The following is a 144,179-nucleotide window of genomic DNA, read 5'->3' as shown; positions in this document are numbered from 1 at the left end:
TTTCTGACCACACCCCTGTCTCCCTCCGCCTTGGAACCCCCACTGTCGGTCCGAGGGCGACTTGGAGGCTGAATGCCTGGTTCCTGCAGGACTCTGTGTTGGTGGAATCCCTTGGGCAGGAATTGCGTCACTACTTCGCTACCAACTCGGGCTCGGTTCCCTCACCGGGGACGCTGTGGGAGGCAGGTAAGGCCGTCGTTCTGGATGTGGCCCGAGGACTAGTCCACACGAAACGTGTGGAGAAAACCGCCCAGCTAGTGCAGTTGGAGAATCAGGCCATACACCAAAAGAGACTTCAACTCACTAACGGCGACGATGATTCCTCTCGACAACTCGCATTGGTCCGTGAGGAGATTCGTCGGATCTCGCTGGAGTCCGCTAAAATGCTCTGGCGCTCCTCGGTAGTGCGTATTTACGGGTGGGGCAACAAGAACGGCAAGCTTCTCCACAACCTGGTGTCCTATCCCAAAGTTAACTGTATCATCCCCGAGATTCGGTCCAGAATGGGGGTTCACCACGTAACGTCCTCCGCCATTGCGCAAACTTTTGCTGGCTGCTACGCGACCCTGTCGAGGCTCGCCCCCCCTGACGTAACTGCTGGACGGGACCAGTACTCGTCTGCCATGCCTCCCCTAGGAGACTGCAGATACCTTAGACCACCCCCTCACCCCGGAAGAAATTCACAGGGCGATTTCCCTATTACAACCAGGCAAGATGCCCGGGTCTGACGGCTATCCCCAGGAGGACTATGCGGCCTTCCGCGAGGAATTGGTTCCCCACCTAGTGAAGCTCTTCAGTCATGTGGTGGAGGAGGGGTCGTTCCCACCTGAAACTGATGTGGCTACCATAGTGGTCATTCCAAAGACGCAACCGCCTTCCATGGACTGTGCGGACTACCGTCCAATTTCATTGATTAATACAGAGGTTAAGATTGTTGCCACCGCGATAGCCCAGCAACTCCGCCCCCTCCAACAGGGCTTGGTCCATCCTGACCAGTGTGGGTTCATGCCGGCCAGGGGAACCCGTCACTGCATTCGTCGTCTCCACTTGGCTATGGCCCACCGACACCACCTGACCCTGTATCTGGCACTGCTTTTCATTGATTTTGAAAAAGCCTTTGATACGGTGGACTGAATTTATCTTGAGGGGGTGCTGGAGCAGATGGGATTTGGCCTTCCCTTCCGTCGCATGAGCAAGGTCCTTTACAGTAACCCCAGGGCCCGTGTCCTCATTAATGGTGAGCTTTCCGATACCTTCCCAATCCGAAGAGGCACCCGCTCTCACCGCTCTTATTCACGTTGGCGATGGAGCCCCTGGCGGCGGTCATCCGCCAAGACCCTCTCGTCCAGAGTTGGGATCGAAGTCAGGTGGACAAGATAGCTCTCTACGCGGACGACGTCCTACTCTACCTGGCACACCCAGACCGCTCCGGACCCAGGTGCCTGGAGGTCCTCTCCACTTTCGAATGGGTTTCTGGGCTTTGTCTCAATCCGGCAAAATCAACCCTGGTCCCCCTGCACCGTTCTTGGGCATACTTTGACTGGCAGAGGACCATCCCCCTGCGAAGGCAGTCATTCAAATACCTGGACTTCTGGCTTGCCCTTCTACCAGAGCTTGAATGGGCTCTGAATGTTACACCCTTAGTCACTAGGATGAAAGCAGACCGGACCCAGCGTACTGGGTGGAACTTAAAACACTGGACCTCCCACAGATTCAGGCATTTCTCTATGGTTGCCGGTGCCTCAGGCTCTACCCCCTGTCTCTACATTGTTTTGTCGATTGCATGGGATGTGCTGTTTTGTTACAACGCTGATTCTGCTACCAATGAATTTCACTGTTATTAAAAAACCAATAAAGTTGATTATCAAAAAAAAAAGAAGTGAGACTGACGTCACAGGGTGCAGCGCTGGGATTAGTTGGTAGCTGTAAAGCCGCGCTGGTATTGGTTGCCCACATCATACATTGTCACGTTGGTATTGGCTGCTGATGCTAAACACCTGTACTGTAAAGATTGTTATTTCCTCTTTTGAAACAAACAATTCTAATCATGACTATTTACATATTACCTGAAAAATTAAATGTTTTAAGGTCATATGAGATTTGATAAGGGGAGATATGATGATACTTAAGAGCAAGGGAGAAGAAGCACTGCCTGAAGGTACAGTAGGTTATTATATTGCGATAAATGTAGGACTTCACACTTGTATTTAGCTTAAACAATGGCACAAGATCACTGAGAAAGACAGTGCACTGGCGTATCCACGCTAAGGTAAATATAATGTGAGAATCATTGAAAACTTGAGGAGGATTTTATATGAGATGAAACCACAGCTAAGACTGACAGAGTATGAAGCGTTCAATGCTTGGGAGCATTCGGCTCATGTCAGAGAGAAAGAAAGATATTTGGGAAGAGCTAGAAAGGCAGTACGTCTTATGTTGATGCTAGGTGGGATCATGGCCGGCTGTAGAGCTGGTGGTGCCCGGTGTGACAATGTTTGTTAGCACCCCCCAATGACTACCTCCACCTTGTATTCCCTCACTACCACCCTTTAACAGTGCCCCTCAAGTCTCCATAACCAATCTCTCTCAGAGACATTTTTTTGCGCCAATCATACCAGTGTAAGGTGTCAGAGCACTTTACATCACACACACATTACAGAGACAATTAATTATATGTGGGTAAATCAATATAGGAAATGTTACATATGACAAAGTACTACCAGGTAAGGGAGTCACATGCAATCAATACTGCTTAATAATAAGAATTGATTTCCTCCCAAATTAACCTTTTTTGCAACATTAGGAAAATGAGAGACTGAGGAAAAAATAACAATGCTCTAAAGTATGCCTTGTGTTTTTCCTGCAGCTCTCTGATGAAAGTTAGTAGCTGACTGCTCTATGTTAGGATTTTAACTTATAAACTGCAAATAACAAAAGAATTTCTCTTCAAAATCAGTAACTTGCTGACCTATTTATGTTATATTCACTCTATGATCTGCATGGTAACATGTTTTTTGCAGCAGGCATATTAACCCTCTGCGCTACATTACTTCCAATGGACAAAACTCTGAGCTCTTTCCAGGAAGAACATTAATCATTAGCGTTTTCTTGACATTTCTATTGTTGCCTGAAATTTGTTGGAGGCCAGCAGGTGCTTTTAAAATCATAATTTAATTTTAAAAAAGGCGCCCCTGTCCAAACTCAGCTCCCAGTGCTGTGCACCAGTCGCACCACCCTAGAGCTGGCCCTGGGTGGGATACAGAACAGAAGAAGTGGAGAACAGACATAGCTAAGGGAGCTAAGTTGTATCTGCCATTGACCAGTGATGAATTTGAGAATGGTAGACAAGAGAAGAAAAAGAGAAAGAAAGGAAATGAAGCAAGTGAATCAGATGTGAGAGGTGAAAACTGTGACAGCGATATGACTGATAGTCTTTTAGATGTGTTGTCAGAGCATCCACCTCCATACAATGAGAACCAAACAAAGGGAGGTTGAAGCGCTAATGCTGGTGGAAATTCTGGAATTGCTACTGCACTAGTAAATATGAGTTCTAATGCAACGGGGATCACTCCTGTGAATATGAATCGAAACTCGATGGGAGGGAGTTCAGGGACATGTGCCCCTGGAACCACCGCAGCATTGAATGTTGCCCATGCTCTCACTGTCCAGTTCACCATTAGTGCTGTGGTTTCAATATATAACACCAGCTCCACAGAGAGTGTTACACATAATTTGGCTGTTTCACTGAGTCGAGAACCCAGAGAGGGCTCCTACTAGATTGAATGTGAGGTTTACTTCCTTGGTTGCAATAAATGCGCCTTCCCCTTGTGGTGCGGGTGGAGACCAATGGCGTATCAGTCTGGATTTAGACCTTCCAGGTGCTGCCAGATTTGGGGATTCACTCACTTGGGAGTCACCCCTGAATGTGTATAGTAGATTCCCAGAAAATGACCGGTACCAAAGGCTTCTGAGGTGCAACATAGACTCGATCCTCAGAAGCTAGATGAATGGCTGAAGATTCTCAATTCTACCTCGAATGAAAGTGAAGGCACAGAAAAAAGGCAAGAAATTATCAAGTCATTATTGAAAGTGAATTTGGTGAATGTAGCTAAATCAACACTTGAATTAGACGATATGATAAGTTGAATTCTTGTATTTGCTTGAATAGACTCAGCAACAAATTGAGCTTCTGTTTATGAGCAAGGATAATAATAGGAGAGTGAAACAAGCGTGTGATAAATTATCTGAAAAAGCTCAGAAATATGAAGTGGATTTGGAGCAAAGACTATACAGAAGAGTCACCAGCTCTGCTTTTGCAATCAGGATTTAGAAAATATGAGAATACCTGGGCTGAAAATGCGAATTCAGGAACTAATTAACAGCATTCAGATTTGGAGTGTGTTGGATACCTGTGAAGTTAAATGGTCAAAAAGGAAAGCCCCAAAAGATCAATGAGGGAACCGCCTCCTTCCGTGGAGGGAGGGACTGGGAACTGCAAGTTTTTCTTTACGAAAAGTACCCAGTGGTGGTTATGTTCATGTCCCTTGGAGTATGAGTGATCTTGCGCCATTTACTAATGATTTCCCTAGGTAAAGAGAGAAATCTGTGGAATGGTACAAACAAGTTGAGCGGTTTGTGAAAATGTCAAAGGTTTTGTGGACTGATTTGAATACTCTGTTTGATATAGTGCTTTCAAGTGATTTGTGGACAGCATGTAAAATAGCCACAGAATTACCTAAGAGGGAACTAGTGAGAGGCCTTTTGAATAATGGTCCATCACCTATAGTAAGGAGAAAGTACAACCAAGTGATGACATGGTTGAAGTCTAAAGTGTCTCACCAAGATATTGACTGGGTCAAGACTGATCGAACGACCTAGGAACACGAAGAGATGATTCATGCATATTATGAGAGATTTATTGTTAGAGGTATTTAAACAACACAGTGGAATGGAAACGTTGGAGTCTAAGGACATGGGACATTTTGGGCGCTTTTACGATGGCAGGTGGACAAAGTCTGCCCGCCATCGCAAGGGAGCCAGGAACTGACCGCCAAATTTGCGGCAGTCCCGCCATTGGCATTAGGATGCGCCCGCCACATTGGCCGGCGCATACTGGGCCTTTTACATTGTGGGTGAAGCTGCTGGCTGCAGACCCACTCGCAATGTAAAAGTACTGTGCACAGCATTGCTGTGCACTACATGGCAGGTGGTGCCTGGCACGTAGTGCATTGCAATGAGGGGGGTACCATAGGTACCCCCCATGTGCACTCCCCACTCTCCTACCGGGCCCCCAACAGCAAAAACTGCATGCCTTTCCATGGCGGTAACGCCATGGAAAGGCATGCTCTCCGCTGCTCTCCACATGCATCGTAATATGGATGGCGGTGTCTTGCAGACACCGCCACCATATCATGCAGCTTTTCCACCCGTTCAACGAGTCGACTGGCGGACAAGCGGCGGATGGTCTTTACGTCCGCCGCTGCCCCCTCCCAGCCATACTAATATGGTGGGGGAACATTCAGGTATGGATGGCGGGCAGTTCGCCCCCGCCGGGTCAGTGGTGGCTACCACCGGCCCGGCGGGGGCAATCCACCTGCCATCCTAATGCGCTCCCTAGCTTCATTACAGGATTGAGGCCATATGTCAGCATCTTTATTCAACAGAATTTGATTTGTAAGCAGAATAAGTCGGTGTATGAGATTTTGTGATTTGAAGTATTGCAATGATGATATTGACATGAGGCAGAAGAAATTGAAGGAGAAACTCCTGGTAGCACAAATGAAAGCTGCTCGGAGGAGAAATCAAGGTCCGCCAATTGTTGGGAATGCCCCCTCTGTACAATGAGTGTACCCACAGGGAGCTCCTGCCATGCAAGGTGGAGGTGGTTTTCATTCGCAAGGTAGGGGTCAGGGTATGCCAGTTGATCCAAAGACTGGAATTGATGTATCCAAATTGAAAATGTCTAACCTGTGCTGCTACTGTACGAGGTTGGGGTATTGGAAGGGGAATTGTTGTCTTAAACCTGCAAATCAAGGTTAGAATCCAGGGTTTACACAGTCTCAGAACAATAATTCTATGCAGGTGCAGAATGTACCCAGATTGAGGTCTCAAAATGTTAATATACCATAAGCCCAAGTGATGCAGGTTCCACAACTCTCGATCTCACAGCAAAGCTGCCAATGGTCCCAGATTTGTATTGAAATAGGGTTCCGAATGTAAACCAGACTTCCTGTCAGGGTAACATTCCCTATCAGCAATAACCTATGTTTGAGACCATCGATAATTGTGGCTTCGATCAGTCTGCCTGAGAAGGTTGGAAGATTGTGTGCTTGACGCCGCCTTGGGGTAGAGTATAGAAGCCCATTTGTTGATGGTGGGGTAAATAGCCACACTGTATCATTTCAGGTTCATACAGGTTCTACTCGGTCTACTGTAAGAACAGTGGGTTGGAGTTGCTAATCAACAAATGAGAATCCCCATTACTGAGGATGTGCCTGTAGTAATCGGAAATTGTGAGGACAATCATCAGTTTGTGATTCAAGCCCTGTGATTTTGTTTGGATGTGACTTGTTGTACAAGTTGAATTGCACCATTTACTGCACACCGAGAGGTGTGGGGTTTCAGACCCACAATGTGGATGTTGCCTTTAAAATGGTCAGTCAAAATCCGGTTGTTGCACTAGACCCTATGATGACAAGTGAAGAATTAGCCGTTGATCTTAGAGATATTGTGAAGTTCGAGGTTTGGGAATTTTCAGGAAAGGACATTGGACTCATTTAAGGAGTTTGGCCTCTCCTTATACTGATAAACATAAATGCAGAATATCCCAGAACACCACAGTATAATTTGACTCCTGTAGCGACTGCTGGAATGACTCCAGTAATTGAGACAATGATCAAAAAGGTATTTTGAAAGGCATTATGGGGATTCCATGTAAATAACCTATTATGAGCCTGCAGAAGCTTAGAGGTAAGTTACACATAGTGCAGGACCTTTGCAAGATAAACAAAATTGTGATTCCTTTTTCTCTTGTGGTACCGAATCCTGCTGTGATATTGTTTCAAATTCCATGTGAGGATGAGTGGCTCTCTGTCATCGATTTCTGTCAGGCTTTCTCATACTCTTGCTGGAGGACAGTCAGGTACTCTTTGTATTTAAGCTTGGCAGGCATGTCTTCGTATGGTACAGTGTCCCAAAGGCTATATGGAGAGCCCCTCCACTTTTAACTAAATTCTTTAAAAGAATTATGAGTCTTTGGTTATGCTTTGTAACTCTGTCCTGGTATAGTATATTGACTACCTGCTGATTGTGTCAAATACTTGGAAAGCTTGCAAAACTGACACTATTGCATTGTTTAACCACATGGCTGACATAGACATAAAGTGTCCTCCAGCAAGCTGCAGTACTGTTTGAAAGAGTCGTATATGGTCATCCTATTGAGAAAGCAGTCCGAAAAGTGTCGCCTGAGAGAATCTCAGTGATTTTGCAAATGAAACAGCCAACAACACAGAAAGAGGTCAGGATGTTCTTAGGAATGGTGGGCTTCTATCGCCAGTGGAGGCCCAACTTTTCCCTGGTGACCAAGCCTTTACAGAGGCTGACACACAAAGATGTGTCGGATTTGATGCCCTGGAACAATCTTTGTTTCGTGGGCGTCCTAGAGGTGAGAGCCTCTGCCGCACCATTGCACTAGGAATGACTGATAACAATGAAGTGGTTCCACTGTTTTGCAGTTAGAGGGAGGGCTGCGTTCTCTCAGTGCTTACACAAACAATTGAAGCTCCTGTAGACCTGGGGTTTACTTTTCAGCTACTTTACATCCAGTAGGGGAGGCGGTGCCTGGATGTCTTAAATCTGTGGCTGCCGCAGATGTCAGCATAGAAGATTTTAAGGCCTTGTCATGGGTCATCCTTTAAATGTGTATGTGCCTCATTCTCTGAAAAATACTGTTGGGGCTTACTCGTACACAGTAATTGACAAACAGCCACCTGAGCAGATCATACTGGCAACTGAAAATATAACTCTAATAAGATGTTCTGTTTTGAAACCTGCCAACCTGTTGCCGCTTCTTGAAATCGATAATGATGAAAATGAAGTGGAGCCTTACTGTCTTAATGTCACTGAATTGTGTACCAAGCCAATACCAGAGATACAAGATGAGCCACTACCTGAATCTGTATTGTTTGTCACTGGTTCGTGTTTGAAATAATTTTACGAGCTGCTTATGCAGTCTTTATAGTTTCAGGAGTAGTAGAAGCTTTGTGGCTCCAGTGAGTGTTTTCAGCACAAGTGGCTGAAATAATTGCTCTTACTAGAGCATGCTGTGTCTCAGACAAGCAGAGAGTGACCATTTTCACTCATAGTCAGTACGGCTTTAATGTTGTTCATGACAGTAAGGGTCCCAGAGGGGGTTTATGACCTCCTCCGGCTTGCCTGTTCGGAATGGGGAGCAAGTCCAATAACTCCTTGAAGCGTTACAGGTGTCTGCACATAGTCCTGACGTTAACTGATAGGCACATTGTGAGGGGGATGATTATGTGAAAAAAAAGGGAACAACGGTGAGGGCGCCACTCAGCATGCACCAGGGAGTAGTCCAAAAAATAAGTTTTAATTCCGTTAATATCCTTGGTTGATTTTGCGCTCTTTTTCCTGAGGTCCACCGTTTAAGACCAAAAAACAAACCACAAATGTAAATATTAAGGGAAGGAGCACCACAGTAATAAAGTAAAAAGGTCAACAATCCTTGTTGAAGTCCTTATCTTTTTTATTTATTCAATTTTGTAACTGAAAGTTCATTTCCAACAGAAACGTTCATCTTCCAACAGAAAAGTGATTCAATCCAATGTATGGATGATTATGTGACCTTTGGCAACATATATGCAGAATAAGTTGCCTTATACTGTGCTTACAATGCTTGTACCTTTAATGGAGAGGATACAAATGAGGGAAGAGGCGAGACGAATTACAACCTTTTGTTAACTATAGCTGATGCTTGGGAGGAAGTCAAGAGGTTACAGGAGGATGTGTCGGAGGCAGAGCAGCAGAGTTGGTTCAAAGCAGGTTGTGTCAAGAGAGATAATGATGATATTTGGGTTTCAGGAGATGGGAGACCAGTGTTGCCTAACCCTGATGGCCAGGTATTATCATGGTCCCATTCATGTGGGATGGAACGCAATGGTCCGCCTGTTTAGTCAGATATGGTTCAATCCAAGGTTCAGATTGATGGCTGAAACACTGTGTCATAGGTGTGTTGTGTGTCAACAGATTTATGTGGGGAAGAAGACTGCAGTAACACTGAGTCATATAGGGAAGTCAGTTGGTCCTTTCAACAGAATGCAGTTGGATTTCATTGAGAAATCTATGTGCAATGAATTGAGGTAAGTGTTGGTTGTTGTATGTATCTTCTCACGATGGGTTGAGGCATACCCCAAGATGAGGAATGACAGTCTCACAGTAGCAAAGTTGTTGTTGAGGGAGTTAATGCCCAGATTTGGCTTCCTGACTTCTTTGGAATCTGACAAAGGCACGCACTTCAACAATGATGCTGTGCGCTGCTTTGCAAGTTGAAAAGAGACTGCATTGTAGCTACAGACCTGAGGCTTTGGGTCCGGTGGAGTAGGTATATAAGACTTTGAAATCCAGGCTTGCAAAAGTGTGTACTTCTACGTCTTTGAAGGAGTCTGATGCTTTGCCGCTTGTGTTGATGAGTCTCTGCAGTATACCTGATCGGAGGACAGGATTCTACCCCCATGAGATCAGCATGGGAAGGGCAATGAGTTTGCCAATAGTTCCTGCAAATGCGCTTGCGAACATTACTGGTGATCTGATACTTGATTACTGCAAAGGACAGGCTGATGTTGTGCATTCTGGGTCTCATTAGGTTGAAGACGCCATAGCACCATCTCATCAGGAACGGTGCCATGACCTCAGCCCCAGTGGCTGGGTCCTAGTGAAAAAATACGTCCAACAGGGCTGTCTGGAGCCTCGCTGGTGCAGGTCGTTTCAGGGGATAATTGTCACCACAACTGCTGAAAAGTGTGGAGGTCTCCCGAACTAGGTGCATGCTGCAGATACTCGCCGAGTTTCATGCTCCCTTGAAGAAACTGAAGAAGGGGAGGCTGAACCAGACTTGGACCCCCATGAAGGGCCTAGTCCTATGGAACCGCTCGTGGCTGCAGGAGAACGTTGGCTGAGAAGCCAGAAGGAGGTGAGACTGGTCTCACAGGGACATGGTGACTTCCCAGTCATCCCTGAGGATACAGAGGATTCTTATCTGAGTGACAGAGGAGGTGAAGGGACTGCACTCAGAAGGACAAAGCAGGCAAGAGTGTCTGGTCAGAGATACCCCTTCCCTGAATAGACTTACTTCCTTGCAAATTTCATGGAGAACGAGTACTGAGAATTTTGGGATCACTGAGAAAGTTCAATTGAAGCTTCGGGAACTTGATCTCTAGTTGTATCTTACTTTTGAACTTCTGTTGTTACCACGACGGAGTACCTTCAGACATCTCATTCTGAATGTGATTGAGTTTCCTTTTTTGTATGCGAATAACTTTCCAGTACTAGTCGATGAACTGAAACGCTTCATTCTGGAACTAATTGTTAATGAACTTGAACCGGTTATTATTAGAGAAATTTAAATAGACTATGTTGTCTCTTAGAAGAAAACCGAGTAGTACTGAGAGACTCACGAAGACCTCGGTAAATATTCTTGTTGCATATTGTTTGAACATTGGTTTTGCTGCTTGCACCGGTGGAAAATGACAGTAAAAGCTCTGCAGCTGCTACGTTCTAAGCAAAGGTCCAGGTTCCAACAAAGAAATGGAAGCCAATTCTAATACTAATGGGAATAGATACATCATAGTAGGTACACTTATAGTTGTAGTACTAATCGTATTGCTTACAGGGTTATATTCAGCTACAAATAGGTCAGTAGAGATCAAGCCTACAACACCTCACAGTTGTGGGGGGTTACGAAATCGCATACAGATTTATCAATGGGAGATTTTTCTTCAAATGCTTATTTTAGATTGCATTACAAATACATTGACACTATAAATGAAAGAGATTGCTACATTTGTACTCAGTTGCCTGCTTATGTTACAAAGGGTATAACATACCACCACATTCCTTTGAAATACGGAATTCCTTGCAGTCTCTTACTAAGCTTATTCTATAGACATGTAGTTTCCAATATTATTTTTTGAATTATGATTTAGTCCTTTCAGAAGTTCCTATGTTCAGACATTTGAATAAGAATCCTTATTTTAAAGGTGCAGAGATTGCAGGCAAATAGTTGGTGCTTTTTAAGTCAGTAGAGACTGCCCATGCACACAGACATAATTTGACTTGTTCAATGTCAGAGGCGGAAAAGAAATTCTTGAATTTAGTAGAAGATCGAAAGAAAGATCTAGAGTCCAAATTTGAAACTGATAAAGATCTTAAGAGACACCACAGGAGAACTAGTGAAGAAATTAGGTGAAGGGAAATTTGCCTGGCGTGAGCATAGATTGGCAGCATAAGGGAAAACTATAAATAAATGTTGATCAGAGTTATATAGAACCATTAATTTTAGTGAAAAGTGAATATGAACATGTTTTCGTGGCGAGAGGGAAGGATGACTCCAGGAATCAAAGCATTCTGCCCCTCCTAGAAAACTAGGAGGGGCTTTGATTCATGGAGTGTATTTTATTTGTGGACAGTAGGCATATTTTAAGTAGCCCCATGGATGCCATGGTACATGTTATCTTGGTATAGTTTTCCCTAAGATTTGCCATCTGGAATATTTTAATGATCGTGTGTGAGGAACAAATCATAGATCTAGACAAGGTGTTAGGGAAGTGGAAGTAGTAGCAAATATTTTTTCTGTCATAATCCCATCTGTATGTATAATTCTGAATGATCTGAAGATTAGAAACCTGTCTACAATAGTGGATAAACTGGCTACCAGTACTGCAAATTCTTCATTGCATGTAAATACTGAGATGGTTACTATAAAAATCAAACATCCTGGATTTCAGGTGAGTGGAGACTTGACACCAACCTACCTTTCCTTGCAAAAATCATGGAAAGATATGTATACAAATAACTCGCCCAACACATCAAAGCCAATAACCTACTGGATGAATTCCAATCCAGCTTCAATCATCGATTAAGCACTGAAACAGGTTGTTGAGGATGCTGTTCGAGTCCTTGACTCAGGCAGCTCCTGACTCCTTATTCTGCTCAACCTGTTGGCAGCTTTTGAAAAAGTAAATCTCCATAGGCTTCTGAACACTAAATCATAGGAAGGCATTGATGAAAGTTGTCATGGCGATTTGCTTTTTTTTTAATGATTATGAATATGTTGAATGTGGTGCACACTTGGTTGTGATGATTTTTCATGGGCAGATCACAGATTATCCAAATTGATGACTGTCTATCTTCATGAAAGGCTGTTGGTCAAGGAGTACCACAGGGTTCTATCCTTGCCTCTATCCTGCTTAACCTTTACATCGAATCTCTGAGAGTGCTACTAAGAAAGACTGGGGTAGTATATGCTAGCACAATTGATTTTATGTTAATAACTAGAAGTGTTAGTAGCCTTCTGCAGGATTTGAAATTTCAAATTTAAATTTTCGGAACTTCCCATTTGGTATATTGCGCCCCTAAAATCTACATCTGTGTAATGAATGCAACTCATCAGTTAATGCCGATTGTGGAGATTAGGTTATGGGCCAACAGTAAGCTATTCGGTATTCGCTACCATGTGCTTGCTTCCATTGTGCATCTATGTACCCTCCATGTACTTGGATCTGTGTGTTTGTTACTTTTCTCTTGAAAAGCATATCCAATTCACTACCGTATTTCTCATACTGTACCTCTATCAATTTCTTTCAATCCTCATATACTTACTTCCTTTATGCATCTATATACTTTCAATGTACTTATGGATCTATATATTTATCGCTTTCTTCTAATTTAGCATTTCCAATGCACTACCCTATTTCTCAGCCTATACTTCTCTCAATATATCTTCTAGCCCAACTTTGACTCATCTCAAACTTCTTCCGACTACTCTTTCCAATGCACTACCTTGTTTCTCACACTATACGTCTATCAATATATCCTCAACATCCACTCTCATTTATCCCTTACCACTACTATGATCCTCAAAATAACCCTTTCTAGACTCTCCCCTACTCTATCCCTCCTTGCATCATCTGACACCTTTTTACTTTACCGATCCCCCAAAACAAACCTTTCTAAACCTTTCCTTCTGACTCTTCCGCTCCAAAACCCCTTTTTACTCATCCAAAAGCCTCCTCCTACTGCTATTACCTCCCCCAAAAAATATCCAAATCCTTCACTCTTCTATTCCTTCACTATCCCTTTCAATCAAAATAATAGACTAACATGTTAACTTCTCAAATTCCATATTCCACTATACTAATTTACCACTAATCCTTTATGGGTTCCAGAGTAGCGTGTTACTCATCAATAAAGCGTTCCAACACCCCATCAGGGTTACAAGCGCTATATAAATGTATATACATGCAAACCCTTTTCCCTTTTCTACCCCTTCTCAATCCAAATAATTGACTATCATATCCACCACTCAAATTACTTTCATGTTTTAATTCAACACTAATCCTTATGGGTTCCAGAATAGCGTGCTACTCACCCCAAAAAAAACGCTTCAAAATCCCATCAGGGGTAGCAAGCGCTATATAAATACAAACCTCTTTTCCTCTTCTATTCCGCCGCATACCCTTCTCTAACCAAATATCCGAATAACATATCCACCACTTAAATTAATTCATATTTCACTATACTAAATTTCAACACTAATCCTTTATGGGTTCCGGAGTAGCGTGCTACTCGCCAGAAAAGTGCTTCAACACCCATCAGGAGTAACAGGTTTTATATGAATGCACACCTTTCTGCCCCTTCTAACCCTCCGCTATCCTTCTCACTCCAAATAACTGACTAATATCCACCACTCAAATTACTTTCATACTTCACCATACTAATTCACCACTAATCCTTTATGGGTTTCCCGAGCAGAGTGCTACTCACCAAAAAAAGCCCTTTAAACTCCCCATCAGGGGTAACAAACCTTTTTTCCTCTTCTATCCTTCTGCTATTCTTTCGAATTCAAATAACTGAGTAATCTATCCACCACCTAAAATTACTTTCATATTTCACTATAGTAATTCAACACTAATCCTCTAGGGGTCAAGGAGCATGGTGTTACTTGCCGGAAAAGTGCTTTGACGCCTCGTCAGGGGTAGTAAGCGCTATATAAATGCAATTACAATACAATACAATAAAGTCTATGGTTTTGCTGAACTGACTTGCATTAGACCTTTCACTCAGATAAGGGGGCGGAATCGCAGGTTGTTAAAATTTCAGTAATGCTGTACTTACATCCCAGACAAAAGTAAGGATTTTGAGTAATATATATGGCATATATCTAAATTGACAAAAGATTTAAAAGAGATAGAAACAACGAGTGCTTGGGAAGCCATTGGGAATGGTTAATCTGCTGTAGGCAATTAGTTTGGAAGCTTGGAAAGTGGAATTCTGGGCGCCATTTTGAAACCTCTTTTGCATATGTCGCCCTAAGTGGGAAGGGTATGCCCATACATGGGTCCCGTGCTCACTGCACCACCGGATTCAAGCTAGCCTGGCTGATGAAGGGTGATGCCCTGAAACGGGTTCCAGGATGCTTGTTTATGGTTCAGGGAGAACCTGGCTTGGCAGTTCGGGCTGGACTGTTCCCACAAGGAGCAGGTTCAAGACTGATTTGCATATGGCTGGGTCCAAACTGGGTTGGTGTGGTGAGCAAAAGAATGATGGATTAAACCCAGATCCTTGCGACTGGGGGTGAATGTTTGCATTGTCCAGCATTCCATCCATAAATTATTTCTTTTGCATAAATTGCCCTTCATACAATATTTGTATTCATGATCTTCAAGGGATACAAGTTTGCACAAGTTAAACGAGGAAGAAAGCCAATGTAGAGTTAGAGGAGAGTTAGAGTAAATATTATGATGACATGAAATGTCTGGAAGATTCTAGGTGAAATATGCTCAATGCCACAAAGTTTTAGATGGTCCATCTGATAACATCAGATTGTAATATATGATGGGTGATGGCTTGATTTGCCATCAGAGGGAGGACTGGAGCTGCATAATTTTAGTCCCATACTTTCCTGTTTGACTAGGCCACATATATGGTTACGTATGGCCTCATGTATTAATTGGGCTTAACATTATTAACGTAATGCAGTGCAAATGAACAGTTACAGAAAGTGCATTTACTGTGTAATCTTGACATATATATGAGTGTGCATATTAATGTTTTTTTACAGTAACACAAATTGCAGCTCTCATATATATCTGCATTTGTGTGGTTTGAATAATATTGTCAATTCTTATATATTTGGGTACTTATTTGAATATTTCTCTGCATTAATGTTATAACTGAAAATGTATCCGGTTGAATGATAATCAACATCTAAATTGTAACCATATATGTATCTGTAATCATGCACTTAGACGTGCGCTGAAAAACTTGCCGCACTAACTTGACCAAATGCCTTAAGCAATTGGAATTTTTAATGTTTAAACTTCAATGTGAACGTTTGCTTTGGATGCAGTGTTTTTCTCTCCTCTGCAGATTCTGTCATGTGATCTAAGGAATAGAGAAATGCAAAAACAACAATTGATGGACAGAATGCAGAACAATGTCATACATTCACTCCAGTACAGAGATCTGGGCCTAAATCCATCGTGTTTTTTGCTCACCATACCATTCCAGTTTGGACCCAGCCATATGCCCAGATTGGGTCCCGTGCTCTCCATGCCACTGGAGTCAAGCTATCCTGGCTGATGGGGGCTGAAAGCCCGAAACCGGTCCTAGGATGCTTGTTTGCAGTCCAGGGAGGACCTGACCTGGCAGTTCGGACTGGACTGTTCCCATTTGGTGCAGGGTCAAGACTGATTTGCATATGGCTGGGTCCAAACTGGAATGGCATGGTGAGCAAGAAAAATGATGGATTTAGGCCCCGATCTCTATACTGGGGTAAATGTATGGCATTGTTCTGCATTCTGTCCATCAATTGTTTTTGCATTTGTCACCCAGAGTGGGACGGGTATGCGAGTGGGACGGGTATGCCCATCGTGGGTCCTGTGCTCTCCATGCCACTGGAGTCAAGCTTTCCTGGCTGAAAGCCCGAAACCGGTCCTAGGATGCTTGTTTCCAGTCAAGGGAGGACCTGGCCTGGTAGTTCGGCCTGGGCTGTTTCCATTGGGCACAGGGTCAAGACTGATTTGCATATGGCTGGGTCCAAACTGGAATGGTATGGTGAGCAAAATAACTACGGACTTAGGCCTTGATGCCTGTACTGGGATGAATGTATGGCATTGTTCTATATTCTGTCCATCAATTGTTGTTTTTGCTAATGAATAGAGAAGTCACATTGTGTGAAAGGAATACTGAGGTTTGGGAGGAACAGTTTTGGCAAGGATAGCCTTAATGAGCAAAGGAAGGACTACTGTTCATGTGGACTAAGGAGACGGGAGGAATCCAAGGATGTTCTGATGTGTGGACCAAAGGAAAGAAGTCTCAAATTTAGTTGCCAAGTTTTAGTATATGAAGATGGAAAGTAATGAGACATCTGACATGGGATTCTCGAAATCTCTGTTGTAGGTATAATTGAAGATCGCGCTTTAGCTGTAATCAGATTCCCTTTAGACTTTGAGAGGTACAGACCCCTTTGCAACAACTCTGTTGTGTGGCTTCATGTTACACAATATTATTTCCCTTGAAGAGAACTTCTATAGAAGTTCTGCTATGCTGACAACTTTCTTGCTTCAGTGACTTAAATAAGGCTTTCTGATCCCTAGTTTCAAATAAGATTTAGTAGATTTTCTTAGACAACCTCATGTCTCAAGCAGCTGGTGACCACCCCCACCCACTACGCCGGACACACACTCGACCCCGTCTTCTCATCCAGCAAGGACATCGCCTTCAGCCACGCCACCGGTCTCCACTGGACGGACCACAGCTGCGTCCACTTCAGCTTCAGAAAGAACACTATCCACCACCACCAGCAACAGGTTGCACGCAGAAGCTGGAACAAGATCACAGCCGACCAGCTCGCCGCATCCCTGAGCTGGGACCCCCCGCCAGCTCAGCGAACTCCAGGAGGAATGGAGGAAAAGGTCCTAAGACTGAGTACAAAAATTATCACACAACTATTCAATTACATTAATTTAAATCAATTTGAAGAAGCAGAGCTATTCAATGCAAAAGAATGTAATTCAAATTTTGCATATACATCCTTCTCAATGGATTACAACTTAAGTTACATTAGACACATTTCTAAACATGCTTGTGCCCACAAACACAACAGGGGGGGGTGAAGTGGAAGGAGTGTTAGGAAAAGGGTAAACGTGATCTGAGTCATTCAGTGACAAATCTTATTTACAATCGAAACAATACATATAAGTGGTCCCTTGAAACAAAGGCCACATTACAAGGCTCGCACAGAGTCCAAATTTGATCAAGTAGAACGAGCCTAACTCCCTTGTAGCGATCAGTGTCTGCGTGGGGACGGGAGTTGGTCACTGGTGTGTAGTTGTCTACGTTTCGACCCGAAAGAACAGTAGGGGTTTCTTCCTTACAACTCAGCGAACTCCAGCCAGGCCGCCAACAACCTCACGAAGTGGATCAGCAACTGCGCAGAAGACCTCGCCCCTCTGAGGACCCCGCCTAGCAGACCCGGCAGTAAGAAAGCACCATGGTTCACCGACGAACTCAAGAGCTCCAAGAAGAACTGCCGAACCCTCGAGAGAGCCTGGCGCAGAGACCCAACACCAGACAACATGACCACCCTCAAGCTCGCCACCCGAAAACACCACCAACTGATCCACACCACCAAGAAAAGCGCATTCAAGGAACGACTGGACAACAACGCACACAACAGCAAGGAACTCTTCAACATCGTCAAAGAGCTCTCCAACCCCAACGCCGGAAACAACGACATCACCCCATCTCAAGACCTCTGCAACTCCCTCGCCTCCTACTTCCACAACAAGATCGCAGACATACACAACAGCTTCATCACTCAATCAACGCACCCCACGACCTCACCGCCACCCCCCACCGCCACCCTCCGCGCCTGGACCCCGATCAACACCGAAGAAACCTGACGCACGATGAACTCCATCCACTCCGGATCTCCTACCGACCCCTGCCCTCACCACGTCTTCAACAAGGCTGACGCCGTCATCGCACCCCACCTACGAGACATCATCAACGCCTCCTTCGACACCGCTACCTTCCCGGAGAGCTGGAAGCACGCCGAACTCAGCGCTCTACTGAAGAAACCATCAGCAGACCCCACCGAACTCAAAAACTACCGCCCCATCTAGCTCCTCCCGTTCCCGGCCAAAGTCATCGAGAAGACCGTCAACAAGCAGCTGGCCGCCTTCCTCGAGACGAACGGATCCCTCGACCTCTCCCAGTCCGGCTTCCGGGCCAACCACAGCACCGAGACCGCCCTCATCGCAGCCACCGATGACATCCGAGCCCTGCTCGACAACGGGGAAACTGCGGCCCTCATCCTACTGGACCTCTCCGCGGCATTCGACACTGTCTGCCACCGCACCCTAGTGCAGCGTCTCAGCAACGTCGGAATCCAAGAGAAGGCACTGGAATGGATCATCTCCTTCCTCACCGGAAGAACACAGAGAGTCCGCCTCCCCCCGTTCAAATCAGAAGCCACCGAAGTCATCTGAGGCGTTCCTCAAGGCTCCTCGCTCAGCCCCACCCTCTTCAATGTCTACATGAGCCCCCTTGCGGCCATCGCACGCCAACACAACCTCAATATCATCTCCTACGCCGACGACACCCAGCTAATCCTCTCCCTCACCAACGACCCCGCCACCGCCAGAGCCAACCTGCACGAAGGGATGACAGCCGTAGCCGAGTGGATGACGAACAGCCGCCTGAAACTGAACTCAGACAAGACGGAAGTCCTCATCCTGAGCTCCTCGCCCTCCGCCTGGGATGACTCCTGGTGGCCCCCCGCCCTGGGCAGCGCACCCAAACCAACGGACCACGCACGCAACCTGGGCTTCATCCTGGACTCCTCCCTCTCCATGACCAGACAAGTCAACGCCGTCTCCTCGTCGTGCTTCAACATCCTGCGCATGCTACGTAAGATCTTCCGGTGGATCCCCACCGAGACCAGGAAGACGGTCACCCAGGCCCTCGTCACCAGCCGACTGGACTACGGCAACACCCTCTACGCCGGTACCACCGCGAAACTCCAGAAGAGACTCCAGCGGATCCAGAATGCCTCAGCAAGACTCATCCTCGACATCCCCCGACACAGCCACATCGCCAGACACCTGAGAGACCTGCACTGGCTCCCGGTCAACAAAAGAATCACCTTCCGGCTCCTCACCCACGCACACAAAGCCCTGCACAACCAAGGCTCAAGATACCTCAACAGCCGCCTCAACTTCTACACTCCCACACGCCAGCTTCGATCGACCAGCCACGCCCTCGCCGCCGTCCCCCGCATCCGAAGAGCCACCACAGGAGGAAGGTCCTTCTCCTACCTGGCCGCCAAGACTTGGAACTCCCTCCCGACCCATCTCCGCCTGACCCAAGAACACCTCGCATTCAGGAAGCAGCTCAAGACCTGGCTGTTCGAGCAGTAGCGGACCCCCCCCTCCCCAAGCGCCTTGAGACCCTCCGGGTGAGTAGTGCGCTATATAAATGCACTGATTGATTGATTATAGGCAGGAGGATTGAAACTTTCAATCTACTCACCAGATTTTGTTTCTCATTCCCTGTATTGCAACTACAAAATTCTTCATTTCCTTTCTGTTATTGAAGATACATTTTGTCAGACTTTCTGAATATCCATCAGTGAGTCTGTATTTTTATACCATGTAATTTAGACTGATTTATATCAGCTTGGCTTTGAATTTGATAGAAATCCATACTTAATCCCGTCTTCTGACTCAGAGTTTTACCGTGTGGCCAAATGAGTTACACGGAAACTGTTCAATTACAGTTGACCCTGGCTGTTTTTATTCCTCAGGCACCTTCAAAATTCCATTGCAGGGGGTAAGGAAGAAGGAGGCCTAATTCTAAGTGTTGTCAACTATTACTTGGGAATTTCAGTGGTTTAGTTTGTTTAAAACAGTATGTTTTAACTGACATATTCACCTATCAGCCCCTTTAACCTCTGTGTTTTCCATTGCTGCGGCCCTAAATGTGATGTTAACTTTCACAGCTGTTAAATATGAGTGGGAGGTCATGTTGTAACCTATTACTCATCTATGCTTTCTCAAATGTAAACTCTCCCTTATCTGTTGATCTCATCTGGCATAAAAACAGAACTTCTCTCAGTTAAATCTGGTCCTTGTAGGCTAATTTGATACACCAGGCAGTCGAGGCACACACCACCAGCCGGTGAAAATTGACCTTTTATCAGCATCACTCCTCATCTTGAGATTTTGGCTGCCAATTCGCTGGTTAAAAAAACCCAAGCAATTTCCATTCTTAGGATGTCCCTCCAGCCTTTAAGCACAATGCAGAATGTACACACATCACTCAGTGGGAGAAAAAGTCAGCAGATTGAAATGTCAAAGGCACTGGGGCGGCAAAGTGTTGTGTAAGCAGTGCGGAGTAAGTGGCAGATCAGGCTACAGGAAGCTGGAACCTACTGTGGTAATGTATTAGCTGTTAGTGGGAGATCTGTTTATTTAAATTGACGCTGCTTTGTGCTTGCACGCCATTTTAGCTAAGCACTGTTGACTTTGCTTTTTGAAAGTTTGTTACATTCGGTATGGTGCCAGTAGAGTTGGTTGATGCGTCCAATAGTTGAAAAAGCATGTGCCCACTTGCGTAGGTGAAGCATTAAGATTACATAGTGAGGGGTGCGTGCTCCATTCAGCGCTTGCCAACCATGGGATCAGGTGTCTGAGGATTATCTGGAAAGGGCTGTGGACGATACTCTTGGCTTATAAACAATTATCTTGAGCAGTTCATTCGCGTTTCGGAATGAGCACACTGTATGTAGCCTAGAGTACACTGAATAACTTTGACCCGGACAGAGAGGCACGACGACCATTGCAGTGACATCTCATTTATTGCTAAATGTTGATAACAAGGTTTTAGGCTTCTACATTAATGTTGAAACTAAGGTTCTAGGTTTGATTCTGGCCAAACGTCTGTTAAAAGTGGCAGAAAATGTTCCAACTGACTCCTGAAATGATGAGCAGGCAGATCACCTGTTGCTTTTATCACAGAATGTAACTCATGAAATTCTAGATTTTTCCAATTCCTCGTACAAAACGGCCAATGTTGCTGAAATCAGCAGGTTTAGATGAAGCACCGTCAAACCAAGCTAAAACCGTGTACTGCAGGGCAGAAATGCTGACCCCTGTTTATGCTACATGATTCGTCATCAAAGGTAACTGTATTGACTGGTTGAGGAACAAACCGACTGGTTACTACAACCGTGGTAATTACAACATCTGTCTATGTGGGTGTAATAGGCAAAAATTGTTTCGGTTTAATTCAAAGAGAAACTATAAAATAAGGCACTTCACCATTTGTGAGACAACGTGTGTATTATATGTTTTGAAGTGCCCATGTAATAAGACACATATTGGGAGTATGTCACGACAGATTCAGGATACAAGGAAATGTGAGAGCCATGACAAATGGTGGTCACAGGTATGGCATGGCCACACATTTTGCGGAAGAAGATGCTGAGCTGTGACATTTGTGTTTATTTTGAATAGACCATAGCATGCCCTGTTTTAGAGATCGGGACAGGGAAAAGTCCTTGAGTTTCCATGAGGCGATATTAATCAGTATTTTAAAGGCTGTCAAATTGTGCCCCAACATGGACAATGAATTGCATTACATCCTGCAGGATGCTATCAGGTGCAATGGTGCAATGTTTAAATCCAGCATCAATGATTTGCCCCAGGCTACAGGTTGTAACTTCCGTGGATCTTTCTTTATGTACAAGAAAAGATGTATTCGAACCTGATTTTGTGATAAGGCATTATCATCTGTATATCAAGCTGTTTAGGCACTGGTTGTGTTGCATAGAAAAGGGAAGAAAAATAACTTGCTGTTTGTCCATTATTGCGATTTTCCTGACATGTTTGTCCATAGACATTGGTAAATTTGTATCCTTTCATTCATTATACACAATCTTTGGAAAGGTTTGATATGAGTCATGGAGTACAAATGTCGTATTTGGATTGTTTTATGGTGCTTTGAACTATTGTTTTATTCTGCAGATGTTTTTGTTAATAACTGGATAACTAATGGCTTCCTCGCAAGATGGTGGCCAATGAGGATCAAAAAGTTTCCTTCAAGACACTGCTTATTGGTAGAACATTATGCAATACTAAGTTTATTTATATATAGATGAGAACATCGCCTCAAATACATGTCATACAATGGACCATAGTTTGTATATAATCATATGCCGTGTAGTTTTCTTCATGGAGCCTGGCACATAAAATAGTACACATGGGTTAAAACGCGTCATGATTCTCCGAAACAGCACAAACGAATGACATAGTGGAATTAATAATTTAAAACAATGGAGTGGCCTGTTGGTATTATCCTTTGATGGACTTTGATGCACTGTTGGAATATTAGCGAGCAGCCAGTATTGAGCAGGCTCTGTTCCCACAGTGACTGATCACATATTTCCTACCACCAGCACCTCCGTTTTTATTTCCATTCAGTGTTAGATGACTGCCTGACATCCAGCTTGTAACATGCTTAAGACAAGTATTCAGCTTCTGCGAGGTGTTCTTAATGTCTGTGAAGAGCGACACAACAATCCGAGGGTCAACTGCATACGAGACAAGCGCCAACCCATGTGTTTGCACAATTTCTGCCAGAGGGCGTACATAAAGATTAAACAAAATGTGGTACTCAACGAGGATCCCTGGGGTACCTCAAAGCTTATGCAAAGGTTGCAGATAGGAAGGTGCCCCCCTAAATTAGGAAACTTCTGAACTTTAAAAAATCAGTCGCCATTTGAGGGCATTTCAATGTATTCCTGCCTCCTTCATTCCCAGAACGAGGTCTGGGTAAGAGACCATATCAAAGGCGGAGCTCAGATCCAACAGAATCATTGCTGCGGAGCCTCCCTGAGCCAAGCTTGATCTCAGTTCTTCAGTTGCCACCAAAAAGGCAGTTTCAGTACTATTGCCTGTTCTGAACCCCGTCTGACTAGGATGCAGGATCAAATGAGTTTCCAGATTGGTGGATTTTTCCAAAACCTTACTTATTCTGGGAGGAGTGATATCGGGTGGTAGTTTTCCACCACCAAAGACTGGAAGTGGGCTTTTTCAGAAGAGATTTACCACTGAATTTTTTCCATGCTCAAGGGACCATGCCACTCTCTGATGAGTAGTTAAGAAGATTAGCCAGTTCAACTAATATTATAGTCCCTTCTTTTCTTAAAATGTCAGGAGGAGCTATATCCAACATAATTCCATACTTGATAGTGAGGATAGTGGTGGCACTTGCACTTCTTAATAGTCAAGATCAAATATGGTTTTGAGTTTTGATTTACAGGTCCCGACTCACCTGTAGAAGGACCTGCCACAAAAATGAGAACACATAGTGGATTTATATTATTTAAATGTAGGACAATGTATTGTGCTAGACAACACCATAGTGCACTGCTGTAGGTTGGTTGTGGATAGCTTTATGATTTTGGTTTAAACTGTGTATAGGTGATTATCTTTGATTGATTGATGAGCTTTTGGGCTCCAAATTGTGATCATTTATATAGTTGGCGTGCACAGAAGTTGTGAGAATTGTATTTTCGAAAGCTAGTGTTTCAAATTATGGATGAGTGAAACATGCTTTAGACAAAATTATATTCATGGAATATGGGTTCAATATACATTTTTTTTGAGTATGCCATAATTAAAGCATGCCATATACTTGGAGGTTTTGTACATTCATACATCTTCAAAACCTATAAGATTGGGACATATTTTGAGATTCAAAATAGAAGTATGTGCCCATTGAGTTCGTACGGTGTACATTTTAAAGTGGATTGTTCTCTAGAGTCCTTGACCTTCTTAGCCATATGTTCCTTCACTTTATTATTGCACAATAGGATGACTAATATCCTATGAACAGCAAATATGAATCTGATGCTCTGCTTCACTAAATTGGTCATCAATATTCATATATTAAATACCGACCTTGAGTTTTACATGTGTATGAGGAGCATAATCTGTACTACTTGCATACATTGTTTTTTATCTCCGCAGTAAAATTAACAAGGTATGTGTTTATTTGCTGTTAATTCATGGTCTAAAGTGATATGGTGGTCTCTGTGATATGTTACTTGTATTTGCAAAGGGCACTGTCACCCTGGAGGGTATCCTATCACTGAGCAGTTGTGTGTGCCTAGCCCTACCTATGGTAGGTTGATTGATTGAAATGCCAGGTCTTCAGCTTCTTGCAAATTTGAAGAAGAGAGAAGGGGGCTTTGATGTGGAGCGGGGAGTCATACTACGCTTCATGACTGGTGTAAGAGAACACCAGACCTCCTGATCTGGTTCTGGGCATGAGTTGGATGTGTGCGGTTAAGAGTTCTGTAGAGCAGAGGTGTCTCGGTGGCTGGTGCAAGGAGGTGTTACTGTTCAGGCATGTGGGTCCTGAGTTATGTAGTGCCCTGTTTGTGTACCAGGAGCTGGTGTAGTTCTTTGAGGTCTGGTGTTATGTTAGTTCTATGGTGGAGGTTGAAGACGTGTCTGGCTGCCGAGTTCTTTATGATCTGTAGTCTCCTAGTGAGTTGTTTGGTGATACCAGCGTAGAGGGTGTTCCTATAGTCCAAATTACTGGTGACTAGGGTGTAAGTGAGAGTTTTTCAGTTCCCCTTTAAATATCTTCCTCAGCATCTTCAGTGGGCGGAAGCAGAATGCAGTGACAGCTCTGATTAAATGGTTATGTCCAGTCTTCTTTTGATGATTATAACCAGGTTCCTTGTGTGGCTTCTGGGTGTGAGTGTGGGTCTGAGTTCGGCTGGCAACCAGGTGGAGTTGTATGGTGAGGTGTTCTTGACGAAGAACACTACTTCTGTCTTTTTGGTGTTGAGACTGTTGGCTTTCATCCAGTTAGCAACTTCTGCCTCGCAGGTGGAGAGCTTGCTTCTTCTGTTGGGGGGTCATGTCCAAGAGGGACACCATCTGCGTAGGAGTGGATCTTAATGTTGTGTGTTTGATAATACGTTTTCATCGTTTGCCATGGTAACGCAGTTCTAACAACTAAAGTGGTTGTTATAGACAGGGTGTTGATGTTGGTCTATAAAAGACAAAATCTAAAGAGACTGCTTTATATATGTAATCTTTATTTACTATTTGCATGTTGCACTTGGTGCTAATAAATAACAAATAATTTTGTGTGATATGTATGAGTGTATACATGGATGATATTGAATTATCAATTTTCATTGTGGATTTCATGTGCGTATATTTTTTTATTGTGCAATGTTAAAGAAGTTCAACATGAATGAAATGTTTTGACTGGCTGCATATCTATTGTCAATAAGGGAAGAATCAACATAATATGTACTTGTAATGGCTGTTTCTTTGTACAAGGACCAGGAATATTGAAATTAATTGGGCAAGAGAGTGCAGATGCAGATAAAAAGGATCCAGAAAGAGAAGGATTTCAATATTTAGGACTAGATGTGACAAGGAACGAAAAGGAATTCTAAAGCCTAGAAGTACTACCTGATTGCTTCCAGATTGAGACAGCCAGCTAGATTTCCCTTCCGCTGTGTCTGTTGGTGAGAGCAGTACTTTTAAATATGACCGAGCTGTCAACATTTATTTTTGATTTGCAAACTTCCCCCTTTTGATAGCAGAAAAAAATCTTTAAAACAACAGGTTATATCCTAAAGAGAGGGTGGTGCACCTAGCCATGGTGCTATCAAATCTGTGCTAATTATCATTTGACTGCACATCTGGTTAGATGGCCCATCAGGGACTAGAATGAACCATCTCTCAAGGTGGGTTGATACAGAATGAGTGAGAAGGGACTTCTGTACTATTTAAATGGGGGTGAAGCAGAGGCTCCCCCTCTTTCTCCCAAGGATGAATTCATAAAAGCATGGACGAAGGCTACTACAGAAATTGGGTGGAAAGAGATACTAACTAAAGAGATTCCCTTGATGTTGGGAAACCAGTTAAAGGAAGTCAGTCGGTGCAATGACAAGCTTTAAGAACTGGGACTTAATTGGTATATTCATAATAAGAGATTTTTGCGGTCTGAGCTCAGGAAGCTGAAAGAGTGCTTCACCAGAGTAGAGCGTGCCTGGGTAATTTGATAACATTTGCGGGGGGGCTTGGCGATAGTCTTTTGGCCTTCATTGTCTATTGACACAATGAGGTGTATGAAAACGTTGGTATTCATTTTTATTTCAGCGGACGGTAACTGCCCATTCTGAACCATTTATGGAAATGTCACTGTGGTGACCAGGCGGTGATGCACCCCGGAATTTGGATATGTTTCTTTTCTATGATGTTTACTTATTGTATAAAAATCAGTAACAACAGTATTAAAAAAATTCAAACTCCCCCCCTTGCTTCCCACCCCTTCCCACCACCCACTCCCCTTAATGCTGTATGATCCCCCTTATCCCTCCTTCTCCTTCTCCTCAACTGATTTTTTTAATCCTCAAGATCCCTAACACGTTTTCTCTTCCATCTTTTCTATTTTGTACTTGTCAACTTCGACGTAATGACATTAATTCAAAATCTACGTTGGACTACCCCTATAATATTACAGTAGGTGGGTACCAAGTGCATTTTGGCAGACTTACTATTTCTCACCAGTGCTAAAAGATATTAAAGCAGATAGGAAAAAACTTCAAATTATATCTTTCTTTTAGAGTGAAAGTTTAAGATGTGCTGTTTTTGTGCACGCTTGTTATACCTGTTTGACAATATTACATCTGGCACACGCTCTCGTGAATGTTTTTAAGTGTGTATTGCTTTTATTATGCTTCTTAGCTTTATTTCTTGTGCAGACTAACCAAGTTTGTGGGGCATATTATCCAGGGGGTTTATCTCCGCTTTTTTGGCTTTAAAAGCCAAGAAAGCGGAAATAAAATTATCTCCCTATTACCTAGCTGTCGCTAACACCAGTTAGCAACAGCTAGTAGGAGATAGCGACCATCTTGGGCCCCACTTTGCATGTCAGTTATATTTATCACTAATGACATGCAAAGTGGGCGTGCCAAGATGTTAGCGACTGGAAACAGTCGCTAACATCGCTATCTCCTATTACCAACTTTTGGAGATATTCGCGCTAAGCGCGAATATCTCCAAAAGCTAACACCTTGCCCTGAGCCGTTCTTAGCCATGTTATCCAATGGGAGGTGGATAACATGGCTAAGAGCATTAGCTCGGTAATGCATGAATATCGCTGACTTCTCAGCGATATTCATGTATTGCGGCCGTTTTTTATCGCATTTGCGATAAACCTTGGTAATACCAAGGTTTATCTGTGATAAAAATCGCCGCAGCTCAGCGGTAAAATTTTGTCTCTAACCAAGCAATAGCGATAATTATCGCTATTGCTTGGTAATATGCCCCTGTGTGCGTTAAATTGATAGGTATTTTTATGTGCTTGTGTTATAAGGCAGAGACATCGTTTCCATTCTCTACTGCACAGTAACGAGAAATCTGCTCACTGATTGTCCTAGTGCAAATGCCGTGTGAACTAAACAAAAAAAAATACAGCACAGTAACTTCTGTATGCTTCCTAACAGATTAACACCTGCATTAAATTTGTCAACAAATGGACTTTTGGAGAGGAGCAGCCCCCATCTTGCCCTATGAACCTTAATGCATGAAAATGGTATTAAAGACCCTACTAGTTAGGGCGGGGAAAGCAAAGCGACTGGTTGGTGGGGAGAGATGCTGGCAATAGGAACTCTAATCTGAGACCTACTGTGCCTACCAGCATACAGGTATGGGGGTGCTATACACTTTGATATATTAATACACCAAACTGTGAGCCAGATAAGCAGAATATGGTTAGGGAACTACACATATAGGTTAGGGATGTTGTGGTTAACAGTATTTAGGGTGTGTCTGTCTCTCACCTTTGTAACATTTTTAGATTTGTAGATGTTTGTTTAAATGATAATGATTCTTGTTGAGCTTTATTTACATGAGAATAATGCAGGTAAAAGTATAGTACATAGTAAAATATTAGTATCCTTGTGTGTTTTAATGCTGGGGTTCTGGGTGGGGTTCTGTTATATTACCTGCCGATCTGAGAGATTATCTGACTGGTATGTTTGACTTCTAACATCATTGCTAAATATGTGCATAATGTAGTGTGAGTGGTGAGAAAACTGGACAAGCTTTCCTTTCCTCTGAAAAAGTCATTGTTTCCTTTGGGGGTTCAGGAAACCTACAGGCTGCATCAGTAAATGCCATGTGTGGCACATCCACCACAGTGATCATAATCTGATTTTACTGTCATTTTATTTTTGGGGTATGAGGCATGACTCATTCTCTATAGTGAATAATATTACCCCAACAAGGCTTAATGGCGTAAAAATTAAATGGGAATGTGCTGATCCTAATTATATGCTACGGAAAATAGTAGAGAAAAACCATAGCGAAATCAATCATTGTCTCCAGGAGACCATTGTACCCAATTTTTTTTGTCGAAACTTTGAATCATATCATTAGCTCCATAAAATTTCTCCTGCCTTGCCATCCTTCTCGATAAGGGAATAATAATAGGAGATGGTTGAATAACGCAAGCACTAAAGCACTTAGGTCCCCTAAACATGCCTTAAATAGTTCCCCATGGGATATTTTGGTCATTAAGATTTTGGCATTCAATACAAACAGGCTTGGGCCACAATGATAAAATATGCTCCAGATTAAAGCATGGGATAATCTTGCCCTTGTGGTGGATAATAAGAACATCAAATTGTTCTGGCATACTGTGAAGGCACTTTTCCTAAAAAATGATGATATCCCTGTGTTCAGCTACTTTGTTCCCTGGGACTGCTGGGTGGCACACTTTTCTGATATTTTGTAGATAGAAAAACAACATTGCAATAGGGCACTCGAAGGGGTTGTTAAGTGACTTGGGACCTATAATGCTGGAAATTACTAACAAAGAAGTCATTCTGGCCATACAGGCCAGCGCTGGAGGATGGGCCCTGGACAAGATGGAGTGCCAGTTAATATATTTAAATCCGCCCCTGACCTCTGGGTGCCTATTTTGAGAAGGGTTTTTAATGCAGCGTTGATTGACAGGATCCCACCCTCCTGGAGGACATCTATTATTATACCTATATATAAAATGGGGGATAAAGCAGATCTTAAAAACTGTTGTCCCATTTCCCTTTTGGACTCCTCAATGAAGGTAATGAGTAGAGTCCTATTGTCAAGGCTGGAGGAATGGGCATACAAGCAATCTATTTTGACCCTGGTACAGTTTGTTTTTTAGAAAGCAGTTTGGGCCCGTTGAACAATGTGTTAATCTTGAGCTCCTATTGGATAATATACTAGGGCCGAGGTGGGCACTGTCGTGGGCTGTCATGGACTGTCTGGGACATAATCAGGGACTAGGGCAAGGACTGGGAATTGGGTAGAAAACATACACAAAAAGAAGAATATAGCGCTGCCCAGGCTCACACAGGAAGTCAAAAGAGAAAAGGGATCCAAAGGCGAAGCCTGTACAAGTGAACAAGATGGCTATGACTCAAAGGATGGGAACTCAAGAGGCAATGTGGCATTCAGAATAACTACACCAAGGAAGGACGTGCAGACATATATACATTTATATATACACACACACACACAACAACATTAACAATAAAGGGAATGTGGGTTAAAGCACTCAGGAGCTCCACACTGTAAGACTGAAGCTCAGTAAGTTCCTCACCCACAATTGCTATTACAGATACTGACTGTAAATACCCACATATAGGATATGCATGCAAAGGCAGGGTCTGTGGAGCTTATACCTATGGTCATGTTATAAATGTAACTCAAAGACAATACTCAGTGATCAAGAAGCACCACTTAGGTTGTCAGCTGTAACCAGGTATCCTAGCGATCAAACAGGAACATGCAAGGCAGTAACAGCTAAGGGGTAGAACTAAATACAAGCACAATAGACAAGGAGCTAGCAGGGAAGAGTGCTTAAAAGGAAAGGAAGGAAATCACAGGGCACACTTGGCAGAAAGCAAGTAACAAACATACAAGGTAATAGAAGCAAGAAAGCACGAATAGCAAGACAGCTAACCAGGAACTGGAACCAAGTAAGTGAGAAGAAAGGCAGGGACTGGAAAAAGGTAAATACAGAAGGAGAGGCTACAAGGGTACACTAGAATATAATTGAAGCAGGAGTCAAAAACACATTAGCACTGAAGGCTGTGCTGGAGCAGAAACAAGAATGGAGCAAAAGCTCAAGAACCAAGGTAGCACTGCAGGCAGTGCTAGTTCAGGAACAGGAAATTACTATAGGTCAGGAGTCAAGGTAGCACTGAAGGCAGTTCTAGTTCAAGGAAACAGGAAATAGCTACAGCTCGGAAAACAAGAAGTTAGGAGAGCACTGCAAGCAGTGCAAATCAGGAACAAGAAATAGATGATGCTCAGGAGCAGGAACAAAGATAAACTGTAGCTCAGGAACTCAGGAAACAAGGTAGCAATGTAGGCAGTGCTAATTCAGGCACAAGGAATGGCTATAGCTCAGGAATTCTGGAAACAAGGATATCTAAAGCTCAGGGAACACTGGCAACAAGGGTCGGTCTCACCGGTACACAGCTACAATGATCAACATTGGCCTGAAGGGAGCTGGGGCTTAAAAGAGCTCACAGTAATCACATGCTTCAGGTGTGAGCAGACTAGCAGCCGGCCACAGGTGAGCTGAATTCCTCCACCCATCCTTGGCCTGCAGGGGTGGAGACGAAGCAGTGAGCAGGGAATTCTAGGTAATGGAGTTCCAAACATGAGCAGACTGGCTTCAAGCATGAGCAGGCAAGCTTTCACAAAACTCGGCATGGATTGCGAATGGGATGTCAATTCCCAAATAGTGACCAAATGGACGGAAGCCAGGATATGCATGCAGGAGAGTAACTGGAAGCTTATTAGAACACAGGAAAGTCACACTATGCACCCCTTTGGTGGTGGGCACAAGAGTGCAGGGAGCGAATCGTGATAGGCACCTTATATCTATGCTTTGCAGACCTTATCAGTGCTTTAGATTTAGTCAAATATAATTTATTAACGACATTGTTGAGCTCTTTATGTGCACCTAGGCCATTTGTTGGGTTTCTTTCATGCCTCTACGAGAACCTATCTAGCCAAGTTCATTTCGGCCTTTAAGGGGAATGTACACCAAAGTGTGCATGGAATTCCTCAGGACTTTGTATTGGCACCATTCATTTCTGTTTTCACTTTTCATTAATGGGTTGGACAGTCATTTACAGTCCCTGAAGGCTGATGTCCCTAAGGCTGCAGGACACCCAATACCAGTGCTGCTTTATGCTGATCATGCAGTACTCTTAGCTCGAACACCGGTAAGCCTGCAGAGACTGATGAAAGCATGAGGTAAATGTATGGCACCCAAAGAAATGGTCATCAATAAAACTCAAACATTCACCATGGTCGGTGGCCACACATGGAAACCGTGCAGAACCTTATTTATTGATAACATCCCGATATTCTCAGTAAACTCTTTTTACTACTTGGGGATCCTATTTGCGGGTATTGGCTCATGGACACAGCATGTATTGAATACTAGGGCCAACATGAGTAGGGTCTCCAAGGGGATTTTCAAGGTCTCCCAGGGGATTTTCAATTTATCCTCTAAACTGGGAAGCCGACCCATAAAGGAAATGGTAGCTATACATAAAGCTACGGGAGTGACCACTGCTATCTATGGGGCAGGCCTCTGGGGCTGATGTAATGGCCATGACCTGCAAATAGAGGAAAATAAATATTTTTAAAACAGCTTCTATGTTTGGCACCTTGTGCCCCAAATAGTCCATAAAGATGCTGGCCTGCAGTTTTTAGAAGACTACCTTTTGATGAGACCTCTGTTACTATGGGTATCCCTCTGGGCAAAGGAAGAAACTAGTTTCACTATAACGATTATCCTAGACAGTTTAGCCTTGGATATGTCTCTAAGTATACCTTGTTTATCCTACATTAACTCTCTTGGTAAATTGTTTCATCGGTCAATCTGGTCTGACCCTACCCAGATCACATAACTAACCAGGAATAGGATTAAAGATGCTTTTTCCAAGCTAGGATGGCTAAATTTTAGCTAAATGATGGAAATGAATCGTCAATAGTATTCTATAAGTCTTGGAATAAGAAGGAGGGGGCTAACAATTACCTATATTACGTAACTATTATGCAGCACCGGTTTGTGCTGGTAAGAATGAGATGTGGCATTGTGCATCATCTAGTTACCTTACTTACTTGAGGTCTTGCCCCACTGGATTCAAGATAGCCTGGCTGATGAGGATTATGAATCCGAAACCGGTCCCAGGATGCTTGTTTCCGGTCCATGGAAGACATGGCTTGGCAGTTCGGGCTGGACTGTTCCCATGAGGCACAGGGTCAGACTGATTTGCATATAGCCATGTCTGAAATGGGGTGGCTGAGTGGGCTAAAGAATGTTGATGGATTAAACCCAGATCAGTTGACTGGGGGTGAGTGTTTGATTTGCTCAAACGCTCCGTCCATCATCCCCTTTTGTATCGCTTTGTTCGCCCTAAGTGTGGCAGGGTATGCTCAGACGTTAGTCCCTTGCTCCCTTGGCCACTGGATTCAAGATAGCCTGGCTGATGAGGATTATGAATCCGAAACCGGTCCCAGGATGCTTGTTTCTGGTCCATGGAAGACATGGCTTGGCAGTTCGGCTGGTCTGTTCCCATGAGGCACAGGGTCAGACTGATTTGCATATAGCCATGTCTGAAATGGGGTGGCTGAGTGGGCTAAAGAATGGTGATGGATTAAACCCAGATCAGTTGACTGGGGGTGAGTGTTTGATTTGCTCAAACGCTCCGTCCATCATCCCCTTTTGTATCGCTTCGTTCGCCCTAAGTGTGGCAGGGTATGCTCAGACGTGAGTCCCTTGCTCACTTGGCCACTGGATTCAAGATAGCCTGGCTGATGAGGATTATGAATCCGAAACCGGTCCCAGGATGCTTGTTTCTGGTCCATGGAAGACATGGCTTGGCAGTTCGGGCTGGACTGTTCCCATGAGGCACAAGGTCAGACTGATTTGCATATAGCCATGTCTGAAATGGGGTGGCTGAGTGGGCTAAAGAATGGTGATGGATTAAACCCAGATCAGTTTACTGGGGGTGAGTGTTTGATTTGCTCAAACGATCCGTCCATCCTCCCCTTTTGTATCGCTTTGTTCGCTCTAAGTGTGGCAGGGTATGCTCAGACGTGAGTCCCTTGCTCACTTGGCCACTGGATTCAAGATAGCCTGGCTGATGAGGATTATGAATCTGAAACCGGTCCCAGGATGCTTGTTTCCGGTCCATGGAAGACATGGCTTGGCAGTTCGGGCTGGACTGTTCCCATGAGTCACAGGGTCAGACTGATTTGCATATAGCCATGTCTGAAATGGGGTGGCTGAGTGGGCTAAAGAATGGTGATGGATTAAACCCAGATCAGTTGACTGGGGGTGAGTGTTTGATTTGCTCAAACGTTCCGTCCATCATCCCCTTTTGTATCGCTTTGTTCGCCCTAAGTGTGGCTGGGTATGCTCAGACGTGAGTCCCTTGCTCACTTGGCCACTGGATTCAAGATAGCCTGGCTGATGAGGATTATGAATCCGAAACCGGTCCCAGGATGCTTGTTTCCGGTCCATGGAAGACATGGCTTGGCAGTTTGGGCTGGACTGTTCCCATGAGGCACAGGGTCAGACTGATTTGCATATAGCCATGTCTGAAATGGGGTGGCTGAGTGGGCTAAAGAATGGTGATGGATTAAACCCAGATCAGTTGACTGGGGGTGAGTGTTTGATTTGCTCAAACGCTCCGTCCATCATCCCCTTTTGTATCGCTTTGTTCGCCCTAAGTGTGGCAGGGTATGCTCAGACGTTAGTCCCTTGCTCCCTTGGCCACTGGATTCAAGATAGCCTGGCTGATGAGGATTATGAGTCCGAAACCGGTCCCAGGAAGCTTGTTTCTGGTCCATGGAAGACATGGCTTGGCAGTTCGGCTGGACTGTTCCCATGAGGCACAGGGTCAGACTGATTTGCATATAGCCATGTCTGAAATGGGGTGGCTGAGTGGGCTAAAGAATGGTGATGGATTAAATCCAGATCAGTTGACTGGGGGTGAGTGTTTGATTTGCTCAAACGCTCCGTCCATCCTCCCCTTTTGTATCGCTTTGTTCGCTCTAAGTGTGGCAGGGTATGCTCAGACGTGAGTCCCTTGCTCACTTGGCCACTGGATTCAAGATAGCCTGGCTGATGAGGATTATGAATCTGAAACCGGTCCCAGGATGCTTGTTTCCGGTCCATGGAAGACATGGCTTGGCAGTTCGGGCTGGACTGTTTCCATGAGGCACAGGGTCAGACTGATTTGCATATAGCCATGTCTGAAATGGGGTGGCTGAGTGGGCTAAAGAATGGTGATGGATTAAACCCAGATCAGTTGACTGGGGGTGAGTGTTTGATTTGCTCAAACGCTCCGTCCATCATCCCCTTTTGTATCGCTTTGTTCGCCCTAAGTGTGGCAGGGTATGCTCAGACGTGAGTCCCTTGCTCACTTGGCCACTGTATTCAAGATAGCCTGGCTGATGAGGATTATGAATCCGAAACCGGTCCCAGGATGCTTGTTTCCGGTCCATGGAAGACATGGCTTGGCAGTTCGGGCTGGACTGTTCCCATGAGGCACAGGGTCACACTGATTTGCATATAGCCATGTCTGAAATGGGGTGGCTGAGTGGGCTAAAGAATGGTGATGGATTAAACCCAGATCAGTTGACTGGGGGTGAGTGTTTGATTTGCTCAAACGCTCCGTCCATCATCCCCTTTTGTATCCCTCTGATACATTGGCCATTGCGCCCATCTACCCTAGGCTGAGACCTCCGGCCTGCACACAGGACTGTCTTTACAATATCTCCACCACACCTGTCTTGAGGAAGACCCGTCGTGACCACCCATTGGGGCACCATAGGGTTGAAACGTCAACACTTTTTCTAGGTCCAGTACCACCAGGATTCCATACTAGTAAAGACAGGAATCTCTGGACTGAATTGTATATCTGGCCTACCCCAAAACTTGTATATATGGAACTGCTTTCACTTGATATAATGTTCACCGTTTAAGCACCATGCACTTATGTCACCCATTCACACTTTATATTGATGCTTTTTGTTTTGTTTTGACAGTCTACATAAGTAATGTATATATCATTGAGTGGAGTAATTCTGATATAAATAACATGGCTCAAAATCTTTTGATCCCATGTCTTATTCATTAAGTGTGAAGAAGCAATTCTATGTGTTTTAGATAGTCTCTTGTTCTTTGATTGCATTAATAGCTTCCCCAATTCTATTTTTGTTCTACCCGACAGAACCATTTTTTTGTTTAAACCCTTTATTTGACACCCATGTTTGTTGCCCAGAACCTTAGATCTCATAAAGCTGCAATGAAATACCTGGTGAGACTAAGTAACCCGTTTGTGTGCTATAATGCTGCTCTTTTTATCTTGAAAGCCATTAAAATAAGGAAAGCATATTGCAACAACCAAGGAACTTTAGCCCTATGTACTTTTATTGTTTTACAGATCTAGCTGACTTTTAGTAGATTTACCTAAATTAATGACTGTTGCATAGAATATTAGATCAAATAATGTATGTATGAATTTTTAGGTGATTTAGACTGTATATTTTATATGCTATAACATTGCAATATGACAGGGATTGTATACACTACTTTGTTTTATGTACTGTATAAATTGGAGATTTGGATGATGTGGCTAGGGGAGTTGTATTGCTTTTATCTAGGTATATGTATGTGTCTTTAATTATGCACTTTATGGCTGTATCTTTCTTCCGCCAAATAAAGTTTATGAACTGAACTACAGGGTGTGAACTCAAAAACTCAGGGTTCACTGCAGAAGAGAATTGATTGGTGTAATGCCCTGCATCTTTGTATCTTTTATGTTAAACTTCTAAGCCCTCCAAGAAAAGCCATCTTCCAGATACCCTTAAGAGGTTCAGTGCTTCTACTTGTACTTGACCAAGGACACCACTTAGGAGGAACTCAATGTGATTTATACGACATTTAAGGTGTATAACATTTATTTTGAGTGTATTGTGCCTAAAAGTGTATGTCTGAGAAAAAGGTCAGTTAGAGTTCACAAGGTGATAGTTCATTGATGATAATGCTGTTGTAACTAGTTCTGTCTAGTATGCAGACATGCAGTTTGTATTAATAGCGAATGTGATTGGCAATGATTGTTGAAGACTGCTTAGTATAAAATGTATGTTCTGAATAGCATTTGGCACTCATTTTGCTCAAAATTTCATTCACATTGCACTGTAAAGTTAATACTCAAATACATTCGTATAGTTGCTCATGTACATTTAATTATGCTGCAGATATTTGTTTTATGTTTTCTAATAATAATTGAACTAGTCACCCCTTACCTTACTTCTCGTTTTTCTGAGATATTGATTTATGTTGTGCACAGGACCATATCAAGAGGTTTTTGAAGTAAACCTATTTTAATTTGGCCTAATGTTTCAAAAAGCAAACAATCTATATGAGGACTGATTGAGAGGTCACAGGATAAATAGGGTGTACTTGGCTCCAAGTATATGAATTGGTGCTTTTCACCTCTTTTTTCTCCTGGGATTTCCAAAGTGCTGGAGACAAAACTGAGCACCAAGGACACCTCTACAACATCTGACTCTCAATGTAGTAGGCAGAGCAATCCAAGACATATTCAAAGAGGAGGTGTGGGATAGAACCAGGTCTTTGTCTTAATATGGTTAGGGAACTATACATATTTGTTAGGGATGTTGCCATTAATTACCAAGCCCTCATATAAGTTATGTCTCCGCAATAGGTTACTCACAGAAGAATGGACAAACAATGGCGCTATTTGTTCATGGCTCTCTGCTCTGTTTGTGATGCATCTGTGGTTGTAAGACTTGCTTTCAGCTGGGCCCGAAGTTGAGATGTTGCTGCAGTTAGAGAGGCAAAAGCCCGGATAGACGGAGACCAAATAGGTGAACTTGACGCACGTTTGACTACAAGGCCGCCCACACCGCTATCGTTGAGATACCAGATACTCCCCCGAACTGGGCAGAATTTTTCTCATATCCTGAAGAAGGGAGATAAGTATTCCCCCGTTTTACTGAGCACGAAGGTAACAGCTATCTTTTCCTTCAACCACAATATATAGAGTGAATCACTGTCAACCCCAGGGAGGGAACCATTTGAGCCCTAATGAAAGTCATGGACCCTTGAGGCCAATTTCTTGGGCTGAAACATGTTGGCAGAATATTAGGGTCATAGGACCATTATTTTTAATATCCACTACGTCCCCATGAATAAAAGGGATACCTGGGGAACGGAGTTTGATTTTTATCTTTAAGCCCCCTGGTCTGCATCTCCTAAGAGTTCCCTGAAATATGGTCGAGCCCCCCCTGACCTTAAGGAGTCAGGGGGAACCCAATGATGAAGCATGACACCAATAGGGTGTGTGAAGGTTAAATAACAAAAGGATCTGTTGTCCTTTCTGCAATCTGCGGAGTTAGCCAAGTAAGGTTTTTTTTCTAGAGTGCAGTTATAGATGGATACTTGTGAGGTAGTAGACAGTTAGAGTGACACCTGCTACTCAAAATGAGGCAAAACAACTGACCCATGCCATTGCAGTGATCCTCATGGTGTTGTGGACAAAACAGATGGTTGGTTTGATGGTGGATTTCTGGTGGGGAATGGGCAAGTGCCCATGCACAAGGATCCATAGGTTCATGAGATGGGGATTGATTTGGGGAACCTTTGGGTACTAGTTTCCAGACAGCCACCCATCATTAGAGAATGAAGTGCAGATGAGGCAAACACCTTACATGGTATGTTATGTTAAACAGATGGGTAAAGCATTTGATCACTATGGGTTTCTTGGCACAACATGGTCATCAACATGAGAAAGAACTGGAACTGAAGGGAAAATTAACTTACTCTGGTTTTCAACATAGAGCATCAGAAGCTACTGTGGTTTGTCATTTTAGAAAAGATTGCCACAGCTTTGCTGAGTAGGAGAAAAAGCTATGATAACGTAGTCTGCTTTTGTGAAATTTTGGTATTGTGAGAATTGGCTGCAGCAGAACGTAAGGCACAGGAAGGACGCTATTCTTTATCCCGTTATTTATAAAGAGATGAGCTTGCTGATGTAGTAGTTTATGCACAATTAATGAGTTTTTAAGTGAATACCTTCTGCCATGGGGTGTCAGTGAATGCAAGCCAGATTTGGGCAAGCATAGAAGAATCATGAAGATCCAGTAACCAGGCCTGCTGCTGAATTCTTTGTGGAAACAAACAGGAAGCCCTAAATATAAATAATTGGCATACTTAAATAAAAAGCCATCACAGCCATCACTTACCATCTCTTACCATTTTCATTCAAGAAAGGCATTATTTTCCTCGACCGAATCATGTGGAAGAAATGGGCAAAAGTTATAAAGGAAATTTAGTCTACCATAAATAGTTCACACTCAACTCTAACACCCAATCTTTCAACAGAGATAGCTGGCGAGGGAGAGCCCCCAACCCAGTAGGCCAGTGTGCCTCAGTCCACAGACTATGTCTTCCATTTACTGGCAGAGTAACATTTTGTGGCAATACCTTTAAGTCAATTGCTTTCCATCCAATTTCATATGGTTCTCATATATAGTTTGAAATGATGGATTCAGACCAGTCTACTATCAGCCGAGCAGCGCGCCCTCCGTGTACATGTACATATTGAGCCTCATGATCTCCAGAAGCTGAGGCAGCGGACTAGCGTAGATGGTTATTAGGTGAGGGAATAGTGCTAAGGCTTGTTCTTTGTCATATTCAAGAGAACATTTGGGGTCTAATAAAAGGAGGTATTCCAACCACTTGGTACCTTACAAAAACTAAAAAGCAAAACCACGCTCTGGCAGTGTCAATAATTCCCACTGCTGTCAGTCTCTCGTCAAGTATGACATGGTCAACAGTATCAAATCCAGCTGATAAGTCAAATAATATCAGTACATATGTGTATGGTTTATACTTACCTGTAAAATACTTATATTTACTAGTGAAACCTTTACCACGTGTTTGCCTTCTCCATTCCTGCTTTGACAATTAAATTAATTGTAAAGGCATGTGTGGTAAAGGCATATGTGTGGTGAAGGCATGAGCGCTTAAGGCTCTGCGTGGTAATGGCATTCAAGTTGTAATGGCTCCATTGTAACAGCATACGTTACAATGGAATGCTTGGTTCCATCATACATCCATTGTGACCACGTCAGTGCACTAACTCATTAATGGGATGGAATGTGTTATTCGACAAAGGCTACGCTATGAAATAGTGTCAGACAACAGGACTTGTTGAAATAATAGGAGGGTCAGGTCCGAAGGTCTGTGTAGCTGTGGGGGAGCAGTGGTCCTGAATGCACTAAACAGGGGGCAACGTTTAGTGTGCACTGACAGAGGGAGAGACATTGTCAGGGCAGGTGGGGGGACTAACCAAGTTCGGCAGTATGAAAATGACACCACGGCACTTGATATTGCACATGGAATCAAAGGAAGTGACATCATGACCCATGATCTGACAGGAAGTGACATCACAAGAAGTGACATCAGACCTTAAGACCTCGCACATATGCCTAGCAGGTCTATGGTGACTATATTTGAGCATATTATGAGATGTAAGAAATGAAAGCTGAACATTACTTAAGCCTGTGACTTAAGTACACTGTTTGAAGGAATTAACAGCATAAATGTGGATGAAGTTTAGTGTCTACCTACCTACAGTAGACACACAAATACATTCAATAAGCTAAGCATACTAAACTTGGCACCAAGAATAAAGCACAGTTCATGCATTACATAAAAAATGGCAGCACTACAATTGTGAATATCAAATCTATAACATTTATTGACCTACTTAACATTCCCCATTATATACACTGACAATTTTAGAACACCTTGTCCATCATTAAAACAAAAAAGTTCCACATTGCAGTTGATATTCTGAGTATGGCAAATTATATTCCATATGAAAGGTCCAGTTATAACTGGATTTTCTGCACTTATATTAATGCAGAATTTATAGGCCATGCTGTATTGCCACCGGTTGTTTAACCAAAAGAAATAAGTAATACATGAGAGCTTTTCCATCATTGAATCTCTAACATGTGGGAAATAAAATCACTTAAAAAATATCATGCATCTGGGGCCGTATTCAAGAAAATGCCATTTGGGTGCAAGGGGCATGTGCACCTGCTTTGTGTGCCCCGGAACACTCTTGTACAGCCCCTTCAGTAATACTGATAGCGCTGGCGCATATATAGTGCCAGCTCTATCTTAAGAGGGAATTCCCTCATTTGCATGGGGGTGTGGCCTCATGCAAATTAGGGAATCACTTTGCCCCCGCGCCTGTGTCGTATATTATGAACTCAGGCACAGAGGCACATATGCCTCTAGGATGTGCACTGAAAGTGCACCACAAAAAGGTGGCACACTTTCAGTGTGCCTCCTAAAGGCAGCCCTCTGGAAGGTAGAAAGGAGGACTTCTGGACCCCTCAGATATCCCCTCACAGATGGGTACAGGCACTCACTGCACCTGCCAGCAAGGGGATCTCTAATCCTTCCTGAAAGTGCAGGAGGGTGCCGCCTGCTCTGTGAAACAAGGAATGGTTTTGAAGCAGCCACTCTGTGTTGCACTTGAATGTGCTCCCCCCCAAGGCAGCACATGTTCCCTGCTGCCCTGGGAGCAGCACAATCTGCATTATAGGGTGCACTTTCCCTGTTTGCACCTGGCACATGTGCTTTAAGGTGCACAGTGGCGGGAACAGGTAAAGTGCGCCCTTTTCCTATTTCGGGCTTGGGTATCTTTTGTTGTGATGGATAGTAGGATCTACCTTCCTATACTGAGTATCATCAGCATGAAAATGAGCTGTCAGCAGTCTGTTGACATAAGGCAATGGATTCCAAAGAGGAAGAGGAGGGCACATGAGATCCATGAACATTAGACATTAGACAGTTTCGTAAGGGTGACATTATCAAGGTAATGATGCTAAAACCTCTTTTACAGTCTCCTGAAGTAACTGGTTGTTAGGGTTTTTATTGCTTCAAAACAGGGCGCAGTTGTTCTGGAATCTCATTCCCACCATTGTCAATATATTCTCTGAAACCTTCTGATATGAGATTATAATTATTACGAAATCTCATGCATAGGTATATATACTAAAACAAAATATAAGCCCTCAAAACAATTCCCTAATGTATTTGTTTGAGGGCTAGCTTTGTGGGCACACCTCCTTCCACCTAACTCCACACCTTAAAATGCCGTAAGAAAAGTAGTATAAAATATAGGAAGAACATTTCTGCCTCCAAGTATTAAGTGGATCAGTAAAGATAAAATATAAAACATTGTGGGAATTTTTAAATCCCTAAAGGGCTTACATATATAAAGTAAAATATTGAACAAGGTGTTAAACCGATCCTTTAGCTATTGGAGTTAAAGGTCTACTACTGCAAAGACCGTTGTATAGCATGCAGAGTCATTCAAATCATAGCCACACCACCTCAAACTTTCCCCATTTTCATACATTAATGTAATTAGAACATCTAACATTATTAGGTAGGCACATTGACTTGAGTGAGACCCTAGTTGTTGCAGAAAACAGAGCTGAAACTTGTCAGACAGATCAGCGGCCAAGCCATGGGACTTGAAATGAGCTCCATCTTTGCCATTTTTGGAACCATCCAAGCATCCTTGCAGAGACTGTGAAGTGGATTATGAAACCAAGGGATAAGACATATATACACCAACTCTCCTGATTTACGAACAAGACTCATTCTCTTGTAAGCTACACATAAAACAATGAGGCTTATTTACAAGCCCCTTGTGCCTCAGGTGTGTCAGTTTTAATATGGGAAAGACTGAAGCACTGGCGGTGCAAGGGGCTTGTAAATAAGCCGCAATGTTTATTGGTAGCGAAAAATCTCCTTTGCCTAAGGATTGAACAAACTAACTCCATTGCCAGTCCACTCCACACGACGTACTATTCCATTCTAATTGAAATTATAGCCATAAGAAATGTAAATGGATTTTGAATAGTTTCATACAAGTGTATTGTTTTCATACTGATAGCTTGTTCAAGTTGGGAGTCACAATCCCAGGTGAAGGTAAGATATTCTGTTTTTTAGTCTCTTGTGGCAAGGTATTCCGTTTTGGTTTGTATGTACTATTCCATGTATAACACGTTTCCATGTAGGTGTGATTGTTTTCGCTGCCTGCGCTATCAAGAGGTGACTGCTCTCCTTATGCGAAGTATGCTTACCGAGTCCTACCCACAGCTTAATGTGTCTGTGGTGGGCACCTGAGATTTTCACTAACAGAGCATGACCCAGAGCATGAGAGAAAGACAGAAAGAGAAGAAAGGAGGAGAATGAGAGATAGTAAAACAATGATGAAGGTAGGACAGGGGATGAAAAAGAACGTACAAGAATAAGATAAAGTCAAATCATATTTTGGGTAGTGAAAGGAAAATGTAATAGTAAGACGAGCATTTAGCAATGGGGCCGTAAAAAAAGGTTTGGGGTTCTGCATATATATTTCAAAAAATTACAATGCCCCCAAAAGGTTGCCATTTCCACATTTAGTAGCAGACATTTCTTGTGCTCATATTGTTGCCATAACTATATGTAAACCACCCTCACATTCACCAGTGTAACCGAAGGACAGCTCACCCGTGGAGTCAATGCCATCAGAATACCCATACCAAGAATGGAACATAAATTTCACAGTAAGTGGTATCAGCTGCACATCAAAAGAAATGTAAGCCACACAGTATCCATGGATAAGAAGGAAATTGTGATAAAGTTCACTAACAAAAAAGAGGCATATGCAATTTCAGTCACCACTAGCACATCCAAGAAAATATTGGCCGTCGGATGGAAATATTGCTAGTCTGCATAGAAAAACCACACAAGCGTGGAGATGTAGGATGAGTGAGAAATACTGCAAACTATGGCCATGGGAATTATGCATCAAGAGAGGGCTAAATTATGTGGCTGGGTTGAGTTAATTATGTAGCAAGAAAAGGCAAACCATGCGGCATAATGCGGAGCATTTCGTAATAGTTTTACTTCATTATTTTGTCATTTTTAAACTTGGCCACACTGTCTGGACATTGGCACCGCATTAGTACTAGTTTTACACCCAAATATAGCAATAAGCAACAGAAAGGTGACCAGACCAGCTCTGCACAGGGCCTTCCACTGTGTGGCAACATGTGCCACTGCATATTTAGTAACTTTTGAAGCCTTTGAGCCAGAAACACATTTATTTTGTTAAAATCTGCAGATTATAAGGCAGATGAAGGATTACATGGCAAAGGCAGAAAATAATTATGCGAAAATCACAGCACAATTGCATAATTCCAGTGGCCCTGTCAGTAATCAGAATCTACATTAGACAACACTCCCTAAAAGAACTTTGCTCATATTTGACATGTAACACTGCCAACAATGTGCAGCAGAGAAGGCCTACTTTTTTACAGTCATACTGATCTGTGATGTTGCCTATTCCCTGTAACCTCATTCTGAAGGAGACAGCCGTATGTAATCACTTAAGATGTTTTATCTTATACATAGCATAACTCTGAATTACATCAGTATTCCAGACCTAAAAGCATAGTAACAGCAAATCTGCTCTGTGTCATTGTGTTATAATACAGCTCAAAATCCTAACTTTAGGACTTTCGGTATTCACAAAAGGCATTCTTACAGTGCAACAACGTGAAATCTTTGCCACCTAATCACATTTTTAAGTACTAGTAAATTGATGTAGTAATAACAAGCTGTGTGCCTTTGTTTCCCCTCCGTTGCATTAGCAGCTAGGTGTGAGGCTCCAAATAGCTCCCAGTCAGGATCAAACTTGAAAAAAAAGAGGGCTGATGGCCACTTAACTTCGGACTTTGTTTTGCGATCAGATGCAATGTACAAAGCAAATTTCCCCTCTCCTCATGCATATTGCAGCTCGGAATGAAAAGAAGACAATGTGCAGGGTCTGCAAAATGCGTCCCGATGTCGGAAAATTACACAGGGGCAAGTTCAGCATATTTCACTGGGGCCCAACTTCTTGGCAGCGGAGACAGCTTTCATTCGGTGAAAATAGTGGGTGGATGCCGTCTACCCATGTGCACTCCCGACTTGTGCCCTGGACATTGTTGTGTCCTATTTAACAGAGAGGAGTGGAAGCTTTGTATCCCACAACTGAATTTGGTATGATCCCAGGGACCAGGTGTCGGACTCCGCCTCCAAATCCAGTGGAGATGAATGCTTCAGTCTGTTCACATGGTCGCGTGTCGTGCTTTAGCTGCTGCGCTGAGGATATGGATCTTCCTAAATCTTTCATTGGATCCGAAAGATGAAGCAGGAGTAGTGCCTTACATGGACTTCAGTGACCCTCCCACTTGCCTCACTGGTCAGTTATCTAAATCCATAGGCAAAGCTCGAAAACACACCAAGCCATTATCCAGTAGATATGTGAGTCCTCTTTATCCTTTCCCTCCAGAGGGGAGAGAGGGCACAACATCAGATTTGGGAGTGAATGCAGTCAGATGCAGGACCTGGAGTACGTAATTAGGGCCGCCGTGGCCAGTTACCCATGTGTGACTACAGGGTTACCCCACCTCTAAGGCACTGGGAAACTTACTATTTGATGAACGTTCACAGCATGGTTTATAAGTATGACATGCAAATATGAATAAAGCGTGAATGAGATAATTCATACCAGTAACTGATGGCACAAGTAGTGCAGTACACACAAACATCAAAAGCCATAATTGGCAGTAAAAATAGTGATCTGTTAGTCTTGATGGTCCTGAAGAAAGTCATTTGACTGTAAGGCGATGATATATGGCTGAAACATGTAGATCTTTTCAATGCAAAAGCCCATTGTAACCCCAGATGCTCCAAACAGCTTGTTTTTAACCTTGCCAAAGGATTTATAAGATAAAGTATCAGACTGCACGATACCCAAAGGACATTTTAAACCGAGATCTTACCCCAAGAAATACATCAAGTGCTCCATTAGCATGAACATTGAGCCACACAGGTGTTAACGCGGGATTTCTGGTCTATTGTTATAGATCTAGATCCCAACTCCGGTCGACTGAACCGTTGGTACCTGTCATAGAGTAAAAGGCAATCCACTACTAGGTCAATCAATTAATGACTTACTCCACTCTAAAGAACCACTTAAGCTTTAAAAAGTTTAAAAGTTTATTACAAAGCCAAACTTAACTGGAGATACAAACATCTCAATATAAGGTTCAAAAGATATACGGGCATCAATACAAACATGAATTTTCTAAATGCTCTTAGTCGGCAGAAGAATATTACCAAAACCAATTCAAAAATCATCAAAGTTGCAAGAATAGACACAAGCTGTAGCTTATGAGTCATTTACAGAAAGGAAAGAAATCAGATTAGACTGTCCCTACACTAGACTAGGTGACATCCCTACTTAGCAAGATCTTAACCTAAAAAGGTGTCAGCCGTGGTGAATTCCAAAGAAGAACACACACTTCCCTTAGTCTTTGTTCCAAAAACGATGTCTCGCAGTTCCCTATCTGCCTACCCATCCGCTCTCTTAGGTTCCTCAGATCATCTGCCTTAACTCCACCCCGGGGTACTGTCCCTAATACAAAATCACACTTACAATAGGAACGCCCTTTGGAGACACCCCTCAGAGACGCCCCTCACGTGGTGTTGGTTCTGGTATGTTCCATGCTGGTACTCCTCTGGGCCCATCGTTAGCGTTGACCTTGCTTCCCAGGCTCCTCTCCGGCAAGACGGTACCCCCAGGAAATTCCTGAAGACTCCTCCAGGCCTGTGCCTGGCTCTCTTGAACAAAAGTCTATTCATCACTCTCTTGATTAAAACCTCCTCGCACCTGCAAACAGACACTTGTACTGTGGGCCCCAAATTCCGGCCTCCACCATATCTTTAAGTCGTAAACCATTCAAACAGGCTCCACAGTTTGTGCCTAACACGACCTTTCTCTAACGAGCACATACAGATCAAACGAAATGACTTTGTCTATTCAGGCCTATCTAGAATTACATGTACGGGCCTGTGCACTCTGTAAAACATTTAATTTCTTAGTTTAAACAGCATTCTAACTTATTACACACTATGATTATATGAAACGTCTATAAAACATATTTCAGTTCTAGGATCAATAATACTTTGAATTACAATAACATTGAAATCCACCATCGTGTAAGAGTGTAACAGCATCTTGTACTCTATGTGAACTGCCATGTGGCCTACACATTTCTACGTTTAGCAGCATTACATTTTCCCTACAACGGCCACATAACATGAGATTTCAACATTATTCCAACATCTCTACAAACATCTACATTAGCTTTTCACACTTGATATAAGTATTCTATTTTAATTAATCACTATTATATATTTTCACTCTATAAATTCGACACTCTTATAAAATGTTTACTAAACTAACACAACGTGCTTGTAAATATGGTGCACTTCTATATTTTTCTTGATTTGCGCTCTCTCAATCCCCCCTTTGATGACTTTCAGTAGTCATCATCATTACAACACCATCCCTGAAGTAAGGTCTGAGTCAAACTGAAGTCGTTGCAGTACCCCCTCGTTTCATCATCTCTAGAGCCTTCAGACTCCTATACTGATTATCCTGCATCGCAGTCAATCTCCTCTCTTGCCTTCTCATGGTCCTTTGCAACCGGTTTGATCTATACCATTGGTACTGCCGCACCAATCCCCACAAAGTGATTATACAAATCACTATTATGATGATAGGTTTCAGTATGTACCAAATAATATTCTTTCCTAGGTTGGCAAACCAACCTCCAACTTTACCCATTCCTTGACCTACCTTTTCCCACACTGTTACCTTTGTCAAATCCTCAATTTCATGGTGTATTTCAGTAATGTTCCGAATGTACTTTTCTAAAGGTTTTGAGTTGTCTGGAATGTAAGTGCAACATTCCTGGACCTTCAAAGCCTTACAGACTCCTCCCTCTTTGGCTAACAGAACATCTAGAGCAAGTCGGTTCTGAAGAACCATTGCCCTTATCGATTGCATCTCTCCCTCCACCAGCATTAGTGACCTAGCAGTACTGGCGGACAACCTATCTACAACTGTTGCCAATCTTCTAATCTTGACATCATTTAGTGCTATCCCTAAAATAGGAAACATAGCACCAAATACGTCTCCAACTACTTCCTCAGCGCTTACATCCCTTTTTCCTCTAGCTTGAGTTCCTCCCTCTATAATTTCCAAATCCTTAGCATGGTATATTTTGGGGAAGACAATTGCCAAATAACATGATCCATACCAATTATCTGGTAGTTTCACGTATGCATTTCTTCCACAGACAAAATATACATTTGGGATCACCTGCTTTTCCTTCAAGAAGTCTTTCGAATAATATTCTAATTGGAAAGCATGTTCACAACTCACTTTTCCACAAACACATTTTCATAATAGGTTTCACCCCTATGTATACACAGTTTCCCCTTTTTCTCTCGATCTAAAGCTATTGGACCATTGCTACCCTTTCTTTGGTGTGCCCTTTCTTCCTCAGTCCAATCTGTTTTCCATTGACCTGAAGCTTTTAAAATCTTCTGTCTCCAGTATCGATCATCCACTTGCCCTACAAACTTTTTCTCAATTTCTGACACTTTACAAGTCAAATTATTTCTTCGGGCATGTGAAGTATCTAATGTTTTCCAGGGAAGGAAACATTTCTGTAATCTGTCTTCACTCTTATAATAATCCCACTTATTTAAATGCTTGTAGTTCGGCACTTCAGGTAAAATAGCATCGAAATTCGAAAAATAGTATTCAAACCCATCTCATTCATAAAATATGCTCAGCAACAAACTACATGTGATTCCATAAGTCAATGGAAGATGATGATATCTGATACCTTCGTCTACAGAGGCTGGCAATTTCATGCAAACGTAACAATTTATAGCCTCCATAACATCGATATATTCATAAAGCAATTTAGCATATGCATTCGATTTAAAATTACCCTGTGATTCATCTACATGTAACCTACGAGTCTCTGCTGCTAGTAAAGCTTTATCTTTCTCTGTATTGTCCCCCTTTTTACCAGCAATAGTAGGTTTCTGTGTCGATACAATTTTTGCTTCCTTTGCAGCCTTTTCTTCATTTTCATGTCCCACTACATATGATATAGTAACTACTAAAGCTATAAGAAAAATCACTCCCACTAAAAGTGTGCCTATTATACATTTGGCCCTGCGGTTCGAGGTGCCAACCTCCATGTTCTCAAACAGTGTAGTTCCAGTTTTCTTTCTCAGCACAATGTCTCTTTCCTTTGTACAACGTCTCTTTTCGAACCACACCTGGAAGCTGATAATCTTCTCCGCAAGATCAGTCTTTGTGTTCTAAAGCAACAGACAACCCTAGCCCTTCTCCGTCCACTAAATGGAAGTCCCTAGTTTCTTCTTCTTCCACTTGGCGCTAGGTTATCTCTCAATTTGTTTATTTGCAAAGTCTTTCACACAGTCTTTTTAGCAATCTGAAATTATACGTGTTCCAGCGACTCTAATCACGGCTTCTAATACTTCCAAACGAAGAAGGACCTCCCCAAGTATTGACCTCCTTGGACAACAAGTCGGGAAATCTATTCTGTTTAAAACCAAGTCTCTTATTCCACTCAGATAAGGAGGATAGGGGATATTGAGTGTGAGCAACCCTTCGACCTCCACTCCCGGTATCAACAACACTATCTCCACTGTTATGATGGGATCAGTGCTGATCAGGGTCACTTCCCTCACCCTCCCAGTTCCCTGTACACTGGACATCTGCAGCGAGGTAGGTCCACTCAGGAGTAGCGTATCTTCTGCAAGGCACTCGCACCCTCCTCGATCTTCTCGGACCTTCCTGTTCCTGTCCTTGTGTACTTTCGTCCAAATCCGAGTCTTCAGATACAGGGGCAAGAGTTTTCTCTGGAGCTGTCTTCAAGCTTGGCCTTTTTCTTCTTTCACTTGGCCAACTAGCTTCTCCACGCCTCTCTCTCCTATATCTTGTCCGCACACTCGGTTCTTGATCACTCTGGGCTTGATCTGGGTCTGGGCCGTATTCACAGCAACTTTCTCCTTCTTTGGCAACTTCAGTTTCACTGCCGTCCTGTCCCTCTTCTTCTTGTTCTGTAGAGCTCCCAACTTCTTACGACACCCCCACAGCTTGACTGATCCCCTCTAGTGGTTCGCCGTCCACAGCTGGATTTTCATCTGTGAGAGGAGCTGTTTCTTCCAGGGGTGCTGGAACTCTTTGAGTATGGGAATCGTGTATCCAGTTTGGCAGCCCTCCACACTTCACAGCGGTATTCGTGGTCAGGATAACTTGATAGGGCCCCTTCCAACGCACGTCTAAGCAGTTCTTCCAGACGTGCTTCTTCAGCAGGATCCAGTCACCTGGGCACAGGTCGTGACATAGATCTCTTGAAGATGGAACTTCAGCAGCCTGCACCTGAAGAGACACAGAATGAATGGCGTCAGACAGACCCTTGCAGTAATCCAGGATCAGGTCATCTGTAATATTCAACAAAGCTGCAGTGGGTACAGACGGAAGTCTCATTGCCCTCCCCATCAAGACTTCGTGTGGAGAGAGACCTGTCCTCCTGTCTGGTGTGCTACGCATACTCATGAGTACCAAGGGCAGAGCATCAGGCCAACTTAAGGACGTCGATGAACATACTTTGGCTATTCGGGACTTCAAAGTGCCATTGATCTGCTCCACGATACCTGAGGCCTCTGGTCGATAGCTACAGTGCAACTTCTGATCAATATTCAATGCAGAGCAAAGCATTTTCATAACTTCACTGTTGAAATGAGTTCCTCGATCTGATTCCAGGGAGGTCGGCACCCCGAAACGCGGGATCAACTCTCTAAGCAACAACTTTGCTACTGTGAGTGTGTCGCACCTGCGTGTAGGGTATGCTTCGACCCATCTGGAAAATATGCATACAACCACCAGAACATACCTGAGGCGGTTGCTTTTTGGCATCTCAATAAAATCTAATTGCATTCTGTTGAAAGGCCCCCCAGACCTCCCAATGTGACTCATTGTAACTGGTGTTCTTTTCCCTACGTTCAGTTGTTGACAAGTAACGCATCTCCTACAGACTGCTTCTGCTGCAATCCTAAACTTAGGGCAATACCAAGTCTGCCTAAATACCCTCAGCATAGCATCTCTTCCTAAGTGTACTGGACCATGTATCTGTCGTGCCATGGGATTCGCAAATTCCTCAGGTAATACTGCCCTACCATCTGCTGAAACCCAGAAGTCCATTTAACTTTTCACACAAACTGCTGTTTCCCATGCCTCTTTTCTCAGAATCAGGTGCATTCTCTTGCATCTCTTTTAAATCCTCCCAAGTATCAACTGTTTCTAGCATCATGTTTAACTCTGTCTTTTCCTGAGCCCCACCTACTTCCACCTCCGTGAAAGAATATCCTTGCTCCGCACAATAGCGGGCAACTTCGTCTGCATATCTATTACCTTGTGACACAAAATCTGTATTTTTGGTGTGGGCTACGCATTTGACGATTGCAATTGCAGCTGGACCTTGTAATGCTTCTAACAACAGTCGCACAAATTCTCCATTTCGAATAGGCGAACCAGAGGAGGTCATGTAACCTCTCTGAGACCACAACTGCCCAAAATCATGAACTACACCGAAACCATATTGGCTATCCGTATAGATGGTGACTCTAATTTTGTTTCCTGCTATACAGGCACGTGTCAATGCAATGATTTCTGCCACCTGTGCGGAGTGTACTCCTTCCAGGCAAGCGGCTTCCACAACTCCAGTAATGGTGCAAACAGCATAAGCTGCTCTCAACCGACCAGTATCGTCTCTTAAACATGAGCCATCAACAAGAAAATTTCATCAGGGTCGATCAACGGCTCATCCACGATATCTGGTCTTGGCTTCGTGCATAGTTCAGTCACATCAAGGCAGTCGTGATCTTCACATTCCTCGCCTTCAATATCATTAGGAAGTGGCATCAATGTAGCAGGATTCAAAACAGAGCACCTCTTAAGGGTCACGTTCTCCGCAGCAAGTATAACTTGCTCGTAGCGCGTGAGCCTACTACTGGTCAAGTGCTGTGTCTTGGTCCTGGTCATTAACAGTTCTACAGAATGAGGTACATACACCACTAACTGGTGTCCCATGACAATATTTTCACACTGTTCAATGCTGACACCCGTTGCAGCAACGGATTTGAGACATCCGGGCAACGCTGCGGCTACTGGATCTAAGGTAGCCGAAAAGTATGCAACTGGTCTACGGGCATTTCCATGTATCTGTACCAAAACTGACAAAGCACAACCTTCCCTTTCGCAGCAGAAAAGTGAAAAGGGTTTTTCATAGTCAGGCATCCCCAAAGCCGGAGCACGACACAAGTCCTCTCTCAGCTGTAGAAACGCCATCAAACAATCCTTGTCCCATGGTACCGGATCACTCACCTCCTTGTGCGTCAGTTTTTGTAAAGGTTTTGCTTTCAGTGAAAAGTTAGCTATCCACTGTTGGCAATAACCAACCATTCCTAGGAACATCCTGACTTCTCTCTGTGTCGTAGGCGCATTCATCTTCATTATCGCCTCTATCCTATCTGGTGACACTTTGCGCTTTCCTTTTTCTATCCTGTGACCCAAGTACTGTACTTCTGTCAGACAGTACTGCAATTTGTTCGGAGATACCTTATGCCCATTTTCAGCTAAATGGTTCAGCAAGGCAATGGTATCTGTCTTGCAAGCCTCTTCCGTTTCTGATGCAACAAGTAGGTCGTCTATGTACTGGACCAGAACCGAGTTCTGCGGCAGTACCAGACTTTCAAGATTTTTCTTCAACAGCTGGTTGAAAATTGATGGGCTTTTTGTATACCCTTGTGGGATACGACACCATGTTAAAACGCGATTTTCCAGCTTAAAAGCAAAAAGGTACTGGCTCTCCTCATCCAATGGGATTGAGAAGAAAGCCTGACAAAGGTCTATCACTGTGAACCACTCAGCTTGGAATGGTATCTGAAACAATATCACTGATGGATTCGGTACCACTGGACAACATGAAACAACTATGTTGTTAATCTTTCGAAGATCCTGCACTATTCTAAATTTCCCACTAGGTTTCTGCAAACCCATAATCAGGGAGTTGCATGGACTACCCACGATTTCCTTCAGTATTCCCTCTTTTATCATAGAGTCGATTACAGGTTTTATTCCTGCAATTGTCTCTGGGGTCAGTTTGTATTGGGGCGTTCTTGGATATTCAGCATTTGGTTTAACCATAATCTTCACTGGTTCTACTCCTTTGATCAGTCCTATCTCTTCTCCAGTGAAATCCCATACTTCTGATGACACTGCATCTCGTAAACCCCCTGGGAGCTCCTCCACTGTCAGGGTAGGATACAGTTCTATGCATGTTCTCGAATTTACAACTTTGAAGGTAGCGTCATCATCTGTAGTCTGTACCTCTACTCCCTGAGGTGTGCAGTATATGGTGCAGTTTAGTTTGCACAATAAGTCCCTTCCTAACAAACACACAGGACTAGAATCACATACCACAAACTGATGTTCATCCGTGTAGTTTCCTATTTTCACTGATACTGGTTCCGTCAAAGGGCTATTCATTCTCTTATTTGCAACTCCTACCACCTGAATCGTTTCCCCCGACATTGGTAGATCTGGAACCACTGCCGATCTCAAAGTTGATCGAGTAGCTCCAGTATCCACCAAGAATGTTGTAGGACACCCTGCCACTTCAGCCTCAACAAATGGTCCTCTTTGATCCACTTCTAGAACTGCCCCGAGGGTACAGTCCTCCTCTCTACTTACACGTCGTCCCGTCAATGGATCAACGTATTAACACTCTTCTTTACCTGTGAACAAAGGCATTTGTCTATAGACCTTCCCTCCTGTCGTAATCTTTGGTGGCTGCGGGAACTGAGCTCGTGGAGCCGAAATCCCCCCTTTGGCCACCTCACCCTTTGTCACGGTCACCCTTTGGACTGGAACTTCCTGAACTTCCTCCTCTAGAACTTCCAGTTCTCTGTTTTCAGGGTTATAGGGACACTCGCGTCTCCAGTGTCCCACCTGGTGACACTGATGACACTTTGTCGTTTTCTTCAATGTAGCGAAGTCTATTCTAGGTCTCGGATTTTCCTCGTTGTCCTTATTCTGATTGTTTGATTTCTGTCCCATTGTCCCTGTTCCCTGTTGCTGCTGTCCTCCCTTTCCAGCTGACTGCATCTGCACCATCATCAATTTCTCCTTTAATTTCTTTAGACTCTATCTCATCACTGCAGTATCTTGCGTATCTCAGAATCTCATCCAATGGTTTGTTTTGCCAACAAATTAAATGCTGCTGAATCATCAGACAAATATCAGGTCTCAACCCCAAAACAAACTTTGATACAAACTGTCCTATATCCTTGGGGTCCATTACATCTAGTCCACTGTATTGTTTGAATGCTTTCAGCAATCGCTCATAATACTCATGGACTGTCTCCTTTGGTTCCTGTCTTGTTCGGTCTATTTTTACCCAATCTATGTCTTGTGGTGGCACCTTCTCCTTCAGCCATGTCATTACCCTATCGTATTTTAACATTACTGTTTCTGACGGTCCATTAGTATGAGTATCCCTTGCTGGTTCTGTAGTTGGCCACTCGACACTAACCTTGCATGCTATCCACAAGTCTCCTGGGACCACAATGTCAAACAAGGTGTTCAAATCAATCCACAATACTTTTGAGATCTTCACAAACCTCTCTACCTGCTTGTACCACTCTACAGGGTTCTCCCTTAACTTCGGAAATGAGTTGGTAAAGGCAGCCAAATCTCCCCTACTCCAGGGCACGTGTACATAATTCCCATTCGCTATTTCTCGCAAAGGGAATGCCTCCATCTGCATTAGTCTTCCCTCCGGAGACATCACATTCGCACTCCGCCTGACAGTGCCCTTTTTCGACCACCTCTCTTCCCATTTGTCCAGCTCTCTCCATGCTCTTATTCCCGTGATCAGTTCCCTTATATGTGTTTTTAATCCAGTTGTCCTCCTCTCATCTAGGTCCTGATCTGAATAATGCAACCGGTGGTTACCCTGTAATGCCTTGGTTCTGGACAAATCTACCATATACTTGTCTGCCAGTTCAGACAGTTTCTCATGAGTTGCTCTGGCTTTTCGAGTGATGTTCTTTGCTATAAACAGCAGCTCATCTTGTTCGTACATGTCAATCCTTTCTATCGGCACTGTACCATCTATTATCTTGTCCAGGTCAGATTTTAAACTGGACACGTCGAGTCTTTTGGCTTTTATTACAGTTTTCAATATGCCATCTCTAGATAGTCTATTTACATCTCTCCCATCACAGCTCTGAGTCCTACGTCTAGGCTCAGGCGAGTTATGGGGAGTCCTCCCTTGCTCCCATCTCTCCAGGTCCCATGCAGTTCCATCCTCTCTGGGTGTATGGTGAAACACTCCTCTATTTCCCATGATCACATATTTCTCATTCTGCATGGTTTCTCTAGGGGTATGGTAAGACATTCCGTTATTCCCCATTTCTTCACCATTTGCCGGTGGTCTCTGATCAGTCGGCACATGGCAAGATCCTTCACTGTTCCCTATACTCCCACGACTCCAGTGCTGTACATTATCATTAGGTGCATGGTGAGTGCACCTAAACCTTTCACTGTATTCTTGGGTCCTTTGGTCTCCCTCGCCTTGGATGAAACGAGATATCTCTCCACACTCCGTCCTTCTGCCTCTTTGCTCCTGCCCATTTCCGCTGTCTGTATGACGGGTAACTCCTCTACTCTCCTGACTTTTACCTTCCCACTCCTGACTGCTTTCGCTAGCCCCACAGTGGGATAATATTCCATTTCCTCGACTTCCCCATTCTGCTTCTGCTCTTGACCTGTTGCTCTGTGGACCCGTCCCATTCCCTCAAGTCAGCCCTCAACTCCTTGTAGGATTTCGGCCGTGGTCCCCTCAGGTCCATCGGTCCTCTCTGACCCCCCTGTTCTGTTACGGGATACACTGCTGACTCCAATGGGGTGTTCCACGTTATCGGTCCCGGCAATTGCCTCCAGGCATTTGTCGTGTTATTCCTTCTCTCCATTTCAACTCTCTCTCTTTCTAGCCGTACCTGTTCTTTCTCTCTCCCTTTCTCTGGGTGGTAAACCGACACTACAGGACCTATGGTAACGGGTACTTGAAGAGCATCCGGTAATCCATAAGACTCAACCCTTTCTGTTGCTGGCGTCTTCTGCACCACAAACCTTCCGACTACTCTCTGTACAGGACTATGTTGAGGTGTCTCCTCACCTTTGGTAGGTACCCAATCCGCTATAGGGAGTGGCCTGTTCTCTTCTATGTCAACCCTACCTTTCCTTGAGAGCTCCGTACCCTCTATCTCCCTATTGTCCGGAGGTGGTTTATCTATCAACAACCTATTTATTAGGCCGTCCTCCGACTCGCTCTCATCATCCTCTTCTATGGGTTTCTTTCCACCTGTAACTTCTCTCAAGGGGTACAACTTATCCACCTCAATCACCTGTACCCTCCACTTCTTGGCTTCCGCATCCCATTTGGCGTCTTGCATTGCCCTCACTGATCGCCGTACCCTTTCTTGGCGTCTGTGCTGACTCCTGTCGTGCGCCGCCCTAATCCATGCATTAAGGGCCTCAAACTGTGTTGGTCTAGGCAAAGGTCTCAATGAGGACATAACTGCTTTCAACTGATGTAACACTTCTAATCTAAACGTTCCATATTTTGGAAAGGTCAGTTCCTCATTCCCCTCTGTAATCTTACTCCAAGTCCCAAGCCACAGTATAGTATGCAACCCAACATTCGTTGCCATATAGTGAGCTGGTGTACCCTCCGGCGGTGCCTCTTCCCCGGAATAGGATTCTCTTCTTTTTCTCTTAAAAATCCCTCTCAAACATTTAAAACACTTCATGTTCAAAATCTACGAATTTCTACTTTCTCCGCGTTCGTTTACTTCCTGATGACAATCCACCAATCTCAGCGCGGTTCTCGCTAACTGGCCTATCACTGCGCGGCTCTTCGCTGACGTCACACCAACCGCCCTATCACAGCGCGGCTTCACACCGACCGGCCTATCACAGCGCGGCTTCACACCAACCGGCCTATCACAGCGCGGCTCTCGCTGACGTGACTCGTCCCCCTTTCGCAGCAGTTCCCCTCCTTTCTCCGCTCGTCTCCCGGTCATGCATGTGTCCCATTCATACTCTGAAAAATGATTACTTCCGTCCAAGCGATCACTTTCCTTGACTGTACGTCCACAGTCTAACTGTAATTGTCACCTTAACTGACAAAATGTCTTTCCGTGTACGTCCAGACAATCGCCTTCTCTGATAGGTTACTTGCACACGGTAACTTTCGACCTGCGTCCGTTACCCACACACTCACTCTTGCATTCCCCCTATCTCGGTCCTGCGGGCGATCAATGGTACCTCATGACCCCTTTTTCTCTGGTCGACAACTACTCTGGATGTTCGATACACCCGAACCACTTAAGCTCTTCCCCGAACTTAAGACTTTGCCAGGTTGCGCGCGCTCACAACCCTCTCTCATTCACACTACAGGCATTCAACTCCGCATGACATTACAATACAGATACAACACAAAACACCACAATCTGTCCACGCATGACCCTTGTTATACTCACTCTCGTCCGATTCTGCTGCTTTTCTCTCGCGCCGTCAGCACCCTCTGCGGCGGGCCACCTCTCGATCTCTAGGGACCTTGGGGTAAACTTAACCTAGTCTAGATCACCTTCCTCAAGAAGGTAACCATCCTCACTCTGCTACCAACTGTTAACGCGGGATTTCTGGTCTATTGTTATAGATCTAGATCCCAACTCCGGTCGACTGAACCGTTGGTACCTGTCATAGAGTAAAAGGGAATCCACTACTAGGTCAATCAATTAATGACTTACTCCACTCTAAAGAACCACTTAAGCTTTAAAAAGTTTAAAAGTTTATTACAAAGCCAAACTTAACTGGAGATACAAACATCTCAATATAAGGTTCAAAAGATATACGGGCATCAATACAAACATGAATTTTCTAACTGCTCTTAGTCGGCAGAAGAATATTACCAAAACCAATTCAAAAATCATCAAAGTTGCAAGAATAGACACAAGCTGTAGCTTATGAGTCATTTACAGAAAGGAAAGAAATCAGATTAGACTGTCCCTACACTAGACTAGGTGACATCCCTACTTAGCAAGATCTTAACCTAAAAAGGTGTCAGCCGTGGTGACTTCCAAAGAAGAACACACACTTCCCTTAGTCTTTGTTCCAAAAACGATGTCTCGCAGTTCCCTATCTGCCTACCCATCCGCTCTCTTAGGTTCCTCAGATCATCTGCCTTAACTCCACCCCGGGGTACTGTCCCTAATACAAAATCACACTTACAATAGGAACGCCCTTTGGAGACACCCCTCAGAGACGCCCCTCACGTGGTGTTGGTTCTGGTATGTTCCATGCTGGTACTCCTCTGGGCCCATCGTTAGCGTTGACCTTGCTTCCCAGGCTCCTCTCCGGCAAGACGGTACCCCCAGGAAATTCCTGAAGACTCCTCCAGGCCTGTGCCTGGCTCTCTTGAACAAAAGTCTATTCATCACTCTCTTGATTAAAACCTCCTCGCACCTGCAAACAGACACTTGTACTGTGGGCCCCAAATTCCGGCCTCCACCATATCTTTAAGTCGTAAACCATTCAAACAGGCTCCACAGTTTGTGCCTAACACGACCTTTCTCTAACGAGCACATATAGATCGAACGAAATGACTTTGTCTATTCAGGCCTATCTAGAATTACATGTACGGGCCTGTGCACTCTGTAAAACATTTAATTTCTTAGTTTAAACAGCATTCTAACTTATTACACACTATGATTATATGAAACGTCTATAAAACATATTTCAGTTCTAGGATCAATAATACTTTGAATTACAATAACATTGAAATCCACCATCGTGTAAGAGTGTAACAGCATCTTGTACTCTATGTGAACTGCCATGTGGCCTACACATTTCTACGTTTAGCAGCATTACATTTTCCCTACAACGGCCACATAACATGAGATTTCAACATCATTCCAACATCTCTACAAACATCTACATTAGCTTTTCACACTTGATATAAGTATTCTATTTTAATTAAACACTATTATATATTTTCACTCTATAAATTCGACACTCTTATAAAATGTTTACTAAACTAACACAACGTGCTTGTAAATATGGTGCACTTCTATATTTTTCTTGATTTGCGCTCTCTCACAGGTACACAAGATACCTAGGTGAGGACCGATGATGAAGCATGCCTCTAATAAGCCTAGTGGGTGAGGGTCCCTTCAAACAAACAGGGATGGCCCAACTAGACCAAAAAAGAGGCTTTTTTAAAAGAATATAAGTGGGTTCCTTCTCTTCTGATAGATAAGTATCAATGAACAGGAAATGGATCGTATTCAGGACAAAACTTCTCTCTCCTTCTATTTTTGGGAAGTGAATGCAGCCAGCCTTGCCTGGCCTCGATAGTTAATGTTATATGTTGTTGTTGTTGTTGTTGCATGGCTACCGAAATGACAAAGATTCACATTTTCGAATAAGCCACATTGATTTTCTCTATGTGGCCAACCAGATTACCTGTGCTGGGCCACTGCTGTGTCCGGGTTTCAGTTACAATTAATTCCCCCAAAGGTCACCTAGCCGATCACTAGAATCTTGTACCCACAGAACAACGTTAGGCACCAGAATGTATCCAGGTTTTGAGCATGGTGGCGAGGTCCCATAAAGGGCTCTTGTGCACCCACAAGCCCACTGAGCACACTGTTTTGCACCAATGAAAGGGTGAGCGCCAATCAGAGAAGGAGCAGACAAAAAGGGGCCAAAGCGATTCACAGCGGCACAAATTAAATCCTGGTGTCAATTTCGTGATCTGTGTGACAATAAACCACAAACAAATATTACCATCAAGCACAGGGCACACCAACGGCCCAAGGGATTTACCTTTTACAAAACACTAGGTCGCAGAAAAGGAAGTGGGGCTCGTCGGTTGAGAGAACAGAAACCACTTAGAAGCCATCTTTCACCTGCCAGTAGTGTCAGTTTCACATCGTGTCCTACTTCAAACACACTGTTGATGTTGGCACGCTCTCAGGACGGGGGAGTGTTGTCACTTCCATGGGATGAGTCCAAACTAAGCACCATCATGTAAAGGGATCCCGCTGCTGTCAAATCAACACCTCCTAATTAGCAGGGACTTCAAAAAGCGACGCAAACTCGGATTTTTTTCCTTCTGTTTCTCACCTTTTTCAACTAGGAGATAATTAGAGGTGGCAGAACATTCCGTGTAACTTAATCTATTGAAGTCATTGATGTCTCCCATGGTGCCCTGCGGATTGCAACTCGTGATCCCCACACAAAGTTCACTATTGGTCAATGGCACAGCTCACTACCAGAGTTCAAGCAAACACACACACAAACAAAACTAATCAAACAGTACCAGGCGTGAATTCTTAACAGGCTAAGAGGCTTCACACCCATGATTATCACCTTTTCCTATCTTTATCTGGCCTTAGTATCGTGCCAATGTTGCCTATTTAAGTCCCCTTCAGTTTCTTTATGGCCAGCACAGCAGTGTTAATATGTGCCTGTGGTTGCAGGTGGTAGGCATTGGCACTTATTTTTGAATACTGGGACTTATCATCAGCCATTGACCCCCCCCCCCCCCACCCTCAGCATGAAAGAGGAAAGGAGAAAAAAGGGAGAAACATGTAAGAAAAGGTAAGAAAGCAGAGATAAACAAGAATTGACAAAGTCAATAGGTCTTGCCGCGAGACCTCTTAGCTTTGTCAATGTTTTTATAGTCCTGTTGTACAGCATCATGGCTACTGTGTAGCATGGCTGAAAGTAAAAACAAAAAATGACCTAACCATTACTGGCCGTGTCATAGTTTTGTTTTTATTGCTGCTGGGGCAGTAAGCCCAGTAAAGTCATGGGGTAACCCTGTGTCCCTTGGAACCTTGAGTGAATAATACAGTCTACAATGAGTTCCGTTGGGTTTACAATTGCTTAGTTTAAAATTCAATCAAGGTTTATGAATGTGTAGCACAACCGTAGTTGGTCAATTCTTTTTCTGAGCCATACATGCAAATCAAAGCACGCCACACAGATTACATAAACCATATGCAATACAAGTAATTTACAATTAAATTGCTTTTACTATATATGGCTGTTGCACAAATAAATCACAAGACTTTTTTAAGTGCCTAGTGTGACATAAAGTGCCGAAATGTACTATATACGCTTACAAACGCTCAATTTCAATAAAACATAGACAGTGCAGGTAGCTAGAAATCAGTCCTTTTTGAATATATGGAGTTCCACAATCAACCTTTTTGAACATTTAACACTGATTAAAGGTAAATTGACTCAGGGCGTGGCTATGATAAAGCATAAACATGTCGACCCCACAGGTGTGTGTTAATGAATAGACATCACGTTGGGTCTTCCTCAGGACAGGTTTAAACCGTGTTTACAGCCTATGTAAAAATGATTAAATGTAGAGTAAGTATGGTGTGCCTGGATAAAGAGTTTCAACACGAATGTTCGAAACTTGCGAAGGGCCATATAGGCAACTCAACAGCAGAATGATTGAAAGAAACTCCACCATGCCTGGATGGAGTCCACAAGTAGACACGAGTCAGAGCCGTCAGTGAATCAACATTTTCTTTGATCTATAAGTTAGGATACTTGCTGTCACAAAACTAATTGGTAAGCTCAAGTACCAGAAGTGAACAAATAATTGGCCATAAAGGGACTCACCCATAGTCTGTAGTTGAATAAACTGATACGTTTACAGACGTGCTCATTAATCTAATGCCCGTCCTACAAGTGAAAGTCTAAATTACACAAAAACACGCCTATACATCATTACTTGGAATGGGCATTTCTAAATATAAATTGTGAGCGATCTACTAGGGATAGCCAACTCCCCCTTGATCCTCGAGCCGGTAAATTCATTTTAGGGCAACACGTCCAATGTCTTTATTATCTTTTATACGGCAACAAGTGCAATGTTCACCCTCCAATTTATTTATTTTAAGGCAATAAGTCCAATATCTTTAAATATCTTCGTAGGGTAACAAGTCCACTATGAAACCTCTGATTATTCTACAACACGGGAGGCAGAACGTAATCACCAAGTGATAAGCAGCGGGGTCAAGAAAAGCTTACCATCATGAAGTGCAGCACTGAATGCAGAGAAAACGCCGGACCAACAAGGATGAGTGCTGCCGGTAAACCGGCATATGAGTATGATGGCCGCTGCGTAAGCGTGCACATCAGGATAGGAGTCCTCAGTATGCCAAGACTCTACGTCAGCTTACATGATCCCAGCAACCGATGGAACGTCGAGACAGCCACCCTTGGGTACCCAAAGCCCTGCTCTGCATAGACATGGCTACATTCGCCTGAGCGATTCTGATGGGAGCCGGCTTAGTGAGCCCCATTTTGGAGCGTTACAGCCTCTCATTGTTATGTGCTCAATACAGCCACCTGGGTGTATCCAGTGGGGCAGTAAGAGGCAACACTGAGGGAGGAAGGGCGTGTTGGGGAGGCAACATGTACAATAGCATGACTGTCAAGTCAAGTCAAGTCATAACATTTATATAGCGCGCTACATACCCAGAGGGTTTTTAAGGCGCTTAGGAGGGGAGGAGGATTATTTGTCAAATATCCACGTTTTAAGCTGCTTTCTGAACGCTAGGTGATTCTGGGTGAGGCGAAGGTAAGCGGGGAGTGAGTTCCATGTTTTGGCAGCCAGGTATGAGAAGGATCTGCCTCCCATGGTGGTCTTGTTGATGCGAGGTACAGTGGCGAGGGCTTGGCTGGAAGAGCGAAGTTGGCGGGAGGGGTTGTAAAAGGACAGTCGAGAGTTGAGGCGCTCTGGTCCGATGTCGTAGAGTGATTTGTGTGCGTGGGTAAGCAGTCGGAAAGTAATCCTCTTATTGACGGGTAGCCAGTGGAGGTCTTTAAGGTGACCAGAGATGTGTTCGTTGCGTGGGATGTCTAATATGAGCCTGGCTGAGGCGTTTTGGATTCGTTGTAGTTTCTTCTGGAGTTTTGCGGTAGTACCTGCGTAGAGGGTGTTTCCGTAGTCCAGTCGGCTCGTGACCAGAGCGTGGGTGACTGTTTTCCTTGTTTCGGAGGGGATCCAGCGAAATGTTTTTCTGAGCATGCGAAGAATGTTGAAGCAGGAAGAGGATACGGCGTTGACTTGTCTGTTCATTGAGAGTGAAGAATCCAGGATGATGCCTAGGTTCCGTGCGTGGTCTGTCGGGATGGGTGCTTTTCCGAGGGCTTCCGGCCACCAAGAGTCGTCCCATGCAGAGGGGGATTTACCTAAGATGAGGACTTCTGTTTTGTCTGAGTTCAGTTTCAGACGGCTTTGTTTCATCCATTCGGCGACTTCTTTCATTCCCTCGTGTAGGTTAGTTTTGGCGGTGCTGGGGTCATTGGTGAGAGATAGGATCAGTTGAGTGTCATCCGCGTAAGAGATGATGTTGAGGTTGTGTTGGCGGGCGATGGCCGCGAGGGGGCTCATGTATACGTTGAAGAGGGTGGGACTGAGTGAGGATCCTTGTGGTACGCCGCAGATGATTTCAGAGGCCTCGGACTTGAATGGTGGGAGGCGGACTCTCTGGGTTCTTCCGGTGAGGAACGAGGTGATCCAATCCAGTGCCTTTCCTTGGATTCCGATGTTTCTGAGGCGTTGTAAAAGGGTGTTGTGGCAGACTGTGTCGAAGGCTGCAGAGAGGTCGAGGAGGATGAGGGCGACTGTGTCTCCATTGTCCAGTAGAGTTCGAATGTCGTCTGTTGCTGCGATGAGGGCGGTCTCAGTGCTGTGTTTGGCTCGGAAGCCAGATTGTGAGGGGTCGAGTGATTTGTTGGCTTCGAGGAAGGCGGCGAGCTGGTTGTTGACAGCTTTCTCGATGACTTTGGCCGGGAATGGAAGAAGCGAGATGGGGCGGTAGTTTTTGAGTTCGGTGGGGTCTGCTGTTGGTTTTTTCAGAAGGGCGGTGAGTTCAGCGTGTTTCCAGTCTTCTGGGAAGGTAGCGGAGTTGAAGGAGCAGTTGATGACGTCACGGAGGTGCGGAGCTATGACGGAGTCTGCTTTGTTGAAGATGTGGTGAGGGCATGGGTCTGTGGGGGATCCAGAGTGGATGGAATTCATCAGGCGGATGGTGTCTTCAGTGGAGATTGGGTTCCAGGCGTTAAGGGTGTTAATGGGGGGAAGATGGTCAGCTGATGGTAGGGTGGGTTGGCTTCCGGGTTGGTTGTCAAAGCTGTTGTGGATGTCAGCAATCTTGTTGTGGAAAAAAGAGGCTAGGGAATTGCAGAGGGTTTGGGAGGGGGTGATGTCGTTGGAGTTGGCCGAGGGGTTGGAGAATTCCTTGACGATGTTGAAAAGTTCCTTGCTGTTGTGGGCGTTGTTGTCAAGTCGATCTTTGAATGCTGTTTTCTTGGCTTTTCGGATCAGTTGGTGGTGAGTACGGATGGCGCTTTTGAAGGCGTCCTTGTTGCTGGTGGATGGGTCTTTTTTCCAGGCCTTTTCATGGGAGCGGCACAGTTTCTTGGACTTCTTGAGGTCGTCGTTGAACCATGAGGCCTTCTTGATGCCAGGTTTGTGTTGACGTTTTTTCAGTGGTGCTAAGTTGTCGGCGGTGTTGGATAACCAAAGGGTGAGGTTGGAGGCGGCTTCGTTGGCGTTAGAAGAGAGGGCTGGGGAGGTTTGAAGGAGCGATGTGGAGATCTGTTCTGTGGTGATTTTGTTCCAGTTTCTTTGTAGAGTTGGTTGGAGGTGGATGATGGGTTTCGGCTTGTTGTAGGTGAAGTGAACGCAGCTGTGGTCAGTCCAGAGGAGATCCGTAGTGTGGCTGAAGGAGACATGGTTGCTGGAGGTGAAGATGGGGTCGAGAGTGTGACCTGCGATGTGGGTGGGGGAAGTGACCAGTTGTTTAAGTCCGAGGTTGGCGAGGTTGTCCAAGAGGGTGGCGGTGTTGCGGTCGTTGATCTTTTCAAGGTGGAAGTTGAGGTCTCCCAGAAGGATGTAGTCTTTGGAGGGGAGTGCGTGTGGGGTGATGAAGTCCGTGATGTCTTCACTGAATTTTGCGCGGGGTCCTGGTGGTCTGTAGAGGAGGGTGCCTCTGAGTGTGGTCTTGGGGTCGATGTGGATCTGGAAGTGAAGGTGTTCGGAGTTGGCGAGGTTGGCATCAGAGCTGGTTGAGATGCGGATAGTTTTCTTATGGACGATAGCGATTCCACCTCCTGTATGGTCGGTGCGGTCCTTGCGTGTGATCTTATAGTCATCAGGGATAGCGATGGCGATGTCAGGGGCGGAGGAAGCGTTCATCCATGTTTCCGTTAGGAAGGCGACGTCAGGAGAGATGGTGTCTAGTAGGGTCCAAAGGTCAATGGCGTGCCTGTGGACCGAGCGGGTGTTGAGAAGGATGCATTCTAGGTGGTTGGGGTCGGGAATCAGTCTTGTGGTCGTAGCGGGGAAGTTGTCGGTGCCGCTAAGTTTGCAGGAGAAGCAGGAGAACGGGCCATGGGTGCGTCCCGGAGCGGCTTGGACGCAGTTGGGGGCGCGACCGGGGTTGAGGGCTAGGAGGGTGGCAGCATCGTAGGTAACGCGGGGGGCTGGGCAGCGCGAGGGGCAGGGGGTCTGGCGCTGGGCGCGGTCCAGGCGCGGACGGGCGTAGACGGGCTTACCTTTGGCGCACCTTCGGCGTGGCCGTAGCGCGTGGACGCTGCGCGTTGGACCATATGCTATAAATGGATAGTGGAGGGGGCGGAGTGTGGGAGTGTCAGCTGGGAGGCGGGGAGCGGGGAGGAGCCACGGGCTAAAGTAAATAAACAGTAAGATGGCCGCTCGCTCTCGAAAAATCGAAACTGGGGCAGAGCTGGGTATCGAGTTCGAGTGAGGTTCCTTAATAAAGTGAATGGACACGCTTCTTAGCCGCGCTACAATGCCAGGAGTGCAAGCAAACCAAATGCCAAGGAGAACGACAGCGCGCGCATACACAGCAATACAAACAGCGCTATGAAATTGACCACAACGATACCAAGCGCTATGGAATGCACAGTGCGCTATGTCAAGGCAGGCAGGCAGCAGGTCCCAGGACAGGCAGGCAGCTGGGAGAGAAGACTCCGAGGCGCAAGCCGAGTGCAGGGCGAGCGACCACAATGGAGGGAATCCAGGTGGTCACAGAGGAGGAGAGGACGGGGCGATAGTAGACTATCCGTGTGTGGGAGGGTCAGCTGGGAGGCGGGGAGCGGGGAGGAGCCACGGGCTAAAGTAAATAAACAGTAAGATGGCCGCTCGCTCTCGAAAAATCGAAACTGGGGCAGAGCTGGGTATCGAGTTCGAGTGAGGTTCCTTAATAAAGTGAATGGACACGCTTCTTAGCCGCGCTACAATGCCAGGAGTGCAAGCAAACCAAATGCCAAGGAGAACGACAGCGCGCGCATACACAGCAATACAAACAGCGCTATGAAATTGACCACAACGATACCAAGCGCTATGGAATGCACAGTGCGCTATGTCAAGGCAGGCAGGCAGCAGGTCCCAGGACAGGCAGGCAGCTGGGAGAGAAGACTCCGAGGCGCAAGCCGAGTGCAGGGCGAGCGACCACAATGGAGGGAATCCAGGTGGTCACAGAGGAGGAGAGGACGGGGCGATAGTAGACTATCCGTGTGTGGGAGGGTCAGCTGGGAGGCGGGGAGCGGGGAGGAGCCACGGGCTAAAGTAAATAAACAGTAAGATGGCCGCTCGCTCTCGAAAAATCGAAACTGGGGCAGAGCTGGGTATCGAGTTCGAGTGAGGTTCCTTAATAAAGTGAATGGACACGCTTCTTAGCCGCGCTACAATGCCAGGAGTGCAAGCAAACCAAATGTGAAAAAAAACAATCTGTGCTGGCCTCGTCATTGGGTTTTTGGTAAAACAGGACAGGAGGCAACAGGGAGGGAGAGGGTGGGAGGCAACAGGGAGGGAGGTAACAGAGAGAGAGAGAGAGAGGGGGGGGGACAAAGAGAGGCAACATACCAAGGAGGAGACAGCTGATAAACACAAATAAAATAGTAGCGGGTGGTGGCATGCAACAACAAGGACAGGGGGAAGTAGGTGCCAGGGAGCAAGCACCAACACAGACAGTGGGTAGGGGCAAGCAAAAACATGCAACAACATGGACGGTGGATAGGGACAAACAACAACATGGACAGTAGGAGAAGAGCAGGAGAGGGTGAAGGGCAAGCAATGAAACAGAAAGTGGGTGGGGGCAAGCAATCACACAGACAGTGGGTATGGGCAAGCAACAACATGGACAGCAGAAGGGGCAAGAAACAACAAAGACAGTGGGAGGGGACAAAGAACAACATGGACAGTGTGGATAAAAAAGGACTTGCAGTAGCCAGCTCCCAAACACATGCTTTCTCACAGAGCGCTTCTACAAAAAGAAAAAAGTAGCTCCCTAAACCTGAGCAGTTGAATGACACAAGTATGTTGGCCATGCTCCAGGGGAGGGTCAAACATAATAAGAGGAAGTGAAGGCCGCCCATGTTAACAAATGAGAAGGAAGCAAATGAGAGTTCTGATAAACCCAACCAATGGTAGGCATTGGGCAAGACACAAGCACACAGTAAGCTAAAAGATGTCTTGCAAGTGACAGCCCATGTGCTGTCTCAGGCGAGGCTAGAAAATAACTTGGAAAAGGGATATGAGGAGATCTGCTGTAAGCATCCATGTTCGGAAGGCTATCTCCAACTGAGAGGATGTAACTGCGTCTAAGTAACAAGCCTCACTCCAAGAGAAAGTCAACTTGGCAATTCAGCTACTTGACTCCTGAAGAAGCTCATGGCTAATGATAGAGTGACTGAGCACAAGACCAAGAACTAGAGAGGTAAAAAGATATGACAGCCAAAGAAGCATCTGAATTTGGAATATTCTAAGGGAATCAGTGCTATATAAAACAAGTTAGGCACAGCCAGAGGGGGACTTCCATATTGAAATAGAATTAGGCTATCTGGTTCATCGTTATTTACTCATAACTGAAGATATAGGTAACGCTGGCATCTGCAAATGTGAAAAATTGCTAAATATTTGCTACAATTTTTATTTTCTCAATCTGACATTACATTTTTGAAACTAGACTCAAGAGCTGGCAAAATAATTGTGTTGTGAAAGTGCAGCCTAAGGTTCGAAGCCTCACCTTCATCCTGTGCATGCCTTCAAATTAATTGCCTTTGTTGAGTTGTCTACCATTCAGTATAGTAGCAGGATTCAGGCATTTGAATACTGTTGTATTTATTAATGGCATTGCTTAATTTGTAAAAAAAAAAAAAAACTGAAGTGCAGGAGCTCAAAAGGTTTTCTAAGCTTCCCACTGCCAGTGCTGCTGAATGCCGAATATCAAGGCTGCCAACTCCAAGTTCAGCCTCTTCCTTCCGCCACCCAACACTTCCTATCTTTTTATATTACCCTGGCAGGTTCTTTTTCATGTCTGTTTTCCCCTTTTGTCAGTGTTTTCCTCTCTTTCTCATCTTCCTCCTTTCTCCCTTGCATGCCATTTTCTTCCTTGTTTAAAGATAATGAGGAAAATAGGCACTTGCACCATAAAAGAGTACTTGTGCTCACCACTTGCCACCGCCTGACATGTGAAGCACTAGGCATGCACATAAACATATATGTGGCCGAGAAGCACCGCCATGACTGACTTCTATTGGCACAATATTTATTGAGTTCTCCCACCCTTGGCTGACCAGGGTCCACTCACAGGTTGTTGAAATACAGCTGAATTATTGTTCTTTGAAACAAAGAAACATTAGTATTTCACACCCTCTTTTAGCTGGAAAACCAGGAGGTGGCTAGGGAACGTTGATGAGTAGCTCTGTCGCCCCATTCTCTTTCATACTTGCCCTCTGGGCCAATCATTGAGCCCCTTACAGTAAGGCCATGCTGAGGAAGGATGCTGCATATGGTACATTTAGACTTAAGCCCCAGTTGATCTCTGTTTTAATTAAGACCTTATTGTACAACATACATAGGTTCCCTATTTTATCTCCATATTAAAAGTTTTTTTTTCTGTTCTGTGTTATTTGTTATTGACTTTTAGTCTTGCTAACTCAATGTTAACAGGTTTTACAACACAGACAGTTTTGCTTGTGGGTGTTTCCAAAAATTATAATAATAGAAGAATAAAATGGCCTCAGAAAATCACTGAGCAGATGCTGCTACCGAAAATCTATCAAGAGGTGGCTCATGCTCTTAATGTGTTGGGCACTCAGGACCCAAACAATGACAGCATTATGCCTACTTTCCTACATTTATCTTCCAACAGTAAGGCTTTCTTTAGTAGACAGTGTAACTCAAAAATAGTTATTAACAACTACAATACTGCATTTTGCACATTTTAAATGTAATTTTAGTTCAATATAAATGGCATTTTAGCATATCACAGGTGGTTTTAACTATATTACTTTTGCACTTTAATAAAACTGTCTTGCAGTCCCCCATATGATGATGAACTTGACATGAGAATCCCTTCAGAAAAGGAGCACCCAGGGGTTAAAACAGAACTGCGAAATTGGCATTAGCAGAGATTCAAAACATGGGAGATTTATATCGGGATGGGACATGACACTGTGGAGGACGATGATTTGCCCCCAGGACAGTTCCTATTACATCGGGCACTGATAACTGCCCTCACGGCCAGGTGGGGCAACCTACCAAGAGAGTCGCAAACCCACCTCACTATGCAATTCATACATGTCATGGGACATGGTAGGCATCTCACGCTGTGATTCGCAGCCTCACTGAGACAACATACCACCATCATCGTTCTTTAGCTCACTTTGCCATCCCAGTTAATACCCAGCTATATGCAAATCGGTTTTGACCCTGTGCCTCATGGGTACAGTCCAGCCCTAATTTCCAAGCCAGGTCTTCCCTGGACTGGAAATAAGCATCTTGGGAGCAGTTTCGAGGAAACACTGCTCATCAGCCATGCTAGCTTGAATCCAGTGACAAAGTGAGCAAGAGACCCATATCTGGGTATACCCTGCAAACTTAGGGCATACAAAGCAAATATAAGGAGATGATGGACTGAGCACTGAAACTTTTCAGACACTCATCCCCAGTAACAGATCTGGCTTGAATCCATCATTGTTCTTTAGCTCACTTCACCACCCAAGTTCAGACCCAGCTACATGCAAATAAGTCATGACCCTGTGCCTCATGGGAACAGTCAAGCCCAAACTGCCAAGCCAGGTCTTCCCTGGACCGGAAACAAGCATCCTGGGACCGGTTTCAGGATCATACCCCATATCAGGTCAGGCTAACGTGAATCCAGTGGCAAAGTTAGCAAGGGACCCACGTCTGAGCATACCCTGCCAACTTAGGGCAAACAAAGCAAATACGAGCAGATGATGGATGGAGTGCGGAAGCATTACAGACCCTCACCCTCAATCTAGCTGGCAAATGAGGGATGTGCTACATCACATCGGGCATCTGTATAATTGCGCACTGCTCTGCTTGCCTTATTCTAATATTTCTTTCCATGTATCGTGCTATCTTCTCCCACATATTTGGTTCTTTATATTGTGTTGGTCTAGGTGGTGGCTTCATTTTGTACAATTTCTCCTTTTTTTAAAAATAATTCTAAGTTCAAAAGTACCATATTTGCGAAAAGTAAATGGACCCTTTTTTCAGAAATCTTGCACCACTGTCAAAGCCACAAACATTTATGTAATCCCAAGTCTGTCATCATATAAGGTAAAGGTGGACCCTTGGAAGGCACCTCTTCACAATCGTGTATCGGAATTGCAACATCACCTTTCACAAACTCTTAAATTCTCTTTTTTTAAATTATGACTTTCAGAAAGTTCAACACTAATCGTTTCAATAATGCAGTCCAAAGTCCATGTTTTGATTCTGTTCCCTAAACGTCAAATCTCCTTCTCCAATCCTGTCACAATTTATATCCTTAAATACCTTTTAAACGATCTCAATAAAGTATTCGCACAATAACTGACCTATCACAGCTTGGCACTTTCAGTCAACATCAATCAATTACAGCATGACAGTACACCCACCAACCAATCCCAGCACCACGCTCTATGACATATAATCTTGCATCAGGTCACCCTCCCTTACAATCTTTCTTGCACACACAATTCTACAACTGAAACACATTTTACAAAACAATTATTGTCCGCTAAAGAAAATCATAGGCAATTCAACAACTGGAATATTAAGGTTTTGACACCTTCCGACTTTTCCATTTAAAGGTTTCACTTGCGCAAGTGAAATCGTGATCAGCGGAAAATTTCCCTAATCAACGTAGCTTCACCCTTTGACTAATCAGGTCCTGCCAACATCAAACAAACAAACAAACCCAGCAGATCCTCATAATCCTTATCTCAATTGTGCAGTCGATGATGCCTCACGATCTACATCACAAACAGTTCGCAGAAAATTTCAACATCAATTACCATCAGGTGTCTTCTACACTTATCTCAGTATCCCAGGATCTTAAGCAATGCCGAGACCTAATAACTCTTCATCTTATCCACAATAAAGAATAAACATATAAATCCATCCAATCATTAAATTCACGTAATCTAAGTATCTTCTCAATAAAACACAACCAAGAAATCACAATTCATAACACATCACCCTATCAACAAGACTCACGCCCCCAAACTGGTAACCGTCTTAGAAAATGGAGCCTTTTCCGTCTTAAAGTTCTGCCCATTGGGATTTGAGACTCAGACATTATTCTAATTCGGGCAAGTATTTTGTAGCTCCTCAAGACGTAAACCATCACTCTGCTGTCAGATTTTAATGGAGCGGAAATCAATTTAAATAAAACGGTTTATTATCTCTATCATACTTAACTAGAGTTGATCACTCGGTGGGGTGTTCGTGCTTCTCTCTGCGACAGACCTTTGCTGTCATGTTTGAGAAGATCAGTAGCTCAGCATTACATAAAAGAAAGTCGCAATAGCTATTCTAAGTTCAGTCAATAATGAGAGTTAAGTATAGGTTTTATGGGTTTGATTTTCATTAAAAGTTTAGTAAGTTCTCTTCAGTTAGTTCAATTATATCAGTCAATGAACAAAACTGATAATAAAAATATGGTTAGAATAAACTTATCTAATAATGGGGCGAAAATTGTGTCACCGGAACCCATAAAGAGTTCAAATTAAAGAGGGAAGAGAGAGCTGGAGCATGTACTTCAAAATAAAAACATCTGTATCAGCAGAATTTTCCATAAGGAGAGGTTAATAAAACTCAATAAAGTCTCAAGCAATAAGGCAAAATAATGCCAGGTCTTAAGGTTTCATCTACACAATTCCCATATCAGAGAGTTCAAGAAACTCACTTGTCATAACAAAAGCACAGGAAGCTAGTTTAAGAACTCAAAAGCTTCTTCACAGGTGGATAACGACAATATTGACCTCATGATCAATACCTTAGCCATAAAAAAAAATGTGTATAGGAAGACACCTGGGTGGGGTGTAATGCTTACAATGCGGGTGTTACTACGCATTTCCTTTACAATGTGACCATTTACTACAGAGGCAAGTACCTTGCACTGGCACTTTACAACACAAAGCTCTTCAAGCAGGTAAGTGTTTTTAACTATATTAAATTATGGAAATAAGGGAAAGTAAAGGGTGTAAGGGATTGTTAATGGCTGGTGATGGGTAAGGTTATTGGGTAGTAATTTGTTTTAAAGGGTTTAGGAATGGGTAAAGGTATGGGTTAGTTAGGCGTACTAAGGGGGTTTTAGGGTTCATGGATGAATATGGGTACAGGGTAGTTAGTTGTTTTTAGGGGCAGGGACAGGTAAAGGTACAGCCAAAGTGTTTTTAGGGATCAGGGATGGGTACAGGTAAAGAGTAGTGAGGGTGGAATACATTGATTTTAGGGTTCAGGGATAGGTAATGTTATGGGGTAGTAAGAGATTTTTAGGGTTCAGTGATAGGAAAAGGTACTGGGTAGCATGGGTTTTTTCAGGTTCAAGGATGGGAAAGGGTACAGGGCAGTTAATGCGTTTTAGAGTTCAGGGCTGGGCAAGGGTATGGGGTAGTAAACGTTTTTTAGGGTTGAGGGATATGCAAGGGTAGGGGTAGTAAAGGAATTTTAGGGTTTTAAAAGTTGAATGATGGGTAAGGGTACTGGTTAGTAAGCGTTTTTTAAGCGTAGTGGGATTGAGAGGGGTATTACGGGCAGTCCACCCAAAAAGACCAATAAGGAATTGGGAAATTTCTCATACAGGTTTTGAAAGATTTCAATTACAGCATTGATATAACAGAATTTGCCACCAGCAGCAAAGAAGACCAACGCAGAGACATGGTGCCATTTAACAACCAATCAATAGTCATGTTGCAAATGGGTTTTATATTCCAAGGTGTATTTACAAGGCTGAAGATTTGACTTCAATGTCTGCTACATTATTCCCCCATAATTAATAGATGGGGAATACGTCCCTCTACTGGCCTCTTGCGTGGACCAGGCATAGTGCCACACCCTATCATTTCAGGTAGTAGAAGAATTACCGCCAATGCCAGACTGGGTATTGAGGCTGCTTTTGATGATGCACATCTAGTGCTTGTTCACTTTTTTACAGCATTTGTTCGATATATTCCTGTCATTTGTAGTACTGTCTCTAAACAGGATGTATATGCATGAGAATGATCATCCAGTATATTTAATGGATCTGTTTTTCCTTGTCCCAGGATCGCCACCTAACACACATGGATCATCATTTAACCCACACTGGCTGTCCTAACTCTGTGGTTTAGAAATCACCATATTGTGAATGCTGTTATCTAAATACTTTAGTGATCAATGCATTCCAGCTGCTGCAGTCATGAATAAAGTTATTTTTTTACTATAGTAAATTCGCAGGAATGCTCATGGCTTTTTACGGATGCAAACTGTTCTTGGATGGCGCCCCCCCGTAGGAACCTGCACAAAAGATGACGTACCTCAACTCCACCTGAACCGCGTGGCCACCGTCACCCATGTTGGTACCTTCCTCCTGGCAGGGCAGTCCCTAAAGCAGCCTAAAGAGGATAACACTGCAGGCACTGTTTCTTCTCAAAGGGATGCCTTTACAGGCGAACATGATTTTCTAGCAGTTGCTCGGGCAAATATGTATTCACCTCTATTCCCTCCTCAAGAGTTTTTCATACCCACAGATTACACAGCATAAGGGAAGCCCAGCACCATCCAAACACCACGAGATTCCAACCTGATTGCATTATTCGCCCAGATCTGATGGCGAATGAGAAACAGCCACCTCCCTCTGATGGCCCTCATTGTCACAACAAGCACAGAACTGCTGCATCAATCGACATGGACCCATCGGTTATTTTCTACCACTTACCTGGTTGTTTCATTTCCACGAATGTTAATTTTGCACCTAGTTTCTAGCGCTGGCGCATTCCAAATTGGAAGTCTAATCAATGTAATTTAGAAATATTGGGTAAAAGTTTATTTCTCTAAAATATCTTAGACACTGCACTACTTTACTATCCAAAATATTACCTTGGTAGTATTAACATATGGAAGTATTTATAGTTGTTTGCATCCCTAAAAAGCTTTGGCAATTCCTGTGAATTTACTATGTAAAGACAATACTTTGTAGCTAAAGCATCTGAAATGCTATGTCTAAGGGACAGGAAGTGGTGTCCAGTGTCTCACTTGTGGACTTGGGCGGGTTTAATGCTGCAGAGTGCTAGTTTCCTTCTCAGGAAACAGCACAGTGGGAAGAGGAGACTCTCTGCACTCCAGTGGAGTCCATTCCAAGAGTCCTGCTTCTTGGAATATGCTTATTATCCCTTGCCTGGAATAGCCCCACTAGATGGAGAGGGATTGTGGATCACTGAAGGGTAACCGCACAGCTGTTGGTATTCCCCTAATTCACCCTTCTCCACTTGGCCTCGGGTGCAAAAGGGGACCTCCTTACCCTTTGAGAATGTAAAGAAAAAGTTTGTTAGGGAGTAGGCAGAGGTCCAGGCAACACTGGCACCTCCTAAATAAACATTCAAAAAAGATTATTTTAATAAGACACAGCTTGGTTCCTTTAAGGAAAATAGGCAACATTTAAAGATTTTTTTTAACTTTATTTATAGGGGATGATAGTCCTGGTGATCTGCTTACCTTAGTAAGCCATCATCCCTGTGATGGCCAGCAATCTGAGTGAATAGCAATTTGCACCCTACTCATGTGATAGGTCGGATTACAACCAACCTTGAATCAGAATTTTATGCAACCTGTTAGTACATAGCTCGGTCAATCTTTACATTGGTTGCAGACCAAGCAATAGACATATTACATGCTTGACACACAAATCACTGAATAGCCAGGCATACAGATCAGTGACAGCTCCTATACTGAGGTGGATGAGTATCGCATCACTGCTTTAAGAGCAGTGAAAGAGGGAAAAATAAAATGATAATAACCGAACGTTGGGCTGGGTTAGGGTGGGACAGGGCTACTGGCTCAGGGCGGAGGAGTGGACTATGGACACTAAGGGCCAGATTCACAGAACTAACTTAAGACAAAAACCTAAACTTACTAACATTTACTTATTTTGGTATTCACGGAGGCACTTACTCATTTTGCTATTCACAGAAGGCACTTACTCATTGTATTTCATTTCATCTTTATTTCGATACAATAGCATCATAAAAGAAACACAAACATAATACATTCCCATTTTTAACAATAAAAAAAGAAGAAAAAGCACTCCTATCATGATGAAACAACTTCTTAGAATATAATCTTACAATATAAACGCGGAGGGACGATACCATCATAATCGTTAAAATACATAAATATTTAAAATGTTTAAAAAGGCACGTTAAAATAGCAAGCGGTGTAGCAATTCATAATTATACAATCAACTGCCCCCTAGCATCTAATAAACCTAGTCAGATTGTCTTCCAGATCATTCCATGTATAAAATGGGAGAGCCGGAATGCGCTCTAAAGCTTCTCTCCTGCCTTTGTCCTAGAAAAATACACTGCTAACAAGAATCTAGTTATAGCAAAAATATAAACTTGTCTTGTATCAGTTTTTAATATCCTTTCTTCCTGTCTATATGATCTTACGCCTATGTTTCTACACAACGGTCTAATCCATTTTCCCCTTGCGTTCACATAGGCGGGGCAAAAAAATAGAACATGTGCAATGTCTCATTGATGAGTAAGTGCCTTCTGTGAATACCAAAATGAGTAACACATACTTATTTTTGTATTCACAGAAGGCACTTACTTATCAGTGAGTAAGTGCCTTCTGTAAATACCAAAATGAGTAAGGGCCATATGTATCAAGATACCCATTTGCGATTCTCAAATAGCGATTTTTAAGAAATCGCTATTTGAGAATCGTAAATGGGTATGTATGTAGAAGTTGGTGGTAATTTGCGATTCCTTAAGGACATTCTGCAATTTTTTTTTGCTTCATACATTGTATTTAAGGAATCGCAAAATTTGCGATTCCTTCAATGCAATTGCAAAATAAGGAATCGCAAATTTTGCGATTCCTTATTTTGCACCAGATTTTGCTTAATACATACCATGTAGCAAATTCGCATTCGCAAAGGCTGAAATTCTGCTAATTTTGGCCTTTGCGAATGCGAATTTGCTTGATACATATGGCCCTAAGTGCCTTTTGTGAATACCATAATGAGTAAATGGTAGTAAGTTTAGGATTTTGTCTTAAGTAAGTTCTGTGAATTGGGCCCTAAGTGCGCATGACTTACCACAAAACAGGGGAAACCCGGTAAGCCAACGGCATCTGGGTAAATAACATACAGTCTAAAGTCTAACGATGCCTATGGTCTGGTTCTCAAAGTCCATTTATGAAAGAGCAATGTAAATTATCTCCTTCTAAATGCCATTAATCATTTCAAAGAAACTAAATTTCGCCTCATAAATGAGGCGAAATTTAGTTTCTTTGAAATGATTAATGGCATTTAGAAGGAGATAATTTACATTGCTCTTTCATAAATAGACTTTGAAAACCAGACCATAGGCATCGTTAGACTTTAGACTAAGTGCGCATGACTGCTTGCCGGTCAAGCAGTTATGCACACTTTGCATATTCCCCACCAGGCTGTAATGGTAGGGAATAAGCACAGGCTCCCTGTCCCCATCAGAGCTCTGATCCACGGCACTCAGACCAATCACAACGCTGCATTGCAGCAGTGTGATTGGCTCAGGTGAGCCTGTGTGACAGGGTGCTCCCTGCAGCTTCTTCAGGATTTGAGTTAACAGCAGAGAAGCTGAGTAGATATGTGGCCGATGGTAAAGGCAAGTGCGTTTAAAAAAAATACTTTTAAACCCCCCCATTCTTTCCCCCCTCCCACCCCCCCTTCCCTACTGGCCGCCACTGATCCTGATACCTAATTCAGAGTTCTGTCATACTACCTGTCATCCAGATAGCTATGATCAGAATGCAAAAAGTCTGTCACTTCCTTTGCCGAAGTACATCATTTGGTTTGGCTCTCTACATTAACAATGCTCCTCCCGGTGGAACGCCATTCTCAAGCCAGACTCCTGCAGTTTATCAGAGTTTGAGGATCCATCTTCTCTGACCTAAGAATTGTTCCTAGACGATTGCATGTGTCTTAACTTTATCCTGCTCATCCTAGTTGCCCACATCTTGCCATCTTACTGTACCAACACGTTGAACCTGCCATACAGAAGCTTATGGGCATTATAAAAGAATACTAATAAATAAGTTAAGCAAATGTCGGCTCGCTGGGGTATCTGGGACTCACTAGACAGCAGAGAGTCCTACCTTACTATTTCGGGAAGGAGGGATGCAGGAAGAGCCTTTACCCCTGACACAAGCTTGGTTTGCCTTAACTCCCCCACATGGTCACATTTGTGTGCACCATGGAAATTAAATATGGTGGAGGCTTTTCCCATGTCCCAAACCTGCCTCGAGGAGGCGTAGCTGCTACTAGTCATGTGGGATGGTATGGGCAGATTCAGGGGGAGTCCCCGGCCACAGGCTTTGTGGCTCGACCTTCTCTACCCACCAAGATAGGTCAGTCTGACTCACTAACAACCTTTATCAAATGCTCACTAATTCACGATATTTCTGCTCCTCTTAGAGTCAGAACTGGGGTTACCCTCAAACCTCTCCCAGGGAGCTTATACCCACTATATACCAGAAGCCCGTTCGATTATTTAAAGAGGAGGTGAATGGGAAGTCAGCCCCCATTGGCCCCTCCATTGTTTGCTACAGATGACTACACACCTTGAAGATATTATCAGATGATGTTTACTCCTAATATCGTTTTCTAGAGTGGCGACTGACACTAGACATACAGATGCCATTTTAATTTGGTAAATAGTCAGGTGCCCGGATATTGCCCGAGCCCCTTGGTTCTCCACTTCCCACCCAGTATCACCCTCCCCTTTTAGGGTGAGATTTTAGGACAGTGTACTGCCTCCTCAAATTTCACCTTTTACCAGAGTGGTAGACTCCAGCAGCAATAGGCCAATGATGGGGCTGGACCAGCTCTGACACAGGGTATGTATGGCACTCAATCTACCTCCATTGCCCTGAAAGTGTAAGTTCCCGTGACGTCGTAGGGGCCCCTTTATATGTCCAGATTTACTGCAGCTTGGAAGGGTTGCTCACCCCTCGGGGATCCTTTGGGCTAAAATTCTTAAAGGTAACACCATCTCCCAAAAATGTGACGCATTTTTAAAGTCTATTTCCAAAGTCTATTTTGAAATGCGCCTTTTTACTGGACTGGGTATATTTGTTATATAGTGCTTGACAATGCAATGAGGCACTAATGAATTAAACTGTTTCTGTTGATGGCACTGAAAAATTAAAAGAACTGCCAACAAAGCAGAGAACAGTCGCAATTAGACATGGATTTTGAATTTGATATTTATCATTTCTGGTTTAAGGAACTAATGACGGTTCTTACTTCATTCTTTCCTTCATTTTGCTTTGATTGAATTGTTTTAACATTGTATTTAAATTATGTAGTTACATAATCTTAATAAAACATTAGAAACAAAAACTAAAAAACAAATGAATTTTGAACATTTGAAGTGCCTTATTTCCCCGTTGCATAATTTGGCATTTTCGGAAACTGGATTTAAATGTTCCCCGTTTTCTGAAATGCTCCAAATTTACTGCTAAGTGAATCGAAGAAAAACAACTTGACCTCGCCAAGCTCCAACAGCGGTCGAGTGGCAAGTCTGAAATTATAAACTAGCTCGTTTGCTCGGTGAGGGAAAGTCTTAACTGCTAGACCACACCTACTGCAGGGTTTCGGCAGCTCTTCATATATGGGTTCCTGTCAACATAATTAGACGTTGTCTAAAATGTAGTCAACAAAGCTTGTATCTTGTCCGGGTCTCGACACGGTGTTTCTGCTGGGCTGCACGGCTGAGGTCACACAGCCTGCCAGAAGTGTGCATGGGGCAGCCTGAACAATGCACACACTTACAATTAGTTGAATTTCACCGTGCTGGTGATGTGAGCTGACAGGCCTGCACACAATAACTGCCTCCAGCCGGCCTCACGCAGAGCTCCAATCAAGGACAATGGAAAACCGCCCCAAGTACTCAAAGAAAAGCCATATATGGACATGTGGCGGGTGCCTGCACTCTTCACCTACGGTGGCCAATTTAGCTTTGAACACGTTTGGTGGTCTTGTCCAAGATACCCATAAACACAGCCCCTCATCACAGTCATTAGGCCAATCTCGTGTCTCTGCATGGATTGCTGTATGGCACTGGCAGACATTTTACACCCTCCAATGCAATATGTGGTCTGACTTCTCCTTTGCATTAAAAACATTCAAAACCAATGTTATTCTGATTCTTGTAATGCCAATGGTCGTATTGCTGGTGATTGGTGGGGTGCCAAAGTTACAATATTTTTTAATCACTCAAAATTCATTAGGGGTCAGGATCATTGCTGTAAACACAAAAGCAAGAGTTGATGGACAGAATGCAGAACAATGTCATACATTCACCCCAGTACAGAGATCTGGGCCTAAATCCATCGTTTTCTTGCTCAGCATCCCATTCCAGTTTGAACCCAGCCATATGCAAATCAGTCTTGACCCTGTGCCTCATGGGAACAGTTCAGCCCGAACTGCCAAGCCAGGTCCTCCCTGGACTGGAAACAAGCATCCTAGGACCGGTTTCGGGCTTTCAGCCCTCATCAGCCAGGATACGTTGATTCCAGTGGCATGGAGAGCACAAGACTCACGACTGGGCATTCCCCTCCCACTCGAGGAGAGAAATGCAAAAACAACAGTTGATGGACAGAATGCAGAACAATGTCATACATTCACCCCGGTACAGAGATCTGGGCCTAAATCCATCGTTTTTTTGCTCACCATGCCATTCCAGTTTGAACCCAGTCACATGCAAATCAGTCTTGACCCTGTGCCTCATGGGAACAGTCCAGCCCGAACAGACAACATTTTACCTGGTCTTTCCACACATCAAATTGTGCCCCCGTGGAAATTCCATTTGATCAGTTATTAATGGTTTCTATGTGAAACATTTAGACATGCAGGGTGTGGTGATCGACCTATATAATGATTGTAAATAAAATACAAATCATTTTATTAGTTAATTAGAAAATATCACCACAACAGGCACCAACAACTCCTTCCAATATCTAACTGAATCAACCGGAATTCACATTAACCAAATTAAAACCATGTGTAACTGGTGAACTGGATGTTTCGCCGGGTTCTACCATACCCAATAAGCTTTATTTCATTATGGTCTTGAAGAACAACTGTGAGGCATAATGATATTGCGCATCTTGGTACGAACTGGGCAGCCAGGAAAACATACTCTGGCTCCTCTGTTGTATCACAAATGTAGGCAGTCCGGATTGGTGAACATGGTGTGTAAGTGAGTAAATGAGTCCAAAAGTTGGTTAGCCTGTTCTTTCCATGTAGTGCCATTCTGTTTGTACTGACTGCAAATAAAGTCATGGGTCAGGCTTGTTCTGTGGATCATGTGGAACTTATGGGCAGCTACTGATGGAGGGCAAAGGATGGTGTTTACACCATGCAAACTATAGTGCCAATCTTCAAACTTTAGTTATATTCAATGGATGGATTTTAGTCTCGAACTGAGGATCGACAGCAATATTTCTATAACATATCAATGACAGTGAAGCGCATTTTTCCCCACAGTAACGACAGAGAATAGTAGATTTGAAAATCATGAAGGTTTTATTAAACAGCTAGTGAAGTTACGACTCAAATCAATCAGTTTAGTCATAAATAAATAATCACCTGATTACAATGGAGTCCATGCAGATCAAACAGTAAATGTGAAGTGAAGTTATTCAAAGACAGAGTAGGCAAATCTTAAAGAACTAAGGGGCAGATGCATCATCCGTTTTTTTTGTCGCAAACGTTGCGATTCGTAAAGAAGCAGCGTTTGCGACAAAAAAATTGGCAAATGCGATGTATTAAAAAATCGCATCACAAACTTAAGGAATCGCAATTTGCGATTCCTTAATTTTGCGCAAGCATTTAAGGAATCACAAAAAGCGATTCCTTAAATGCTATGTAAGAAACATTACAGTTTTGAGATTTCACACTAAGAAATCGCAAATTACCACCAACTTGTAGTTGGTGGTAATTTACGAATTCTTTTACAAATGCACTTGTTGGCATTTGTAAAGGTGGCATGTGGCGCTCATACATGCCCTTAGGGCATGTATGTGCGCCATATGCGCACACATGTAAATTTCAGGGGTGCAGCAGGGTGTCCTTAAGACACCCTTGCACCCTTGAAATTATTCTCAGTTTGCGATTAGCAAATTGCGAATCGCAAATTGAGAATAACTTCCGATTCCTTCCTATGGGCCTCCATAGAAATGAATGGGAAATTATTCCTTAATTGCGATTAGCAATTTGCTAATCGCAATTAGGGAATTTTAAGAACTCGCTAAAAAATAGCGATTTTCTACATACATCCCAAATTGCAATTCTCAATAGCTATTTCTAAAAAATCGCTATTTGAGAATCGCAAATGATGGTGATGATACATCTGCCCCATATACCGTTATATTTCAAAGATATATAATGCAGCATAGGAAACAAAGTACATTCCTGTCATATATGTAATAAAAATATTGTTTCAACTCAAATAAGGTATAGTCAATAATTCTAAGCACATTAATATCATCGCAATGTTTCTGTATGTCTTGTAATACATCGTAAGCATTTTAGCTGATTTAGTCAGTGCATTAACTTGTACATAATGGAGTCCAAAAAAAGGATAAGTGAAATTGAAGAAGAGATTATAAAATGAAATCAGCAGTAAAGCAAGAGAGAAGAAGAAAGAGGAAAAGAGGCAATTGCACAGAGGAGGATGCCCAGAGGAGTTGGAGAGAAGGAAGTGAAGGGGGTAGCAAAAATAAGATTGGGAGAATCCATATTGGTAAAGAAGAAATGATGTGTATATGTCTCTATGGAGAAAGGGAATGTCCCTCATGCTAATCTAGATTTGTAGGTAAAGACGTGAAAATTCATAATCAGTAGGTGGCAGCAAATATAGTACCTACAATAGAACCAAATGAAGGTTCCGATCAAAAGAAGAAGAAATGTACTTGCTCAATAGATTTAGTCTATGAGCAGAAATAAAAAGAGCATTGGGTCTCAAGCATGGGAAGGGAAAAGAAGTAAGACTAACACACAATTAAAACGTGGAATTCAACAAAAAGAGATAAACTGCACATTTCCCACAAAGAACAAATCAATCAAGTGTAACATTCACAGTACACTTGGTGTCAGACTATTTCATATGAGTCATATAATGCACGCGCAATTCCTACAGTGCACTGTTTCAGTGCATTGTGGCTTTCAGAGATATCAGCCAAGGGAGGATTTCTTCTCCATCAGCTCTTCTCACGTGCAGGTGCTGAGATTTACTGTCCAAATCATTCCAAAGTTACAAGAAACGGCCTTCACACATAACTTAACAATAACAATACAGTTTCACTTGGCTCCTGAAACAAGAGAATCATTATGCCCAGCAAGCAGAAACACATTTCATTTAATATGGAGCCTTTCAATTCGAGGCTTACAATACTATGGCTCATGTAACGTAAACACACTCTAAGTATGGTCAACTGTTAATATAAAATCACACATTATTACCCATCAAAATATGAAATTATATGTGAAAATATGAAAAACATGATTATACATGATATATGTTAGAGCGCTATTAAATGCTAATTAGATATTATTGTCACTGCATCACCAATTTCCACGCCTGACAGCTCGCAAAGCCATAAAACAAAATGTCCATAATTTCCCTTCATGACAGTTCCAGACATCAGTTGTTTTTCTTGTTAACGCCTAAATTCCACTAGGTCTTGTATCCTATCATAATCACAGTGCTACTGCTCTTTCAATTCTATTTCCTCACATTTTCTTTTCATCCTTGTGCTCTCTACGGGTTTCTCTTTTTTTCCGATTCTATTCCCTTCTTTGCTTTCATCAGCTTGAATCCCTTTACCATCAAAAGCTAACATATCACACAAAATGCAATAATCAATGTAGGCCTGAATATAGCACCCGAAAGCCTGATTCACCTACAGCAAAAACATCCCTTTACAATTGCTTGCCAGGCAGCTGCCTCTTCCAGTAATTTAAAGTTTTAGATATGCTTGTGATATTCTTCACTTACTTATTGACAAGCCTGCTCTTGTCAGGCACATAAGTGCAACTTTGTTGGGTACATAACATTTGATAAATTCCACCTTCTTTCATGAGCAAAATGTCCAAGGCAAGCCTATTCTGTGGCTACAAGCACACCAGCTGTGTTGGTCACAAGCCTGTTGACAAATGTGGAGAACTTTACAATCTTCAAACCATTTAAAACCACTCCTGTGGAGCCTATCATAGCCCCAGAAAGTAGATCATACCCTTAGCTACAGATGCAGGCAGGTGGTTACAGGCCTAACAATGCTTTGCATGAATTAAACGGGAATTCTCGTAAAAGATTGAAAAAGTCGTTGGACATGAAATTTCACTCAGAACTATCTCTACGCAATACATTCAAATCAAATCTATTTTGTTCTTCTACACAGTTATGGTTAGTTTCACCCCTGGGGTAACTTAATCAGCGTGGAACAATAGTGATGACACTATCATCACTATTGTTCCACGCTGATTTAGTGAAATGATTTCGAAGGTTTCATGTGAATCAGAAAGGAAAAATGCAAGACTCAAAAATAACATGGAGCGACTAATCCTATGAATTGCTTCTACTTTTGAAAATCAGCAAAACGTATTCACGTTGAATATCAAGTTCAGTTGCTTCAAAGTCAATCCCTAACCCTATATCAATCTTGTTCTAAAATGACACCCCTACTCTTCTAGTGGAGCCTTGGCTTTAGCAGCCATCACAAGGTTCAGTCTGAATGCTAAATCATTCAAAAGTGTCAGTTGTCTTCAAATCGGTCAGATTCAAGATCAAAGTCTTATTATCTCAGCTTTGATCATGGAGGTGTTTCAAAAACAGTTTGTTAAATGTAAGTTCCATGTGTTCTCAAGTCAGTTTCACTTTTGACAAGTATGCCCATTCATGAGCTGAGTACCTTCGACTAGGTAACCAAGTACGCCTTGATATCCTGTTTACTGGCTGTTCACTGCCGCTGTCACTTTGCTCACTCATCTCTGTCTCCTCACTGATAGTGCACTGGATGCATTCTCAGACATGGAAACTCTCAGTTTCTCACCCTTCTGTGGCTACTGTTCATTTTGTGGTCCCTCTTCTAATCGAAATGCTTGTCCCTGCTTCAGGCTCAGAGTCTGCACTTACAGCTTTTTTCAGCTCAGTTCAATGTGGTCACTCTTGGCTGATTTACCACAGGTTTCACTTGCCTCCTTGAGACACTTGTATATGATCTTCTTCTTCTCCCTTTGAGGTCTCAGGTTGTGCTGGAGTTCAACTCTATAAATCATTAGTGACCGTCATCACTTCTTCACCAACTTGCCTCACTCTCTGGGTATGTGAGGGATGAATACTGTTTGGAAGGCGTCCACATTTAGCAGCAGTGTTCGTGACTAAGATCACTTGGTAGGGGCCACTCATCAGGGATCCAGGCACTACAACCGCACATGCACCTTCACCAAATCCCAGTCGCTCGGGCAAAAGTCATCAAAATGTTCCTACAAGGCCTTTGCATTAGTCAAGGATCATATCATCTGAAATATTTGCAAGTACAGTCGCAGGCACAATGGGGAGTCTCAGGGCTCTGTCCATGAGTATTTCATGGGGGGGACTCCTGTCCTCCACTCTGGGATGCTTCACAGGCTCATCAGCACAAATAGAAGGGCATCAGGTCATTTCAAAGATGTAGATGCACATATGTTTGCGAGACGGAGCTTTAGTGCACAATTTATCTGCTCCAACCTTGTTGAATAACCAAGTTTTGAGGGCTTTCTTGAAGGCTGTCAGAGAGGAAAGAGTCCTAACGGAACTGGGAAGGCTGTTCCAGAGTTTCGGGCCCCCACTGTGAAGCTTCTGCCACCCCAGTTCGTTTTACGAAACCTGGGGAGAAGCATCAGTTTTGCTTCTTCCGAGCGGAGGCATCTATGTGGCGAGTACCAATGCAGCAACCGCCTCAAGAACTGAGGGCCGGTACCGTGAATAGCTTTATAAGTAATGCATAAAGCTTTGAAGTTGATACGGTTTTTGACTGGAAGACAATGCAGATTTTGAAGGTGCTTTCCTACTGATTGGAACTTAGGGATACCTCACAGAAGCCCTGCAGCAGCATTCTGGATCATCAGAAGCTTTCGTAGCTGCTTCTTGGGCATGCTAAGATAGAACCCATTGCAATAATCCAGCTTGGGAAGAACTAAAGATGTTACTAAGACTTTTCTGCAATTTACAGGAATAAAAAGCAGAATTTTCTTCATCCCTTTAAGTAGATGGAAGCTGCATGTGGAAACAGCATAGACTTGAGCCTCGAAATTTAGTTTTGTATTGATGATCACTCCCAGATTTTTCGCTTTGGGAACTGGAGTGGGTACTTCACCCAATTCATCAGGACACCTTATAAGCAACCAGTTGGGGAAAAGTTGACAAAGAGGACTATCTCCGTTTTTCTTGAGTTCAGTTTAAGACAGTGTGAACTCATCCAGGAACTGACTGCCAACATTTGATGCAATCTTATTTTTTTTTTTACTGGTTTAAAGAAAAAAAATGTAGTTAAAGGATGACATAGGTCACCCTACATAGTGGTAATAACTAACCAGAAGCGGTAAGATGGGAGACCTAGTTACTTTACCCTAATGAATGCCACGGACCCTTTGGGCCAATATGGCAGAAACATGTTAACGACACTGGTGGTGATGATGGCGTACTAGTTCCCCAAATCCCCACACTGATTTTCAATATCAAGTAAATATCTAGCAAATAAATGTATTTTGGTGTTTAAATTGGTTTTTAAATAATCAGTTTCTCACAGGCCCCCACTTATATTTTAGAATTGCCTCCCTGTCTCCTGGTGTAGGCCTGCTCTCTACTAAATGCAGATTCTAGAGAGCGAGGATTGCCAATGATGAAGCATGAGACCTGGTGCTCTGTGAGGACAGTCCTTCACATTTTCTGAGATGCCCAGCACCCCACTAATTAGTGCCTAGTGCTTGCCAGTTTTCTCAAACCAATCATTGATTCAGGGTAGCTTCTTATTGTGCTCATAATAGGTTTGGGGGCCAGCTCACCCACCCTGAATATCCAGTAGCCTCTTGTTACCTCCCCTAGAAAGCTCTGGGGTTTTGTGTGGAGATACCATGTAATTCTATAACCTTCATTGCTGCAATCGAAGACTCCTCTAGTGACCCATTGGCTGACTCTCAGTAGTTACCCCATACACTAAAATGACTTTATTGTAATGCACGATCCATTCCTAAACATGCAACAGAAATTTGGGACCTACTTACATCTGTGCTACCAGATCTCTGTTTTAGCACTGAAACCTGATTGCACACACTCGCTCTTTCTTGCATTCCTATTGCTATTCATGACAACTACAAGCTGGTCAGACTTGACAGGGTTTCCAAGCAGGGAGGAGGGGTAGCCATTTCTTTCCTTGATTCCCTTAAAGTGGAGCTCATTGACTCTCTACTGACTGGGAAGAGACAGCGGTATTTAAACTAGGAACTGATCATGGTGATATATGGAAAGGCGCGCTAATATATATCGCTCCCCTACTCAAAAAAAGATTTTAGCCACAAACTAGCAGAGCACCTTATGTGCTATCTACAGAGAATTTTCTCCTGATTGGGGACTTCACCTATCATGCAGAAATGGCCGCTGACTCTGACGTGACGCTTTTATTATCTGATCTTGAAATGTTAGACATACACTTAGCTAAATGGCCTACGCACTTGGCGGGCAATTCGTAGGACCTAATTATTTTCGAATTCAAGGCTCCTTTACTCTGACAACCGTTCAATTCCACTTTCAGTGCACTTAATTTAGATAGCGTGCAGGATATCAATTCTGCCCTAGCGTTGTTTCAGGAGTATTCTCCCAAGCACTACACATTGCAGTGGCGTAGCTGTGAGGAGTGTGGGAGAGGTCTGCCCCTTGCGGGACTTTTTTGGGGGGCGGCGGCTAGTGCAAGGTAAGTTTTCTTTCCCCTGGCTCCCCCCTGCTCTTACCTGCCCTGGCCATACCATCACTGGGCAGCAAACTCAGGGACTGCCCTGGGCAGAAAAAGGTCTAGCTCACCACTGAGACCTTGTTGCACCTTACAAACACCACTCCACTAAAACCAGCAGACAGAATGCCCCATGATATACTGCTGAACTGAGGGTCATTAAATCGAGCTGCAGACAGAATGCCCCATGATATATTGCTGAAATGAGGCTTGGTAAATTGAGCTGCAGCAGACTAGAACGGAAATGGAGGGCTTCAAAGTCCACCAGTGATAAAACCAACTACAAGCTTAAGGTGACTGTCACAACAAAATTAGGACAGCACACAGACAATACAATTCGAGGCCCCAAAGGGATTCACCAAACCTGTGGCCTGTACTTCTACCATCTCTGTCTCTCAGATGCTGTGTAACGCTTTGGCGAGCGATTTTGAAATATAATTGTAAAATATTTATCAGAACTTCCACACTAATGCCATAACTGCCTCTAACCTATGCCCGATACTCCATACCATAGAGACATGTCGGTGGTGTTCGAAAGGTTTGAACCCGTCTTGCAAACACATTCACTTGATCTGCTCGCTAAAGCCATATCTGGTTCACCCTCTGATCTTTGTCCCCCACACGTAATGTCCACTTTGCCCACTCTTCTTGCTCCTTCCATCACTGCACTGTTCAATAAATAGTTAACCCTAGTTGCTGTTACTTAGGAATGGAAAGCTGCTTATGTTACACCCATTTTAATAAAAGCCTAATGCAGATCCTATGGAGCCTGCAAATTATCGCCTTATGTCCTGTCTCCATTGATGACCAAAGTGAATAATCAGCTTTCCTCCTACTTAGAAAATCGTCATCTTTTGAATGCCTCACAATCGGGCTTTAGAGCATCCCACTGCAGGGAAACTGCTTTACTAGCTGTGGTAGATACTATCAGATTGTCTGTGGATGCCGGTACTCCAGCAATGCAGGTACTCCTTGATCTATTGGCAGAATTTGATGCTGTCTCACATTCCATCCTGATTCAGCATATTTATGAGCTAAGTATGCAGGGAACTGCACTGGACTGATTCTGGGACTTTCTTAACTGTAGGACTCAAATGGTTTCCATCAGCACCTTTCAATCCTCTTCCTGGGCAAGCGGGTACAGGGCTCCTCCTTAAGCCCCACACTCTTTAGCATCTGCGTAGCTCCCCTATCCCAGATAGTCAAGTCCATTGGTTTTGAAATCCTCTCCAGTGCAGATGATACACAACTGGCCATTACCTATGGCATGGCTTTGAAAATGCCATACATAGAGTCACCACCTGCATGAGGAACATTGCCACATGGATGCCCCTCAATTGTCTTCAGCTAAACGGGGACAAAACATAGACCCATCTGTTTCTTAAAGCTTGGTTACACTGAGCAGAATATTGATGGCTGACTGAGCTGGGCCCAGCACCTTCCCCCAGTAATATGGCCAGGAACCTAGGTGTCCTTCTGGATGACAACTTATCTATGAAGGATCAGGTCGTAGCCACGTGTTGCACCTGTTTTGGTATAATGCGCCTCTTCAGGAGAATTTATCAATGGCTACCATTAAACTCAAGGAAGATTCTTACTCAAGCACAAATTATTAGTCGCCTTGACTATGGTAATGCCTTAACTATAGCGGCCATCGAATCTCTTCTCTCCAAAATGCAGGTTGTTCAAAATACTGCGGCCTGTGTGGTTAATAAAAGCCATCGGCTCCCTTGCTTAGAGCCCTTCACTGGCTCTGCATCAGGAAAAGAGCAGTGTTTATACTGCTCCATATAACACATATGTCCCTGTTTGATAAAGAACCAAGATACCTACAGCAGAAACTTACTTGTTATTGCCCAGTCAGAAATTTAAGATACAAAACAAACGGCTACTATGCACTTGTCATATCCGTACATCTAAATACAGTGGTCAGGCCTTTCATGTCTGAACCCCTATCATTGGAATAGGTTCTCCTTGTACATTCACTCAGGCACTGACTTCTCTGGTTAAAAGAAAATCTCAAGACTTGTTAATTTAAGTTGCCACCCTCCATCTGACTCGTGCCACAATGCCGAGATGTCACTTCAGGAAGAGTCGCTAGAGCTATATCAAATACTTATTAACAAAACACAACATAAGTAAGTGAGAGGACAATTATGTGCTGCAGTGCAAATAACTTGCAGGTTTTTTGTTTCAACCAATATAGCAGACTCACTATTGCCTGCAATCAGGACAAATCCCGAATGGAGAAAAGTTTGTTTGCCTTTGGTGTTGATGACATGGTGTGGTCATCCAACAAAGTTCATCATACTGCTCTAACCACGTTGGTCTTGGATTGGTAGACACTGAGCAGTGGAAGGTTGCATGCCCCAGCAACCTGCATGTCTACGTCGGCCCTCAACTATCACACGAGTACTGGAACCAACTATCTCTTTTGAGACTCTCTAAAGAATGGGAGCGGAGAACTGCCCCATATACCACAGATTATTTGGATAAATCCACATCACAACCCAGGCAGCGACTGAAATCTACTAAATGAGATCCATGCGAACCACTGTTTTTAGGTCTCGGGCCTACCGTCCCACTGCGTCAGCAGTGGTCGTGGCCCAGAGTCCTATTCTCAGGGCTTCGAAAAACGTACCTACGAATTCCAGGCTGCTCGTGCTTTTTTGTGCTTTTTTTTGGTATGTGCAATGCTATTGGTCTTCGCATGTGTGTGCTTTAGAAACAGAACACGCAATAGGCCATAGGCGGTCGAGTAGCTCCGCCTATGCCCCATTGGTGTCTGTTACGCGCACAAGAAGGCCATATATCTTCAATTATCTCGGCCGCCACGGCGGAGATAATTGAAGATATGTGCTGGTTGTTTTGGATCCATTTCACGGCGGTGAGCCTGGGAAGGGCGCCCGCCTCGCCTCACACTGCCGGGCGCGCGGGGAGGAGCGCTTCATCGCCGCCGCCGCTGCTGGAAGCTGGCCCCCCCTCCCGCTGCCTGAGGGCCCCCTCTCCGGCCGAAATGCAGGCGCGGACCACCCGTGTGTCACCTTGTAATGAGACATGGCTCCTTTAAGTGAACGCAGCAGTAGTTTTGGACTCGTCACATAGGGACTGGGAGCTGATGCCTCTATTTTGTTGTGTACTTGGTTTTCGGCTTCTATTCTATAGATTTCTGATTCAAAAGGGCTGCGTAGTACATACCTTTTAAGCCTCTTAGTAGGAAAAGACTTCAAGCCGCTGTAAACAACCTCAGAGAATTTCACCAGTATGCAAAGAAGTGTGACCATGGATATAATCTGCATACTTCTTTTTTGGGGGGCTCCGGGCGTTTTTTTGCTAGATAAGTTACCGGTAACAGTGTAGAAATTATACATGAAAGAACATTCAAGAGAGTTCTTGAGAGGGGAGCAAACAGCAGCTAAGTAGACAGTGGTAAGACTCTGTACTGAAAGGAGACATCAACAGCGAGTGCAGAGTGCTGTTGAGTGCAGAGTGCTGTTGAGGGCAGAGTGCTGTTGAGGGCTGTTGAGTGCAGAGTGCTGTTGAGGGCAGAGTGCTGTTGAGGGAAGAGTGCAGAGTGCTGTTGAGTGCAGAGTGCTGTGTGCTGTTGAGTGCAGAGTGCTGTGTGCTGTTGAGTGCAGAGTGCAAAGTGCTGTTGAGTGCAGAGTGCAAAGTGCTGTTGAGTGCAGAGTGTTGTGTGCTGGTGAGTGCAGAGTGCTGTGTGCTGTTGAGTGCAGAGTGCTGTGTGCTGTTGAGTGCAGAGTGCTGTTGAGTGCAGAGTGCAGTTGAGGGCAGAGTGCTGTTGAGGGCAGAGTGCTGTTGAGGGCCGAGTGCTGTGTGCTGTTGAGTGCAGAGTGCTGTGTGCTGTTGAGTGCAGAGTGCTGTGTGCTGTTGAGTGCTGAGTGCTGTGTGCTGTTGAGTGCTGTGTGCTGTTGAGGGCAGAGGGCTGTTGAGGGCAGAGTGCTGTTGTGTTGAGTGCAGAGTGCAGTTGAGTGCAGAGTGCAGTTGAGTGCAGAGTGCTGTTGAGGGCAGAATGCTGTTGAGGGCAGAGTGTTGTTGAGGGCAGAGTGCTGTGTGCTGTTGAGTGCGGAGGGTAAACACACATTACAACGCATTTTTTACAACGCACTACCATTACAACGGAACTTTTACAACGCAAATACTATTACAACGCATTTATTTACAACGCATGTTTTTACAACGCAGGTACTTTTACAACGCATACCATTACAACGTAAGTATAGGTAAGTATATAATTATATTTAAAATGTTATATGTTAGTTTTTTTTTAAAGGGGTATTTTTAGGGTTCAGGGTCATTTTTGGGTTTATGGGTAAAGGGGTATTTTTAGGGTTTAGGGTCAGTTTTGGGTTTTTGGGTAAAGGGGTATTTTTAGGGTTCAGGGTCAGTTTTGGGTTTTTGGGTTAAAGGGTATTTTTAGGGTTCAGGGTCAGTTTTGGGTTTTTGGGTAAAGGGTTATTTTTAGGGTTCAGGGTCAGTTTTGGGTTTTTGGGTAAAGGGGTATTTTTAGGGTTCATGGTCAGTTTTCAGTTTTTGGGTAAAGGGGTATTTTTAGGGTTTAGGGTCAGTTTTCAGTTTTTGGGTAAAGGGGTATTTTTAGGGTTCAGGGTCAGTTTTCAGTTTTTGGGTAAAGGGGTATTTTTAGGGTTTAGGGTCAGTTTTCAGTTTTTGGGTAAAGGGGTATTTTTAGGGTTCAGGGTCAGTTTTCAGTTTTTGGGTAAAGGGGTATTTTTAGGGTTTAGGGTCAGTTTTCAGTTTTTGGGTAAAGGGGTATTTTTAGGGTTCAGGGTCAGTTTTCAGTTTTTGGGTAAAGGGGTATTTTTTGGGTTTAGGGTCAGTTTTCAGTTTTTGGGTAAAGGGGTATTTTTAGGGTTCAGGGTCAGTTTTCAGTTTTTGGGTAAAGGGGTATTTTTAGGGTTCAGGGTCAGTTTTCAGTTTTTGGGTAAAGGGGTATTTTTAGGGTATAGGGTCAGTTTTCAGTTTTTGGGTAAAGGGGTATTTTTAGGGTTTAGGGTCAGTTTTGGGAATTTTAGATAAAGGGGTACAAGAAAAAAATAAAATAAAAATAAATATAAATTAAATTAATTAAATTAAATTAAATTAAATTAAATTAAATTAAATACAATTACATTAAATAAAAATAATTTTAAATAATATACAATTAAAAAAATTATATATACTTACCAATACTTACGTTGTAATGGTATGCGTTGTAAAGGTACCTGCGTTGTAAAAAAATGCGTTGTAAATACATGCGTTGTAATAGTATTTGCGTTGTAAAAGTCCCGTTGTAACGGTATGCGTTGTAAAAGTATGCGTTTTAACGTCATATATCCAGTGCAGAGTGCTGTGTGCTGTTGAGTGCAGAGTGCTGTGTGATGTAGAGTGCTGTGTGCTGTTGAGTGCAGAGTGCTGTGTGCTGTTGAGTGCAGAGTGCTGTGTGCTGTAGAGTTCTGTGTGCTGTTGAGTGCAGAGTGCTGTATGCTGTAGAGTGCTGTGTACTGTTGAGTGCAGAGTGCTGTGTGCTGTTGAGTGCAGAGTGCTGTTGAGTGCAGAGTGCTGTGTGCTGTTGAGTGCAGAGTGCTGTGTGCTGTTGAGTGCAGAGTACTGTTGAGGGCAGAGTGCAGAGTGCTGTTTAGTGCAGAGTGCTGTGTGCTGTAGAGTGATGTGTGTTGTTGAGTGTAGAGTGCTGTGTGCTGTTGAGTGCAGAGTGCTGTTGAGTGCAGAGTGCTGTGTGCTGTTGAGTGCAGAGTGTGGTGTGCTGTTGAGTGCAGAGTGTTGTGTGATGTTGAGTGCAGAGTGCTGTGTGCTGTTGAGTGCAGAGTGCTGTTGAGGGCAGAGTGCTGTTGAGGGCAGAGTGCAGAGTGATGTTTAGTGCAAAGTGCTGTTTAGTGCAGAGTGCTGTTGAGCTCAGAGTGCTGTTGAGGGCAGAGTGCTGTTGTGTTGAGTGCAGAGTGCTGTTGAGTGCAGAGTGCTGTTGAGGGCAGAGTGCTGTTGAGGGCAGAGTGCTGTTGAGTGCAGTGTGCTGTGTGCTGTTGAGTTCAGAGTGTTGTGTGCTGTTGAGTGCAGAGTGCTGTGTGCTGTTGAGTGCAGAGTGCTGTGTGCTGTTGAGTGCAGAGTGCTGTGTGCTGTTGAGTGCAGTGTGCTGTTGAGTTTTGTGTGCTGTTGAGTGTTGTGTGCTGTTGAGTCCTGTGTGCTGTTGAGAGCAGAGTGCTGTTGTGTTGAGTGCAGAGTGCGGTTGAGTGCATAGTGCAGTTGAGTGCATAGTGCAGTTGAGTGCAGAGTGATGTTGAGGGCAGAGTGCTGTTGAGGGCAGAGTGCTGTGAGCTGTTGAGAGCAGAGTGCTGTGTGCTGTTGAGTGCAGAGTGCTGTGTGCTGCTGAGTGCAGAGTGCTGTTGAGTGCAGGGTGCTGTTGAGTGCAGGGTGCTGTGTTGAGTGCAGGGTGCTGTTGAGTGCAGGGTGCTGTTGAGTACAGAGTGATGTTGAGGGCAGAGTGCTGTTGAGTGCAGAGTGCTGTTGAGTGCAGGGTGCTGTTGAGTGCAGGGTGCTGTTGAGTGCAGGGTGCTGTTGAGTGCTGTGTGCTGTTGATGCAGAGTGCTGTGTGCGGTTGAGTGCAGAGTGCTGTGTGCTGTTGAGTGCAGAGTGCTGTTGAGTGCAGAGTGCTGTGTGCTGTTGAGTGTAGAGTGCTGTGTGCTGTTGAGTGCAGAGTGCTGTTGAGTGTAGAGTGCTGTGTGCTGTTGAGTGCTGTGTGCTGTTGAGTGCTGTGTGATGTTGAGTGCAGAGTGCTGTTGAGGGCAGAGTGCAGAGTGCTGTTGAGGGCAGAGTGCTGTGTGCTGTTGAGTGCAGAGTGATGTGGGCTGTTGAGTGCTGTGTGCTGTTGATGCAGAGTGCTGTGTGCTGTTGAGTGCAGAGTGCTGTGTGCTGTTGAGTGCAGAGTGCTGTTGAGGGCAGAGTGCAGAGTGACTGCTCCAGAGAGAGCAGGGTATGCTTGTGCGCTTACACGGTGCACTGACACACAGGAGGTAAAACAAAGAACAGCTGAACACGTGTCTTGGGAGCTTCATTGAGGCAGCCGGCCCTCTGTGAGGGGAGTAGCAAGGAGGGGACGCCTCAACCAATCAAGCGCAACTACTCACAACCTACTGTACGATTAAAACACAGGCCAAAGGGCAGAGCTAGGTCTTTTCGCATTACGTAGAGTGAGCAGTGTGAGAGTGTGTAGTGTGAGCAGTGTGTGAGTGTGCAGGGTGAGCAGTGTGTGAGTATGCAGGGTTAACAGTGTGTGTGTGTGCAGGGTGAACATTGTGTGAGCGTGCAAGGTGAGCAGTGTGTGAGTGTGTAGGGTGAGCAGTGTGTGAGTGTGTAGGGTGAGCAGTGTGTGAGTGTGCAGGGTGAGCAGTGTGTGAGTGTGCAGGGTGAGCAGTGTGTGAGTGTGCAGGGTGAGCAGTGTGAGAGTGTGTAGGGTGAGCAGTGTGTGTGTGTAGGATGAACAGTGTGTGTGTGCAGGGTGAACAGTGTGTGTGTGCAGGGTGAATAGTGTGTGTGTGCAGGGGGAACAGTGTGTGAATGTGCAGGGTAAACAGTGTGTGATTGTGCAGGGTGAACAACTCCAATCCAAACCACATAATTCCACTACACACCACATGCATACACTCCATAACACATGGCTAAAAGACATTGCCATTTACAATGCCATTAGCTCTAACTCAAATAAATCCGAGACCTATTGCATTTCCAATGCTTGTTTTAATAATGTATACCACCTCCAACATGCTTCCGGGATGAAATGACACAATTGAACCATGGGCACGAACACACATATACAGTTTGAATAATGAGCCTTAAGGGCTCCCACAAATGCACCACCCCCCATTTGGGCAACCCATCACCTGACTCTAAACTAGGAAGAGCAGCAAGCATCTTTTGAGAATGTTTCCTCAAGGTTATATCAGGACTGATTCATTAGACTTAATTAGTCTCTTTTGCCTACCTGGACCCTCAGTGGAACAAAGGCAACTGGACATAGTACTGTTCCCTGCCCCCATAAGGACTGGACCAGGAGTGTCACATTCATTCGCACCCGTGCATGTAAGAGCTGTGGGAGGCTGTGGATTTCAACAGACGACGCGGGAAAATGAATTATTTCTTTAAATTTCCCTTGAGATTGTCCGTAGAACCCCCCCCCCCAACCCGGCCTCTACTGATCGTACCTGCGCGGGTCACTCCTGGTCACACCTTTGAATGAGAGAACATAAATGAACTGTTATTATTTGAGAGTGTGTATTTACAGTGCAGCAATTCCCATATAAAGTACAGCCCCTCCCAACCATAAAGAATGAAGCGCATAGAACTGGTCTTTTATGAGACCTACGGCTATGCACTAACATATCTCCCACTTCCAAAGCATGACAGAGACAAAGCCAATTTGCTAACACTCCTTTATTCTGTAAGGTACGGGATACGTAATGTGGGTGTAAGTGTATCCCAATTTAAATCAATGGTCATGATCCATGTTAGGGCAATGAATCAGTCAAAGAGCTTTTGAATAAAAGTCACACAGGATACTATGAGAATCTGTATGAACACCTAGGGAAGTGCATGGTAAGAACTCCCATGAACCTAAGTCATCTATACGTAAGAAGCAAATGACAAGTTTTAAATGAGGAATCATGGGCATACTCCTAGCAGCTGTGACCTTCAGTGACATACCTACCTAAGAGAAATGTGTGTAAAGTACTTTAGAAGCACCAAGCCGAGATTACATCAAGGAATTAGAAAAATTCTGAAACCAATATAATAAAAGAGGAAACGTCAATGACACCAAAATGCCAGGACTTGATAAAGGGAATCAGAATGAGAAGTTTTTCATTTGTAAAGGAAAAACATCTGTAGGGCTCACTGGGAATGTCAAAATCAGTACTACTGTATGGGGCTCAGGAGATTATGTCCTATGGGCCATTCCAGGCTGATCGCAATGGAGTGCATTTAAAGCCTGGTGCTTAACCTCAGTCAACATGATTACCTTCAGGCTTAGTCTCTCAGGTTTCAAGTCAGATTTCTCCGGTATGGCATGGCTCAGGCTGGTGAATTCTCCACAAAGCTGAGTACACTGAATTGGAGGTCCTGCAGAGGCCTTCAATGTTGGCACCATAACATCAGATCAAGACCAATTTAGAATCTGTATACGCTGAGGTCATGTTGTGGCAGGAATTACTTGTCTGCCTTGCCTAATGATGCGCTACGTATTTTGAGTTACATGTGTAGCTCACAATCCTATAGCCGGACACAATGGCTGTGGAAGGGTCTACAAGGATCAATGCATCAGTTTGGGAGTTATATTGAAGCCTGGACTTTGTTGCCAAAAGCTGAGGGTGGGCAAACTTGAAAATTGTCATCACCAAAATACTGTCTTTTCTGTTTTCACCTTGCTGTCTTTGCCCGCTGACTCTACAATTGGACTTAGTCTTTTTTGTAGCTCGAAATTCTCCAGCAGGGCCAGTGTGGAAGCTGTGGCTGGATAGGAGGCCATGTGTGTAGATACTTTCTGTGCAAAGTCCTTTTGCAGCAAAAAGCCCAGAGTGGGACAAACCAGGAAATCCTGCCCATCTAGGCCACACCTTCTTTGTCTAGCCTTAGGAACTTGTTCCATTCCACCGATGGTTGATAAATTTGTAAGTCACCTTTGTCCAAATTCTCACAAGATTTTCCTGTCCACGCCCACAGCTCTCAAACTTCTAGGAGAAATTCTGGGTGGGATCCAGCCACAGATCCAAGAGAAATACAGACTTTTCTCCCCTCTTATTTAGGGCCATGGGCAAATTTGTCCCATTCAGCCCCCTGACTCCTTCTTTCAGAGTACATCCTTTAGTACACGATATCACTATGGATAAAAGAAGACCAGCTTACTTGATCCTTTGAAAACCACTTGCAAAGACTTGGGCATGAGACATGACAGGATACAAGATCTCAGGCTTATCCCGATAGGCAGCATGTGGCAGGCAAAGTTTTTCCTCTTCATTTTTTGTTTTGTTCAGGTCCACTAGTATTCTAAGTAACAAGTAGAAGGAACCACAAGAAATATCAGTGACCATATATGATTGGTCGTGTTGCAGCTTGTTACAACTTAAGACAGTGAATGTAGAATGGGAGCTAGTAGCCAAGGCGTTAGTGAGTGTACACTGTCATCTACAAATGGGTGACAGTAAGACAAAAACTGTGGGGGATTAAAACAATAAAGACACACAACAGTCAGATTCTGAGTGTAGTTTTATCATTCAACAGATGCAAGGAACTAAGTGCCGAAGTGGACTAGCTCAATTTACGGAAGTTAACGTGGAGTTTTATAGATTACAATACATGTTGCACAAATGATACACATCCAATAAGTGAAAGAAACACGTAAGCACCATAAATCCATGAAATGGGCACAACTCCTACACGCATCATTACCCCGGTTAAATACCAAAGTTAGAGATACAAGCCGGCAGCTATGGTATCGGCCATTTGGAAGAGGTCTATAGCCAAGTAGCAGAAATTCTTTTTTTGATTTCAATATCTGAATGTTTAGATATATTAACAAGTATCGTCCAACTGTAGTGAAACACTTCAAAAAGATAGTTTATTTGATATTAGATTTTATTAATGATATATGTTTTACATATGATGAATGTTTATATATCTTTTTTTTGATTTTTTGTATATTATTCTTTTTTTGGCAGATTAGTGGTTTATAAAGAACAATACAGTGTATAAAGTGACTATTATTATACATAAAAACTCGTGTATTTACATATTCATCTAAGTTCACAAAAGGTTTAAAAAAACATATGAACACATTAGATAGAAGACATGATCCGTGAATTTAAAAACTCAACAAATGAGTAGAAGGCAATACGGTAGATAACACTACGCGCGTTTCGGCTCTTGGGCCTTCTTCAGGTGACCGTCTATTGCTAGCAGGACAAATTGATTGACCCAGACTGGATGTATGGCAGCAGTGAGTTCTGACAGCTGCAGAGTAGAGGGGTTGCTTAGGTATAAAGATTTCCGGATATCTGGATGGTTGCACCTTCTTTTCTCGTAAGCGTAGTTGGCAAAGACGCTTGGCAGAGGTTCTGTATCGTCTTTAGTTGTCTGTTGGATGAACTTAGATATGATGTTCTGTTATATTGCAGGCATAGATTGCAGGCCGATGTTTTATAGGTGTTTGGCAGCGGAACTTTTAATTGAGGATCTTTCGTTTTCCTGGAGTTCGAGTCAGGTGAAAGTATGCAGATTGCGAGAAAACGTAACTGATGGTTGTCAGTTAGTGACGAGGAACTCCCGGTATTCATGCACGAAGATACATCGGCTATCTAAAAGCTATGGTATCGGCACCAGCAGATAGGCAGAGTCGCCTATTCACCGGGCCATTACATAACGACTCCAAGTACTACTTGGGTGCTTGTCACAGAAACCTGGGCGACGCATGCGTCAGGCCCGGATCTGGTAGCGCCATCCCACCGGGGTACACCCTGTCCAGGTTTGACAGAGAAGGCCGGCGGGGAGGAGGTTTGGGAATTCTGTATAGAGACAACCTTATTTGCTGTACTCAGGCATTGACAACTTCCTCTGACCCCTATCGGGCCTACTATTTCTCCATCAACCTCCACCCCACTGAAAGCTTTTCGGGCATTCTATGCTATAGGCAACCAGGCCTGAGGACTTCATTTAATCTGGACTTTAGCAAGTTGGTAGAATCTTATTTGGAGAGAACTAACATAACTCTGCTGGGGGACTTTAATATCCATCTAGAGAGCACCTCCTGTAGGGATACCCAAAGCCTATTGGAAACGATGGGCTGTTTTGGTTTTGCTCAGCTGGTCAGAAGCCCCACGCACATTGCGGGTCATACTCTTGACGGCGTCTTTTCTAATGATCCCAGGCTCAAGGTGGGGCAGCCTATCCCCCTAGCCTGGTCTGACCACTTTGCTGTCCCGTTTGACCTACACCTGCAGGTGCTAGTATCGCCTTTCGCTAGCGACAGGAAACTGGTGGAAAAAAGGAACTTCAACCTTGTAAACAAGGAAGCACTTCTGTGTTTCCTAAACAAGCTCAAGCTGTCCAAACAGCTCGATGCTAATTTTGCTGCAGTGGAGTTATTTCATACCTTGACACTAGCAATGGATTCCCTTGCTCCTGCCAAGAAGCTTTACTCTGCAAGACGGAGGCCCTCGGCTCCCTGGTTTACAGAGAGACTCAGAAAACTCAGACAGGGGTGTCGTAAGCAGGAGAGGCGCTGGCTTGCTCATTTAGAGCCCCTTGAGAGGGAACGACATAAGCGATCTTTGAAAGATTATAAAGCAGCCATTATGGAAGAAAAGAGATTATGTTTCTCCAGGGTCACTGCCTCTCTGAAATCCTCTGGGGACCTATTTAAGATCATTAATTCTCTTATTTCTCCGCAAGCATTAGATCCCCTAGAGGCTTCAGAGGAGCTCTGTGAGAAAATCTCGGATTTATTTCAAGCAAAAATTGCCGATATTTATGCTCTATTGGAAATAAAAAAAATCCGGTATTAGGCCCGTATTGGCAACATCTATACCTTCCGGTGAGATCTTGGCCCTGGGGGAGCTGCCCAGGCTCCTTACCTTCCCTCCCATGTCATTTGAGGTGACTGATAGGTTTATGGACCATGTTAAATCAGGATCCACTTTAGACCCCTGCCATCTTAAGGTGCTGAAAACCCACCAGGAGATTACAATCCCCCATTAATGACAGTCATGAACACGGCCATCTCAGAGGGAGTCTATCCCTCGCTGTGGAAAATAGTGGTGGTAAAACCATTATTGAAAAAACCCTCTTTGGATCCTGGCGAGTTGAAAAATTTTCGACTGATCTCTATGCTCCCCGTTCCTGCTAAGATTTTGGAGGTTTATCTAAATTGCCATCTGAGCACCTTTCTAAAATACCACCATCTTCTGGATGGTTCTCAACATGGTTTTAGGAGATGCCATAGTACGGAGACAGCCTTGACAACAGTCTTTAACAATATCCGGACTCAAGTAGATGCTGGTTATACCACTCTCTTTGTACTGTTGGATCTCACCGCAGCCTTTGACACTCTGTCCCCTCACAGGCTGGTGGCTCGCATTGGTGAGATAGGGGTCGGAGGTACTACTTTGAGGCTACTGGCCTCCTTTCTTGGTGAACGAGAGCAGAGGGTGAAGCTGGGTCAGTTCTTCTCAGCCCCAAAATCTTTACAGTGCGGTGTCCCTCAGGGCTCTTCTCTGAGCCCTACGCTCTTTAATATCTATGTGGACCGCTAGCAAAATTGGTGAGATCATTTGGGCTGGAGGTGTTGTCCTATGCTGACGACACCCAAATAATGGTCTCCATAACGCAAGCTGTAAAAGAATCTGCCCTCAATTTCAGGAACTGTATGGAGGCAGTTTCCTGTTGGATGGTGGAAAACTTTTTGAAGCTGAATGGAGAGAAGACCGAGGTCTTGATATCTGGGAGCAGTCAGGATATCTGGTCTAGTGACTGGTGGCCAGCATCGCTGGAAGCCTGCCTCTGCCCAGTTTCTCATGGAAAGAACTTAGGGGTCAACGTGGACAATGCCCTTTCACTGGATCTCCAGGTGAATAGGACTGTCTCCACCTGTTTCGGCATCATTAGAATCCTTAGAAAGATCGCTCATTATCTTTCTCCTGAAGCACGTAAACAGGATGTTCTGGCCTTAGTAACGTCCAGATTGGACTATTGTAATGCCCTTTATCTGGGCATTAATAAAGGTCTTATCCACCGCCTACAGATGGTGCAGAATGCTACGACCAGACTGGTATTGAACCTCCCTAGACATCATTCAGTATCGGCCTCGATTAAGCTTCTGCACTGGCTTCCGATGGACTGTAGGATCATGTTCAAGATCTTATGTTTGAGACATGAAGCATTTTATGATTCCGGCTCTGAGGGCATCAAGGCAATTGTCCAGCATTATGCTCCCACAAGATCCCTTCGATCTGCGGATACAAATTTGCTTATTATTCCGAGATTTAAGAGGGTTAAATGGGGCGGCCGAGCCTTCTCCACTGCTGCGCCAAAATTGTGGAACTCGCTTCCAGTTGAAATCTCTTGCTTGGTCTCTTTACCTCTGTTTCGTAAGGCCTTAAAGACCTGTTTTTTTTGTCGTTCCTCTGTTTAAGCTGGTTCTTCTCTCTCCGTCTCTGTCCTTTGATGTTCGCATCTAGCGCCTTGACGCCATTGGGCTAAGTTTCGCGCTTTACAAGTCTAATTTCATTCATTCATTCAAGTAATGGTGCAGGCAAGTAAGGCTTCTAATCCAGGGGGACATGTACACAGGAACACCACAGAAAGCACATACACAATGCAGACCGTACCAATGTGCAAGTAACATCGGGAATGTAATAAAGTTAAGCGGAAACAATGTACGAAGACAAATACCAATGCAAATCGCTAGATGAAACTATACAAGTATATCTGTGTATGTAATTCAAGTAAGAAGTTCTGTCTAACTGTGTCTAAACTGTTAAAACCTAATAAACAAATGTAAACAAAAAAATTATACACCGCCAATGAGAGCCAGTTGCTTGGCAAAACAGTAGGTGTTTTTCAATCATTTATCCAAGCATTATGCAGAATAAGACCTTATATATATATATATATAAAGATACGCCCGGGCCTTTCTCGAGGTTAGAGATGGCGATAGGGGTAACAAAATACCATGGTTGAGAGAGGTAAAAACAATATATATGGCCATGGGTCTATCCCCATTGTGGGATGACCCAATAGGGAATTCCTTTCCACCAAGAAAAACATTTAGAGTCCTGTACTGGAACACACTAGAGATAAAGAGATTTGGCCGTTGTGTTGAACCATCATTCACGGCCGAATTCCTAGGACTTAAACATTCTCCTGCCCTCGAGGGTTACTGGGACTGGATTACTATTCCGGGGGACAGGAAGAAATTCCACCAGTTCAGGGTGGGGACACTACCACTCAATGCCTTTACCGCGAGGTGGCGCGGGGGACAGGGCTCTGTCTGCCCCTTCTGTCCCACCCAGCGGGAAGGCATTGGGCATATATTATTCGCCTGCCCTGAATATAAGGTTCCTAGGACATCTTGGTTAAAACACATTTGTGTTCAGTTAGGTCTCAAAAAAGGTTCTGAGGCCGTTAGGGTCCTCCGAACTGACAATTCCCAGACCGTGGTTATAGCGGTGGCTAAGTTCCTCCACTGGATGTGGATCATCCGGGCTCGTAAAATGAGCCTAAAATTACATTTTAGTTCCTTTTAATGCTTTTCCATGGGATTATGTCACCTGAAACTATAGAATGTGTTTAATGATGAATTTATAGTTTTATACATTTTATAACAATAGAAATGGTTTTTAAAACAATATTTGTATAATGAAATGAAATGACCTGTATATTTATGATTTTAACTTGACTTAATTAATCTTTGTTTATATGTATCCAATTTATTTGTTCAATTTCTCATGAATGGCCAGCACTTGACACGGCGTATAGTGGTTGCTACTAGCTGCTAATGGAGGGTACCCTTTTTCTTTTAAATCTTAAATTTTTGATGTAAATGTCTTTTATGATTCAAAAATCGAAATAAAGCCTTATGGAATTGAAAAAAATTGAAATTGAATATATATAAAGATTGATTTATGAATTCAGCAAATGGAGCATAGCAACACTTTGAGATGTATTCTTGTGACATGATAATTTCTCAAGACTTTATGGTTACAGCAATGTTGCAGACAGTTAAAATTCACTTCAAAGACAATAGGCCTGTGCATGTTCTGCGGGCTTGCTTCTATTGAGAGTCACAAATTAGGACCTAAATAAAAATTGATTCTGTATTCCACTCCACGGACATGTGAAAGTGTAATTTAATCAAGTTCAATGGCCATCATTTACCTTCTTTCCTGCTCAATTGAATGCTCTGCTGTTGTGTAATTCAATCAAGTTAAATGGCCATCATCTACCTTCTTTCCTGGTCAATTGGATGCTCTGCTGTAAGTCTCCGAGGCCTACACATGTTAAGCTTTTTAGTTGGGTTGCATCATGGCACAACTATTAATATTATACAAAAAAGTACCAAGATACCTAGTCCCATCAATACATCTTATGCATAGTTCCTGTTTCCTTACTTATGTGATGGACCTTATTTATTGCCTGTCTAATGATACCACTGTTGTCTCGTATATAGACACAACACCTGTAGCCCATCTCCAAGCACATTTGCCTTCGTTTGCAAGCACAATATCTAAGGACATCCTGTTCTGTATATCTAACGTCCTCATTGTGGTAATTTCAACTGTGATATTTTCTAGGGCATCTGTAGTGTCATCTGACAGGTTTTCCCTCTACTTAGCCAACTGCTTTATCTTATGACTAATATGGGACAACCCTAGTGGTGTTAATATTATCCCTAGGCCTGTTAGCATGTTAGTAACCCAATTGACCCTTCCCTAGTGCCTCATTATTCCTCTGCTTGCTTTTGGTCTCATGTCATGAAAATATTGAATATGGAACATCATGAGTGTATCAAATAATAGGTAACACCTTCCATATCAACCTCATGGTAGATGAAGGTAAGCTAACTTTCCACACACAAAATACATTGATTAAATCCAATTACTACTGGAGACAACCCTTCACACTTTTCTTCCTTCCCACTGGAAGTGTGTAGATATATATAGTGTTGTCCATGGATGTCAATTGAAGGTTGCCAGGGGTCAAAACTGTGACCCCTAGCCCCCCTGTTGCGGGGACCCCTGCTGCTTTGCTTGCCACCCCTAGCTACTATTTACTGTTTGTCAGTACACAGCATTTATATTTTGGCACAGAGATAAAAAATTAATTCTATTTATGTTGGGATATATTTTATCACAGTTTGTGTAATTACAGGCCTGCGCCATCAATTCACAGTGCCAGTATTGTCACGGCATGAACCTGCAGCATTCACTTATCTTATGCGTACGTTTGTAACTTTCCCTTACATTATAGCACTGTCTTAAACACTATACTACACCAGATATTACTAGTTTCAAAGTTGTGGTAACATGATCCCCAACAGGCATCGAGCACCGCTGTGAAACTGGGGTCGACTCTAATTTGCCTCCACAGGTGCTTCACGAACTTTGAGGCATGCCGCACTGGGCATGGAAATAAACCGAACCCTTCGAACTGTAGCCGAGAGGCCATGGTCAATTTGGATTGGGCAGGTCCCCCTGTCGGTGCCCAGATTTTTACCTTTGCGCCATTAAAAGAGCACAGTAACAGGGAAGGTGTTAGGCATGGGTAAATCAAAGATAGGGATGTGAGAGGAAGAGAGCAATGCCACAGCTTTGAGGAGGCATGCAAAGGCAGCTCAGAAGTTGAGCAGGCATGGTTGCCTGTGACGCAAAAACAGTGGCATTATAAAGTCACCACTGGGAGGGTTTGACCTGGATAATAGGACATATAGAACATGCAGGAAAAAATTATTTAGGAGCTAAAAGAATCAAGCGCATGCACCCAGAGTAAAAGGGAGCGCTTGCAGCTGAAATACAGGCACTATTATTTAAGACTTTACTTTGGCCAGATGGTGTCACATTTTAAGGAGATAAACAGTAAGTGATGTCATCTTAGGATTAATTTAAGTATGTGGTAGAAAGGTCAAACATGTGTAATGTGAAATATTTACAAGACTGTTTCCCTGAAATCAGTGTTGCAAGCTTGTCCCTTCTCACCACCCTCCCACCTAGAACAGTTGTAATTTTACAGACAACTATCTAATTTTCACAATATTTTTTAGTAGAGAATTAAAGCAATACTTGCTTTCTCTTCTAAAATATGTACCGTTTTCTAGTAGGCATTATGTGAATGAAATAGTTTGTCTTTGCTATGCACTGGAAGAGACACTTTTTGAGAGATGGTTGAAAATGTTATCTCATGGCAAGAGGTTAGTATATTTGCCCATCAATCAAGGTGAGGGAGGTAGAAGTATGGATCCATTCAGCTTCAGGGCTATATATTCAAAGATCAGTAGGGGAATGGATCACTAGAAACTACAGCACCAGGGTGTTTACGGTTCTTGGTGACCCTCTTAAAAAACCCTCAGACACGCATGTAGGTGGTGTGGGGGTATATCTTGGTTCTCCGCCAATTTACGTTGCGTGGGTGCATCATCATAGGGTTTTTTTGATATATGCAAACTTCCACCCGGAGGTAACCACTGGATGTGTAGTAGTGTCCAGAAAAAAGTGCTCATAAAATAGTGACTTTAAAAAATCCTTGGATCATCACAAAAATATATTTTATTGAGGAAAGGTGATTCAAGAATTATTAAAAGTCATGTTGTGTAGATTTGGATCGTGTTACTAGATCCTCTACACAAAAAAATAGGCCGACATGTTTCAGCCCCACTGTGCCCAGCCGGGTCTATGGGGCTTTCTTCAGGACTGAAATGAAAATTAAAAATGTACTCACACGATTTGTGTAGCACCTAGAGGTAGTTCAGTACTCTACTCTCTTTGAATTGAGGCTAGTAGTACCTGTAATTAAGAAAACAACAACACCTAGATATCTATTTTCTTATTAAACCTATTATTATAGTTTGATTAATTAGCTTATTGCTAACTTATTTTCGATATCTTGGGGGAAAAAACTGGGATTGTTCTACTGAGGACTATAGGTTTATCTTTGCATATTCAAAACATACCATAATGATTTATCATTACTGTCAGCATCATCGATTGTAAACTTAGTTAATTATAGCTGTACCAATAAGATTGTAATTTGGTAACATGCGTGGTTCATTTTGTGAGATTGTCATCATATCCACTACATATCATGACTGTTTCGCTAACCCAGTACCTTGCACACAATCTCCTCTTACTTTGCTCTTACTTTGCTGTTCAGTAGCCTAACTAGATATGTGTCTCTTTTTTTGTACTCTTCGTGGTTCCTATAAAACTTATCCAGGATCTGCCCATTTGGACAACATACACTGCAGGATTGGTGTCAGACTCATTCTAGACACCCCCACAAGGTATGTTGGCCTGTGTACCAAATAGCTCACAGTGCCACTAGAAATCCCTCTCAACAAGAAGAGAATAGTTCTTGGACACTATCGAACATGACAACCCTGATCCCTCAGGACCGTGGAAACAGAGTACTACTTTTTTCTCAGTTACTTGTGTTCACTTAGTCTCAGAGAAATACACAGAATAAACAGTAGGGACGTTTTCAATAAGTATTTATTGAACAGTCGTTATTCTAGTGTAAAATAAATGTGCTGAAACAATCATTAGACAGTAACAGATATAGACGACTAGAAGCACTAGGAAAGTAAAAGGATGGAATAGTTCTACCATTTTTCTATAACCATGAATACATGTAAGTACATAAAATACATGATAATAAAATGCATACTCCTACGATGCAACCCTAACTAGATATACCTGAGTGTACCTAGCATGTACGTAGGTGTTAAGCCAAGAAGTCCTCTAGGATAACATCAACCCCCATTACCTGAAGTGAGAAACTGTGGGACCCCGTCCTGGTCTCGGGTTGGACACCCCGCAAGTGATGTCAAACCACTGCGAGCTGGAGTATCTGCATGCAGGAGCTTCAGCGTCTCGCATCAGTGTGTCGGCATGGAAGTCCTGATCTTCTCCGCCTATCTCAGCAAGATGTGATGTTTATATACCAGAAGGTATCCCCAGGGGTTCTACCTTGCTGTCCCTCCCTGACTTAGGATGACGTCAACAATGAACCTTGTACATAGTTATTATGCAGGAGATGGTAACCCTGCTGAGTTTCCAAGAATCCAAGGATACTCATGCATAATGTATGAGGCTAGTGTTCAGGGAAAAACCCACGTTCTGTGTGCAGTACTGTAACTAGGTAAAGGGTCAGTCCTAGCAGCCCGTTATGTATGTAATGTAGGGACGAATTTAGGGGAAAAGTTGGGATGTTACCTGAAACTATATTTGGATACCTATATGGAATATACCACCCACTCCTCATCGGACTGGATGACATAATCTAATACTAACATACTACCTGTCTAGATACTGGTATGCAAACATATTTAGTACAAACAATAGTTCTGCTATAAAAGTGTCAATTTTGTTTTGGAGTTTCAAATTTAGTTCCCAGCACACAATGAGCCAAATATTTATGTGTCCTGGCTGATAAACGCAACATTCCTGTTGCCTGCCACCGCAGATGACGATCCCTGTAACACCTTGCAGAGTACTTCAATCGAGCACAGATGATCTTCCGTACTGCCTACAGCCAATCCTGGGGCAGCCTGTGCTCCATCCAAGGCCTTGGTGTCAGCGGAGGAGCTGGTATTTATTCCTACATGAGCAGAAACTTCCTGTGGAGCCTCTAAGAATGCTGTCATCAACATTGGAATACGCTGGGGACACTGCAGAACATGGGCCTTTATTGGGTCCAGTAGAACATCAACGTCCAGTTGCGCAATTGATGGAAGTGTCTGACAGAGATCCAACAAGCATTCTTCTCTTCATGGAGAACATGCATCGGAGAACAGGTAAGATGCAGTTCTTCCAGACTGGTCTAAAGGACAGGAACCAAGATGTACTCAGTTCACGTAGGTGAGGTGTGCCCAGGTGTTGTACCATGTGATCACGTTACTTGTGCTCCAAGAGCACTGTTTCCATCTCTTTGGTGACTGGGATGTCCATTGCGTAGCAGAAAAATTAAATTCAGGATACCTGCTTTTCGAAACTGGATCAGCAGAAGTCCTCCAAAAATGCTTCAGAATATGGAGTGTATAAAGTTTGGTATAACTCCGAGGACCGTCTGAAAGGTGCTTAACAGTCCCGAACCTATGGTGTAAATAGGTATACTATACCCGTCATATCAGACATGTTAAAGATAGGATTCACCATTTCCAACAAAATGGAATGGGCAGTTCATACAATGACTGCCTGTATCTCAGACGAGGACCTTGCAATTTGGAGATCAAAAGTCTCCAGGGCGGAGGTTAAGGGCATGGTTTTCTGTAGAATCATGGTTGTCATTCTGCTCGGAGTATCAAATCGTATAAGAGAAACACTCAGTGAAGGCCATAACGACACCTCCCTCACTGCATGTGTCGGTGCAAACAATAGTTGCATACAGCAAGTAACCCTGGAACTCACAGTTAACAGATATGTGATGCCCAGAAGCATGCCACAACAACCTTGATCGTCGAGCTACAAGTAACTTCCATTCGACAGTAACTTGAATACCGGAGTAATCACAGCTGCTGAGGTCCCCTCAAGTGGCATGATAGGTTTGCTACCGAACCATTACATGCCCCGTGCAACATAATATCCTAACATATGAGAGATCCACTCAAAGCGCTCTTGCAGTTTGTACAGCTTAGAAACAGTTCTTGATCCCCGCGCCTGCATCAAAATCTGTCCGGTAATCCCCAAGATTCCTTGATATATTCCCTACCTATTTATTCATATCTGACTGCCTGTTGTTGTTCTAGGCAGTACTGAAACTGGAAAATTGTGACCGGTAATGGTAAATGGCTATGGATCAACCATTCTGTGAACGGTGATTCTGCCACAGTAAAAGGTAATCTATCCAGCTTTTCAATATGCATCATTGTATATTTTGCTCCTCGCTTTGCCATTTTCATCTGTTTTTCCGTTCGATTGTATGCGGAAAACAATGACGTACTGTTGATAAAACACCAAGGCACATAACTTGCATTAATGTTTGCAGCGTCCAGCTCAATAACATAATAGAACGTAATTGTGACTATCCGTGCTGTAGTATGGACAAATCTTGTTTTAGTACATCAATAGCAGAAGATACAATGTTGCCCAGTGAATAAATCCTGGATGTTAACGTAGTGATACCATTGTCAACTACGGCTAACCCCTTTTCTAAATTGATCCTATCTATTTCTTGTAGTCTCTCCGCTGCTTCTTGTTGGGAGATTTTCCAAATTTCATTATAGACAACTTAATAGAAACGTTTCTGGTGTGGCTTTCTGGGACCTAGGAAAAAAAATCCCTTAGGTCCACATTGTCTGTTGGTACTGATAAGTGTTGTTTCACCTGTGTTAGTGTTGAGGTTCTTAGCCAATCGAGGCATAACTTGCCAACACTGTATGATGTCACTACCCCGGATGTTCTCTTTGTAAGTAGCGTGGGTCTGGCCTATGGATACTGAACCCTTCGGTGGTACCCATGAATCTTTCTTGACATCTATTAGTGTCTATGGGCCAAACCAATCATCCCTTCCAATCAGGGTCTGTTCTATTATATTGTAAGATGTCATCTAAGGTAGTCCCTTTAAATGATGTAAAATTGCCATTGGCCTGTGATGGTGTTGGAATTCGGGTGCATTTAAATTCTTGTTCTTGGCTATTCCAAGATAGGAAGTCTGTTGCGCAGTCTCATTTAGAAATATTATCTGCTAAAAATGAGGCATGCTCTAGATAACGCTTCTTTTCCCTGGACTGGCCAGTCTCTAGAACCCCAGACTGATTTAAAGTCTATGGTGTCTCTCCATAAGTCGAAACCTTGTTCAACCAATTGGGTAATAAAGGAAACATAGTAAATCTGTTTGGTGTTAGTCAACATATTTTTCTGTGCCGGTGTAGGTGCATCCTTATAGTAATATGAGGTCGGGTCTGAAATATTAAACCCTGAAAAATATGAACATTTTTGTGCAAAGGTTTTTGAACTACTTTTGGGCTGTGTTGGGCAATGTTCCCATTGGTGATATGTGAAAACATTTCGAGTGTTACATGATTTGTGTAGAAAATGATAACCATAATGTTGATAACAATACATTGTGTTAAAGTCTGATGTGTCTTCTGACATTTCATTGCTAGAAAATGCGGCAGATTGTTCTAAATCAGAAAACATATTATTAATAGTTTCAAAATCCCAATCATCGGAAAATGTACTGGAGGTAATTACTTCATTTAAGGACATTTTAAACAAATTAGGTATTTTTAAATGTTCTGTCGGGACAAATGTATCATAATCAACCTTGTCCCATACTATACCATTGGGTATAGGAACTGCTGTAATGTTCACTGATGACAAGTTTCTTTGTTCATGATGTGAGGAAATATGAGGTTTCAGTAGTAAGTTCACTTTTGATGCTGCAGAGCTTTGGCGAAGGTAGGATCCATTAATAAGTAAGCAGAACAAAGCTACTATGCCTATCTAGAAGAAAAAGAAAAGTATCCCAGTGCTTATCCAAAGTTCCATCAAAGGTGACACCAGGTAAGTATTTTTAAGAAAAATGTAGAAGTCTTTGATTTGTTGTTTATGAGAAATTGGTGCTGGCGTTGTTTCAGGTTCACTTGGATCCAAAGAAAAGGTATCAAAGTCGATGAAATAGCCAGATGCAGTTTGATCTATTTTAGGTAGCTCAGCAGGCTTTGGTGAACTTGTAGGTGGTGCTTATTGAGGCATATTTATGTAGACAACAGTGTAAGGTCGAATTGAAAGTTGTCTTTCTTCTTTTTTTGAATTCCTTGTTCAAGGGGAACGGGTTCCATTGCATTATTGCTTAGTCCCTCATTCTGTATGGGTGGCTCTTCGAAGGTGATAAGCCTTTTAGTTTGAACTTCCTGTATGGTAGCGAGAGGAGTGCGTCGGCTACCCAGGAGCCCACGAGGTCTACTATTCAGTATCGGCCACATAGTGTGGTTTTATCAGGTCAATGGAGACAAATCTTTTTTCCTTTTTTCCGGCAACAGGCTGCAGAAGTACAGTTCTGTTTCTTCAATGGCCAGGACAGGTACAGTCTTTCTGTATAATGGTCCAAATTCTTTTTTGTACGTTATTTTCTCTCTGACCAGATCCCTGACCTTAGTGACCCAGACAGGTCTTGTGGTGACATACTTGACTTCCCCAGTGACAAACCTTTTCTCTTGGACATTGGTTTGTAGTGCCCGTGATTCATTCGGATCCAGTAAAACAGTCAAGCGTTTATGTATGTCAAATGGTTCATCCATCACTGTGCCTTCACAATCAAGATCAGGTACCAACATTCTCGTCCCAAATATGACCTCATAAGGAGTGACCCCCCTAGAGAGCTTCTTGGCATGTTATTTAAGGCCCTCTGAACCCCATATAAGTGATTGACCCAACTACCACCCGTGCCTAATACTCTAGCTGTTAATGATTGCTTTAAGTCTCGGTTTTTCCTCTCCACCACAGAATTTTCCTCAGGATGGTACTGAGAGGAGTACGGCAATGCTACACCCAGACCTCCCATGGCCTCCTTGTAAGCCCTAAAGCTAAACGCGGGGTCACGCTCAGAATGTAATGTGCCAACTGTGTATGTCCCTATAAAGACTCGCATATTTTTGATAACAGTTCGAGCGTCAGCTGAGCACTGAGGCCATACCCATAGGAATCTCTAGCAGTAATCCACTGCAACCATTATGTACTTGTAGGCCCCATCAGATTGCAAGGGGCCGCAGTGGTCCAAATAGACACACGCGAGAGGTCTGTCTGATATAGCAATGGTGTCTGCGCATGACGTGTTATGGCGAAGCCCTTTATCAGTTGATAGATGTCGCACTTTAAGAGATAGTCTTTGGTCTGCTTTGTTAACCTTGGCCACCAATGGTGTTGTTTCAGTAAAGTTGCCATAACTCCTGCATGTGCAGAACGCAAACCCTTGTGTGCAGCTAATATTATGCCTAATCTGTGATCCATGTTTGGTATTACTCTATCCCCCACTCCAGGGGTCTTAGCAAATGGAACATTGTTCACATCTAACTTGTAGGAGTACTTGAGTGGAAAACCTTTTGGAAGTGCTTTGTTGTCTTTGAGTGAAGCAATGACTGCTAGCATTATCTGTCTGTGTATTATCATTTTTGAACTAGTGATTGCAGCTACGGACACAGTTCGTACTGCTCCTGTCGAGGCATCATCAGCCAATAAATTCACTTCAATGTGAATGCCATCACGTTGATGACTCAGCTTGTGTATCACATAAGCTCTTGGTAGTTCGTTTTTCAACTCTGCTACCTGTTCCCATCGCATTTTGTGATTAATTGTGCCACCTTTTGAGTCTTTAAACCCATTCTGCCCCAATAATGAAGATATTCATTGTATGACTGAACACAGTTAAAAGAATGGCACACTATTAGTGTGGGGAATCCTCGATCTGTATTTATCAGTGGCAGTAAAAGAGCTTTTAGTTCTGCTAACTCAGCTGAACAGTCTCCTAGATACTGAGTCTTTGTACAGCTTGGACGGAACTTACCGTCCTGCATACAACCTTTTACAATTGCACACGCAGCGCTGTATTGTTGTTTACTTCGTATGTCCGGTTGTGCAGATCCATCCGTGTAAATTATGTATTCATACTGATGTAGAGGCATTCTTTCATTCGGGAGAGGATATTCTTGTTTATATTGCAGAAATGCTGTGTTTTAAGATTTGGATCATATCCGTATTCTACATCTGATTCAGTGAGAGAAGAAGCCAATTGTATCCATCTTGGATGTAACGCTTTAGAGTTAGGAACACCTGCCTTTGTAGCAGCCTGTAAGGCTGGTACTGGAGTCAGGACAATTATTTGTTTCCCCTGAGCCAGTGCTTTGTCTCTCACCACAGCAATCTTGTACTGCTGTCAAAATGTTTTCTGTGGATGCAAAACGCATCTCAGCATTTGTATACAAGTGTGATTTGTAAGCAATGGGTATTGTTTCGCCTTAATTATATGTGAGGAATGTGTACCCAGATTGACCCACAACTATACGGATCAACAGGTTGCGGACATTTAAGTGTTTAGATGCCATCATGTCAGCCTGAAGTGAACAAAGTGTATCTGTATGTTCTTGTGTCCATTCCCTAACTGAAAAGCAGGTCATATGAGGCCGTAGAAAGATTTGACTCTTTCTGCGTAATCCAAGATGTATGTTCTGTGGAAATTTAGGAATCCCAGTATTGATTGTGAATTCTTCAATGATTTTAGAGGTTGGAGCACCCCACACTTTTCTAAAAAGTTGGCTGCGGGGTTTTTCTCTTCACTTGAAAGCTCATATCCCCAGAATAGGACACTGAGGTTGGCAATTTTTATTTTTTGAAGTTAAATTTGTAACCCTCTGAGGCGAATGCCAAAATTATGATGCTCACCCTCGTCAAGTGTTCCTCCAGATCCTCATCTCTCAGATAAATATCATCTACATAGGACAATGCCTCCATGTCCAGATTTTAAAGTAATTCAGTTACTCTGGCAAAAAACAGCCCTGGGCTGTTTTTACACTCCTGGGCTAGTTGACAAAATTGATGCTGGGAACCTAGCGCTGAGAACGCTGTCACATATCTGCCCTCAGTTGCTATATTCTGGCAGAAAAATCCATTTCAGATATCTAGTGTTGTTTTGTATTTTTTCCTACAATGTTATTCATTAATGGGGCACTGTGTGCATTTTGTACTGCAAATGTTTTCGTGCATGAATTTAGATGTCTGTAATCTAAAACTAGACAATATGAATTGTCAGGTTTCATTCGAGGAAACAAAGGATTATTCATTGAGGAAATGCAAGTTTCAATCACCCCCTGGTATTCAAGTTGATCTAAGATCCCCCTGACCTGTTTTTCAGCTTCTTGCTTTATGGGATACTCTCTCTATGGACTTGGAGTATCACATGGTGGGTTGACTCTTCATCCCATCCAACATGGTTTCGATATAGTGCTGGAGCAAGGGCTACTGCCCATTCCCGTGCAAATGTATGTTATAAATATTGGGGCACGAAGTAGGAATAAGCTTGCAGGCATCTTTACTGTTTCCCCTTTTGGGCAATCCAAAACAATAGCAGGCGGCCAATCTTTTTCAGGAAATAAAATATCATAGCCAAAAGTTAGGTTCTCCCAAAAGAGACCTTTAATTTTCCTGGGTTTATCCCCCTCGATCCGGAGTGTTATCTCATGTAATCTATGTGGCACGCTTACCCTAGTATCAGGCATTTCCACCGTGATATATTAACACAACTTCGCTGTCACCAGAAATTCCATCAGGCTCTGGCGAGCTATTTTTACTTCTGCTGCGCTGTGTAGCATTGTGAGAGCCCATTCCCCGTTCAGTAGTTGAGTCCTCAGAATTCTGGCATGTCTGATCTTGAGCCCTGATACTTTCTTCTTTTTGAATTGAGGTTTAGGTTTTTGTTTTTCTTCATTTTTAGCTGCGTAGCTGTAGCGCGTTGCGTGTCTCTGGACTTTGTACGCTTCTCCTGCGTGTCCCGACTGTCCTTCACTATTGAAGTTTTTCAATGAGCTCTGAAAAGGAACAAGAGGAATATGTATCTGTGTCATGATACCTGTCAGGTTTTCTAATGTTGTCCCTATTCCTAAGGTTATTCCTCCTTTCAGAGGGCTCCTGTTGAGGAGATCTACCTCTGGATTGAGATCTATTTACTTTATTCTTTTGTTGTTTACTATTTTCCCATTTGTTCTTTGAAGACGTAGGTGCTTTCTCAGAGGTATCCTTTTCAACACTCCACATTAATTAAGGTTTTACTGGTCTATCTCCCAAACTATCTCTACCTAATTCTGCATAAGTAGTTTCAAGTATTTTAGGTAATTCTGTCTGCTGTTGTAAAGGAGTGAAATCTCTTAGGCGTTGGCGTATTGCCACTGATGCTGATTCCCCTTTAATGTTCGCTACTATTATAGCTGATACCTGTGCGAAGTTATTTAATAACTTCATCCCTAAGTTCAGAGCTCATTCTGGTCCATACTCGTTTTGTCTCTGTCTTAACACGTTTGGTATGACTGCTAATGAAGGGATATCATGAGTCCTGGTATATTTTGCAGCAAAGACTGTACTCCAGAAGTACAATCCTCTATTGGGGGAGCTGTCCCATTGGCAAGTAAATTGAAGGCATTCTATTTTTTTCGTGTGGAAATATTGCCTCTAGCTGTGTTATTTTTTGAGCTATCCAGAAGGGCATTTGATCATGTTTTTTTTTTTTTTTTTTTAAAAACCTTTATTTGAGCAAGCATAGAAAAATACAAGAACAGGCCTACAACCTCACGGGCTGGCCGCTAATAATAAGGCACAAGGAAATAAGTAGAAATGTATTCCCGTGGTCAGGCACAAATCAAGTACCAAGCATTACTCCAAACATATCACAGAGCATATTGATTTTCTGTTTTATACATAAACACAACAAACACTAAAAAAGGCGAATGCATAGTAATCAAGGTCAGCCCAAAGAACGGAGGGGATGGTCAGCAATCAGGAGAACATAACAAGAGCCCTGAGACTCTAATAAGGTTGGGGGGGGGGAGCAGCGGGGAGAACCGGAAATGCACAAGACAGTATGAAAAGGTTCCGGGAACGCTCGCCTAGGGAGATAGAGTAACATCAGTGGTGCCAACAAGGGGAGGGGTACAGATATCCCCACGATATTCATTCCACTGGCCCCAAATCTTCGTCCACGCCCTGGGTCTGCCCCTGGCCACATATACAGTCTTCTCACGAAACATGGACCAGTCCATGTTGTCCTCCCATTTCGAGACCTCAGGTGGTCTGGATGCGCCCCAGAGTTGCGAAATATCCCGTTTTGCAATCATGTAACCCAAGGTAGCCCATCTGGTCTGGGCTACAGAGTAGTCAGTGGGTTCCCACACATTCAACAGACACCGTCGTGTCTCCGGCCGCAGGGCAACACCAGTCACAGCAGTCATCACCTCAAGCACAGCAGTCCAGTAGGCCGCCACCACTGGGCACTCCCAAAGAATATGTAAAAAAGTAGCACTCGACCCACAACCACGCTTACATAACCCATCCGGGGAAAAGCCCATTGTCACCAGACGCGGACCAGTGACATAAACTCGATGAAGGATTTTAAGTTGAACCAAACGGAGACGGGCAGGGATGGCTACTTCTTTCGGAGAAGAGAGTGCCGATTGCCAATCCTCGTCGTCCAGTTCCAACCCATCGCCGACCCAAACCTCCCGAAGTCGGACCAATAAGTCTGCCCGATTATTGATCAGCTTCTTATAGATCAGGGAAATAGTGCTATCAGGCAGGTGGCCATCAAGGACACGATCTTCGAGGGGGGAAGACTCGGGCAGGGCCTCATCAGGAGTCAGGACTGAGGCGAGGGCGTGTCGGACCTGCAGATAACGAAAAAATTCTCTACCATTCAAACCGTATTCCGCCTGGAGGGCCTGGAACGACTTCACACTACCTTTCGAACAGACATCACCCACCTTACATATCCCAATCATATCCCAGCGGTCGAAGCCCTTAGTAGACCAGAGGCACCCCAAACGTTCAGGGGCATAAAGCGGCGTCGCCAATGTCATTCGATCCTCCCATCCCAAACTCACATTCGCGGCTCGCCACACAGTGACTGCAATCCTGGACGGACCCACAAGATGGCGCCCGGCTGATCGAGAATAAAGCGCTCTATTAAAGTCCCCACCCGGCAGCTGGAGTTTATCCATCTCAAATGCAGGATTTCGACCCGGTGAAAACATCACGTGATTAATAGCAGACAACTGGGAAGCCCAATAATATCTCTTGATGTCGGGGAGCGCCATGCCCCCGTCGTACCAAGGGATGGTGAGTTTCGCGAGGGCAATACGTGGACGCCCGTCCCAAATCAATTGCCTTTGAAGACTCTCGATCTCTCGGAAGTAGGTCTTGGGGATGTCGTCATAGGAATTCTGGAGCGCATAGAGGAACCGCGGCAAGGACATCATTTTAAACAGAGCCGCCCTACCCAGAGGAGACAAAGGGAGCTTACGCCAACGGGCCACGTCCAGTCGCAATCTAAGCAACGGGGGGAGGAGATTATGCTCAAATCGGAGCGAGGAGTCCAACGTAATGAAGATCCCTAAATATTTAAAGCCAGACTGGACCACCTGTATAGGAAGTCTGCTCGGCAATGGGGGTAAAACACCCGAAAGAACATACACGCAGGACTTGGCCCAGTTAATAACGAGGCCTGAGTTGGCTCCAAATGAAGTAAGAACATCAAATAAAACAGTCAGAGATTTACGCGGGGAAGTGAGATATAAAAGAATGTCGTCCGCGTAAAGCGAGACGCGGTCCTCAAAGGCCGGTGACCAGCGAATCCCTTTAAGCGAAGGCTCCCACCGAAGCCATGCAGCTAACGGTTCCAAGGAAAGTGCAAAAAGCAACGGAGACAAGGGGCAACCCTGACGGGTTCCCCTGCCAAGGGTGAAAGGGGTCGAAACTCTACCGTTTACCACTACTTGTGCTAGGGGTTTAGCATACAATAACTTGACCCAACCAATAAACTCAGGCCCGAAACCAAATTTCTCAAGAGCCGCCCAAAGATAAGGCCATTCCACAGTGTCAAAAGCCATCGAGGCATCCAACGACGCCAAAATGGCCGGCTCCGTCAGAAGCCCCGCCCTCGCAATCGCACCGTGGAGACGACGTAGGTTAAGAGCCGTGTTGCGATGCGGGATAAATCCGGATTGATCTGGATGGACCAAGTCACTAATGACCGTCAGAAGGCGGGTCGCCAGGAGTTTCGCCAATACCTTGGGCTCAACATTCAGCAGGGATATGGGTCTATAGGATGAACAAAGGTCCCGCGGTTTACCATCCTTGGGGATGACAACTATCGTGGCCAGACGCTGATCATATGGGAGAATACCCCGTTCCCGGGACTCCAGAAACATGGCGCGAAGATATGGCGCCACTCTGTTGGGACGTAGCTTGTACAGTTCAATTGGCAACCCGTTCGGGCCCAATGCTTTGCCCGAACGGAGTGAACGGATGGCAGTAGCTATCTCATCAACAGTAAAGGGGGAATCCAACGCTACACGATCCAAATCGGAAACACTGGGCAGAGCTATATCACGCAACAGAAGGCGAGAGTCAGCCACATCCCTCACAGACACAGGGGTATAAACCACGCGAAAATACTCAGCAAAACAGTCAACTATTCCAACCGGGTCCGTCACACTCTCACCACTCGATGACTGAATCACGGGCACCACACGATTAGCTCTCTCCTTCTTATCCAACCATGCCAGCAATTTACCCGCTTTGTCCCCCACATCATACAAACGACCCTGTTGCTCCCGAAACATAAATTTAGCAGCATCCGTGACCATAGATTTATAGGCAAATTGTTTCAGACCCAGGGCGTGGAGTTTCGCAGACGTGACCCCCGATTCCAAAGCAGCCTCCAATGCAGAAACCTCCCCCTCAAGGTCCACCACCTCCCGATTCCTCGCCTTCTTAGCTTCCACAATAAGGGAGAGGGCCTGCCCACGAATCACCGTCTTAAAAGCCTCCCACAGGGACACCGCAGAGGAAACCGACCCCTCGTTATCCAGAAAATATGCGTCCAAAGACTTAAGCAAAAGGCTGCGGGTCTCGGGGGAGGTAAGGTACCACGGGTTGATAGGAGCCACCCGGCCCACCGCCTCCACTCCAACCTCAAAACGGAGCCAGAGTGGAGAGTGGTCAGAAATGCCCCTGGGTAGGTGTACAATCTCACGCACCGCTGGCGACTGAGCCGCAGGCATCAGGAAATAATCCAGTCTAGACAGACTCCCATGGGCCCCAGAGTGAAAGGTGTATTGAAGCTGAGTAGGATGCAAAAGCCTCCAGCAATCCACCAAGCCAAATGTATCCAAAAACCCACCCAACCACTGTTGGGCCGCAGGAGTATCTCTAGGGGGGTGGCGATCGTGTAGACCGGAGAACACCGAATTAAAATCACCAGCCATAAATAGAGTACTATTAGGGAGGTCCAACAACACACGGCCCAATCGGAAAAGGTAGAAGTCTGCAGGCCGGAGGGCACGTAAACCGGAAATAAGGAGAGGGTACGACCCTCATAGCGACCCACAAGGACAGCATATCGCCCCCGATCATCCAGAATCACATCATCAATAGCTAGGGGGAGGGAAGCCCGAACAAGGATACCCACACCCCTAGAACCCGAGGTAAACCCCGAATGTGCTACGAGGCGATAGCCCCACCTATTCATCGCATGACAGATATTGCCCACCAAATGAGTCTCCTGCAGGAAAACAATATCTGGAGATAAACGTCGTATGCATTTCAACACCACACTCCGTTTGATACGGTCCCCCAGACCGTTAACATTCCACGAAACAAATCTCAACCCGCTACCCCCCATCCCACCCAACAACGCCAAGACCCCCCACCAATGAGCATGACACAAGAAACATCATCAAATACAGGATAGAGTCGCCTTGAGAACAGAACATACAAACAACGAACTTCCCAACCGCCCACCCCCCAACTAACAAGAGAACACCCCCCACCCTGCACCCCTGCAAAAAGCTAAAAAGCCACCCCAACCTGCAGTGTGCCTGTCGCCCAAGAACCCCCATTCTACACAAAGACCCCGGAGGAGGAAAGGCTCCGTCCCACCCGCCACCCCGATCAAGACCAATAACGAGAAAAAACATACATCAAATCACATAAGCAGTAGAGGAACGTAGGCATACACTCCTGGAAAAAGTTATTCAAGACAAGGCACCAGGCGAAGACGAAATGTTCAGCTCTCTACACCACCTTCAGCACCGCCCGGGTGGGCATCGGACTCAGTTTCAGGAGGTCGGTCAGGCAAGGAGTCCAGCCAGTCATTCACAGCATCCGGCCGATCAAAGAAAAGAGTTCGGTCATTGTACTCAACCCGCAGCCTGGTCGGAAAAAGCATAGCGTAGCGCATCCCCATGTCCCTAAGACGCTTCTTGGCACCACGAAATCCCATTCGTTGCTTCTGGATCTGTTGGGAAAAGTCCAGATAAAAGTTCACCGTGGCATTCTCAAAGGCCACCGGGCCCTTCACACGTGATGCTTGCAGGATAGCGTCCCGATCCCTATAGTGGAAAAGTTTTGCAACAATAGGTCTCGGCGGGGCACCTGGCTTACCCTGGCCCCCCGGAACACGATGTGCACGCTCCACTGTGAAAAATTTACTCAGGCCAGATGGAGAGAGGTGGTTTTGGATCAGGTCTTCAACCAGGAGATCAACCGAGTGGGGTTCTGGATTCTCCGGAACACCAACCACGCGAACATTACAGCGACGTGCCCTGTTCTCAAAGTCTTCCAAGCGCCGGGTCATGAAATCGTTCACCCTACGGAGATTGCCAATCTCCGTCTGTATCTCAGAGACGTCTGCCGTGAGGCTGGAGGATTTGATGTCCAATGATTTCACCCTTTCATTGGTTTTTGATAGATCGGCTCGAATTAAGTTCACATCAATGGCCACGGTGTCAATTTTGTGGGCCAAGGTTTCATATTGTTGGCCTATCGACTCCCTCATGCCAGAAATGGCGCCCATGATGTCCTGCAAGGAAGGCTCCGTCGACGCATCCACGATGTGGTCAGACGCGCTGGAACCGGGCAGGGCAGCTCCGGGGGACCCCTTAGAGTGGGTATAACGGTCCATGACGTTAGATTGGACCGGACCCCCGCGTAGAGGTGTCTTCGTCTTCCGAGTCTCCCGTTCCCCTCTGCCCGCCATTTTAGAGATGCGTCACAAGGAGATTCACCAGGGTCAACGGATCGGGCACCAGAAAGGGAGGCCTCGGGACCAAAGGACCGCCACAAGGGTACCGCTAGGATAGGGACAGCCAAATAGGAGAATAGTCCAGCCAAAGGGCCGACAGCCGACTCGTGCCCTGGACCCAGCTCTGGCCCGACTCTCTAGCCGATGTCTCAGCCTGAGGCAGAATCGAAACCGAAACTTAAGAGGGGGACCCACAAGTCCAATCCCCCTGCCGTTGTTGTTCAACTCCAAGACGGCCACTAAACCTCACCCAGTCCCGGGCGCAGCTCAAGGGCGGAGCCCAAAAGTTCGAATCACCGTAACTCCGGCACCCGGTGTCAAAATAAATTTCTGAAAGGTCCAGGTAGATCAGCCCAACGTCCTCTATACAAATCCTCGTGGAAAATCAGGATTTGTTCAGGATATTATGCCGGGAGTGGCGGGGGTCCGGGGAGCGCTGTGCTCACGCGGCCATCTCGGATGCCCGCCAAGCTCCTCCCCCCCCATTTGATCATGTTTAATGGGCAATTTGCTCATCACTTCGTGTAATGTTTGTGGTGTAATTTTAGTTGCACAAGCTTGGACTGGTCCTGCTTGTGTAGCCAGTGTCGTCTGAATTGTGAGTGTCTCATCACAAACTGTGTCATGTTTCTGTAAAGTTTTATTACTTCTTTATGTTGTGTAAGCAAGTCTCTTCCTGGCAATGTATCAATGTCAGGGTGCGGTGTGTAGGCCGCTAGTACTAGCCATGTTGCTCCGTCTCTTCTGAGTGGACTGAGTCTTACCCTATGTCTTGTATCGGTTTACACCAGAAAAAATGTTTGTGGTAAGTGAGTGGATTTTCAATGTCCTCGTACGGACAATATACATTCCATAATTCATCTGCTGTGCAGTAATGAAATGTCTTTGTTAATGCATTTGCCTTTGGGAATGTAACCGTTAAATAGAATACCTCTGTTCTAAATGATTTGTGTGCCTCAATCCCAAATGTTACCTGCCCACCCCTTTATGTTAAACGGTATACGGCTAATTTTATGGTGATGGAAGTTCTACCATTTTCTGGGATGTGTATTGCATCTGCATCTTCTTAATCTCCTGAGAGATTTAATTGAACCACAGTATCTTCCTGTAAAGTCATTGTTTTTTAATAAGAAGAGCCTTGTAAGGGAACTTTTGTTAAAGTGTTAGCACAAATAGGAACAATGTGTCCTTCAAGCTTGATTAACCAACAGCCAATACATAGGATTTTGCCTACTCAGCTGTGGCATAATTTGTGCCCTAATTACCAAAATTGCTGGCCTGTTCCTTAAGCTAGAGGAATGTACGTGTCCCTGTGGTGAGAAGGATGTTGTAGGGTCCCAAGGGATCCTACAGTTGGGCATCCATTATGTTGGATGTAATGCCCTCACACACCCTTTCAGGTGTCATGCTTCATCATCTGGGCTTGCTCCTCATTGGGTCGGCGGTGCAATACCCAACGGGCGACACCTCAAAGAGGGGCTCTTTGGCGGAGATCTTTTATCCAACTCCCGTTTAGATGAAGTGCGGGTGTGGGGCCAGAAGTGCTTAGACGTGTGAGTGTGAGTTAAAATAAAGCTCGGGGTACCAAGAATGACTTTATCCTGGGGGTCCCCTCCTCTAATTAAAATGAAAACTGTCCGGTACTCGCTAGAATATTGTGCTTCCTGTTTACGAGTCATGGTTTAGTATGTGCTGTGGTCGGTCAACATGTTTCTCGCTCTAAAGCAAATGGCTAGCGATTCTTCAGAACCTATCAGTAGAAAGTATATCTATGGTGTTAACTGTCTACGTCAGTGTGGTTAATGTCTAATATTCAGACAAACATTCAAGTGCATGTAGCTCACAGAAAAATAGATGTTTCCTGCGTGTTATCTCTGTCGGACTGCATCTACCTGGATTGGGAGAAAAGGAGCAAATCACAACAGGTAAAGATATAAACAAGAGGGTGAAAAATTTACATTCCTAGTGCCATGCTAGATCAAGTGCTGCTAGCATGCGAGTTCAACTGAGATGAACTTGTGTTCGTGCAACTCCTTAGTGAGCACTGTGGTAGGCATGCTCATGTCGACAATTGTAGACAAACTGTAAAAACGTATTGGTTAAAATTAATAAAACAATACAAGACACACATGTGTAGCGCCAACAATTTGGGGTGTTATGGCTACTAACTCACCTAATTGGTTAAGTATACAGACCCCAACAGTATCCTGTGGGTTAAATGCGTGTTGAACCTTCAAGTATCTGGTGGGTCATAGGAGGAAACCGTAATTTAAGGCCTGTAACTGGTAGTGTGTGTCACAGGCTAATGGTTCAACAACAATCAAGACCTGGTTACGGGTTAGCGGATCAAATGGAGCCTGAGTTGTTGGTCTGTATTAGGAACTATGGGTGCAGGTATGCTGGCCCAAGGTGGTCCCTTACTGCGTGCACCGGGTATCAGTTAACCTGGCTTCAACCTCAACCCTATAACTCTACAGGGTGCGGCGTATAGTTACACAAAGTACGGTGTTTACACCAGGATCATGCTGAATCCGAGTATTTATTGAGCCTGGTAATGACCCAAGGTTCACGGGGACCTGAGTCGTTGTCCCGTATTCAGGAACTAAGGGTGCTGGTGCATAGATCCCCGGTGGTGCCTGCTGCGTGCCCCGGGTATTGTTTAATTATGCTGCAGCCGCAACTCAATAACATGGCAGGGTGCCGTAAGTGGCTTAGTGAAGTCTGGTAATTGCACAAGGCTCGTGCGGAGTCAGAGTACTACTAGGAAATCAGGGTATTAGAGCCCAGAGACTCATTGGTGCTCTTCTAGGTGCCCCGGGTGTCGGTAACACTGGCTAAAGCCGCTACCCCCTAACCTTAGCCGCCCGTTCGGTGTAACTGCCGGTAACAGAGTATTATACCCGAAGTAGGCCCCTTAGTGCCCTGGCGTCTAAAAATATAATAATAATCAGGCCCGCAGAGCTAGGGGCGCTAACTTGTAGTAGGTCCCCCATCACACTAGCCGTGAACCTAGGAGCGGGAGTGGACAAGGCGAACCCATAGTGCCCTCTTACTAGGTCCTGGGTGGGACTATTGGCACTTACCTGGTTGCTCCTGCGTTGTCTCGTCTATCACCTACCCCTCGCCGCCGGACCCGGATGGTAGTTAACGGTCCGGCGGCTTGGCCTCAAGTACACAATCCCGCGGTCACGTGGTAGTGTGACTAGGCGGAAAGAGAAATCTCTCGTTTCGCATGGGGATCATGGCAGCCATCTTAGAGTGGAGCGCTGTCGCTATGTTCGTGGTGTCTCAGCCTTACTTAAATCAGTGCTATAGCCCCTTCCAGTTGGGGTGTGTGCTTCTCATACAATCAGGGAAGTTATTGCGGTTCCTCAGATGATCAGTCGTTGTTAACTAATAATGTGCCGGTCCCCTACTGTGTAGTATACCCACATTCGTGTAAATGACTCACAGTATTGGCATGAATGTCCTAAGGTCCTGGACAGGCATGTCAACAGATGGGGAGCTAAAGCAGCGAAACTGGGGTAATTTCCTTTTGATCAGTGTGGGTGACCTGGCTGTGTTAAAAATCACATGCCTCGGAGTGTGAGGCAGGCGGCCATGATACAGTTGTGCTTTATAGCTGGAGATACTGGTTAGGGGAGCCTATTGGAGCTATAAATTCACAGTGCACTCCATGGTATTTCTTCATTGAGGCCTCTGCTGTCAGAAGATAGCCTATGTATCCAGTGTTGTTCTTTAAAGAACAGGTTCTGTTTCGATGTTCTAGGGCTGGCTTCTAGAGCCAACCATTGTAGTGAATCAGATGTATGGTTTAAATCAAGGTAGTGTCTACACATCTTCGTGTTGCTCTTTTTACAACGGATGTTGCTTCTGTGTTCAGAAATACGTGTCTTAATTGGGCGGATCGTCATGCCAATGTAGTACAAGTCACATGGGCATATCAGGAGGTAAATGCAATTGGTGCTGTTGCAGTTCGTGTGCCCCCTCATCTCCCAGGTGAATGTATTGGACAAAGTGATGGTCTTGTGTATTTTAGTAAATGGGCACGCACTGGAGCCACCGCACGGGTAGTGTCCCTTGACTGAGGGTAGTTGCCACAAAGTGGTTTGTACTCTCGCCCTCTGTTGCATCTTGGGTCTCGTGTTTTTAGACAGAGGCTGGGGCAGAGGGCGAGGGCGAAAGAAAGGCAACGGGCCAGATAAGAGAGTCCAATGGGAGGATACCACGACACAGGGAATGGACACCAGGAGCAAAACCACCAGGAAGTGAGTTTGGTAGTAAACCTCTCTACACGCCAACTCAACCCAGATGAAGAAAGGGTCCTACAGAAGGGCCTTGGATTTGAACCAACCCCTAGAGTAGACAACTTCCACAAACAGTGGAAATACAAAAGTTCTTTCGCAAAATCAGGCTCAAAGCTTTCTTTGAGGGGAAACCCATGGAAACGAGTGAAGACTCTGGCCTCCGGAATGCCTCTACTTTCACACCGCACAGCGGGATGGTCACAAACTAAATACTGACCTTTGAACAGGCAGTATTGAAAGATATAAAAACCATCACTGGACCCAGAAATCATACCAATATCTCCAAGAAAGAACTTGAAATACTAGAATCCCTGGCCAATGACCCTAAAATCACGATCAAACAGGCGGATAAGGGGAGTGCCACAGTGTTGATGAACACAACTGACTATGACGCTGAGTGCCAAAGACAATTGGGCAACGCACGCTACTACACACCCATTCCCCTGAACCCAACTGAACACCTAAAGAACACCATCTCAGGGATGGTTGAGTCAGCGGAATGCCAAGGGTTGATTAGCAAAAAGGAGTCAGAATTTCTGGTCAAAAAAGATCCCAAGGTTCCATATTTCTATATTCTCCCGAAGATTCATAAGGAGACCACTCCAGTCCCGGACCGCCCGATAGTCTCCGGGATTGACTCGGTACTGGAACCCCTGTCGCAATTCTGCGACCACTTCCTTCAGCCCCTGGTTAAACACATCCCTTCCTACATACAGGATACCACGGAAATGTTGCGCCTACTGCACGACTTCCAATACTGCACCCAGTTTGACTTCCTCATTACGCTCGATGTGGAGGCCCTCTACACCAACATCCCACAGAGGGCCACACTCAAGGTAATTGAGGAAGCACTAAATACAAGCTCATGGGAATCACCAACACCTACAACATTCATTACGGAATGTGCAGAAAAAGCCTTAACTGAGAACTATTTTGAGTTCAAGGGCCAATACTACCATCAGACACAGGGTACCTCGATGGGCAGCACCTTTACCCCGAGTGTGGCCTGTCTATATGTGGCAGACTTTGAGGGTAAGCACATCACACCACAGTCAAACCCCTACAAGAACAATATAAAACTTTGGAAACGCTTTATAGACAACATTCTGGTCTTCTGGGAAGGTAGCAGAGAATCATACACTGAATTCTTCAGCTGGCTTAATACACTGAATCCCTACTTGAAGTTCACCATGACAGCATCTGCTTCCCAGATTGCTTTCCTAGACATTACCATCCAGAGAGGGGCAGGTGGGAAATTGAGTACCACCATGTTCAGGAAGAGTACCGACCGAAACAGCCTCCTGCATTTCACGAGCCACTAACCTAGGGTCTAAGAGTCAATCTACCCTTTGGGCAGTTATTAAGGGTCAGATGTAACTGCAGCAGCCTTGTGAACTACAAAAAAGAATCCTCAATCCTATCCAGAAACCTAGAAGAGAGGGGTTACCCCACCGGGGAAATCACCAGAGCTAGGAAAAGGGCACAAAATAACCACAGGGAGAGTCTGCTTGAACACAGGGTAAAGGAACCCCTAGAAAACCAACCAATGACATGCGTTACAACACACACACCCACCTCCAACAAAGTGAGGAAAATTGTGAAAAAGCACTGGCAGATCCTAAATACAGGTACCCTAGAATTAGAACCACCTAGGTTTGCATTCAAAAGATCAAAAAACATCAAGGATATGCTGGTGCACACGAGACCCAAGATGCAACAGAGGGCGAGAGTACAAACCACTTTGTGGCAACTACCCTCAGTCAAGGGACACTACCCATGCGGTGGCTGCAGTGCTTGCCCATTTACTAAAATACACAAGACCATCACTTTGTCCAATACATTCACCTGGGAGATGAGGGGGCACACAAACTGCAACCGCACCAATTGCATTTACCTCCTGATATGCCCATGTGACTTGTACTACATTGGCATGACAACCCGCCCAATTAAGACACGTATTTCTGAACACAGAAGCAACATCCGTTGTAAAAAGAGCAACACGAAGATGTGTAGACACTACCTTGAGTTGAACCACACATCTGATTCACTACAATGGTTGGTTCTAGAAGCCAGCCCTAGAACATCGAAACAGAACCTGTTCTTTAAAGAACAACGCTGGATACATAGGCTATCTTCTGACAGCAGAGGCCTCAATGAAGAAATACCATGGAGTGCACTGTGAATTTATAGCTCTAATAGGCACCCCTAACCAGTATCTCCAGCTATAAAGCACCACTGTATCATGGCCGCCTGCCTCACACTCCGAGTCATGTGACTTTTAACACAGTCAGGGCACCCACAATGATCAAAAGGAAATTACCCCAGTTTCGCTGCTTTAGCTCCCCATCTGTTGACATGCCTGTCCAGGACCTCAGGACATTTATGCCAATACTGTGAGTCATTTACACAAATGTAGGTATACTACACAGTAGGGGACTAACACATTATTAGTTAACAACGACTGATCATCTGAGGAAGCGCAATAACTTCCCTGATTGTATGAGAAGCACACACCCCAACTGGAAGGGGCTATAGCACTGATTTAAGTAAGGCTGAGACACCACGAACATAGTGACAGCGCCCCACTCTAAGATGACTGCCATGATCCCCATGCGAAACAAGAGATTTCTCTTTCCGCCAACTCACACTACCACGTGACCGCGGGATTGTGTACTTGAGGCCAAGCCGCCGGACCGTTAACTACCACCCGGGTCCGGCGGCGAGGGGTAGGTGATAGACGAGACAACGCAGGAGCAACCAAGTAAGTGCCAATAGTCCCACCCAGCATCTAGTAAGAAGGCACTATGGATTCTCCTTCTCCACTCCCGCTCCTAGCTTCCCCGCTAGTGTGATGGGGGACCTACTACAAGTTAGCGCCCCTAGCTCTGTGGGACTGATTATTATATTTTTAGACGCCAGGGCACTAAGGGGCCTACTTCGGGTATAATACTCCGTTACCTGCAGTTACACCGAACGGGCGGCTAAGGTTAGGGGGTAGCGGCTTTAGCCAGTGTTACCGACACCCGGGGCACCTAGAAGAGCACCAACGAGTCTCTGGGCTCCAATACCCTGATTTCCTAGTAGTACTCTGACTCCGCACGAGCCTTGTGCGATTACCAGACTTCACTAAGCCACAAACGGCACCCTGCCATGTTATTGAGTTGCGGCTGCAGCATAATTAAACGATACCCGGGGCACGCAGCAGGCACCACCGGGGATCTATGCACCAGCACCCTTAGTTCTTGAATACTGGCCAACAACTCAGGTCCCCGTGAACCTTGGGTCATTACCAGGCTCAATAAATACTCGGATTCAGCATGATCCTGGTGTAAACACCGTACTTCGTGTAACTACATGCCGCACCCTGTAGAGTTATAGGGTTGAGGCTGAAGCCAGGTTAACCGATAACCGGGGCACGCAGTAAGGGATCACCTTGGGCCACCATACCTGCACCCTTAGTTCCTAATACAGGCCAACAACTCAGGCTCCATTTGATCCGCTAACCCGTAACCATGTCTTGATTGTTGTTGAACCATTAGCCTGTGACACACACTACCAGTTACAGGCCTTTAATTATGGTTTCCTCCTATGACCCGCCAGATACTTGAAGGTTCAACGCGCTATTTAACCTGCAGGATACCGTTGGGGTCTGTATACTTAACAAATTTGGTGAGTTAGTAGCCATACCACCCCAAATTATTGGCGCTACACATGTGTGTCTTGTATTGTTTTATTAATTTTAACCAATACGTTTTTACAGTTTGTCTACAATTGTCCACATAAGCATGCCCACCACAGTGCTCACTAAGGAGTTCCACGAAGACAAGTTCATCACAGTTGAACTCACATGCTAGCAGCACTTGATCTAGCATGGCACTAGGAATTAGACAGTTAACACCATAGATATACTTTCTACTGATAGGTCCTAAAGAATCGCTAGCCATTTGCTTTAGAGCGAGAAACATGTCGACCGACCACAGCACATACTAAACCGTGACTCGTAAACAGGAAGCATAATATTCCAGCGAGTACCGGACAGTTTTCATTTTAATTAGAGCAGGGGACCCCCAGAATAAAGTCATTCTTGGTACTCCGAGCTTTATTTTAACTCACACTCACATGTCTATGCACTTCTGGCCCCACACCCGCACTTCATCTAAACGGCAGTTGGATAAAAGATCTCCGCCAAAGAGCCCCTCTTGGAGGTGTCGCCCGTTGGGTATTGCACCGCCGACCCAACGAGGAGCAAGCCCAGATGATGAAGCATGACACCTGAAAGGGTGTGTGAGGGCATTACATCCAACATAATGGATGCCCAACTGTAGGATCCCTTGGGACCCTACAACATCCTTCACACCACAGGGACACGTACATTCCTCTAGCTTAAGGAACAGCCCTGCAGTTTTGGTAATTACTCATTAATTGAGGGCACGACTGAGGCTCGACCTACCACTTACTAGGAGTGGTGAATGCCCTTCTTCAAACAGACTTCTCCCTCGTTTTGTAAATAATAATAATTTGTGCCCTCCCACTCCAGACATCTCTGGGAATATGTGAGTAGGGATCTCTGAGAATAGCATGACTGAACTACTCACATTTGACTGTTAAATATGTACCCAACCAACGTTGGCAGCGCCATGTTGTGTAGTTCCTATAAAACATATATAGGATTTGTGCGTTTGGACAACATACACTGCAAGATTAGTGTCAGACTGATTCTAGACACCCCCACCGAGTATGTTGGCCTGTGTACCAACTAGCTCACAGTGCTGCTAGAAACCCCTCTTACCAAGGAGAGAATAGTTCCTTGCAAATATCGAACATGATGCTCCCCCTTGCTCCGAGACCTGGGTTCAAAGATGGGCTTGTGGGCGACTCCCCGGTCTACGCACAACACTCCAGTGATCTCCTTGCAAGCTTGTGCCTCTACGATCCTGGTGCTCCTAGCTCTCCCTTGGACTGGGATGTGCTCCCTCAGGCCGCCTTTCCCCACAGACAACGTGGGTCCTGGTCTTCGCCTTGTATTCCCAGCCGATATTTCCCTGCGAGCTCGTGTTCCAGTGGCGGGGCTGTCGGTGTTTGTTGCATCGCCTTTGCTTGCCTCCGACATTGACCATCTTATCAGCGCTCTATCACTTAAAGAGCTCCTAGGGAGAGCGCCCCGGTTTTACTGAGATGAGCATTTTTCGAAACAGACCGACGCCAGAGCCCCAAGGCTAAAGCAGTGGCTCCACTCTGCTCGACAATCTCTCTTTTCCTCCCCTTTCCTTGAGCCCTGCTCCAAGCTCATCGCCACTTCCTGACTTCCTCTGCGCCGCCGCATGGAGGACTCCATCATCACATAGCCAATGTCCTCTGACTCTATTTTTCAGGTTGGCCGCTGATGAATCGGGCCGAAGCCGAGGCTCCCCCCTAACCCACCCTCCGCATTCGGACTTTACCACCGCTGTTTTTCACACTGCCTTCCCTCCTGGCTTGCCTCCCTTCAAACGTGTGGACCAACTTAGAGGTTTTGACCGGAGGTAAGAATCTACTCCATTGGACTTTTGAACTACATCGCACTTGCCCCCCACCATTGTGTGTCCATCTCCAATGGTCACTCCGGTTTCGCTCCGCCATCTTGCGACCTGGTCCGTACCTCCGGCCCCACTGATCCCCACCTGAGCTATTTTTGATCTTCTCTCCTCCCTACTGATATTCACATTGTCTTAGATTTTTACTGATACCTCTGTTCCTCCAATATTCTCATGTTATGTCCTTCCCCCCGATTATTTACATGTTTTAATACAATGGTTTGTATTGTGCAACACTACATCTATCCTTTGTTTACTCTGTGTAATTTAGTCTCTTACTATTACCCTTGCTTGCACGCTGACTCCTCCGGGTATTTGCCAACTCCGATGACTATTTCCTGTTGAGCCTGCTTGTACCAGCCTGATCTTATTATGGCGGCTGAACTCTCCCCCCAGGCCACATCTTCCCTTTCTCTTCGCATTAATTTTTCCCAATGTTTCCACAATTTCCTTACTCTGCCTATGCTTTCTCCCGTTAAATCGCCTTTTACTGATAGCCCCCTCATTTTAGACCATGATGGGAACTGATTTTGATCTAACCACTTTCAGTTTGGCAGATTACCTACATTATTTTCTTGACATTTTCCCACTACCGTCAACGTTAGCTGCTCTAGGGCAGCAGGCGCTTAATGGCCTCCTTCAATGTGCCCCTTGCCAAAGCACTCCCTCTCCCCTTGTTGGGAAGGGATCCAGCATTTTTGCCCCGGAGTCTCAGATTCCCCTCTGAGAGAGTCCACAGTGCTTAGGGATTCACACATAGCGGAAAAGGCCTCATAATGACCTCCTTTAATGTGCCCCTTGCAAAAGTATGCCTTCTCCCCTTGTTGGGGAGGGATCCTGCATTTCTGCCCTGGAATCTCTGGTACCCCTTTGAGAGAGTCCACAGTGTGAAGGGAATCCCGCATAGTGGAGGTTTAGGAATGTTCCCATTATCGCTGGGGACTCAGCTCCTCACACCGTGAAAGGCGCTCTCCTTGTGACCTTTTTGACAATCCTTCTAGGCTGATATCTTTACCCTTTATTGTACTTCGGCGACCGAGCAACCTTTGGCCGATGACCAATGGAGTTGCCCTACGCAGCTATTGAGGCGCTTGGCTCTGGTCCCCCCCCCCTTGGCCGTCTCCTACCCATCCGTTCGTCAGACACTGTTTCTTTTCTAGTCACCCGTTATGTTTTCCCAACCCCTCCCTCTCCTCTTTCCTCCCTAATTCTTTTCTTCCTCTTCTTTTCCCTCCCTCTCTTCCCGTAATTCTCTCTCCCCTGCCTGCTTTTCCTTTCCCGATACCTAACCCATGCCTTTATAACTCTTGTTTCTCCATCAATTACGTACCTGAAACTGTTGCAATTATGTAACTACGTTCTTGAAGCAACTGTACCTCCTTATGTAAAGCGCTCTGATACCTCTGGGTTTGCCAACGCTATATAAAACATTTTATATAAATAAATACATAAAATGACAACCCTGATCCCTCAGGACCATGAAAACAGCGTACTATTTTTCGCTCAGTCACTCGTACTCACTTAGTCTCAGAGAGATACACTGAAAAAACAGTAGGGACGTTTTCAATAAGTATTTATTGACCAGTTGTTATTCAAGTGTAAAATAAATGTGCTGAAACAATCATTAGACAGTAACAGATATAGATGATTAGAAGCACTAGGAAAGTAAAAGGATGGTAGAGTTCTACCACGTTTCTATAACCATGAATACATGTAAGTACATAAAATACATGAAAATAAAATGCAACCCTAACTAGATGTACCTGAGTGTATCTAGCATGTATGTAGGTGTTAAGCCAAGAATCCCTCTAGGATAAAGTCAACCCCCATTACCTGAAGTGAGAAACTGTGGGACCCCGTCCTGGTCTCGGGTTGGACACCCCGCAAGGGATGTCAGACCACTGCGAGCTGAAGTATCTGCATGCAGGAGCTTCAGCGTCTTGCGTCAGTGTGTCGGCATGGAAGTCCTGATCTCCTTCACCTATCTCAGCAAGATGTGATGTTTATATACCCGAAGGTATCCCCAGGGGTTCTACCTTGCTGTCCCACCCTGACTTAGGATGACGTCAGCAATGAACCATGTACATAGTTATTATGCAGGAGATGGTAGCCCTGCTGAGTTTCCAAGAATCCAAGGATCCTCATGCATAATGTATGGGGCTAATGTTCAGGGAAAAAACAACGTTCTGTAACTAGGTAACGGGTCAGTCCTAGCAGCCCGTTATGTATGTAATGTAGGGATGAATATAGGTGAAAGGTTGGGATGTTACCCGAACCTACATTTGGGTACCTATATGGAGTATAACAGTGTCACATTTTAAGGAAAGAAACAGTAAGTGATGTCATCTAAGGTTTCATTTAAATATGTGTTAGAAAGATGAAACATGTGTAATGTGAAATATTTATAACACTTTTTCCCTGAAATCAATGTTGCAAGCTTGTCCCTTCTCACCACCCTCCCACCCAGAACAGTTATAATTTTACAGACAACTATCTAGTTTTCACATTATTTGTAATTGGAGAATTAAAGTAATATTTGCTTTCTCTTCCAAAATATGTACCGTTTTCTAGTCGGCATTTTGTGAAAGAAATAGTTTGTCTTTGCTATGCACTGGAAGAGACACTTTTTGAGAGATGGTTGGACATTTTATGTCATGACAAGAGTTTGTATATTCACAACTTGCTTCACTTTGTTAACCAAGCTGACAATTCAAAGGTGTAACATTTAAAGACACCTTTCCCAAACATGAGACAATTTAACAAGCAACATTAGAGTACAAGGTCAACACCAAACCCAGTACCTTACACACAATCTCCTCTTTCTTTGCTGTTCAGTAGCCTAACTAGCTGTGTCTATTTTTTTGTACTCTTCGTGGTTGCCTTTGAATTAACTTTTAAAAACAGTGCTTGACTATTGTTATTTATTTTAGTATTTGGTCCCTGCAGACAGTGTTGCTTCATCCAGACATGGAGAACCGCACCACCCACAGATAGCTCGAGGGCAGAAGGAGTCGCCTTGGGTGTAGGTGAGTCCAGAGTCAATATGAATTCTCTACTAACTCTTTCAAAAGGCAGCCTGTGGCAGGGTGGTGTTTTCCCAACTGCTGCAGTTGTTTTTATGGGCACTACAGTGAGTGTTAGGGCCAAAGACGGTAATAAAGTAAGCCTTTCACTGGCTGCTTTGTACAAAATGAAAGTGAAACCAGAAAACCTGGATAAATCGCAGCTTCTCCCCTTAAATTGTGTAATCCTAGGCAGTAGGCAAATAGTTAATTTCACCAAAACCTATTTTTGTTCATTATCGCATATGAAACCACTTCCAAATCATCTGAAAATCAGTTGCACAAAAGCTTATTTTGTTTAATTTATTAGACTATAATGTTGCTCTATTATCTGGGCAAAGTATAGGGTTTACATGACATCTGTCTTGCCTCTTAGATGGCTGATGGCTCATGTTTAAAAACTATCACTTAATAAGCACTTCTCAGTGCAGTGCTATAAAATGATATATCACACGTTCCGAATTTTGAAGAGGCTTTATCATAATTTAAGTGAGGTTTTTGTATGATTTTCAAAGCAAACCATTTCAAAGATTGTCTCCTGAATTAGAGCCCATGCATGAGCCAATACTTGAAATTGTGTGCTTTGAAAATCATACAAAAACCTCACCCTTGGCTCAGCTTTGGCTCAGTTTGCCCTAATAATCTGCTGTTTTGCCCACATCTGGGAACAGCTCTGCTTGATACATGTGTTGGTGGTATGAACCAGGATGTGCATGTTTTCTGTAGAAGAAATTAATGATCCTAAACCTGGAAAACTTCAATGGCTCCACATGTTTATAAATATGTATACCATATCATGGAAAGGAAGGTTGCTGGGAGAATTTGATCTGCATTAAATAACACTGTTATCTAAAAAAAATGTTTTGGGGTGGAGTTTTATATAGCGCGAACTAGACCTGAAGGTATCAGAGCTCTTTACATGAGCACCAGTTATGTTACAGACGGACACAATCATTTTTGTTCAGTACAGGGAAATTAAGTTGTTTGGTCAGAATCATAGAATGTTGAGCGCCCCTGCTGAAACTCATACTCGGTTTGCCTGCTCTGAGGTCGACCGCCCTAGCCGTTAAGCCACATTCTCTCCCTAAGAGACATTCCAAAATTGAGATTTAATTACAGGGGACTTTTAGTTTCTAAAACAAATGATAAAGTAAACTTGTTTTGAATAATATAGGCCCATCAAATTTCCCAGTTTATAAGATATTTGATATTGATAATGGCTGTTACAACTTGACTAGCATTTTTTCCATTGTTGTGCTGTATTTGATAAGGTATAAATCAATGCTACTTTATCTTAATTGTATATCTGAAGATACTACCCGAAACAATGTATGTAGCTGCATTTTCAATAGGATTTGAAGTATGTCTGTTTATAAGGTACTTCTTTTGTATCTGTAGAGATTTTCCAGCCTCTGTTTGTGATGTAAGTAACCAGAAGTTAGATGCATCACTTCCTGTGATAGCACCAAGCCTAAAGTCATACAAAGTAGCTTCCTTGATTTCAAGGAGTCCAAAGGTCATGTGATGTCACTTCTGGTGATGTCATCAGGTCAAATGCCTTGCGATGCCACTTCCTGTGACATCATCGTTGGTGGGTCAAAGGGCACGCAATGTCATTTCCGGTGATGTCAGCAGGTCAAAGATCATGCGAGGTCGCTTCCTGTGACATCAAACAGGGGGTCACCTGTCATTTGAAGTCATAAATCGACGTCTATGTTTGTAAGGTGCTATCATATATATATATATATATATATATATATATATATATATATATATATATATATATATATATATATATATATATGTATACATATATATATATATATATATATATATATATATATATATATATATATATATATATATCCCAACACAACTTTGGCACAGTCCGAGCCACTTTACACGGCGGGCAACACGGCTAGGACGCCACTCCCAAAATCTCCAACACAATTCAGTTTGACGAGAATAACAAACTCACTGGAGCCGTGGCCTCGATACAATTCAGACGTTTTTATTTGGCAAAACGGGTGTCCCTACGTGTTTCGGAGTTAACCTCACTCCTTGCTCACGGGTAAGGTTTACAACCAAGTGAAAGACATTTCAAGGAACAGAGTTCGTTTCCTGTTGATGATAATGGACACAGTAAACATACTATGCAATACGTTTTGATGCAGGTTTGCAATCGATATTCACGGGATCACAATTCCATAATACAATCAGATTACATTGTGGGAACTAAAATGAAGATTATTTTGTAATTTACAATTCATTTTACCCTAGTGGGTTAACCTAACCTAAGGATGGATATTAATGATCCTCAATCATGGACATAGAAAAAATGTTCTGCAACTCTTTGCAACCGGTACTTTTTTTTTGATCCTCCGGTATCAAATATAAACCACAAATAATGATATGAATTTATTCCATTCTACCCTAGTGGGTTAACGTTCAAATGTAGTGCATTAGTCCATAATAAACTTTTTCTCGATCAAACTCAAGTGAGCAATGGTTCCCCATCTGTGAACTGTAATCTTATAGCTGGAATCAACTGTGGTCAGATTTGCGTTACTTCTTTCCTGCAACAAAATCAAATAACCTCTTATTAACAAACTCAGAACGTCTGTATACCAACACTAAAACACTAGTTAAAAACCTTCTTAAAAAATTAACAGCGGATGAGATCAGACCAGGACATATATTTTATCTTAAGTGTATTGACATTTCTTCATCAAGATTCAAACGTGAGGGACTCATTGTGTTGTACTTAATAATCATTTTCGAATCTCATTTCTCATCAAAGATTTACCACTATTTTTTGGTTCTTCATTTCTTGGCTTGTCTCCCGCTTGTCAGCATTCCCACTGAGGTTTCTTCTGCACTGTTTGTGGCGATTTTTTTCATTTTTCCGCCTCTTCCTTCTCGTCCTCGACCTCTGTCTGGGCTGTCGCTGTTGCCCTGTATATTTTGCGCCCTTCCCTTAGCCATTAGCGTTATTTCTTTTAAAAATCGTTCTTTTACTACATCCATATCAGAGGGAGTGTTATGCTCATCAGCACTTTCTGCCGTATTGCCTCCTCCATCTTGGTTTTCAGCAGATATTGTATTTGAAGTAGATGCTACATCTTGATCTTGTGTTACCACTGTATCTGCATTGTCTTTTCTCAAATGGTCAAATCTTTTACTAAAAGTGAGGATTTGTCCTTTTCTATAATCCGTTTCATCTCTTTCAAATTTTATCAGTTTTTTGTTCTTAATTTCTTCCTCAATCTTTTCCAATTTTTTATTCATTTTTATCATTTCTTGATCAAATTCATCTGTACTTTGTAACTCCTTCAACTTATTCATTATTGCCTCAATTTCTTCATTCAGCTTATCACATTCTTTCTCTGCATATTTGATTAAGATTTTCAGCATAATCATTGGGCACTCCTCATTATTGCTCATCCGCTCATTTATCATATCAGCGTCCGGGTTTTGAAAAGTAGGGATAGTGTATATACGTAGACCTCGCGGTATCCTCCCAACATCAACGTATTGCTGTAATGATACAGCCTCCCAGCCCTTTGATTGTTCATTTTTCATTGCTTTCCATAGTGAATCCCAGAGTTTGCGTTTGTCATCTGGCGCTTTATTTGAGGTTTGTCCCATGGACGAACTTGCCCCTGGAACTGCAGATTTTACAAACAGCTTGATGGCTGCTTCTCTTCATTTGTTGCCCCTCTCCGTTGCCATTATGTAAATTCGAATGTTTAGTTTCGTCTTTTCTTTCAGCCGCTGTCGTCTTTTCTATTCAGCAAATACAAGTGACTGCAATCGCCGGTCTCCGTGGTCCCCCTTCAAATTTACTCACAGTGTTAGATGTCGGAAAGCCGATAATCCCCATTAGCCGCGGCTCCGTTGTCAGAGACACAAACACAGTCGTCCGACTCCTCGTTTCCCTCCAGCGGTACCTCGGCGTCTACGGCGGTCGCGGTTTCACTGATCCTTCACATCTTCCAACACTGCTTCCGGGGTGGGCTTGATTTAATTTTTTTTTAAATCCCAACGTAGTTGTTTGGCATGTCAAGCCTCCATCGCACGGCGGGCAAACACGGCAGGGATGCCACTCCCTAATTTTGTAACGAACTCCAGTTACTGAGAAATAAACACTCACTGGTGCCGTGGCCTCGATATACAGCAGACATTTATTCAAAGCAAACGGTTGCCCAAAGCGTTTCGGAGTTACATCACTTCTTGTTCACGGGTAAAGTTTTACAAGTGCAGTTGACATTTAAAGGTACAGTGTTCCTATTTACAATAGACATAGAAAATATACGCTGTCAAAATGGTTTAGCAGCTCCTTGATGTTATAAAGATTGCAGTGACATTGAATAGCATAATTAGAGCCAAACAAAATTAATCATTCAAATCGGCAATCACATCATTGCCGATTTGAATAATTAATTCTTGGCTTCAATTGTGGTTAAAACACAGTACGGGTTACTATGTTCATGCAAATTACCCCACTGGGGGAGAATGATGTGATAGCCGATGTAAATATATATAATTAATTTTTGGCTTTAATTGTGCATTATAATGGTATCATAATTAATTTTGTTTGGCTCTAATTATGCTATTCAATGTCACTGCAATCTTTATAACATCAAGGATGTGCTAAACCATTTTGAAAAAAAGAAATTAAAAAAAGGTATATAGACAATATTCTATAGTCCCGTAGAAAAGTAGAAAGATTTATTCACATGTTTATTCACTTATCTGCGCAGATCAGGTGTTCCAGTCTTCCCCTATCTCGCGACTGGTTGTTGAAGGGGGGCTCACCTCAGACAGTCGTCTCCCAACTCTAGGCTACGGTCGACCTCTTGCACCTGCTGGGGTTGTCCATCAACGTGCCGAAGTCGCACCTGTGCCCCTCTCAGAAGCTCCTCTTCATCGGAGCGGTTCTGGACTCGGCGCAGTTTCAGATTTTTCACTCCGAACAGCGGGTTCGGGATATTTAGGCTCTGATTCTGATCTTTCAGCTTTTATCCCGGGTCTCGGTCAGGTTGACGCTGTGGCTTCTGGGGCTGAAGGCCTCCTGTATCCTAGTGGTGCATCAAGCAAGGTGGCATGTGAATAAATATAAACATAGGCCACGCAGTTTGAGTTCCGTAATCCACAAGTTTAATCCACAAGTTTCAGGGGGTGGTGGTTCCCGGGGCTTGAGGGGGGTCGTTGCAGCCCACATACTTGTAATGTTGTAGGGGGGTTGGACACGAAAGTGGTGCAAGGGGGTTGTAAATCTGGTACACAGCGTTTTGTTTTACTTTGCTTTCCTTTCTGTGATGTAGAAGATCCTGGGTAAATATAACGGTTTTTGAACATCCAGTAACCTTTAACCCTACCCCCAAACTGCTTTCTGCCTGCTACCATAGTAGCAGTTCATGGAACACTTACGCAAGCACAGAGGTGAAAAGTTCACCACACTATGTTGCTAATGAGTTAGCCTCAGAATTATACTTCAAAATATAAATATCATTTCTATTGATGACTGCTACCCCCACAAAAACACAGACGTATGTACTTTTATTAAAACAATAACTGGAACTATAACTAGAAGATAACAATACAATAAATAACTAGAACTATAACTAACAAAACAATATAATAAACAACATATAATATGGAGTCCAAAAGAAGTATTGTAGTTAATCTGCAAAACAAAAAAGAAAATTAGTGTTTAAAATTAGATTGATATGGCTAAATGAGGTCAAACATTACAAGTCAAAGTAACACTTGACGATATATAATTTTAAAAAAATCTTTGCAGTGTGCCGTAAACGCTTCCACTGGCATTGTACATGAAGACTTTGGTACACCCTTTTTTATCAATTTTTGCAGTTTGAGATATAACATCCTACCTCTGTTATTCATCTCCTACTTTCTCCTTTCAAATTATTTTGTAAAGACGTTAACAACAATTAAAGGGAACATTTTCTGCATATTTTTAATAAAGCATTTGACACAATGCATAGTGACACCGTATTTATTGAATGTTTTGAAACTAATTTTCACAAGTCTTAAAAAAGGTGAATGCAAGAAAAGTTACTTGCCGCATATGCAAGACTGCTTTCAAGAGGAGACCCCAATAAAGAGGACTGGTGTGGAACTGCAAGTATGCGGAAGCACTTGCAGACTAAGAATCCGGTCTACTTTGCAAGGGAAGAGTTAAGGAGATTAAGAGAGGCTCCTCCGGCTTCATGAGGAGGCCCAAGTACCAGTGGAGCAACACCGTCAACCTCTACTGCACAGCCTAATATTCGTCCCCAATTTGGAACCCTTCAAGAAAAAAAGTAAGAAGGTTAGGAGCTCTGTATGCCATCCTAAAACCTAATCATCCATTAGTTATACAGAGATCCACCCTGTAACAGGCTCATTCGTAGAAGTGTGGCTTTGAATTACATGAGCATTTAACAGAGGGTCATTGTATTAATCTGCAACATGTCTAAACTGCCATGCGCCATCAGTTGAATGTATTATTTATGACAATTAATTTTAACATTCTTATATGTGTGTTTTTTTTAGCTGGTTGTCTTAATTGAAGATACAGTGATACAGATTTATTACAAGATGTCCTCAGTAACTGAGACGCTTTGTAATGTAAAAACTTTATTGATACACCATGCAAATTTGGCGCCCATGAAATTGCACTAGGGTGGGTATCAGTCCTCTTTCTATATGACTGAATTCAGGTATATATGATGTTATGATACTCGGCGTTTCTAGGATGACCAAGGCGAAAGCTGAAACGTGCAGCAATAAATCAGATTTTTTTTCTGCAACAATCCAAGGTGTCAGTCTATTTTTCTGTTACCCTAGAAGATTGTGGAATATATATATATATATATATACATATGGTGCACAGACATAATATCGACTCCAAAATATCGTCTGGACAGAATATCGAGTTTTAAATATCGTTTGGAGAAAATATCGACTAGACAGAATATCGACAGCCAAAATATCGTTTTTAAGGTAAGTGAAGTAATATCGACTGTAAATAATATAGACAGTGAAAATATCCAAGTATATAATCTAGATAGTAAAAAATATAGTTTTTTAAATAATATTTAATTATTTATAGTGTGTTTATGTTATAATATGTGTGAAAAGTGTCAATTTATTTTATAATTATTTTTAATTATTTTTTTAATTATTGTGTAATTTAATTCTGTAGCGGGTTGTGGGTTTATAGGGGAATAGGGTGGGAAGTAATTTAATTATAATTAATTAAATATGTAAATTTATTAATTGGTAGTAATAATTAATTAATTGGTAATTAAATAATATATGTTAATTATTTAAAATTTAATTGGTAATTAATTTTATTTCATTGATTAATTGCTAATTATGTCAATTAAAATAATGTATTTTCTCTAGCGGGTTGTGGGTTTATAGGGGAATAGGGTGGGAAGTAATTTAATTATAATTAATTAAATATGTTAATTTAATAATTGGTAGTAATATTTAATTAATTGTTAATTAAAAAATATTTGTTAATTAATTAAAATGTAATTGGTAATTAATTTTATTTAATTGATTAATTGGTAATTATGTTAAATGAAAGGGGTATTTTTAGGGTTCAGGGTCAGTTTTTAGTTTTTGGGTAAAGGGGTATTTTTAGGGTTCAGGGTCAGTTTTCAGTTTTTGGGTAAAGGGGTATTTTTAGGGTTCAGGGTCAGTTTTCAGTTTTTGGGAAAAGGGGTATTTTTAGGGTTCAGGGTCAGTTTTCAGTTTTTGGGTAAAGGGGTATTTTTAGGGTTCAGGGTCAGTTTTCAGTTTTTGGGTAAAGGGGTATTTTTAGGGTTCAGGGTCAGTTTTCAGTTTTTGGGTAAAGGGGTATTTTTAGGGTTCAGGGTCAATTTTTAGTTTTTGGGTAAAGGGGTATTTTTAGGGTTCAGGGTCAGTTTTCAGTTTTTTGGGTAAAGGGGTATTTTTAGGGTTCAGGGTCAGTTTTCAGTTTTTGGGTAAAGGGGTATTTTTAGGGTTCAGGGTCAGTTTTCAGTTTTTGGGTAAAGGGGTATTTTTAGGGTTCAGGGTCAGTTTTCAGTTTTTGGGTAAAGGGGTATTTTTAGGGTTCAGGGTCAGTTTTTAGTTTTTGGGTAAAGGGGTATTTTTAAGGTTCAGGGTCAGTTTTTAGTTTTTGGGTAAAGGGGTATTTTTAGGGTTCAGGGTCAGTTTTTAGTTTTTGGGTAAAGGGGTATTTTTAGGGTTCAGGGTCAGTTTTGGGTTTTTGGGGTACATATACAATATTGCCTATTATTTAATTAAATTTTGTTACTATATATATATGTTTTAAGAAATATGATTAAAAAAATATTTTTTTTTTACTTTCATTAAATATTTAATTATTAAAAGTTATTTTAAGTATTGTTAATTATATTTTAGTAATTAAATTTTTATATTAATGTAATTAAACATTGTTTTTAGTAAAGTCGATATTTTTTACAACGATATTTTTGTAAACGATATTTTGTAGTCGATATTTTTGTACTTACCTCTTTGTACATACAAACTCGATATTTTTGTAGTAGATATTTTCTCCTCGATATTTTGGGTACTCGATATTGTGGTAGTCGATATTCTTTCAGTGATCCTATACATATATATATCAGTAGCGGTCGGCAGTAGGTGTTTCTGTAGGGCGGTGACGTGGGCAGGGGGAGGGGCAGGGTGTCAGGGATGATGATGGAAGAACATCCCCACCTTTCTGTTTCTTTCTATAGAGACACTCAATAATGAATAAATATGTAAACATGTAAGAATATGTAAGAATTTTGGCCCATCAGTGTTATGTAGCATGGCAGTAACCTCAAATAAATAAGTAAATACCTAAATACTTCCTAGTTCTTTTCAAAGTGGAGCTTAAAACGCATCTCCCTGATTAAACCAGCTAAAAACCAATCCGTCGATCTCCCATATTTACAGCTAAAAACCGAAACAAGCTAAAAACTGTAAAAACAGGATAAAGACCGTGGCTTAAAATACTGGAATAAAAGGAGTGCTAAAAACAACACTTTAAAAGACTGCAATACATTCAAAATCAACGAACATGTTTAAAATTCATTTAAGACCATGACCACTATCCCAATCTGAGTATAAATAATCCAACATGATTCAAGTAATATGTTTACAGATAATTGTGCAGATCCTAACCTGTATTAGGCATTTTAGTATCAAGAGTCAGAATATAGTGCGACTCAAGCTGACGCAGTTCTCTCTCTCTATTGCCCCATCTTTGTGACTTGGGGGCCGCATCTATAACATAGTACGTCAGATCTTTTAAATTGTTATGGTGTACTACATTAAAATGCCGGGCCACTGGGTAATTGTGGTCAGTGTTGACAATGGCCCTTAAATGCTGAAGGATGCAGTTATATACTTGAAGCTTAGTGCTTCCCACGTACCTCAGATGGCATGTACACTCAAGTACGTAGACAGCACATTCCGTGCGACACGTGTATCGACCTTTGATAGGAATAGGTTGAGATTGGAATGCATCGATATAGTCAATTTTGTTAATACTGAATTTGCATGCCCTACAAACATTGCATTTATAAAAACCATTTTTGGCGGATAGCCAACTGGTAGGGGCCTCAACAACCTCAGGGCTGGTATTTACCAAGGTGTCGCGCATAGAGGGTGCCCTTCTGAATGTAATAGAGGGACTGTCTGGCAGAATTTGAGAGAGAGTCAAGTCAGTTTTAACACCTTAGGAGCTTGTAAATAAACCTCCCCAGTGCTGCGCTGTCCATTATCCAGTGCTGAACTGGACGTCCAGCGGTCGCACGCAGCACTGGGGAGGTAGTGCCCGTGACGACCGTTGGCCGACGGCAGCACTTAAAGGGTTAATGATATGCCAGTTGTTGAGTATAATCTTTCTGACTTGATGTTGCTGGTTACTGTAGGTGGTGATTAACCTGACTGTATTGCATTCCATGGAATCTGTATTCAAGGGCACAAGATCTGTATCAATCGTACTAGATTCAACTCTCTCATTGGTGTTAGCCTTGGCAAGTGCTGCTGAAAGGTCCTTAATGCTGTAACCTCTTTGTAAAAATCTCATGAAGGCCTCTGACTGGCAGGTTTCACGATCTGAGTCTAGGTTACAGATTCTCTTGATCCTAAGAAACTCCCCATAGGGAATACTCCCTATGAGATGGTGTAGGTGGCTACTATAGGCGTGTAAAGTGGAGTTTCCTGCCATAGCCTTTCTGTGTAACTTGGTTTCAATTGTCTCATTACATATGTATAATTCCACATCTAAGAACTGGACCTTCTGATCTCTTATATATATATACATCAACGAACAAACCAGTTTCTCAGCACTTCCGCATCAAAGATGGGCGAACAGAGAACCACGAACCAATGGAAATTCAGGCATGTAGATCTTTATTCGCTCCTCAGAACGACGCGTTTCGGCAACACTTGCTCTTGATCTCGTTACAAAGAAAG

The sequence above is a fragment of the Lissotriton helveticus genome, chromosome 6, assembly GCF_964261635.1.
Source record: "Lissotriton helveticus chromosome 6, aLisHel1.1, whole genome shotgun sequence".
In the NCBI taxonomy this organism is placed as follows: domain Eukaryota; kingdom Metazoa; phylum Chordata; class Amphibia; order Caudata; family Salamandridae; genus Lissotriton; species Lissotriton helveticus.
Note: the sequence above shows the minus strand (reverse complement) of the source record.